Genomic DNA, 143,344 nt, shown 5'->3' with positions numbered 1-143,344 from the left:
ATTAAACTATTTCATTGCCACCGTTGGTTTAATTTACATGTTTGTTATGAATATATATATATTTTGACTGAATAAGGCCAATCGATGTGAATGTAATTTATATTAATTATCTACACATATCAGAAATTATCCATAACCGGTATTTTTTCATGTGTTCTATATAATTAAACAGTGTAGAATGCTGGACATCGAGAATGGTTTTCACATACGTGCAGCCGTTTTTATGAGACATGTATATAAAGTATGTATTGATTTAATGTTTTATTAAAAATATAATCAAATTATATTGACTCATTTTAAAGATCTATTGCTGATATAACACATTTAAATTATACATGATATAAAAATATTTTTGTGTGTTTGTTTTGTATTCAATATATATATAAAAGAAGGGGGGGAAGTTCAAAAATATAGTTGCGTTAGTGGCTCCATCTGTGAATAAACAGAGTATACAAATTATTTAAATGAAATCTGAGGAAAGATTTCAAAGGATTTCAGTGTAAAATTATTAATTTCGTTGGCATATCGAGTAAAATTTCTTTGGCTTTCCTCATTTGCTCGATTGTATTGATTTAACAATATTGGTCTCAAGATCTGGAAGTATACATTGTATCACCACACGAAAGCCTTGAAAGATCCCCTCCTCCATAATTATCTTCGAAATGTACGAGTGATAACACGTTAGGATCATTTAGATTTAGAATAACCCACAAATGATATAAGTTTAAACGGAAATAAGTCGCTATCGTCATCCGGTTGATGGGATTATGATCGGACGTGTAATAAATATAGAAATAGCTTGGTTATAAATATAGAAAATAAGATAACAGTTCGGAGGAGGACAGCTACATTTCTCGAAAACATTCAGTAAAATTTATCGGTAGATACTGTGTACAATTGTTTAGAACATACGTAGTAATGTTTTATATGTGTAATGTCCGTAGTAATGTCCGTAGTAATTTTTATATATTTAAAAATTTTCTCGAAGGGCGAATTAATACGAAAATGTAATTCGTTTTCGGCCACTGTTTTGCGTTCTGTGTTCTCACAATAATAAATAAATTTACAAAAATTTAATATAAATTTAAGATCTTTATGGTTAATGTAACCCTTGGTGCCAAGATGGCGGTTCGTCTCTGATTCCAGCAAGGAAACAGTGGGACGCACGTTCTAACCTAACCTATTCTAATAATAATGTAATTTATTACTGTAGAATAGGTTAGGTTGGAACGTGCGTCCCACTGTTTCCTTGCTGGAATCAGAGACGAGCCGCCATCTTGGCACCAAGGGTTACATTAACCATTTTGATTGTATTACTAACATATATTTTATAGTGATTTATATTGGATAATTGGTTACTAGCAATCTCTTTTTTCTAACGATTATCGGTATTAAGTGTCTGTAATGATTATTTTGGCTTTAAATTAACAAAGAAATAGGTAAAAATTCCTAGAAATAGTGCGGTGAAATTTGGCACTATTTTGTGAATACGAATTCGTATTGTATTTTAGCGTAGAATTTTTACAAATTCACTAAAATTTCGAAAAAATTCCGGCTGAAATCAGGTCTGTTCAGGTAAATTTTACACGTTGGCATTTAGTAAAATAGTTTCTTTCACTATGGAAGTAAATATTAACAATTTAATAATTACAATAAATATTTTAAATTTCCTCATTTTTATTTAACGATTGGATTTTTAAACAACTAGAAAATTTAGAGTTAAATATTAACGAATGAGCAATGTTAAATTTATATCATTAAAATTACGGAAAAATGGGTTTAAAAATATTGATAATTATGAATTAAGGAAGTTCTTTCAAAGACGAGTTTTAAAAAGAACAAAACGGGAAGAACAATTCATTTATCTATAAATAAACCAATCGCAATCGATTGATAAACAGTTCTTGGAAATACACTCCTATAATATTAGACCTATATAAAGCCTGCATGCCCATAATGGATAGCTGTGGTTCTGCTTCTCTGTGGCGGTAGCTTCACACGTGCCAGTCATGTCTCTCCACCAGAAGCAAGTGCGGGTCCTTGAATTATTCGAGAGATTGAACTACATTGTTCGCAAACAACACCCTGTACCCGATCCTCGATTAAAGGACGTAGTAGGCATTTTGCCTGTTGGAGCCGTTTTCTCTTGTTTCTATCCTCCACACTTGAATGAAGCTAGGAGATTGTGCGAAGTTTACTTAGGTAAGAATTTTAGCAGATGTTGACGGTGACTATAATTGAATAACAATAGTAATAATTAAACAAATTTATAGCTGCAAAAGATTTCGATGATTTCATCGACTTGGCTAAGAATGCTCGCCAATTCGTAAACGAAACCTTATTCGCTTTTGCCACGGAAGTTGCCATACTTCACAGGGAAGATTGTAAGGGTCTGAGTGTACCTCCAGTACAAGAAGTTTTTGTAGATAAATTCATCAATGCTGTTACCCTTAACCAAGCATATATTCAGGCTCTTACCAGAACTGCAGCGGACGAGGTAAATTTTGCTATAAGTTTTCTGTTGTTAATAATTAATAAGTTAGTTAAAATGCTGAACTGTTCTAGACCCCAATTATTGTAAATCTGAAAGAATCTGGCAATGTTTTGGATCCAGAGTACAAACTTGCCTATTTCCGTGAAGATATCGGCGCAAATGCTCATCATTGGCACTGGCACATTGTATATCCATCCATCTGGGATCCTAAAGTTTTCGGGAAGAAGAAGGATAGGAGAGGAGAATTGTTTTATTATATGCATCAACAGATGTGCGCTAGGTTAGTTTGAAAAACTTTTAATCGTCCCGCGCATTAACAGTTTTGAAAATTTGTGCTAATCTATTTTATTAAATTAGATACGATTGCGAGCGACTTTCAAATGACCTGAATCGTATGGTGCCTTTCCATAACTTTAAAGAATTTCTGGAAGGTTATGATCCCCATTTAGCTCATTTAGCTAGTGGAAGATATTACGCTTTCCGTCCAGAAGAAATGGCTATGAGTGATATGAAAGAAGTAGATGTTCAAGACATGGAAAGATGGAGAGAGAGAATTTTGGATGCCATCCATCTCGGCCACGTTCACGATACTCACGGAAAAGAAGTCCCACTCGATGACGAACACGGTGCAGATCTCTTAGGTTCGCTGATCGAATCTAATGCAGAATCTATCAATCCTCTGTTCTATGGTAGCCTTCACAACTGGGGACATGTCATGATGGCTCATATTCACGATCCCGATGGTAAATTTTTGGTGAGTATATTTATTTATTTATTTCGACTCGTAATTACTGCAATTGTACTCCAAAGTCAAAATTATGCTTAATTTCTTAGGAAACACCAGGAGTTATGACCGATACCGCTACTTCTCTGCGAGATCCCATTTTCTACCGTTATCATAGATTTATAGATAACATGTTCCAAGAATATAAAGCCCACTTACCGACTTACAGTAAAGAACAGGTACATTTTTAATTCAAAAAATGACTTAATATCGGTTAAATTAGTCATAATATTGAAAAACAGCCTCTAATAATCGTTAAAATATACATCATTTATTTATGAAACTTTATCTCTTATGTAAATAATATATAAAAAGAAATTTAATCCTTTTGGCAAACTTATGTAATCATTAAATTAAAACTGCGTTAAGAAGCACTGTTTACTTAATGAAGTCATTTACCGAATATTAATCGTCTAATATTTGTGCATCGAGAAACTCTTTGCTTATAATTTAACGATACAAAAGCATTTGCTTAATTGCGAAAGAATACCAAGAAAATTATAATCAGATGTAAATTAATTTCCAGTTGAATTTTCCCGACGTATCAATTGTCGGAGTTACCGTTAATGCACGAACTAACGATGTCATCAACACTTTTATGAAAGAAGACGAATTGGAACTTAGTCACTCCATTAACGTTGGACGTCAGGGATCAGTAAAGGTAAATATTTCTCGTTTACTTCTATTTCTTACGTTTCTCATTTATAAATGATTTTTAACCAATAGGTAAGATATCAACATTTGGATCACGAATCATATTCGTATACTATCGACACAGTAAATAACGGAAGCACGGCTAAGAAGGCAACAGTCAGAATATTTTTAGCTCCGAAATACGACGAACTCGGCAACGAAATCCACATCGATACCCAAAGAAGACTTTTCATAGAACTCGACAAGTTTACCGCCGAAAGTAAGTAATAAACAAACTTAAAGAAGTGTATGGAAATTGAAATTCTTAAGGATTATTATTTTCCATCAGTAAAACCCGGCAAGAACACTATCGTGAGAAGTTCGGTAGATTCCAGCGTTACTCTCGCTCATCAGTACACATTCGAGGAATTGGAGAAGGGAGAAGGTTTAGACGATAACAGAACCGAGTTCTGCAGTTGCGGTTGGCCACAACATCTCTTGGTACCTAAAGGTAATATCAAGGGCATGGTGTTCCATCTCTTCGTCATGCTTACTGATTTCGAACACGATAAGGTACGTCACTTCCTACTAGTTTCTCTGTTCCGGTAATTTTACCATCGCATCTCTGACGACGATTTTTTTTCTTTTGCCAGGTCGGTGACGGACTGAGTAGTAGAGCTTTATGTGCCGATGCCGTCAGTTATTGCGGCGCCAAGGACGAGAAATATCCAGATAAGAGATCAATGGGATTCCCATTCGATCGTGACATACCCGCGCACAATCACGAAGAATTCTTGACTTCCAACATGGCCCTAAAAGAAATCACAATTAGATTTATTCCATAAATATCAATAAAAAATTTTAAATCGTGAAACTAATTTTTTTTCTGGGAAAATCGAAAAATTAGTTTCATTCGTGTAAGACATTTTCAAAATTAATTCGGTGCAAGAAGAATAAAATCATGTAAAAAGATTTTCCGATAAAATAAAATATTTTGAATTCATTTATAAGTCAAATTTTCTTAAAAATTTACTAAAATATATTTTTCAATTAATTAAGTAAAGCGCGTATTAAGTGTATTTACGCTTTAACGAAGATTGAATTAATTACTAAAGTTTGTGACATTTTTACTTAAAATACAAATGTTAACGATCGTTAAGTTTAAATTAGTTGCGTTTATTGGCTGGCAATGGGTCGAGATTCAATTTGTTTTTATAATGGATACAACGATTATAAAATACTTCGAATTAGATTAATCGCTTGTTAGATTTCTTTATATTAACAGCTGATAGTAGAATATGAATAAAAATACTGGATTTTTTTTGTAGTTATACTACAGAAAAAGGGAAAAAAATGTGAAATAAATAGTTCGTTAACACGTTAATTTAGAATAATTCATTTTTATATTCGTAATTTTATCCCTCAGAATTCCTAAATTTCTAAATTTGATAATAGATTTCTAATCAAAGACGGAATTTCGGTAGTCGTGTTTCTCAAAACATGTAAGGAGATAACATAATCTTTACAAGACAAATCGTATTTAGAATGATGTATTAGTCACTTTAACGATCTGTTATATGGTTAATAATCCAAATCGCGAGGGCGTGAGTTGCTGAGGATATGTGCTTTTTCATTATAGATTAGTTGCCATTCGTCTCATCCCTTCGTATGTGTTTACGATCGTACAGCTTTATTTCTAGAAGAGAAATATGTTTTCGGAAATACCATTCACACACATCTAATGGACCTAAGGAATAAGACCAGACAGCGTTTGAAAAAACATTTATTTCCACTATTGTGCCATAAGAAATTCTGTTTTATTTGAGAGTAGATTGCAAACATGTTTCACGGCTTATTTCACTAATATCATACCGATAATTGTCTCGTAATCTTAGGAGCCGCAGTAGTTCCTACCTGCTATGAAATAATATGAAATAAATAAACAACCCACGCGCTTCATTTATTGTAGAAGATGACAAAGGGCCTGCTCTATCCCCATACAAGCGCAACGATTCTATTTATAATTTATTATTATTATTATCATCGAAACTTTTGTAAACTATTGCAATATTTTACTAATTTGAAATCGGTATTGTTTTTTCTCAATTTTCTCGCAACGTACTTTCTCAATTACTTATGTCACGCAGTAGACGTGTATGATAATTTATCATTACGAAAAATTTACAATTACGGGAATTTTATATTCAATTAATAGTTGAACGACGAGAGCAATAATATAAATTATTATAATTCTCAATTTATATTTTAAATGATAATATTTTATCGTCATTTAACGAGAATTTAAATAAAATATTTTAACATCGTGTACCAAAGTTTTGTAATGGAATGGAGCGAAGAATGTTTAACTATCCTAAGTGTCGAAGTTCATTAACAATTTTTGTTTAATTAATTCTGTCGACAAAACTAAAATTATTAACTTATAATTTAGAATATAATTTTAAAAGAATGTTTTTTTTTTTTTTTTTTTTAATAATAATTGCTTTAATGGAGAGGAAGCGCGCTCGCTCGCAAAAAAAGGGGTGATGAATATTTAAAACACTTAAACCCCTTTTCTGCACGCTTGAAGCATTTTTTAAAAAGTTTTATTATATTTTCATAAGTTTTTAATCGTTAGGGTATAATCTTCCAGTTTTCCTGTAATTATTATTTAAGGAGAAATGTAATCGGTGTTTTTATTGTTAGATAAAAGGGGATTTTCAATAGTAGGGTAAATTTTGTATAGGAATACCTTTATCATTTGGAAGTAGATAATTGTTTAAAGGTGGTATCGCATCGCTTACTAGTTTTAAATTAATAAAAATAATTCTACCCGATAAAAAAAAACAGGCGAAAAGTACATTTATAAATAAAACTTATTCTTAATTGCCGTAGGAATTTTAAAAATTTCTCTCGAATTAGCGCAATTACGCAAAATCCGCTTTAGAAAAAAAAAATTTATGACGAACTGTACGTTTTTTGTGCATTTTAAACCGTCGAAAATGTAAAAATGTATGGACGAGCAGAAAATTATATTGAATACATTTTTTTTTTTTGCATTTATAAACGAATATTTGATTCGAGATGATAGAAGAACGACATAAAATTACTTCTCTTTCTCTACGTATTCTCATCTATTCTAACGAAATAATTATACATGGCTTTATTATTAAAAACTTTTACTGTTGAAGGTATTTAAAATCAAACGAGCTCTTTAATAAACTCTCAATTTAAATAATTTATTTTAAAACTATTTTGAAAACACACATTTTAAATAGTTTAAATGATAAGTAATCCCTATTTCGAGAGGCCTTCAACGATCTTTAAAAGATCCTACGTACTTTTTTTCACTAATTTACGTATTACTAACGTACGTTACTCTTAAATTATTTTATTATCGTTTTAAAAAATATTAAAATAAGTTTAATTTTGAGAAATGATTCTATTACATTTAGAAAATTCAGGCTTTTTTTTTTTAATACCTGAAAATTCTATCAATGCTAGAAAACACGATTGAAATTCTCTTGTATGTATATAATATATATATATAGTTCTAGCTGAAATTTAGAAATGTTTTTAGGATGATATTCTTTTATGGATTCTTTGCGAAATAGAAAGTGATTTCGTGACGAGCTATCTCTGGATGAGATGTTTGAAATTCTTGAAGAATGAAAGAAAACTCTTACTCTTGTGATATGCAACGATTTTGGTATCTTTCCACTGTTCATTGCTAACGATAAAGAATTCTAAAGACGAGAGAGTTACTTATATTTTCTCTTTATCCACTCGAAAGTAGTTTATTTTCGGAAAAAAATATTGAATCTATGGATAAGTCGCATTATAGTTTAAAAATGAAATAAGTTTTAAATTTTGTCGTGCTCGAGGAATGACGATAAAACATTTTTAAGAATAAAAAAAATAAGTTTTAAAATTCACTTCTAAAAAGTTTTGTTTATAATTGCCGCGAATTAAATAACACAGAAAAAAGTTAAAGCTTCTAATAATAATAATAATAATAAGACCTGAAAGTTTCTTTACAGTTTTCCTTATTAACTGAATAAATTTAAATTTTATTTATTAAATAAACTGGATGGGTCTTATTCAGTTTTTAAATCGTATTAAATAAATTTGCTTTAATCATAAATACGTTGATTATGAATTAATTAAAAATTTAACGTGTTACGGTTATTTTTTAAACTTCTATACGTGTAATTAACACCAAAGCTTGGATAGAATTAAACTAATTGATGATAGGGTAACGTAGGTTTAGGATAATAAGTTAATTACGACTAACAGAAAACGTATTTTAGTTTCTAAAATAGATTATTTTCATGTATTAAGAATAACAAAAGTTACCTTTTCTTTCTGAAAAAAAACCACACACACGTTTAAATATATAGGCCCTATATATATATATATAACATAATCTATAGAATATATATAAATGTAGAGTATAGTCTTCCTATATTCTACATGTATTTTTACAAGTGTTTTTGGATTTAATAGAAAATATTTACGTACAAGCTTATTTACGATACTCCTTACGAATGTGCTATTGACTTTAAACTTTCTGTGCTATAATCATCGAAACTGTGGCAGTCTGGTGAACCCTAACTCCCCAGAATAATGTTTTTAAATCATAAAGTAAAATACATAGAATTAGAAAGGAAACTAATTATATTGAATGTAGACAAACACGTGGTTTGTTTGTCTACATTCACAATTGAAGGAAATGTTGTATTTCAGTTAAATGTTAGTGAAAATAGATATATTGATAACCACTTAGTATAAGTTATTGATGTTTTTATTTGTACATAAAATATAGAAAAGTTAATATTTATATATTTTTTCACTATTGACAAGTGCTTATTAATAATTACAATTTTTTAAGAAGCAAATATTTATAGATTACATAAAACGAATTTAGACCCGTCGATAGTCAGCCTACAATAAATGAATTGCCTTTTTAAGATAAAAATAATAAATGATTCTTTTGAAAATCTTCAAATTCAATTTTTAAATTGGGAATTAAGACAGCTGTTCCGTTGTTTTATTCTCTGTTGGGTTTTAATTATCAGTGCTTAAGAATGAAGATGGCCAAATACTATATTTTGCGGCATATAAAGCGCAATTTTTGTCCACAGACAAGGTTAAAAAGTTGTCCCGAGCCCCACTCTCGAATAAAAATGTTATTGTTTAATTAAACACATTATTATTCGCTGTAGCTAAACAGCCTTCGCATGTATTGAATACTTTAATGATAAATTACTTCTTTTAAACTCCTCTTTTTCCTTGATAAATAATAATTTTGATTTTACTTTTTGAAACCAGAACACAACAAAAAGAAAGAAAAATTAGGCCAAGTAACAAAGGCGGGAATAGGTTAAATAAAAAAGAAAAAGGTTAAATCGAATGCCTGATGAAGCAGTCAGGTAAATTAAAAAATAAAATTTAAGAAATAACAAAAAAATCATCAAAGTTATTTAAATTTCGAGAAATACGACAAAAAAAGTATCTTTGAGATACACTCAAATGGAGTGAGCACACAAGATGAAGATTGTAGGTGTTTCGAAGGTACACATAGAAATAGGCTATCGTAATAAATAAAGCCGTTAAAAATTTTAAAATAAAGTAAGCGATCGAAATATTTGATACGCTCAAAAAACGAAGAAAAACCTAATATAATCTCTGAAGAGTTAGGATTTTGAGGTCATTTGTTAAAATATAAGTAAATTTTATCAAGAGCTCTAGCAATTTTTTCCAAAAGGAAGGGGCAGCAATAGACCAAATGGGTAATCCATAATCAATGTAAGACTGAAAATTAGTAAAAAAGTAACTCTTGATACACTTTTAGATGAGATAGGTTTAATAGTCGCCATAATATTTCACGAGATTTAACTATTAATATGACTTTAAAAGTAAATTTATTATCAAAGATTATTCCCAGATCTTTGAACAACGTAACATAATAGGATTGGAATCAATGTAAAAAGTAAGTAAAGTAGTGTTGAGAATTAGAGCTAAACACATAACCACAGATTTTGTATATTAATCCCGAGATTAGCAGATTCAAATAGGTTTTTTAGCAAAGCAAATATCAGACTGTAGGATCTTCGATCGAAATATATGAACTTAATATCGTCGCCATAAGCTACAACGTGGGATTTAAGATGGTCTTCACACGCAGAAATTGCTCCAAAAATTCAAATGGGAATTGTGGAGACATCCAATTCCCATGCAACAGCAGACATGATTTTTTTTTTCAACTCGGAATGTAAAGGCTGGTCTTACGATCAGATAAACGATCAACAAAGTGATTATATCGAAAAATGTAACATCTTGTATTTGTTTGTTATCTGGGATATGTTTCTTTATAATAATCGAGTATGTAACCTGTTTATCAACCCTCGTAATTTAAAATACTTTTTGCTAAGAAATTGGATAAATAATAAATAAATAGGAATTAACTTTAATTCTTTATGAGAAGTTTGACTTAAAAATAATGAAATATTAATAAATTTCAATTTCTATACGAACAAAGTAAATGCATTTGAATTGTTACTTTCTCATTAAAGACATTCAGCCTAAAAACTAAATGTGTGAAATGTGTTGCTAAGTGCAATAAATTTAATTACACTGAAATTATTTTATTATTTATTTTATTTAAAAAATAAGAGAACAAAAAATATATATAGGTCATTAATAGCCAACATAAACAAACGAGTATATTTGAATTTTACTGTGGATTCAGACAAAAGTAACAGTTAAAGATTTATGCGTACGAAATAACACACGAAAAGTAAACTATAAAATAGTTTTTGGCAAAGTTATAAATAAATTCATATTTTAACCTACGAGGGGAACTTGCCCTAAAATGACACACCTTAAGGAAAATGTGACATTTCTTAATTTAAGCCACGTTTCTCCAGGTTTAAAACGACTGTATTTTGTCTCATAATCGTCTCGTGACTTCTTCCTCTTGTATTTTCCCACAATAATCTAAAATATAAGTATCCTAAATTATTAAATCACCCAAAATTTACAATTATTCAGTTCTATTACACAAAATATTAGCCTGAAACTTGAACGTTCAGTCAAGTTGTTGATATCTCATTTTACTCTCAATGAATGATAATAATAATACAACATAATCTGCAGAGATGAAAGGATAGTTTGTTGCTATTTATAAAGAAGATTACTTATATTCGAAAGTATTACATTTCAATTAGTTATGAATTAAGTCTACAATGGCAAAAACTTTGCATAACATACGTATATACAATATTATATTGCAGAGAAGAAATTTTTTTGATTTACTTTTTTCCTTCAACAAAAGACTCTTTGTAATGTGGAAACTTTGTAATGATCATTGCTGCTACCTTCTGAGCAGCATAAAATGGTAAATTAATATATTTTGGTTTAGTAGTGTATTGCTTATTATACATTAAACCGACTGTTACTTATTAACTTTTTACATAGATAAAAATATATTAATACGTAACAATAGAAGTTTAGATCCATTATTAATTAAAAATAACGTAATTAATTTTAATTATTAATTAGTTTTTGCAGAAATTTATAGTCTGAATTTCATGTTTTTGTGATGTGTAGCTTACTTGACAAAACTTTAGAATTTGCTTACTTAATCAGAATTTACTTGCAGATAAGTCTTCAGAATTTTTTATTATATTGCAAATTTAACAATTTATTTACTAATTAGTTTTAATAGCGCTTGTTTCTTAATTATAATTTAATCAATGCATTGCTTATTGTGAGAATAGAACTAAAATTACTATAATAGAAATTGATGTTATGTACAATACAGTATATTGTAAGTAGGATAAAGGATTGTGTCGGTATCGTTTTAAGCAAATAATATGTAAAAAGAATAAATTTTAAAAAATTCTTAATAATTTGAAGTAAATTGAAGTATAAACTGAAATCAGAGTGTACAAAGAATGCATTTGAAATAGAATACTGTTTCAGAGACGAGTCGCCATGTTCGCTACCATAGGTAACATTAACCTGAATTTCTTATAAAATATTCTGTTATATTGTCAGTCAATCAGATCAATAGATATTGATTTTATAAGTGAATATCATTGACAAATATACAGTCAATATTAATTCTTTATACTGTTTTTACTTGAGAAAATGTATGACAAACTCGTTGTCAGAGTTCTACTCAATATCACAGTACTATTACATAGGAAACTGAATGAACGACAAACTTTTAATGAGTTAATTAATTAACTTTATGTTTCTATAAACATTTAATAAGCTTAAACACGAGATAAATATTATAAATTTGTTTGTTACGGTTCCTTCTTTATATATAAAAGTCTATTATACAAAATGGACATTTCTTTTGGGATATTTTAAAGTTAGAATAGTTCTTAAGGAGGAAAAAATCATGAAGGAAATCCTTTAAGGAAATTTATTGAATATTGTTCTTTATTATGATAACATTTTATCGATTATCTAAATCAATTAATTGATTTCGATAATCGATAATTGATTGATTGATTCATAATGATCTAAATATATTTTTTCATACTTTCAAAATATACGAAAGGAAGTTTTCTCGGATTGTAAAATATATTTTTCAAAATCATTTTTATAAACCTAGAAAAGGATGCAATTTCTGGATAAAGTAACGTTTTTTTTTTCAACAATGGATATTTCATCGTTAGTCGCTGTTCGATTGTTATCGGAATGCGTTGGTTTGTTTACTTTGTGATTTTTGAGTTTTTGAAATAAATTGGTTGGATTTTCGGACGAAGACCTACAAATAAAGAATTATAGAGAAATCGGAATGGAAAGATGAAAAGAATGACGTTCGTCAAAATATAGAAGTCAGTGACTTCTGCCAGATCTTTCGGAGAATCTGAAAAAATCAGTAACTCACTTTGAGATCCAATAACTAATGGATCCTTCGAAGGACCCTAAATGTATCGAATGGATGCAATCGAACAAATATGTAGAGGACTAGAAGATGAGATTTAGACGGATTTTGGCTTACAAAAACTACAAGAAATTCAGGATAATATAATCAAAATTCCATCAACTTTCGACCCTAACAATCGTTATTTGGATCATTTCATTAGAGAATCCGTCTCAAAGTTGAAGAAACTGATGAAGAAAGTAAAAATTCTCTTGTTGCTGCTTTCGGAGAATTCAAGAAATCAAAAATAAATTTCGGAATAAATTATTCAAATAACATTTTTAAACTTTAAAGAATCTAGATTTTAAATAACTGCAATTCTGATCGATTAGATGTTTTCTCGCTATACTGAATTCATTTCTTGCTTTACAGATTGTTCAGTTTTATCCTGAAGATCTCGTCTCACTGAAACAAAGAAAAGAATTAGACAAGATAGAGACTGAATTGAAATGTTTATTGTTCAATTTTTCTCTAGATCTTTAAGAAGAATGAAAGGTGAATGCAATACAATGATTTATTACGTTTCTTCCAAATTCGACTTGCTTTCTTAGATATGACACATGACATTATTTTCTCGGATATGATATGACAATGTCTGGATTCGACATTTTTCTTCTCGAATGAAAGTTCATTCCGAATATAACCTAAAATTTCGGATAGAATGATGATTCTTATATTTATTTTTGAATAAATAATGAATCCTTTTCTTCTGACCTTTGTTATCGGAGAGTAAATAATTGCTTTCTATATAATGATTAACTCGAGTTTTAAATTCTCCAGAGAATCGACTGAAATTTATGATTTCTAACCAACCGATTTTTTCCACATTCGTGTACTTATTTTAATATTTATATTTAATTAACATTTGTTGTCTTAATTATATATAATTTGTACTTGTTGGCTTTTATGTGTAACTGGCAAGAGAGAAGAATCTTGCCAAATCTTTAGCTTGACGTGTATAAAAGGTGTTCCACGTGTCCTATTTCTATTGATATTTCTATGTATCTTCTTGGCATTTTCTTACCGAGTCGAAACACTTGAAAATTTCAGGTCTTTGTCGTATTATTTAGAAATAGTTTTCGATCTGTTTACTAAAGTTGTTTTATTCAGTATAATGTGTACTGAATCTATGTACTATCCGGACATAAATGCTAAATGCTTAAAAATAATATATATATGTATGTATGTATGTATGTTAAAATTAAAATTTCTACAAAGAAATCAACAAGGATAATTTCAGGTGTAATTTTAAATGTTTTACTATATTTTGTATTCGTATTGTCTGATGCATTTGTTTTATCAGAGTAGTATACACTTTTCATTCATATATACACTTTCCCTTTATATAAATGCAGGAATGATGTCATATTGACATAAAAGTATACTATTCTGACAGAACAAACATATCTTTTTTGTTGTTTTACTATCAATCAGTTTAAAATATACTGAGTTTCAAGCGTATGTAAAACTCCAATCTTAAAGTAAAATTGCGTATCTTGCCATACCACTAAAGCGATTTTTAGATATTTTCATTTTCCCACATTATAAAATATTTTTAATGTTTAGAGATTTAAATTTTTTTCATATTGATCAGTTTCTGGATAGGAACAAACATAGCATCTAATTTAAATGAATTTGCTATAACTATGCACGAACAGTTCGTTCGTGCATAGTTCTAAAAATCAACTAATTCATTAGGAATTAGCCGTTGAGGACTTCTTGAACAAGATACGAAAAGAAGCCAAATTTTGTGGAATACGTGCCAAATTATTGATGGAGGAAGCATTAAAAACTTGTAGATACTGACAAAATTTGAAGTGTTACTGCATATTTCACAACAAATTTCAAATCTGTAGTTTTAATTGTCTAATCACGATATGGTGTAAAACTTATATACTATATTACGAAACACCCTTTATATTAATCTCAATGATTTGATCTAATTCCATTCAATTAAAAATCTTAAAAAATAAGAATTAAACTGTTATTTCAGTTAAAAAAATGAACAAAAATGTGTTATATGATGTCCTCCATTTAATACTATTTATTAACAAACAATTATTTATTGTGACATCGGCACAATCGGGCTGCAATTTTTAATCATATTTTTTAATTTATTTAATTTAAAATATATGCTCTCCACCTCAAATTAATAGTGTCGCCCCTGTAAATCATACTTTACCTGCTAGCAAGAGAGTCGTGCCGGGCATCTATCTAACTCCTTTCGGAGGAAAATATTTGAATTAAAATAACATGACTTTCGTTTCATAATAATATTAAGTCAACAATGTAAGAAATGCATCTGAAGACACAAATATTTATAATCACGATAGATACTTTTATTTTGTATTGAACTAAATTAAACTATTAAAACAAAGTAAAATAGTTTTAGACAATTATTTAGCACAAAATAAAAATAAAAATAATTCAAATATGAGCAATTTACTAACAAATTTTAGATGTCTTTTACAGTATTTGTATTTGTATAAAATTTAAACTTTACTTTTAAGCTAAAAATGGAAATGTTTGCCGTATTCGAATTGAGATTATTAATTGAAAAGGCATCAATGTTTGTAAAATAAGGAAGCTTTCATTAAAACTTTTAATGATTTGTTCGTTATAACATTATAAGTGAATTTAATTTCAAGTTATATAAACTCTGTTCAAACGTAGGAGAAGTATAATATATACTTTAAAGCAATATTTCTCTAGAATTTATTATAGATTCAGATTTCTCGAATGAAAGTTGAAAATGTGAAGTTCGTTATCAAGTAGATGTATTGAATGGTATTCCTTTTAATGTATTTTAAACAATTGAATGAAAAGCCAATCATTCTCATTTTAGTTGTTAAAATTAATTAAAAGTAAAGACGAATACGTTGACAATTATAAATATTTACAAGTTTATGTTGATTTAAAATATAAATTTTCATAAGATGAAAACTTATAATACTATTATTTTTTACATTAAAGAACTAAATAATATTTTTAAATATCTACAGATTCCTAAAATAACCGTAGTAATAAAATTTTGATTTATAATTTTGAAGATAATCATGGTTCATAAGATAAAAATCTGAATTTGTGGTTTTCTTTCTATTTATTTTGACCATTCCTTGCTAATTTTCAGGACAAATCGGGATAACTTCGTCTTGACTTTTGATTTGAAAAAAATATTATGTGCTTGCCAACGTAGAGAGTTGTTGATCTCGTAATATGTTAGCCCAGTAATAGTCTAATGTATTTGGTGATATGTTTTATTTAAATATATCTGGATTAGCAGTGACATAATATTCTTAAGGAACCTTTGAGCCTCAGAAGTACAGTAATATGCAATTACTGTACTTTAGAAGTACAGTAATTGCATATTAAATTCTATTTACGAATATTAAATGTTCGAAAGATCTTGAAAGTTTTATGAAGATTACTGAAACTTAATATGTGGCTAAATGAAATGTTTTGAAATTTTAACTTACATTATCTATTAATTTAAGTAGATAAACAGTTGAATTTTCTTTTGTACAGTAAATAAAATATAAAAAATCAAATACATTTATTTTGCAAATTATAATTTACTATTTACAACCTTTTAATAAAAATGTATAGAATGATTAGGGATCCTTCTAGTAGTCGAGTCCTAAAGAGTTATTAAGTCCTGTTTATAAAGATTTCTTAGTATATAACAAATGTATTAAGTATATACAGTATGATATATATAGTATTTAGATGTGTCTTTCTCTCAACAAAATTAACTATAAATTACACAAGATGCTTTATTTTGTTGTTATACCTAACTAGCACTGGTGAGTTAAATATCTCATTTACAATATTTAACTTATTTTTTTATATAATTACTCATATTTTTACTCAAGGCAGATCTACTTAGCTTCTTTTTTTAATAGCATTTTCACATATTTAGATTTATCTGTTTCAAGACTCACAAACCATTAATTTTCATATGCAAAATGACATTTATAATTAATCGATCACACTTTCGGTTTTCTCGCATCATTTCCCAGTTAATCGTCTTCAATTTTATTAATGTAAAAAATAATTAGGAGGAAGTATAATTTTCTCTCTAATTGCTCATAAGTTGTTCGGAAGCAGTTGAAACACTTTTAATGTTGATTGTCTTGCGCTCTTAACTGACTTGATAGCGACATTTTGTCGTAAAAATCGCCATCATCAACAATTTCCTAACCACTTAAGTTCACGCGTAAAAGTCATCGGATAGATTAGGGAATTATATTTAGATACCGACACGAAATAAATTGTTTTAAGTGTTAATTACTATATTGTAAGTTTATGTTTGACGTTACAAACCTGTTAGAGATAATTTTTACGATCGTAATAAGGATGAAAGGTATATTCAGATAGACATTCGATATTTTATGGCTTTCATTTTTTTTCTAAGTTAATTTTTATAGATGGTTCATATTACTTACTATCTGTTTTTATTTCGTATAAAAATGATAGTTTTGAACAAAGTTTTTATATATTTATTTAAGATTAAACTATCGTCGTTCTTGTCTCGTTATCTTAATTTTTCAACAGAGAAATGATCAGTAAACAGAAGAATTAAATAGATAGCATATACAGAAAGAAGGGGAAATAATTTGACTGAACTAATATATAAATGGAAGCAACAGGAAAACGTAGAATAGAAAGATCAAGAAAAAAGATTCCAGGAAACTCGAACGAAAATAAATCTCTGGTTGTATCGGATGAAAACATCTAATACGTGGAAGGAAAAAATGAAATATTAACTAAATCGGAGATTGATTGAGATTTGAAATCATTTTAAAAAGTCGAATATTGATAAATTTATATTTATTCTATACCATAGACGATTATACAGACAGATTATACGTACCAGGCTATGTTACCTATATTCCAGTGCAATGTTTTTGTTTACACCCTGTAAATTAATTTATGTATTGTGTTTTATTATTTAAATTTTTATTTTATAAGAAGAAAGAAAGTAGAAACGAAAACTTCAATCTGGTAAGTTGAAAGATAGGATTAAGAATATTCAGTTTAAAAATAAGATTTAATAAAAGAAAAAATGGTGAAGATTTAAAGAGAAGTTTAGCGAAGAGTTACTGAAGATGAATGAATGTAATTCTATGAAGATTGAAGAAATGGAAACGGACATAAAATAGAGGAAAAAAGAATAAGGGAGAAAACAGTTCAGGCAAGATAAAAAGGAAGATAAAAAGGAAAAATTCTATAAGATATAAACTAATTTTTTTTTCAGATTGAATATTTTAAAGATGTGATTTTATGTGTAAAAATGAAAATAATATTTGCACTCGTTTATACGTTTACACGAAAAAAAAAAAAACAAGACCGAAAGATCACAGAGATTTCTCTTAAGCTCTAAAAATAAAATTATACAATCAACAAAAATTTAATTAAAAAAAAGAAAACAAGGGTCATATGCACGTATATAAAAGAAAAAAGTTATGCTACTAGAGAGTTATTTCCAATGAACAACATTTATTAAGTTCCGAAAGTAATATTTGATTTAATGAATTTATTAGTTTCTAAAGGAATAATCCAACTTGTAATTGTAGCATATGCTGATAATAAAAACAAAATAAATATGAAGATAAAATACATAAATGCCGAGCATCAAGTTTTAATCATATTTTAATTTTAAAAAAGCACGTGAATTTTGGTCTAAACCGGAAATTGTATATAGGTATTCGGGACCTCGGTTCCTAAGCTTTCCGTATTTAGTATCGATTTTCATATATCTAAATGTATAGGTCTGCAATTTGAATTGCAATCAAATAATTCTGAAAATAATACACGTCCTGCATGTTCTGAAATTGAAACGTCCCAGTATCTTTCAAGAATAACTCATTTTGTCACAGATTTTATCCCCATGTACAGTACCTGTCAACCCTAGTCGTGTGCCATGTCTCGAGTGCGGTCGGACTTGATGATTTTACTCGTTATTTGCATTTACAATTTTTTAAAACTCATCTCTACCTATATAATTAAACTTATTTATGTTTTCAATCGCTTTCCCGGCTGCACTGTGTATATAACAGAGGAAAAGTTTTTTTTACATTATTTTGGTCTCAGGAGACTGAAAATGTATGGATGTTAGTATGCGTGTTTGTGTGGGGGTACAATTTTGTTTACCCGCTAAGCTTAAAACTTAATAACTCTTGTGCCTTTTCTTGAAAATTTCTGAAATTTTGCAGGGAGATTTGTATTAGGGCAATTGACGCTTTTAAATTTTGATGCTTAAAGGTCGAGGGGGTTATGTAGGGTTGTCAGATGTCCCGGTTTTTCCTGAATTGTCCCAGATTTTTTCCTATAGTCATCTAGCGACAGGAGATCTTTATTCTAAAAACTGTACCTACAATAAAGTATCTTTTTCCTCATTTTAAATGAATTTCTGTCACCAGCAGAGTAAAAATACACGTCCTGCATGTTCTGAAATTGAAACGTCCCAGTATCTTTCAAGAATAACTCATTTTGTCACAGATTTTATCCCCATGTACAGTACCTGTCAACCCTAGTCGTGTGCCATGTCTCGAGTGCGGTCGGACTTGATGATTTTACTCGTTATTTGCAATTACAATTTTTTAAAACTCATCTCTACCTATATAATTAAACTTATTTTATTAAGTTTAAAAAATATATAGATGTATTTACTGTCATATTACTGATATTTATTGTCATTTTATTTTTAAGTTAAATGTTTTTTTGTATTTTTAATAAAGAAAAGTATTTTGTCACTTATACAACATTTCCACTCACCTCTTCAATTAATATTGATATTTTGTTGCTTAATAAATTAGTTTAAGAAGCACACATAAGTAAATTAACAAATAAATAAATATACGAAATACAGTAGAGCATCGATTATCCGACTCAATTGGGGACTGAGGTTGGTCGGATAAGTGAAAAAACGGATAACCGAAAAGTGTGAAAAAATACATTATCAGTATAGTGTATTAGTATATTAGTATATCCCATGTAATAAGATATTAGTATATCGCTATTAACCTATTTCGCGTTGAATTTTCATCGATGTTAAGCCTAACAAAATTTAAAAAAAAAATAATAATCATCGTTAACTTATTTCTTTATTTTGCACAAAATAAATACAGAAATAAATAAAAAATAGAAAATTAAGCCTGGTTTTAAATACTGGCCTCCCTTTCATGGTCGAGCCAGTGTTTCCAGCTAAAACACGCAAAAATTTAACAAAAATAATATTAAAGTAGCCAAGACATAGCCAAATATTGTAGCGCCACATCAATAGCGGACATTTGAATTTGCCGACTGGAACGCGGTCTGTTAACCGATGTGACGGTTGATCGGGGGTCGGATAATCGATGCTCTACTGTATTATAATGGGTAGAATTGTCTATGTCAGTGCTCTGTGATCGTAGGTGCACAGAGTGTGTGAAATATAAATATCACTCACAGTCTACGAGTTTGCGAGTAAACGAGTGCACGTATTCCGTGAAATATCGCAACAAAGGTGTAAAAGTTGGAAGCTTGTTAGAATTCCTTCCGTCGGTAGCGGTAAACACGTAATAGGCAAATCATTACGTTTGAGTCAATATGTATTTATCATATTTACGTGTCCACCATAAACTCTATGCTTTTCCTTTTCTTGGAGGCATTGTGCCACGACACAATGGTTGCGGAGCTCTGTGAATACATAAAGTGAATATATGATGTAAATATATAATAAATCAAAATTCGTATTTACTATTAAAGGAAAAATCAGCAGTGGTTACTAATTTAGTAGATTTTATTAACGTTTTGGTTTAAAAATTTTATAGTATATTAAAGAATTAGCATATACACTATTAAATAATTCAATATTAATATTAAATTATATTACAAGAAAGTATCAATATTATTTCATCTATTATATGGTCATACATCAGAATATCATAATCATTTTGGAACTGATCTGAAGAAAGTATATCATTTAACAGGAGCAGTTCAAGTAACCATTAACGAAACTTATTTAAATAAAATTTAGGTAAAATGGATCATTACATTATAACCATTGATATTTTATTGATTATAGTGTCAATTAAATTTAATGGGAAATTAAATAGATTTTTTCTCGATCTTAAATATCTGTTATTTAATGGAAAATTGTCACATTTTCTACGGTTAATTCCCCATATATTACTCAATAAGTTTGTATTATTAATTATAAATTATATAAAATGTTTTAAGTGATTTTTAGTTTCTCACTTTAAATGTTTTACTTAATGTTTGATAAAATGTTTAGGGATAAATGTGTTGAATATAGGAATGAAATTACATCAGATATATTAAATTTTTAAAGTTAAAACTGTAAATAATACAGCGAATGATAGTCATTTCATTAATAACGTATTAATAAGCTACGTGCTAGAATCAGAAAGTGTATAATGAACACTAAAACTTAATAAGTAAGTAGACATTTTTATATTATCTGCTTTTATGTCTTGCAAATATTTTGATAACGAGAACTTTTTATAAATGTTAATTAAGCTATTAATATTTTAAAAACTACGTAAAGTAGCGAAAAAGGTTATTTCATATAATAAAACCTTAATACTCTATACAAATTTGAATTTAAATAAATTAATTTATAATTTTACATGTAATAAGTCTAATTAGAAAAATTGTTTAGCAGGATTTGCTATAAAAAGATAATTTAGTCCGAAATTTCTTCGTTTTTATTGAAGATAAATGGGATGAATAGAAGTCAATCTTTATGCAATTTGCTTTTTTAGTGTAATAAACCTTGTTTTAAAAATTAAATTAATATCGTAAAATCAAATCAAGTTTTTAAAATATTAATATATTATTAAAAATAAAAAAATACAAGAATATTTTGTAGTGTACGGTTTATTGAATTAAAGTCACTTATTACATAATTTGAATTTTATTTTCGCCAAATTTGAGAAATTAATATACAGCTTATCAGTCGAGTAACATTGTTGTTGCATGTGTCAGCTGGTTGAGAATTTAATGAACATGATCGTGTTCGACGTGTTGGATCCTGATATCAGTGAAGGACATATTAGGAGTGGCAAATTGACTTGGAGTACGTGCTTTAATAACTCTGTCGAAGGGGAAGCCCATAGCTTTCTTGTCTGGATACTTGGAATCTTTAGCACCACAATAGCTTACGGCATCTGAGCAAATGGCGTGGTCATTTATACCTCCAACCTGTATAAAATATCGAAAACGTGCATTAGATTAATTGAAATGTTCGGTAAATTTGCTTTAAATAATGCCACTAAATATTTGAAAGAAAATTAAAGTACTCACATTGTCTTTTTCGTAATCGGTAAGCATAACGAAGAGTTGGAACACCATACCACGTTCGTTACCACGTGGCAATAACATATGGGAGGGCCAACCGCAGCTACAGAATTCGGTGTTGTCCTCACTCACTCCTTTACCTTGGATCAATTCGTCGAATGTTGGTACGTGAGTGATAGTAACGCTGGAACTGGAAGCGTCTCTCGTAATGTGGCTTTTGCCGGGTGGCACTATTTAAAATGAATAAATATTTTACATATATTCTGCTTTCTTAAATGTATTTACTTAGAAATATACTTACATTCCTTGTGGAATTTATCCAATTCGATGTAAAGACCGCGTTGGTCGTTAAGAGTCATTCGGTTTCCGAGTTCATCGTATTTTGGTGCTAAAAAGATACGAACTGTTGCGTGCTTGACCGCACCTGTCTTGTTTTGGACGTCGATTGAATAGGTAAATGGTTCGTGGTCCAAGTGCTCAAATTGTACCTATGTTATGTATATTCATAATTTTCAAAATTACTTACGAATTCACTTTTAAGCCGTAATCTATTTAATAACTAACCTTTACGGATCCTTTAGTTTTAATTCCGTGAGAGAGCTGCAACTCGTCTTCTTTCATAGTGGTTGTGATTACATCGGGTACTTTAGCGTTAACGGTAACATGTTCTACAATAACACCAGGGAAATCAAGCTAAAACGATGTAAATAAAATTAATGTTTGTATAAGCCTAGTCTCTATTAAATATTAAAAATTATATTATAAAAGTAAATTACATCATGCTCATCGTACGATGGCAAATGTGCTTTGTATTCCTGGAACATGTTATCCATGAATCTGTGGAAACGATAGAAAATTGGATCACGGAGTGAAGTTGAAGTATCGCTCATCACACCTGGATTTTCCTGGGAATTACATTATCGTCATGTTATTTATTTATTTTTAATCTAAGACACGAATTCGTATTTTATTGAAACTTACTCTAAATCGGCCATCGGGATCGTGTACGCGGGCGAGAATAACGTGCCCCCAGTTATGCAGAGTACCATAATAACCTTTGTTTTTAGATTCGGCACTTGATTCTAAGAGAGAACCTAATATGTCAATACCGTGTTCTTCGTCGAGTGGAATTTCGTGACCGTGATCATCAATAACGTGACCGACGTGGATGGCATCGAGAACTCGTTCTCTCCAGCGGACCATTTCTTGAACATTAACGTCGGTTACGTCATGCATGGAAAGACCAGCTGGACGACTGGCATAGTTCAATCCACTGATCAATGATGTTAAATGAGGTGAATAACCTTCCAAAGTTTCGTCAAAGTTCTGGAATGGTATCATACGTCTAAGACCAGTCGACAATCGGTCACAGTCGTATCTGCAACACAATCGGAATTATGAATATTAAAGCAATAAGATGAACTAACTGAAATTTAAATACGTTCAGCTTATCTAACTATACCTGGCGCACATCTGTTGATGCATGTAATAGAAAAGTTCACCTTTTCTATCTTTGACTTTACCCATAACTTCTGGTTTCCAATTAGCTGGATAAACCAAATGCCAGTGCCAGTGATGGGCATTGACTTCGATGTCTTCTCTGAAGTATGCGAGATGGTATTCTGGGTCAAGAATATTACCCGTTTCTTGGATTTTTACGACTACGTCTTCCTGAGAAATAGACGAAAAATATTATGTTTTTAACCTACAAATGCAAAATATATCCCTTTCAATCTGGCTTACATCTCCCGCTCTTTTGCGATCGGCCTTCAGTGCTTGGTTGATGGTCTCAGCTGGTACGAATCTATCGGGGAAGATCTCTTGAATAGGTGGAACCGTTACACCTTTGCAGTCCTCTCTGTGCAGAATAGCCACAGAGACAGCGAAGACGAAGAGACCTTCGTTCACAACGTTACGGGCTTGTTCACAGAGGTGGATGAAATCGTCAAAGTCTTTAGCTTCTACAATGGCAATTTTAAAAATGTAAGAAATTTCAAGTTTAAAATATTTCAGAAGATATAAATAATTACTTACGGAAAAGAACTGTATAAAGACTTTCAGCCTCGGCTAAGTGATCGGTATGAAAGCAAGAGAAAAGTTTTCCTCGTTCGAGGTGTCCGACATCTTTCAGTCTATCATCTCTAGCATCTATTGGTAGCTGCTCTGTCGTAAGAGACGTAAGATGCTCGAACAGAGGCAAAATACGCTTCTGCTTGTCTTGCACTCCCATGACTTTGCCTGATGGTCCCGTAAGCGAAGTGAACGCAACTACCCAGCTACTGCGGCCTGACGCCCCCCAAACAACATCTCACGCTTTTATACTATGAGATATAAATATTTCCTGGAATTATTTTGATTATATTCTTAATTTATCTTAGTCTTCCGCGAATGGATAATTTAATAAAGAATCGCACCATACAGGAAGAGGTAGGGCGATTGCTATTCTCGACAATGTTCTATTCTTATTTTGATTTGTAGTCCGAAATTAAAGTGAACTGGAGAAGCTTCTGTTACGTATTGTAAAATATGCTTTGAAGATAGAGGTACGGAATGTTGAATTGGATCAATATTTACAGTACAGGTGTTTCTGCTAAGAATGAATAGGGGCAAACATAGATTACCTATGGCAAATAATTTTAGTGTGGCAATTTTCTAGTCGTTGTTCATCGGGTCTTTAATTATTTTTCGGATAGTTTTAGATTTTATTAATCATGAGTGCGAGTGTTAACTCATTCAGTATAATTTTAATAGTATTATAAACTATCTCTTAATTATTTTCGTAATTAGGAATTTACTAATTAATAAATTTATTGCAAATCAATAATATATTTGTATATTTTCTTCATCGATGATTTAATGTTTCAATGCGATATCTATTACAGAATTTAATGCTAATTTCTTTCTTTTTGTAAGTCTTTACCACACAACTTCTTTCTTTTTTTAAAAAAATATCTTCATTATATTATAATTTAAAACATTTATTTTTAAAATAAAAGAAAATATTAAAATTTAATCTTAATAATTACTAACATCTAAATGACTATTGACTAAACATCTATTTAATTATTAAAAAGTGTTTTTATTTATTTTTATTTTTTATTAATAAATTAAAATATATCATAATTTTAATAACGTATCAATTATAATCTATCGAATAAAGTTTGATCTTATCAATCTTTGAGATTCTATTATCCAAAGCATAATAGAATCTCAAATGTCAACACTACATTCAGCATTCTGTTTAGTCCAGATAAGCCAGTTGTCTACGCATTTTACTCATCAGTAATGGCTTATTTGAACATAAATCCATGTTACCCAGTTCTTATTCTAATTAGCCTATCTGTTCTTTTCACTATTTTCAGTTCAGAACTGGCAGTATGTTCTCATAGGCAGAGATGATTAATCATCCCATAGAGAACTAAATACAAGTCACATAGCTATTTCGAAAATCTTAGCTCAGCTATCATAAACAATAACATGAATTTCCTATCTAAGAATAACTCTTATTAAAAAAATAAATTATAGTTTCCATATTATCGAGTCTATTATAAGTTATGCTGATGGTTCTTAACGTTTTCTATTGTTGGAAAATTTAGGATTTAAGGTTATCTCACGTGTATTTTAGCTTAACTTTAGATACACCTTAAGCGAGTGAGATAGAAAATTTATCTACGTCCATTCATCAAAATAGAAACATTTAGATCTACGTTAGGGATTTATAAAAGAAAAATTATATAATTTTACATTTTTATTAATATTTTATTTTAAAATGAGACCCGGTTTTCGATGTAAAAGACGAAAAAGATTTAAAAAACTCAATTTATTATTAGAAAAGGTGTGTCGCTTTCCGGGTGAAGAACCACCGAGTTTGATCAACAGCAAAGGTAAAAATAATTAAGAGAGCTCACATTAAATCAGTATAAAGATCTAAAATAGGTTTTAAAATATTAAATGTAGAAAAATCACGTAGAAATGTGTAAAGGTATCTATTAAAATAATCTAATACATTTTGATAAGAAGAACATTTAATAATTAATACATACAATATAAACAATTATTCATAGAATTATATGTTTTCATTAGTTACTTTACTACAGAAAATTTATAAAATACTTTAAGCTTATTCTAAAACAGACTCAGAAGTGCTAAAAATTTGTAAAAGTACGTCAACAAGTCATTATTTCTCATGCAAAACTGTAAACAATAAAAAAACTTACTATCAAACTTACTATATATGAATGTATAAAATATACAATATTTATATTATTTCTTATTATAGATTATTAATTAATTACTTGTCAAAAGTCCAAACGTATAAACATTTATAAATAAATAAAGATTTCCGTTTTTCTTTTTTGGTATGGTGTTTCTTATTCAGGAAATGTTATCATTTAACTGCTTTGTCACATTCAGATAATCCTTCCTTTCATCTTTAGAATAGTTATTGTCATAAAACTGATAGACGTTATAACTAGATGTGTATATATATATAGCTGTTATTATAACAAATGTATGCATTATATGCTTAAATGGCGTGAATATACTTTATCAAGAATAATTATATTTAATTATTTAGCTTGCATTATAACTGAGTCTTGAGCAATTGCGGTTTCAGAATTAAAATCGATTCTATATAAATTAAGTGATATTATTTGTCAAATACTAATAAAATGATATTTATATGTAATATGTAATCTTCTCCAGAAAAAATCCTGCTTTTATTCTGATTATTATTATTAAATTTCTAATAATCGTACATTGAAATTACCTGCAAGGCTAATATAATCATTTTACACACTAGAGATAATGATTTTACAGCAAAGTTTAATTCCTCTGTATCTGTAATATAAATTCCATAAGTTATGTACAAAGAGTACATTAATCTCCATTTATTCACTAAAGATTAATTATCCGACATTAATAAAAGCCACGTGATAATTAGCGGTGTACGCTGATAATCCAGATTAATGATAGGATTAAATCTCAAGATTAATGTTATTTATCAGTAATGTTTTAATGATTAAAGTAACTTTTAAATCAACTTTAATTAAAATGTGTACAAATTTACAATGTATATAATTGAATATTTTACACGTTGCATTTTTTAAAAATAATTTCTATATTCTTTAACCGAGATTACATTTTAAAAATTAAAAATTCATATAAGATCTTTCTTTAATTGTAAATAAAATAAAACCTATCTATCCTTTCAGAATATCTTTTAAATCATATTTTACTATAGAGTAATAACCTTTTCTAAAATAATTTTATTCGTATTTATAAATTTAATCTCCTCTTCATAAATTACATTTTATAAATATATAAATACTTTTTTCTTCATAAAAATATAATAATCTTCAATAGAAACAAATGTATTTATTTTTATTTTTTTTGTTATCTACTTCAAATAAAAATACACAGAAACGAATTTATTTATAACAATATATTTAAAACTAAGCAAAAGTCACTTTAATTTGTCTTGTATGAAAGAAGAACAGCATCATATTTGCAAGAGAAACAAGAAAATTGGCAAAATTCCCAGAGAGAAATAGCAGAGTGACTACTTATTGATTGATGGAGATAGAGTCTGCACAATCATTTTGTCGTTTAATGCCTTAATTGAATAATTGCTTGGTAATTTTAGGATAGAAACACGTTAGAATGATTAGATTGAACCCCAGAAAGATATCTAACGACATTCTTCAAATAATTTTAAAAAAATAATAATAAAAAAGAGTTTCATCTATTTAATTTTTTATCTTTCTGGTTTTGAATTATGTAAGTTCTGTTTTGTGTTAAACTGGATTATTTTCAATGTTATCAATTCGAGCTGGCTAAATTTATATTCAATGATAGTTCCCCCCTTTTTTAATATAGTTTTCATTTCGTTTCATCTTATTAGGCTTAGAATACTTCGGAACAATAATAAAAAAATATTAAATAAAATTTGGATATATAACAGATCAACTGATAAAAGCTTCTTCTAAATATTCTTTCTGTCAGATTCTATATCTCGAGAGCTGTTTATTATACAAAATACAGTTTAAATATTGCTTTAATCTTTAGAGAATTGCGGTAAATTATTATTATTTTCTATTTTTAAAATGAGAGTAATATAAAAATTTAAGCTTCTGTCTTTAGTGATTCGTCTTTACTTATATATACAGTATTTATTGGCAATTAAAAAGTAACTTATCTGCCAAAGGTATGCACTCAACGTACAAATAAATGGCATCGATGCAAAATAATAAGAATATATTTTAAATAATATAAATATTCGAGAGAAATTTAAAAAGTTTAAGAATATAATTAATTATTAAAGTGCCACCGTTTTCACGTCGCCATGCAACAACAACGTTAATAATTATTGAATGAAGAAAAATATTTCTAGGATTTCTAAACATGTTTTCCTGTCTTTTTTTCCTCTTCTAAAACAAAATGACATCTGATATTGAAAACGCGAATAATTTATGAAGAAAGACAATATTGTTAAAAATGTGGAAAGAATATCGGATGAGAAAATTCTGTTCCGTACATTAACGAAAAGATAATAATCAGATAAGATGTTTAAAGATCAGTATTTTTTATTTTTAAAATAGAATTTTTACAGTTGTTTTTCTTCGGCAAAATATTAAGAATTAATCTGAGTAGAATCTGAAATTATTATTATTTTTTTCTGGTGGAAAGTTGGAGCAGTTGCATTTCTGTTAATATCAGAGTTTAACCATCGAATTTGATTTCAACTTCGGTGAGGTGAATGTTGGGAGTGAGGAACTCTTGTAAGTTTCTTGCATCGATGGGTCGATCAAATGGGAATCCCATAGGTCTCTTATCGGGATAGAGAGCATCCTTAGCACCACAGTAACTTACTGCATCCATGCAGTGACCGCCAAGACCGACCTGTGAACAGATAAATGATCAATTTTCATTGTCACGATAAAAATTTGAAGAGTAATTTATTTATTTGTTCGCTTACCAGATCTTCGTTTCCATCGGTTAACATAACGAAAAGGTCGAAGATCATTCCTCTGTGATTACCACGTGGGATGAGCATGTGTTCTGGCCATCCGCAGCTGCAGAATTCAGTTGCAGTTTCGCTGACTCCTTCTCCCTTCTTCAGTTGATCAAATGTATGCAATTCGGAAACCGTGACGCTAGATTCGATTGCATTTCTAGAGATTTTGTTCTTGCCGGGGGTTACTGAACAAATGTATTTGTTTATAGAGAACATATACAAACAAGACGAGAATTAAAACTACGATTTACTTACGGGGGACGAAGAATTTATCTAATTCGATACACAAACGACGTTGTTCGTTGATATCGAGTACGTTGCCCAATTCATCGAATTTTGGACCTAAGAATATACGAACTGCAGCCTTTGTGGCTTTGCCAGTATTATTAACTTCAATAGTGTAGGAGAATGGTTCGTGATCTAAATGATGGTATTTAACCTAAGAAATAAGATTTTATTTAATTATCACATATTTAAATAATTTTATTAATTAAATTTAATTTTGAATAAGGGCTCACCTTAACACTGTGATCACTGGCGAATTGAATACCGTGAGATAATTCTAATTCCTCTTCTTTCATGAAAGTATGGACGACATTCTTTGTCTTAGCATTTACTGTTACTTCAGTAACTTCGACACCTGGAAAATCAAGCTAAAAACAAAAAGAATTCTAAATATAGTTTTGTATTTCATTATTATTAGTTAAAAAACTGGCTCAAATGATTTGTAACGGATCAATCTTACTTGTTCCCTAGAATATGTTGGTAAAGTTGCTTTATAGTCTTGGAAAATGTTGTCAACAAATCTATGCCAACGGTAGAAAATTGGATCACGAAGTGAAGTCGAAGTATCACTCATCACACCTGGATTTTCCTATAAAAGTTTTGTTGTAAATTTTACAGTGAATAATTTTGAACCGTTTTATTTTAAATTATTTCAAACTGTTGCATATTCTTACGTTAAATCTGCCATCGGGATCGTGGATTCTTGCCATTAATACGTGGCCCCAGTTGTGGAGACTGCCATAGAATTCGGGATTTCTGGATTCGGCACTAGATTCGATAATATCACCCAAAATGTCAGCACCATGAGCTTCATCCAAAGGTATTTCTTCGTCTTCGGAAGTATGGATGTGTCCCAAATGGATAGCATCCAAAATTCTTTCTCTCCAACGTTCCATATCTTGTACATCGACATCTTTTAAATCTCTTAAACTGAAACCACGTGGACGGCTTCCGTATTGTAAACCACTGATCAATGAAGTAAGATGTGGTGCGTAACCTTCTAATTTCTCATCAAAGTTGTGGAATGGGATCATACGATTCAAACCATTGGAAAGACGCTCGCAATCGTATCTAAAAATATATAAATCTTAAAAACTGTTTACAAGTCTATTATTTTAAGTCATTTAAATAAAAAAATACATACCGAGCACACATTTGTTGATGCATATAGTAGAAAAGTTCCCCTTTTCTGTCTTTGCTTTTTTTCATCACACCTTCTTTCCATGTTGCTGGATAGACAATGTGCCAGTGCCAATGGTGAGCGTTGGTACCGATGTCTTCACGGAAATAAGCTAATTTGTATTCAGGATCCAGGATATTACCAGTTTCCTCGTATTCTACTACGACATCCTAAAAATTCACATCGTTTAATGTTTTTCTGTCTATTTTTTTTCTTTGTTATAAATATTTTCGAACCACTTACGCTGTTTGGATTATTGTTAGCTTCCTTGATGGCAAGATTTACAGTTTCAGCTGGTACGAACCTATCTGGGAAAACTTCTTGGATGGGTGGCACAGTCACACCCTTGCAGTCATCGCGGTGGAGAAGCGCCACAGATACAGCATACACAAAAAGACCTTCGTTTACGAAGCTATGTGCTTGCTTGGCGAGCAGAAAGAAGTCGTCAAAGTCCTTAGCATCTGATGCACCAAATTAAATTTCATTAAGGCCATCATATCATAATAATCGATTTAGTTTGGAAATTTATATACTTACGGTAAAGGATTTCGTACAGCTTGGTGGCCTCATCTAAGTGTTTAATATGGAAACAAGAAAACAATGATCCACGCTTCAATATTCCAATACCTGAAAGTCTGGGATCTCTATCTTCTGGAGCTAATTGGTGTTCTACTTGTGCTGTCAAATGCTCGAAGAGAGACAGAATACGCTGTTGTTTCTCTTTGACGGACATTTTCGTCGACCTTTTCAGAGTGTGGACGTACTCTGCACCCAGATAACTGCTAGGGATGTGGTACACCCTCCGATAAAGCCCTTATATATATATACCAGTGTTACCGAGGAGTGCCCTTCGTAGAATTATTTGTTTTCTATCCGTGACATTTTTAAAACTACACGCTCTAATTATAGATGGCTGCCAGGATGTGCACAGCATTAACAGAAATTATAAGCGCATATAAATTAATTTATCTTTTTGCGTTTTACAAGAAATTTATGCCAAAATGTAAACTTTTAAAAGAAATAAATAAATAATCGTTATGAAAACATAAACTAATCGTCTATCGATCGACTTCCGAGGAACAAATTTATAATAAAGGTAAAAAAAAAAAAAAATTTAAAAACACAATTAAACTCGTAAAAAGTAGTATATTTTATTATATATAAAAGGTGGAAAAGTATTTAAAAAAATCATACTTTTTGATAATTTATTATTCGATAACCGTATGAGTTATTCTTAGTTCATTGATAGCAAACAGGAAGGCTAAATTAATAAGATCTATTGATATCTCGTTCTAAAAATAAAGGTTTCAGAAGAATAAAATATACTATAATAACAGTTCTTCTTTATTAAATATATTGGTGACTAAGTTAAAGTTGTTTCTTCATTCGATCCATTTATTTCGAGTATTGAATTGGTTGTCTGCGAGATGGCAGACTGGAGTCTGTAATGAAAGAAATTACTGGTCTTGTCCTGATAGTGTCGATATTAATTTTGTTTACTGGCATCGCTTGGATGATTAATATTTTTACTTAAACCGTTATAAATTGATTTAGGCATATAGAAACCATAATCTTTAATATTATTATTGTAAAGTTTTCTAAGAATTTTTCCATAACAGTCGAGGATTTCTTTTAAAAAAACATATATAGTAAAATTAGTAATTTTAATTCAAGAAAAAAAAATGTTTTGCTAATTAGCATTAGATAGATTCAGAAAATTTTATTTAATTTTTAAAAAATTTATCGTAAAGTTCTTCTAATTAAAGAAATATAGACAATAACAGGATTAAAGTAAAAGAATCTCGATTATGTATTAGATTAGTAGGTCCTATACGTTTTAATCAATACATAAAAATTAGTTTATAATATAATAAATTTAATTCGACTGTAAACGTTATATTAAACAAGTATAAATATTGTATATATAATAGGAGACGAGTAATAAGAAAATTGTTTCGATTTCAGTATATTTTTATATTTATCCATAGAAAGTTACATTGATAAGTAAAGATGTAGACTAAGCAATCTGATTTATAAATATCTTTTTTATATTAAATCCACATGCAATGCGAGAAGCGGCGAATTGGGCAAATTCCCTATACACCAACAACAACATTGTCGGCAAGAAGGACCGAAGATAAAATCTTCAAGCGACTTTCACAAGATAGCTTATAGACTTGACTACTTTGAAATTCTTTACGGTTTTTTTTTTGCCCAGAATTTAATATCTTTCCAAGTACTTTTAAATCTGAAGCGAGTGTTGCATTTCCTTTTCCTATTAAGGCGTTTACGATTTTAAAAAATCTTTGTATCATAGCGCCATCTGTTAGGATTTTTAATTAAAATTAACAACACTAAAAAAAAATAATAAATAAAATAAAATATATTTACGTACTGTACATATATTTAAAGATTAATAAGGAAAAATATAATTAATTTCCGTGCAAATTAATAATATCCAGTTTGATGTAATAACGTTACCACATGATTTACAACGGTGTAATTGCCATTAATATCGATTGTCACGGTTTTGGAATTTACTAATTAATCAGATTATAGCTTAGCTGCGATACAGACTCATTTAAAAAATATATATATATATATATATTTAGGGGAATTTAAGCGTATAGGCCCAGTGTTTAATTAAAAAATTACGAATTTTAAAAGAGTTTCTTTCTCTAACGTGAATATCGAATCAATGTTTAAAGAAGATATAAATATTTAAACGCGGAAAATTATTTCTTTCATCGTGTCGAAATTACTCGAATGCGATCGAGGTAAAGGTACAGTACAACTCATAAATAAACCTAAAACGAATGAATCTATATAAACAAATAAGATTTCTTTCTACGCATAAATTATGACGCCATTTTTTAAAATTCTTATAGCGAATATTCGAATGTAAAACGGATGTATTTTAACAAGAAAATTAAATAGCTTTATGTAGTTAATTCGTGTTTTAATTAAGAGACAATAGAGCATAACAATCAAAGACAGTAAATTAATGGTAAATAACGTTTGCCTTTCCCAGTTAATAATTCGACTGAAGTTAAAGTTTTAAGCATTATTAACCGTCGCGTGATTAATTAAACGAATACTCTTGAATAATATAAAGTTAAAACTCATTAAAAATTCAACTATGATAATTTCAATTGGATATTAGTAAGTAGAATGTTAACGATTCTAGTTTCATAACGACATTTTTCTGTATAAACTGGGAATTTTATAAAAAATATTATCACTCTAAAACACTCGGAGAAACGATTATTAAGAAAAATAAATTCAAATCGTACAGGTTAATTCCATTTATTTTTGATTTACTAGCATAAATGGCCCTGTAGAGAATAATCCTAACGCTGCTACAAAATTGTCGAGCCATCTTTATGATAGATCAATGAATCATGGAAGAGAAAAGCAATAGAAATGATAGATGAAACCCACTTAGAAACAGATCTGTGGAAAATTATACAAATAAGAATATTACGAAATTTCTAGTATAATAATTTATAGCGAAATTTAAAATTATTTTAATTTTTAAAAACATTGAAAATGTTGTTATGAGTTATGGCTAATGAATTCGCATTCTGTAAAGTCGTGAAATATTAATAACTTGGAAAGTATTTTTGCTTTTTCTTTTCTTTTGAAGCGGTTTCATAGTTTATATAAAGTTAGAAAACAAATAAGATTATGAAATCTGAAGCCAATTTAATGTCTTCTTCACAGTCAAAAATATCATTATAATCAGAACATCTGTAGTTTAAAAATGATCGAATGGATGAATTTATAATATAAAAACGTATGGTACCATCTACAGTTACATTGACTTCACGAAAATATAATTACGGGATGCAATTTTGAGACGGAACGTCATATTTTATAATGTAAAATATCCACCATTTTTTTTTTCTTAAATAAAAAATGAAAATAATTGAAGGCCATTTATTTTTAAGATAATAAATAAGATAAAAGAGTAATATTTTCCTCTAATTTTCACGAAGTTTGTACTCGTATATTTAAATGAATCAATCACTTTTCAGAATCACCAGGTTTATGAATCGTTAAAATTATTATTATTACAGTCGAATCCGCGTAAGTCGTCACCCGGATAACACGACACTCGTCGGTACGTAGTCAGTTTTCTGTGGTCCCGGCCGACTTACATGGCAATAATGTTATTAATGTTAAAAAACTCGGTTTACTCGACATAATTTAACTCGTCACCACTGGATAAATCAACATACTTTTTCTGTTTCACACTTTTTAGAATTTCGATGAGTCGACTCCCTCTCTGGAAAATGTGTTCACAAAACACAGCTTATTGTACAGTACAGTGTGAACACATTTTTCAAAGGGGGAGTCGACTCATCGGAATTCTAAAAAGTGTGAAACAGAAAAAGTATGTTGATTTATCCAGTGGTGACGAGTTAAATTATGTCGAGTAAACCGAGTTTTTAACATTAATAACATTAATGCCTATGTAAGTTAGCCGGGACCACAGAAAACTGACTACGTACCGACGAGTGTCGTGTTATCCGGGTGACGACTTACGCGGACTCGACTGTATTATTATTATTATTATTATTTGTGGAATCTCCCAAAAATCAGCCAACTTAAATGATTTAAAAATGAAAAGGTTATTTAACTCTATAAATCGATCGTGAATGCATCTTAAAAACAGGGGAAAAAATTCGTACTTTGTATAAATATTTAAAAACTTCTTCTACCAAAATTATGCTTTTTAAATAAAATTCTAGTAGAAAGAATTGAAAGAAATTTAAGAAAACAAACAAAAAAAAAAAAAAAATTGTTTACTAATTATAAAAAGCTATTTTTAATGTATTTATATTACATAATCGGCCGATCGATATTTGAAAATAGGAAGCCGCTTCTATTTCCATAAATTTATTATTTGACTATTTATAATGCATTAAGCATGCATAAAAATGTTTTATTAAGTTATCTTTAAGATATTATGACATATATTAGTAGAAAACAGGAAAAATTAAAGGAGATAAAGGGTGTATCCTGGTTTATATAATCTCCAGAGGGTTTTAAGTCGAAACCAATTAAAGGCGGATGCTTGTTCAGGAAATTACCTTCGAATGGACAGGTGATTTATTTTTTTAGTTTTTCCATAATGTTGTCCATATTTCTCTGTTTCCGATGCTACTTCCTATTGTTTTTACTGAATTATTTTTATGTTATCGATTCGTCTGCTACCAGATAAATTATAAATTGAGCATTTAACTCGAAATATATATAAAAACAAATTTATATTTTGAGTAATAATATATCTTAAAAATTATAAATTTTACCCGATTATACTATTTTTAACTTAATTCTTTATAGTGTGATCTCAATTAACCAATGATTGACACGACTTAATTTTAAATTTTCTAAATGGCTTTGTCATAAGTGTCGAAACTTCGAAAATCGATCGTCGACGTGATAATTTATCTGAAATAAGTTGTTAAGTATATTAAAATATATTTATATATAAAGGTTTTTATAATATTAAGCTATCAATTATCTTAAAATTAACTTAAATGTGGAGTTAATTGATAAGTTACGCTTCATGTAAATCTATTTTAGAGTAGAATGAGTAATTTTAATTAAAATAAATGATAAAAAATATGTATACATTTCAGTTCTCGAATAAAATTTCGATGTTTAAACTATAAATGTTTTAAATTATTGTTAAAAATTTTAGTAATATGATTCCTCTAAGTGTTTCGAACCATGAAGTCTGTATCACGTAACTCGCTAATGGCTGAATACTCTATAGTACTAATACTTTCAAGAAACGTGTTCTATGGAAGAAAAAATAAACTTTTATCCTCTAAAGAACAAGCCACAGTCTTTATCTATCAATAAACAAAATCTCTTACTATTTTTATTTCTTTGTTAAATTATTCAGTTTGGTATGAATATTTTTACGAATTTATACTTATTTTACACGTATATTTGGATTATATTCATAGTTCACTGCATTTTTTTTTAGTTAAAAATTTAGAAATAAGTAAGTTTTATGATAAAATATTAAAATTATGGTTTCAGGAAAATAATAATAAAGATTTTTTTTCTTTCTTTTTTTTTTTTTGTATATTTCTTGTTAGGCTACGATGGAAGAAAGACACCAGCAAATTTATTTGACCAAATAACACATTCTAGAGAAAAATGGGATAATTCTTCTCGAAAGTTGTTGATGTTATAACATAAATCTTGCTTTATATGCAAATAAAACATAATTCTAATGTAAAGCACTAAAAATAAACATTACAGCATGAAAGACATTTATATATTTTACTTATAAAATGTCCTTATTTATTGTTTATAGGGCTTATACAAGTAAAATAAATCATTAATTATTTTTTGAACGATATAAATTTACATGTAACGACTTTAGTTTCCTATATATATATATATATATATATATTTTAAAATGGTAAATATAAAACATCCCATGTTAATAAATCTGCTTAAAGTTGAATATTTTTCCACTAAAAAGAAGAGAAAGATAAGAAAAATAGCAAAATGATAGAACCTATAGTTATTGATTTTAGACTAATACCGATTTACAGTATTAATAATATACTGTATCAATTATTATGCTAATGATATTGAAAATTTAGAGAATAATTTAAGGTGCACGAAAGTTAAACATTTCAATTTTATGAATAAATGATTTGATAAATTCGAAAGAGGTGCTCATAAATAGAGAAGTAGTCGCTATTTTTGATAATTCGTTTCATGATCTTTACAAGAATTAATTAGAAATAAAATATTTAAGTAGCAGGAAAATCAATATATAAGATGCAAGTAAATTAATCGATATTTTTTCTTATAAAACTTTAAGAATATTCTATTACGAAATCATAAAGCTAGATTGCTCGAAATGACGATTTTTATATGAATAAAAATGAATTTTTTCTAGGTAAAAATATCTATTTTTAGACGAATAAAATTAAGAGAATAATTTCGAATAAAATATATATATATATTTTTTTCAAGTACTCTGTAATGAAATTTAATAAAGAGAATAGAAAATTCAAAATGTATAAAGATTGAATTTTAATTATGAGCCCGGAGCAAGAGTATAATTTGTAAAAGTTTTTTACTATTATATGGCAAATCATGCTTCAAAATCATTCATTATTCAAGAGGAAACGAAACTTTTCTTCATGAGAAACGTTTCCTAATTTGAGACTGTGCGAAAACGAATGAATAAATAATTGAAACTTTGAAAAGAGAATACAAAAATGCTTCTTTAATTATTTAAAACATCAAACTGTTTTAAAATCGTCAACAAAAGCTGTTAGAATCGGGAATTGTACGTATAAAAATTTCATATTTAATTTACTCTACTCTCTTATTTGACATTATACTAAAGCAATACACTGTACTGTACATTTTTATTCATTAACAAGATGGTTGATTAACTAGATATAAAAACATTGTAATATGTTCAAGAAGAATTCTGAAAAGATTCTTAATGAACTGAAGTGAGTTAATTAAGTAATTACAATTATTCTTTTGGACAATCGTCAGAAAAATTGAGAATCAATGCGAAGAAATTAATGACCGTACAGAAGGAAATAACGTTTTATCGATAACGTAAGAGAGTTCTATTTAGGTGCATTGTTTACGATACTCTGTTGTAATGTGATGGGATGTACAGAACAATTTTACGAGGGTGGATGTGGCAAGTTAAGACAATTTTAGAGGATTATATTGTTATCGGTAGCCATGTAAAACGTCGTTAAAATTAAATGCGTTTGCCTGATCTGCTGAGTTATTCGGAATGTATATTTAAATTTTATTATTCAAATTTCTTAGAATATGCAAAAATATTTAATAATATTTTTATTACGACAGATTAACTTTTCCATTACAGCATAAAAATTCATATTTTTATATCTCTTAGTGAGAGTGGCGAAACTGGAAAATTAATTTCTTGCATGCATAAAGTCGCAAGCCTTGTTTATTTTGTTAAATATAAATAAATGGAAACAAAGTGGAAGAACATGGACGAAATGGAAAAATATTATTAAATTAATTCGGTTTTGTTACAGTTATATATTTTTGGCTTAATAAAATATTTAATCTCTACAAAGTCTTATGTTGCGGGAATTGAAAAGATTAGGGAAGCTCTCGAAGTAAATTACTTCAGCTAACAACCAAATTCCAACTTTCCATTAAACTCTTAAGAAGAGCATTTACTTTCATCACATAAATTAAAATTAGTTTTAAAATTTGAAAATTTTTCCATAATAATTTTACCTTTAACGATAATGGCCTAAAACAGCAATTTTAACCAATCTTTTGATAAAATGTTAAGTACTTCTGGAAGGTCATTAATTATTGTAAATTGATACTCGATCCTTTGAATAATCGACGAAATTCTTACAGTTTCTTCATCAAATAAATGAACTGCAATTCAAATACTGTACTTTAATTTCCTGTCATTTTTTTTTTATTGATAAGAAGGAAAGATATCGTAAATTGTTACTCCTGAAAAATTAACTTCATTAACATTATCGTATCCTTCAAGAGATATAAATAAACGAGAGTGTATTGTAAGCTTAATTAAATGTATCCCTGGATATTCGCTTTCTTATTCACATATTATTTTTCTTCGCTTTTTAAATGAAATTCTTTCTTATTAACTATTGAAAAAAGGAGAAAATTCCCGAGACGAAAGAGTCACTTCATTATAATTAATATTAAATGGATTCATTTTTAAATGGTTAATTTTTATAATATAAACTTATAAAACTACATTTTTACTAAACATAAAACGATAAAAGAATTTTTAGGATGTAGTTTACAATTACAATAAATAATGCTGTATATAAATATATTTTTATATTTGTTTCTATTGAAAAAATATATATATATATTTTTTCACATATTTTCTCTTAAAAATAAATTATTATTAAAATATTTCTCTGTATATTTTGCACTGTTAGACTATATATTAAGTCAGAGAATAAGTCAATTAAAAGAATTCTAGACTTGTAAGGACGGAGACTCGACAGTTGTTTAAAGAAATAAAATAATGTTAAATATTAAATTTTATTATTATTTTTGTCTTAATATATATATATATTGATTATTCATTTAGATTATTTATCGCGGATACAGTAGATAGGCCTAATTCGTAATTTAATAAGGCGATATAAAATGTTCGATTCCTGATTTTTCTCCGTATTTCAATGAAGTGGAATTGTGTAAACTACTCGAATTTTCATTATTTTCACAGGAGAATCGGTTAAATTGATATTTTAAAAATAAAGTAGACGAGTAGCTTTAATTGAGTTTATTTATATTTACGTTTACGTAGAATGACATTCGAAAATTAAAAATTTACTGATAGGAATGAATATTTTCAGTTGATTTAATTATATCTGTTGGCTTTTTATTTATCAAATTAAGCGATTCTTCTCGTTTTATTTCATTTATACGAGAAATTGGTACTTTCATTTGGCATTTTAAAGGTTATTACATTTATCAAATTTTCCATTATAGAACGTAATATTTTCACTATATTTATGAAATATCGATTAAGATTTATCACTATTATAATTTGACACGTTCTATGAAGCATTTCAAATGACATTCCTTCTCACTTTTGTTATTTTAATGCAAAAACCTTGAAATGCAAATGAAGAGAAACCATTAAAAATGGTATATTTTCATTTGCTTGAACGTATAAAATTATTATAAAGAAGCCACGAATCTTTCAGTTAAAATAAACCTAAATTAGCATTCTACAAGTGTAATCAAATTATAACTATCAATAATATAAGTCTAATATAATTTAAAAAATAAGTAAATAAAATGGAATCTATAAATACGAAGTGTTTATTCACTCGCTAATGAACTTCTATCCAATTTATTTAAATTTTATAGACAATTGTAAGACAGAAACTCTTATTTATAGCACAGTTAACTTGTAAATCTGTTAATCTCATGTGGTAAATGAAAACTCTTTTATTCGACTATAAAGTTTCCAGATAAACAAGCGAAGTACCATTTACAATTAACTGGTAAATTACAATGCTAATTACAATATCCATAATGGAATTATTAGCAGTTGAAAAATTCTATTTATTAATTTGTGTTAGATACGGCGTTACAGTGTTTAACTTTATATAAAGAGGCACGCTTGGAATTTCAGTCTTGTGAAAAGCTTTACTTGACTAACGAGCTTAAACATAAATAATTCTTTAACAAACTAGAATCATTAGGTACAACGAAAAGTTCTTTAAAGCAATGAAAAATCTAATACCGAACTTTAGATGAGCTTAGAAAAACCTCTACTTGACACATCATTACATAAATTAATACTATTACCTGCTTTTTTTCCTGTCTGTTTTCACTAGATATCGTGCTTACACAGGGAATTTATTATTGTTATATTTTTTCGAATTCTGTAAAAACTTTTCTTCTTAATAATAATAATAATAATAAAAGACATTTTTACTTTTAACAATGTGCTAATTTATATTTCAATTCCTCCACAAAATTTTAAAAAATATTAATACATTTAAACGATTCTGACAAATATATTAATAATATTAATATTTCGAAAATTGTATTAAATGAAATTATAACTTTTAAACAAATTATTACAGTAATAACTACAGTTAAATTCGAAATTTTGATATATATGTATATATCCTCTTAAATAATGTTATTAATTAATTATAAATAAAAAAATTTAATAAACTGTTATGATAATTATAATTTACGTTTATATAACGGATCAGAAATGCTTAATCCTATACTCCAAAGGAATTAATATAGCTATTATTTCCATGAAATGTTATTATAACAACAATAATGATATTCAAAATCCTTCTTAATTGCATAAATCTTTTATACAACGTTATAAAATATATTTATTCAGAAATGATTAAGTAACTACTACTAATGAAAATAAACATTATTTAAATTTAAATGTTAAAAAAACAATTTTTTTTATCCCTCACAGTTTTGTTAACAAGTGAAATATTTTAAATATAATTGTTCATTATATACTTAAGTGGAATAAACTTTAAATGTTCATTCTTCAAAGTGAAATTGAAGTTTTCAATTCCCAGAGCGATCACGTTTTTCTTTACTATTGTCTAAGTTGGAATGAAGTACTATTAGAGGATTAAAGACGACAAAATAGTGGGATTTCTACGTATTGGGACAGATGTAATTACCTCTTAACTCGATGGTCGAAGAGAGAGAAAAATTTCGAAATTTTTTAAAAAAAGAAAATTTATTTTGACGTATCTAAATGGCTTCGGTTAAATTTTTAACCATTTTAATAAGAACACTTGTTTATCACGTTATTGATTTTTCTATTCTTAATTATTCGTTGCAGATAAATGCTAACACATGTGATTTAGAAGACAATTTAATGCTATAAATGTATCAAAAATTACTTTTATATATTTTTCTATTAATTCCGTCATTAAACTTATTTTTGTTTGCTTAAATTGCAGAATAAATGTATTTAAATGAAGTTCTGAGAAAATTATTGCATCGTTTATTGTAAGTGTGTGGCAACAATGTTCGCTTTGCTTTTTCAAATTCGCTTAACTATGTGCAAAGATAAATGATAACACGTTCAGACCATTCCTTTTATTTTTTATTTAAATTTTTAAAAGTTTATGTATCGTATTAATCGCTTAACAAAACTAATTTCGTTCTTAAAAAGATTGCAATATTTGATAATAGAAATTTCTGTTTATTCCGAAGTAGAATAATCTAATTCTATTGTTTATCGAGCAATAATTTTTAAATTATTAAATTAAATGTTTCAGAAAACAACAGGTTGTGTTTACTCGAATCCAAACTTCATTAATATTTTCGAACCTGTTTATTCTACAATCCACTCTCCTGTTAATATTTTTAGAAACTAACAACTGTATTATTGAATTATTTATAAATTTAAAAGATTGATTGCAATTCATTCAGAAAGGACACTAAATGATTTTTTGCACAATAAAAATTTTTAAATTGTGTTCTTCTTCTCTTATAAGCTTGACGTTGAATGATCACTTTTTATTCAGAGAAACCGTGAAAGAAAATTGCCTTTTTCTTTATTTATTTTTTTCATAATGTCCTAATCAATATACGTACAAAATAAAATCATGCATTGTATCTTTTCTAAAAATTTAAAACTCTATAGTAATTTGTGACAGCCCGTTGAATTTCTAGAATAGTAACAGAATAGAGTGAATCATTCTTGACACGTAACTTATTTAAAACGTTAAAATAATATTAATATTTATTTAAAAGTTATAACAAACTCGATCAATAAACTATATTAAACCGGTTGGGAAGATATCGAACATTTTCTTCTTGAGAAACTCCATATGGTTACTAAACAAAATATCTTAAAATCCAGAACTTCTTTGATTTGTTTTCCTATTAACAAACTCTTTTCTGTTGTAGCAGAATTCTGTTTTGATAATCAAATACAGCATTTACGCTACTTTTTTTTTTCTAAGACAGAAAAGAAGTTTTGATCCGAACACAAGAAAGCGTTAATTTAATTAAAGTTGTGGAGTGCCATTCCTTATTTTTCTACGTATCGTCTAAATTCAATTGTCTCTCTCTCCCTCTCTCTCTCTCTCTCTTTCTCTACTCGGAATATAAAATTCGATATAAGATAAAGTAATATAAAAATATTCTTCGACTTATGTCTCTTCTTTATTATTTAGTAATATGATGGGTGCGGTCGGAAAACTTGACATTGGTAAAGTTATTGCAATTTCAAACTGTGAATGTTCTATAAAAAGACAAAGACATCCTCTGCAAGGGATAAATATCATAATGGTAGAGATAATAGTTTGATTTTAACGTTTATTTACACACGAATAAATATCATTAAATGATTTTAGAGCAGAGACTTTTCTTTCTTATATACAATTCATTTCAAAAACGTAATGTTTTAGTAATTATAAAAGAAAAAAAAACAATAGAGAAGAAAGAAAAGAGCTAGAAGGAGAGCTTTTTCATGCTTTATAAATATTAAAAAATTTCTTATATTTTATAAATTCAGTAATCTATCTGAAAAATAACTTATATATTTTATAATACTGTAATGATCATTCTTGTTTCAAGTTCCCATTTGTTATAATTAAACTTATACGTCTTAACAGAAATTTCTATACTTCATAAAGTCTTCTTATCTATGCGATTAAAATCTGCAGTATATAAGGTTATATTCCTATGCAGAGTGGCAATATTGTATAGGCTTTAATCGACCTACAGAATAGACTAAATTTGTAAAAATCATACATAAAATACGTAACAATTTTATCTACACATTTACAATAATTGCCTAATAATACTGTGGATTAATTTACTATAAAAAAGTTACTAAAATTTACTCCTCTTTCAAGACGTCAAATAAAAAATTTTATCGTATAAGTTTATTAAAGGTTCACAGATAGGTTACTGCACTCAATACTAATTCGTATTTAATACTTAATTATTCTTCATGATTAATTCTTAATTTAATTAAGACTTAATTCTCTTTCTACTGATTAATACATTGGCTTAATTTTATTCCTAAAGATCAACACATTATTAGTTTTACTATAGTTACAACCTATACATAATTATTTTCCTTTGTTATTTATCTATGAGAGAAATGCTTATACATCAATAGAAAGTTAACATATTAATGAATTTATTTTGCAAAAAATAAACTTCTAAATAACCTTGAATCTCTAGTATTAGAACTATTGAAAATATTTGTTTAATTTCTTTATTCTGTTCTGAACTATTAAACAATATCTCAGAATGAGTAAAGTTTAAGAAACAAAATTTGGCACAGGCGTGTATAAAGGGCATTAATGCTATTAAATTTTGGTTCTTTATTAAAGGTCGACAGAGTAGAGACGTGGAAGGGGTCATGTGTCATATCTCCAGTGTGGTCGGACTTAATAAATATTTTACTCGTTATTAGCATTCACAATCTTATAATATAATCGAGATGGGTTAATAATAATAGTAATACCGTAATAATAATAATGATAAGCTCAGAGTTCAAGCGGTTAAGAGTTGAAATTTGGTACAGTACATAAGAAGGGATTTTTCGAAACTCCTCTCACGGGGGAAGAGGGAGAGGGTTAAAAATTACCCCGAAGAACTCCGTTTCTACCGTACTATTTTAGATGCGGTATTTTGCGTTTTTGTGAAAAACCGAACATACTTTTAGACCCATGTAAAAATTCTCTAATTAGTCTCGGAAGAGAGAGAGGACCTAATTCTTGCCCCCAGTGAAAACGGGTAAAATCGGCTATAATCTAAATATCTTAATCTTCGTTATCGTTACTTTTTACGTGAGAAACTTCTAGCTCATCTGCTAGTTTTTTTTTTGTTTTAATAAAATTCGTCTCTACCCTCAAAATTAAGCTCGAGTTCTAATATGAGAACAGACAGAAAAGGAAATCTTACAAAATGTGAAGCTGATATTTACTATTTACTTGAAATAGTAATTCATATTGACCACTCTTCGAGTTTGGATGTTAAAACGGCAATACTGCACTATCCAGACATTATCCAAAATACAACATTGATTGTCACAGCATTGCCACCAACCAAGTTTAAAATTACTAAATATGATTTAAAAGCTTCAGTGAATGTTGACTTAATAGAAATGATTTTTTTTTTGTAAGGAGTAATTCAGTTTATAACAGAGATGAAAAATAATAAATTAATCAACGTGGCAAAATAGGCAACCTGTTTTTAACCAGTGTAAATGTTATATTTCTCATTCTTGGCTTAGTTTAATGTATCTGTATACTTATATATTGCCCAATATACTCGTATATTATGTACAACATTCTTATTAAACTAATTTGTTTGTATAAGAATGTATTTACTATTTTTATTCATACACGCTTACCAAATACCAACGCCATCATCAAACAAGTCAGTAAATCTGAACTTATATATTCAGTGGATGTATCAAATTTTAATATTTAATTAATTTTTTAAAATTAGAATCGTCGTCATTATTACTTTCCCGGCTGTTATACAGTATAGGCCTGTAACAAAGGAAAAGAATGACGATCAGTCAAAAAATGACTTTCTCAAATTTTTGCTTTTTTGGATTCGGGAAGCCTCGAAACGTAGAGAAGTGCAAACGGATGTTAGGATGTGTACCAACCGATTTAGTTCAACCGTTTCAAGCTTAATAACTCCTTGTTAAACCATCCGACTCCGATTCAAAATCGTGCCTCCCATACAGTCGTACATACAGAAAAAACCCCGAATCTTTCGCATATCTCGACATTTCGAGGTGTCCCGAGTTCAAAAATGCAAAAATTTGGGGTGAAATCATTTTTTGACCGATCGCTACACTTTTCCTCTGTTATATATAACAACAGAAAAGTAAAAATTATCGTATTGACTCATTACTTAGAGGAATATTTTAGCTTTGGAATAAAGAAGTTTCTACGTTATATCTTTATTAGAACTATATTTATTGATGATAATATTCTGAGGTCACGTGATGACGTCAGAATTTTCGGGCCTATTTTGTTAACAACTCCGCCCCTGGTCGGAGTCGTGTAAAAGTCTACCGACTCCACAGCCCTGGTATAAAAGCAATTATTTGTACTTGGACTGACGTATTGTAGATGAAAGAGTTTATTGAAGAGGAAGAAAGTGCCTAAAACAATGATTCTTCTTTTGTGTCTAATCCAAGAAACAGTTAATTGAAAAGGAAGAAAACGTTTAAAACAACAAACTTCTACTTTGAAAAATTGGAAAAAAATGAAAGAAATCAATCAAAAGTCATTTAAACGCCAATTCCAATCAAATTTTTATTAATTAATAAGAGCTACAATAAATGAATTAAATGTCTAAACATAAGATTTATTTCTTTTTTACATAAAAGAAACCCCACAGCACCAGCTTTCGTTGTTTAATTGTCAGCGAGAAAGAAAAACGTTATTTTGTGGTTACAGCAATTAGTCAAGATCTAGTTTATTTCACTATAATAAAACAGACACTCGTAATAGGCATTAAAAGGAATTACAGAGCTGATTTCTTTTCTGTAATCCGAAATAATCTGTTGATATACCGAACATATATCTTTATTTACGGAGATGTATCAGCCGGATAATGACTGTGGTGATTTTGTCATGTGAACTTGAGTAATGTCATCCAGTTTGTTGGGAGATCCCTGTCCCATGTCGTCTAAATGGTGCGTGACGAAGTATCAATTTTCTTAAACGACTTCTGGCACGAATTCCTGCATTTCCTCGACACATTGGGACGAAATGATGCCGACGTGTCGTGATATCTGAAGATTAAAAACACATAAGTCATATTTACCCAGTGATATCTTAATGGAAGTTTAAATAGCAATGTAAAGAAATTACTTCGAAAACTTCCATTTTTATTCTAGCAAATTTTAAATTTGACATGCATTTTTTGTTTTCCTCAATACTTTTCAACTATGTCGAAATATTAAAATGCCTATTAACCCATTGACATTATTATTGTCAATCTAAAATGAGGTTAATTTATGCAAGAGAAATTCCCATTCGTTTTATTCGTACAAATGTTATCTACTCACGTAATCTAAAGTTTTTAACGATGTTATTCTATGTTTTAACGTCCAATAATGTTCATAATAATTTAACTTTGATTTCCTATAAAAATGCAGCACTAGAAAAATAACATACGAAAAGTTAACATCAATCAAACGTGAACGTTAAAGATTTCTGAAGAAAAATTCCACATTTATATCATTTTCTAAAGAAACGGTAAGAAGAAAACTTCGATAACCGAAATTTGATTTTCTTTTCAACTCAAAAATACTTATTACAATCAAAATAAAAGTTTCAATCAGTTGTACAATGCGAAAACGTGTTTAGAATGATATGAGATGAACCGAAAACAGGAGAAGAGAAAAAGATAAAGTCAAGAAATGGCATAATAAAATATTAAATAAGCTCATACGAACGTATATTAATTTTTGCTTTACGTGTAAGATAGTAATTTTTAAAAAATCTTTATGAAATATGACTTTTATGGTTGCTTGATCGATTCAAATCAAAGAAAACAAGGACATAGCTTAGGGCCTATCTATTTTTACTTTTACAGACAATTTTCATTAAGATATACGTGTATACATAATTAATTGTATTTAAAATAGTCTATAACCACGATGGCCAAACTGTGACTCTTCTAGACCCTTATTAGGGCTAGTATATCGGACTTCTACCCCTAAGCAATAAGGGGTAGGGGTGGTGCTTTTCTCCTTCTTCTCTCTCTCTCTCTCTCTATATATATATATATATACACATACATATACATATATACATACATATAGAGGAATGACAGGTTGCGGCTCTCAAGTATATAGCTTAGGTCCAACATAGGATGAGGCTCTCACATATTTTTGATACGTGGTATACTGTCTATAAGTTACGTGTAATACAAGTTAATATATAAGATCGTCAAATACATTAGATGGCACATTCATAAGAATTTTCTTACAACCATCTTTTCTATATTTGTTAAACTGCTGTATATATATTTACGCCATCTTCATACATACTCATATATAATGTACTGTATACTTGCCTGAAGATAATTTACAATTTATTTATTGTTTTTTTTCTCTTAAATATATATCAAAGTATTTATAAAATCACTCATCGAATATTACAGGCTTTAGTAAAAATTCGAAAAGCAGGTGGTCATGTAGGTGTGGTGTCTTCGGATAAAGCTACACCAAAAGTTGTATTAAACTGATCGAAATGTCTGCATCTTTTCATTAATTATGGTGAAAGAATCCGAAAATGACAAGTTTATTGGAGAAAATAACTTTTTATAAACTTTATTAGGCTATAAAAAATATGGACCGGAATTATTGGAATGTTATGAACAGAAGAAATTGAAAAAGTTTGTATCATAAAATAAAATTCGAAGCGATGATCATAATGCGTGTGTAGTTACTTAAAAGAAAATAAGTTAGTATAAAGAAACAGCTAGGATATAATATTAGATTAGGGTTTTAGTCAGGCAATATTGAAAAGTTACAGCTAAATTGAGATTAAGGTAGATTAAATTACAGGAATTAGGTTAAATTCGCATTGTAGTAAGTTTAGATGGAATTCGGATAAATTAGAAATTGAGTTGATCTTCTTGAAATGAAGCTGTCCATTCCAAGAAGATCAACTCAAAACTTCTGATTGCCTCAAATAGGATTACATAGAAAAAAATTTTACTGATTTGCAACTAAAAAATAGAGTAAATAATTCAGTTTAGTATAATATTTACGGTTAAATAATTATAGAAAATGCTAAATCTTATATTGGTATATCTTTATGCATTGATTTACGTTGCTAAATAATGGATAACTGTCACATAGTATCATTGCAGAAAATCATTTCCAACAAGTCAGATTAAACAGAAGCCAAAAAAGAAGAAAAAGAAAAAAACATCTTACAAGTGGATCTACTTTAAAAACATCAGTTGACCTACAAAGCGAACCATCGAACGAATGCCCCATCAATAGTTAGAAAAGTGGCTTCTACGCTCCACTTTTGGACTTGTAAGAATCGTTTGTCATTCTCGAAAGGTCAATCGAGTCATCGAAATGAACTGAGAAGACATGGATACTGGCAAGAATGGGAAGAAAAAGGACAAGAAGAGGTGTGGACGGTATTACATGTCGTTGTTGGATGTATAGGAAGCGGGCATCTATTTCCACCGGATTAATGGGTTGTAAGGAAATTCGATGTGGATTTTTCTAGAAAAGCCACAGTAAAAGTCAATTTATTTTTGCTAAAAAGTATTGAATTTTGAAAAATTTTTAAAACCTCAAATAACTTTCCTCAAAATCCAATAACTACCGTAAAAATAATTAAATAGATGACAAGAAAATCTCGATAGTAAATGAAGTATTGAAGAGTGATTTTTACGCTTTAAGCGTTATAAATCATTAAGCAATAAAATGCATTTATGACTGTAAATATTAAACTAAATATTTTTATGGAGTAATAAAAGTGTGGAGTTATAATTTTCTTATTAATTTATTTATATAAATTAGATTTTTATAAAGTTATATAGATTTATTCTAAATAAAATAGCAGATATTTTGAAGATATAAGAGAAAAAAACAGTATTTTGAAATTTTATATAATAAATTATATCCAAAGAAGAGGAGAAATAGGAAAAGAGTAAAGATGTTTAATAAATTATTCAAAATTTAATAAAGCAGAAGTAAAATTTTTAAATTAAAAGAAAAGACAGAAAAGATGAAGTCCGTAACGTTGTAGAAATTCTTTTTAACAAATTAAAAAATACGTCTTAAATAAAATTAATTTATGTAGAAGTGAACTATAATTAAGTGAAGTTCTGAAAAAAATTATCTACAATTTAGATAGGAAATTCTCTTTTAATATAAGTAACTCGCAAGGGAAATTTACTTCGATAAAGAATTCAGAAATAATCATTTAAAAATAGCGAGTTACTTCGATCTAAATTGGATATTTCGAAAGTTTATCAAAGATCTTTAATAAATTTATGGATGATATGACCTATTATTCGCCTTTAATTGAAAGATCAATACATCAAACATTATTACCGATACAATTTTTCACTCTAATCTGATGAATGCACACGAAAGTCGGTTCTCTTGTCATCTCTTGTTCCCAGTCGACCCCTGAAATAATCCATGTATCGGAGTTCCATGCATGAAGCATCTCACTTGAGTGAATTAAGGATCGAACAGGTGGGGATTCTTGCATCTTCACTGATTCACTTTGTTAAATTCGATCAATAGAGTGGAAGACTTATAATAATTAGATAATACCGTGAAAAATGTGAGTTTAGCAAAAATTTTCACAAGTAGACCTAGAAAAATTCAATTGTTTTAAAATTGTTGGCGTGTGACGAAAGTATATAGCTTTATATTATATTTTCTTACCGTATTGTAGACGAGGAAATTGGCAAAATGAGAAAGAAAATACTGACTAATAGAGAAGAAAAAGAATAAGAAAAGAAAAAAGATGCACTTATCACGAAAGAAAGAGATACCTTAGAAGAAGGATACAAATATATATATATCCAACAGCAAAAGAAATAGGAAAATAAGATGCTTCTGTATTTACTCCGGTGCAAAAAAATCACTCAACTTATTTATTTATCGGTTTAAACATATTTACGTGTTTTTCCGCTTGTTTATACATCCTCAAATTATATTTATTATTTATTAATTATTATCAATTTTTCAGAATATGATTAAATAATTGATTACGACATCTTAGATCCATCAAAAATAATGATATGAATATATTTTTGTGAGTATTAAAAAAAATTCATGTTTTTATCTTGAATCAAACATCACTTTTTCGTTTGTAATACTAATGCAAAAATGATATTTTTGTAAGAACATTTCTTATAGCGATTTACATTTACAAACCATTTTATTGATTTTTCTTCTTTTTTTTTCCTACAATCGTTTCATTTTGTTATTAACTTATGGAGTATGAATCGATAATTCGAATAATATTTTTTAATTTTTAATCATCTAAAAACATTGTCCATTGTAGCATATTTCTCCGTTTAACGATTTAATCTCGTAATTTTTGATTTATTTGCTTCAAGTTTTTAATAATATAATTATAAAGAAATACCTACACGAGTTTAGAAGCCAACGGAAATATATATTTGCAAAAAAGGATAAGGAAATATGATGGAGTTGATATCGCTTTCCATTGAAAAATGGAACGAAGGCGCTGCAAATATATAAAATTATCGAAAATACGTATAGTGTATCCGCATAAAATCTCGACGATAGAACACACGGAAGATGCGTAAATAGTAGCAAAAGCTATGTTTTGGAAAGAAACATATAAACAAACCTTATCTATAACCCAATGAACTCTGACCTTTTGCCTCTTCAGTGTTAATTCTCCGGACCGAAACAGATCGATAGAGGACAACACAACAGTTCCTCTCTCCAGACGGTGCTGTCTCAGCGATGCACATACACGTTTGCTACAAAGACTACACACCTTTACAGGTGCATGTACAGGTGTTAACTCTTATCTGTTAACTTCGACTTTCTATTTCGAGTTACCACAATTGCTGCATTTTTACACCTGCGAGGTATACTGCAAACATTTTTTTCCAATCCCAAATGTTTGCCAAAATGCATTCCAGAGGACATTTTGATAAAGCAACTAGTCTCAACTGGAGGAATTTATTGATTTTTCTTTCGTGGTTTGCTTCAGTACTCGGTGAAATTTTGGATACGCGATGAAATTTTGTTAAAGAAATCGTAAAAAAATTGAAAAAATCTTACTTGAAAATCAAAATTTACTCTCTTTTTTATTAAAATTTCCTTTTTTTTTAGACGTAATAACGCGAATATGTCTGCTTAAAATTTAATGTATCCGTATGAAGATATAAAACGAAATCCCGAGTCGAAAGTAGTGAAACGTAGTTATAATGTAAAAGTTTCTGGCTGTAAACTTCAATCTGGTAAAAATGATTACTTTATTCTGTTTTATCTATTGTAAGACACCACATGTAAAGAATATTTCCAAGTTTCGATGTTTTATTGCTAAAAACATTCCCTCGAATCAGTTATATATATAAAAAAACATATTTATTTGGTCTAACTTAAAATTTAAAAAGTTTTAAATATCGTACATTATACAATTTTTACGTATAATTCTACAAAAAATAAAAGAAAAATTTCTTAAGAGGTGAAATTTATACTTGCTTTCTAACTTTATACTTTTTACGTATTTGTAATTTATTTTAAAAGAAAACAAGAGAAAGTAAAAGCAAAAAAAAAAAAAAAACATTGTACATATTAATCTTGTAAAGCTAGCTTCTACAATAAATGTTTTAACAAAAAAAAAATGAAATAAAATATATTGAGTACATCGAAGCGATTCCAACGCATCACTAAAAATTGCTCTCCTGAATTTGTTTTCTTAAATTTATAGGGCAGAAAATTAAAACGGGGAAACAAAAAATAAGAATAAAAAACATAGAAGTGAACATTTAGGAAAAATATTAACCATACATAATTTTCAATTTTGCTCTTTTTACTGTTAAAATATTACGACGGTATGCCAGGAATGGCCAAGTACTGTAAATCAAGTCGAATTTAAATTCGAAGAGTAATTAAGAAATGTATCATAAGATGACAATTTGATAATATTAAACGAATAAGATAATATTAAATAATACATAATCTAATACTGTATGACGATAATATAATATCAAATTTATCAATTTATGTTATCAGATTTGATCGATAATTTTTCCAAATTATTCTGGAAGAAACTGAAAATTTTACGTGGTTTTCTGACATCTTCAATCTAATTTTTATAACATTCCATTTATTATATTATAATTGTAGCCAGTCTGTACACAATTTCTGCTTAGAGAGCATTAAGAAATAATATTTTTTCCTAATTTTACACCCCAAGAAAAATTTGTTATTCGGGTTCCATAAATCGATAATTTTATCTGTTGCATTTACCATTGACCCTGTCGAAAAAAAGCTGATATTTTGTACGTGAATTTACTGGCCTCAGACAGGACAGCTGCCTAATTTATTAGTTTCGTTTTTTATGAATAAAATACTATAAAATTAATCTAAATTATCCATATTTGCCGTATATTTCTATACACGAAATTTACGACTCGCTGTTAATTTTAAAATTTATTATGTTAATAGCGATATAATAGAATAAAAATATAATAAAAAACTACAGTAAAAACATGTTATATACGTTAAATTTTTTAAAAGTTTTTTTTTTATTATTAATTTAGGAAGAACACGAGAAAATTTCGACATTAAAAAATTAATATTGCGAACAAAGTTACTCTTAAAAAACGAAATATAAAATTTATATTTAATTTATTTCGATAAATATAAAATTTTAAAACCTTACTTCAATAAATATCTTGGATTTTTTCCATAAGCACTTATAAAATATTAAATTTTATTTATCAATATTTTCCTAATACATTTTTATACTATATTTTTTTTTAAAATAATTTTTTATAATAATAAATTAATTAATTTTATTTTAATAACGTTTAATATTAATGATATTTCAAATTTACAAATTAATTTTACTCATAATTTATATTAAATAATAAAAAAAAAGTCTTTTTTAAGAAAAGTTTATAATAATTAAATAAGATATTTTTAGAATTATTAATAGCTTTTAAAATGATAGAATGAAAAATTATACAAGCAAAAACATTATCGATTTAATACGGAAGTGTAAGAAGGTAAAGAAAAAAGGCTGCGCTTCCAATTTATTAGAGTGCGTTAAGACAAGCGATGCGCCGAAGCGACGCGACGCGAAGCCAAGCTTAAGATATAGTTAAATATCAACGAAATTACGGAATAAAAATTGAAATATAATCGGAATAAAGTAGTCGAGATTTTCCAACCGTCGCGTCGCCGTTATCGATAATATTTTAAGTAAAAATTTAATAATATAGATATATATCTCGTGTATTATAACAGGAGAGAACAGGAATTGCTGTGTTTTTTTCCCCCTTTCCTTTACATAATATTATCGGAAAACGGAAGCGAAGAATGATTTGTTTTAAAGAAATACTGATCGATGCCAAGAGTGGTTTCAAGAAAACTGTTGATTCCGGCAGCAAAAAGACAAAAAAAAAAAAAAAATTGGACAAGAGTGTACTGCTCTTGTCAGGAAATCTATACATTAATAAAATTTACTTTGAACAATTAAATATAAACAAGCCACAAAAACAAAAAATCGAGACGTGTAATTCTCTTATTTATTTTTTTAAATAACACCTTCAACTCTTTTATTTATAGATTTTATTCTTACAAGATATAAACTTATTTTACCAAGCTTAAAATTTTTATGCATTTATCCAATTACAGAATATATATATATAATATTTAAAATTAGAAAGTAGAGATTTAAAAATATCCCTAAAATCTCTTACCTTGTATTGTTATTTAGGGATATCTTCGTGCATATAAATACCAGCAAGAGAAAATATTTTCGAACGGAATTCTTAAGAATATTTTTAGAGTACGTGTTTGTTTAGGGGAATTTTTTTTTTAAGGAAATTGTGAGGGAAATTGCGGGTAATTTTAACAATATATAAATTGCATTTCTTAATTTAAAAATTATATAATTTATTTATTTATTTATTTAATATAAAAGAAATAACTGGAAATGTTTTAAGATATATAAATTAATTTTTTTTTTAATGTATAAGATAATCAAAATTTTTAAAACTTTTTAATTATGTTGTTTTTGGCTTATTTTATGTTTTCTTTTTTCCTACCCTTAAATTATTATATTCGTTTAGTTTTTAGATTTTTAAAATAACTTGAATTTTTAATGATAAGAGTATATTTTGCAAATATTTAAAAAATAATAATAATAATTCATTAGAATTACTAAATTTTTAATGTGTAGACGATAAGAAACGAAGTAGAAGAAAATTTAACGGCATTTTCTTGTATTTACGTTAATATTTAGGAAGAAAATGTGCATACGAAATATCAAGCAACACTTGTTCTCACCTGTTTAGCTGCATGTGTACAGGTAGGAGTAGGAACAGCGCGTTTAGTAGAGGTATCATTAGAATTGAACATTAATTTCATTACGATGAAAAAAAAGGCAATAGAATGAAATCAAAATATATTTAAGACTGTAGAAATATTAATAATATTCAATCGATACTGTTTCCTCATCTACACGCAATCGAACCCCGACTGGGCATGCTCTCTGTGACGTCAGGACGAGGAATGGTTTGCCAAATCAGTCAGCTCTCATTCACAATCCTACTCACAGCGCTGTGGGTAGGTGCGTTTGTCGAAGCGCAGACCGTAGAGACGGGGGATGTGCCTTTACTTCTCCCCCGCTAAAAAGAACAGTTTTTCTTTTTTGTTGTTGTTGTTGTTGTGCGGGGTGCCGGAAGGAAGGCGATGTATACTTAACATTAAAGGATAGATAGACGGTGTGGGGATGCGTCGAAGGCATTGAATCTGTCAAGGACGAATTTCGTCTTTCTATTCGAATACGTGTTTTTAGACAATCATCGTTCTCCTCGGAGATGATTGTCTCCGGGATGTAGAACAATAGTATGGCTGCTAAGAACGATTCCGAACAGACTAGCGGGAGTGACAACGGTGCTCGTGCGAAACAGTACGACATGGCTAAATCTCCGGATGTGCTCAGCCCTATCGATGGTAAGTAAGCCTTTCTTCTAACTCTACACGTTTTCTATAATATAATCCTGTGCCAATGGATCAGTTTGAAAAATTTTTCACCCGTTGGATTCGGTAGCATTTGATTTTTCCCCCCCTCTCCTTCAATGTACGGAAAGCGTGTGTAAGAACCTGTGATGAAGAGTACCTGTAGCGCTACGGTATTTCGATTGAAAATTTCCACTGGAAAATCATTAATAATTAATGAAATAACCCAGAAAATTTCGCCAGACGAGAATATTCGTCAATGAAAAGTGGAAAAAATTGTGTAATTCGTCAATAAAAAAAAGCACTTATAAAAAAAAATCTTTAAAAAATTTAATATTTAAAAAATTCTAGTTAAAAAGTAATTTACCTCTTTAAGATACGCCAATAATTAAATTATACCTGTTGATTTTCGTTATACATGATATCATTTTTGATTAGTAATATAAAAAGCGAGACGACCAACTGATTTTAAGGTGTATTTATAGAAGAATTTTACGTTAAAATCTTAAAATAAAACACAATTTAATTAATTATATATTGTTTTCTTCGAAATGTAAAATGTTTTTCTTTTAAAGAGAAACAAACTGTAAGCACGAAAAGAAGTTATTTACGAAAGACGACTAAGAACAGTTTGATTTATAAATATATTAAGTATGACTAAGCTTCATTGCTTTTGGGTATCCACAATTCCTCGTAGCGTGTGTATTGGGAAAAAACCAATTATTGTATACGAATAAGAGTTTCCTAGCGATAAATATTTCAAGTGTGTAAATGCACATTACGTCTTTGATGAGTGAATAAAGCGAAATTGGAATATTGGACAGCGGAGCATGTGACACTAAGAGGACATTAACTAGTTTTATAGGGGATATATTTCTTGCGTGTTTTCTACTGCACATAAAAGGACTTCTAGATAAATGCTGAATTTTTTAATATAACTGAACCATTTCTAATGTTGGATTTTTATATGTAATAATGAGAAAAACCTACTCTTACGTACGTTACTGTTTAGATTAATATAAGAAATTCCTTATATATATATATACATAAAGGGCTTTTATATTCGAAAAGATATGGATATTTTTTTTTTTTGCTTTCTAATAATACGAGCTTACAGTATGTGACACAGACATATTGGTTTATGGAGATGCCTGGTAACTAGTGCAGAAATTATTGAAAATGTACTGTACAGAAAAATCGTTGTAGTAACGTTGCGATGTAAACGAGCTATTTTCTACGATATAATTTAAAGTAAAAAAGCCTAGTTATAATAGATTATATTTCTAAGCACAATTAATCATTTTATATGAATTTCTGAGAAAATTCCAAAAAATTCAATCGTTCTCCAATTTGAAATTGAATAAATGTTTGACTTTTTTTTTTTTTGGAAAAAAAAATATATGTTTCCTTCGAAAGTAAATTGGATTTAAACTTAAAAATTACACGATGATAAATGGAATATGTCAAATAATATTTGGAAAATGCAAAAAAAAGGACATTCGAAGCAAATAGTTTCTCCGTAATTTTCGAATAGCTTTTCTCGTTTGTTACTGATGTAACGCTTGTAAGAAATTTACATATTTACGTATTACGTTACCGTAAATATGCATATTTGTGCTAATTTTATAGAACGCACGATGAGTGAAGAATACTTGGCAATGAGTGATAACAAACTACCGTAAAATAATCTCTCGAAAAACTCTGCAACAATCCGAATGTTTATAAATATAAATTTAATAATTTATTCCTATACAAAATCGGGAACGTATTGAGTTACGCAGCCGAATTTGTTTGGCGTATTCAAGAATAAGTCAAAAAATTTGATTTGAGCTGGATGAAAAATAAATAAATAAATAAAAATCGTAAGCATTTTCTACTACAAAATACATAGATTTGTTATAAAAAAAGTGACAATAAAGTCAATTTTTTTTTTACTATTCAAAAAATTTTTTCGAGGAAACTCATAAAAAGTTGGCAGAAGAACAAAATTTACTAGAAAGGCGTCTAAATCTATTTTTAGTGAAGACAAAAATCACATTTCTAACCAATCTTCATTAATTTTACAAGAAAAAACAAACGAATTACACACAAATAAAGATAAATACGGCATAATCATTCTTGAATCTCATCATTGTATTCCCTTACACATGCCTATTTTTAAAGGACGATCGAATTTACAATCTGTATTATGTACTTAAAACACATCAAATAATCGTAAAATTATTGACCTACATAGATAAAGTTGAATATTATTAACAAAAAAAAAAAAAAAGGGAGTAAAATTTAATAAAAATAATTTTAGGGAAACATCTTTATTAGACCAGCGCGTAATTAGTAGATTATCAATAACAGAAGGCAAATGATCGTGGGCGAAAGACAGCCATTGTCTTATTAATGTTTATAATACAGGCATTATCCATTTTGGACCGAGAATATTAAAATTACACGCAAAGCATGCTAACATGGTTATATGAGGTTTAATGAAATCGATATACTAGACACATATAATCGATGTCTAGCGTGTCACATGACCAATTGAGTAACTATCGATCATTTAGTACGGAAATAGTATATATCCAACATATAATGTTAGTCGATACTTCCATATTTGAATATGTTAATAGAGATTTAAGCAGTAATCACATGAAACAGCTGTTTTGTGTCTTACTCGGTAGGATTATACCGAGTTAATTTCATTATTTTCGTATTAAATTTATTTTAAAATGAAACCATGTCATAAACGATATAGACCGTGGGATAAAATTTATGGGAGATGCGGAATTCGCTGGGATTTCGGTTTGAATGAAATTGTTTCGGTTGAAGAACACTTAGCAAAACTGTGAAAAATTATATATACTGTAATCAATTAACATTAATCTAATAAAGTAAGTTATATCATTATTAATGATCAATATTATGTTAAATATTAATCATTTATTATTTTATTATTTAGAAAGATCTATATTGAACTATTCTGCTAATCCATACTCCATTTCTTCAATTGTAAACGATTTAAATCCATTTATGCCAATGAAAACGATGGTCAAAGATCATATCGAAGTTACGAAAAATTTTTGAAAATTGAACCGAATAATTAATCCGTAACTTTCAAAAATAGAACAAGTCTCTCATTAACACTTGTAAGTGATTACATGCCTTCAGATTTCAGTTAATTTAAACCCTAGAGAACTAAAAATTCGATTAAATTTCCTCGCACGCAGGTTCTAAACCACAAAAACCACAAATAACGACTTCGTTATTAAACGATTATCTGTGATAATTAGATTATTTCGTGTATATTACGAGAACGAAAAAGGAGGTATTAGACTTATAATATTTTACAAAAGATCATCAATTACTGAAATACCCAAAGTAGAAAGACAGAAAAGGCAGAAACAATATCTAACATTCATCCTTTGCATTGCGTGATTGATAGATCTCATGACATTGAATTATCTGCGGGATGTATATCAATCGTAAACCAGAAATAGCTAGCTGATTTTTTAATCGGCAATTTATTCGTACAGAAGGCCAAAAGAATGTTTTAAAATTTCTTATTTTAACAGCAAATATGAATTTTTTATGAATTCTCTAATCTGATTTTATTGGGTACGATAATATATAAACGGACATATGGGATTTCCTGTTCGATTATTATGATTGAAAAGATAATTTAATGTAGCTAGAAACGTATATAACCGTAGCGTATACACGTTAGTCCGGCTTTAATTATTTATTAAAATTAGTTTTAACGAGTTTAAAATCCTCTGTAAACTGGGAGTTTTCACAATTTTTAAATATGAAAATTGTACTTAATTTACTCTAATTAAATTAATCACAAATTCTAGAAGCTCCACCGAAAAGTTTACTACAAACTCCACCCTAAATATAACTATTAAAGTTAAGATTCGGCTCCACCCAAAATATACCAAGATTCCTTCGAGCATCTTTTCCAACTCAAAGGCGAAAATTATCTTAATTATAAAGATCGCTCCGCCCGAAATCGATAGTTTAACTTTTAAAACACGTCCAGACTTTACACAGTTTATAAAACAAGTGAAAAAAAGTGTTTAGAAAATAAACAGATATCTCGAATTTAAAAAAGAAAATTACATTTGTTTAAAATCATAAATGCCTAAGAGATAAAAGAAACGTTTTTAGTAAAAGAAAAGTATAAGAATAAACTCTAAGAATATTGCATTGTATAAGAAAATGCTTGGAGAAAAATATATAATTTATTTTCAGTAAAACGGATTTAGTTATATTAAAATAGTTATAAAGTTTTTTTCGGAAAATAATAAAAAAAATCCGAATCTTTTCACGCTCGAATACGTAATATGATAAAATCGACGAATAAAGAAAACTTATGAATAAAAATCGGATTCGTCGTTTATCTCGAGTTTGAGCAATGCCCGATATTTGCATGTAAATAAATTTTGTTGTAAAAATAGCTCGGGTCAACTTTATTAAAAATTAATATAAAAAATTCGATTGGTAAAATTTGCATTAGAAAAAAAGGGGGAAGCCATCTTTGTTAATTGCTCGTATCTTTCTGGCTGCGGAGGTAAATCTATTGCGCTTTTTACAGACGGAAATTCCTGCTGAATCGTTCTTACGAGGGAAAGTTTCCTATATAATAAGCTAAGAAGAAAATTCTTCCATTATATATAATGGATAATTGCCTACTTTGCGAAACAGAATCGTTCTCTCAGCCAAACAAAATGACTTATATCGTTAAGATACGAAGCTGAATTGCATTTTCACATTATTTATTAATTTTCATAAATGTATTTAATAATAATAAAATTTTATATCGATGTATTTTCTCCCGAATTATTGTTCGGTTTACGGAAGTAAAGCAGAAGTTGTTTTTTCCCCCGCTAAAGCGAGAGGGAGAGGAAGTTAATATGTGGTTGTGAAGGAAAACTTTGGCAGAGGATGAGAATTTCGAGAGCGTGTTCAGAAAATACTCATCTTTTGCCAGTATTTAGAAAAGTTGAAAGCTAAATGTAGGAAAAGAGAGATACGAAAATAGCTTTCGGGCAAATTAAAAATATTACAAATGCCCATTTGCAATTTTCGAAATCGCCATTTAGCTTACAATTCGAATAAGAATGAATCTTGGGAATTGCCCATCTATCGTCATTCTGTTCGTGTTTATCGAATCGAAACCGCGGAACACGACCTGAACTTTAAATTCCGGCGGAAAAAATAACGGAACTTACAAACTAGAAGAGGTTTTTTTTTTTCCGCCGACATAAAACATCACTGTCGATACCGTAATCCAGAAAAATAAGATTAGGATCTATTGGAATGTCGCGAGGGTCACCCTGACAGATGACTTCGAGTATATCTGAACTTTTTTATTATTATTTTTTTTTACTTTTTATCTGCGGTGATAGAAGAGTTAATTGATGCTAGAACTGCTGTCCAGAAGACGTTTCTCATTTTGTTACATGCAATAACGTTGTCTACTGCACTTGGAATTGATAACGGTTGCGAACATGTCCCCTATCTACTTGTCACTGGCTCTGTTGGTGTCCGATATATATATATAAATATATATGTTTTATTATAAAATATGCTGCACGAGAGCCATTTTAAAGAGATTTTTATGCTTTAACGCGTTCGGTGTCTGGAATGTATTATAACGAAGACTACAAAGACGTGCATTTTAATCATTCTGTTATGGATCGATTACTAAAAGCCATTTATGTTACATATACCAATTCCCATGCGAGATTACGCATTCGTATCGTTTCATTTATAGTGCGATATTTCAACGAGTATTTCACAGAGCTTAAAAATGAATTACGTCTTTTTTTTCAAATACAATAAAAGAAAACAAACATTATAAATAAATTAAAGAGACGAGTAAATGTATACAAAATATGCCATATTATAATGCAGATTATACATTTTAAAACTAGAAGAAGATTATATATTATTGGCTTCAACATTCAAACCTTGACCCCATTTTTTATGCGCTTATATTCTACTTTCTACTTCTACCATTTTTTTGAATCTGTCAAGGCATTTCAGATGGCATTTTCCTAAGAAGTTTTTCCACAAATAGAACAAAAATGTGCATCGATTTAAAGGAAAGCAAAATGTATAGATTTAATCGCTTCCTAAATAATAAAGCGATTTCTTTTTAAAATAATATTTTTGGCAATTTTACAGCCCGAATAAATTTATGCATCTTAAAAATATGTTTAAAATTTATATATATATACATAAACAAAATTTATCTTTCTGTTTTTTACTTAATTATAGAAATATTTTAAGATTTTTTTAAACTTGAAACACAGTAATCTCTAGGATACTTTTCTACTTTTAACTGATGTAAAAGTATTCGTATTTTATTTTATTTGCCTTATAAAATGTATTTTAATTTGTATCTATAATAATTACATTATAAATAATAAAAATGTGGAGTTAATAAACATCTATTTAACGCAGAAAATTCTCTAATATTACATTAAACGCATTCGATTGCATTGAAAAATTTTAATTTGAATAAAACACGAAGGTTTGTTAAACAGAATTTAAATAAATATATATATATATATATATATATATATATATTAATTAATTATCTTTTTAAAAAATGGCTGAATTTAATCGATTTTAAATTATATTATTCGTTATGATATTAAAGGAAATCGTAACAGTAAAAATTGCATTTTATCATGCATTATAGTTTTACAGTTATCGATTTTTCGTATTTACCGTTAGAATTTACCGTTTTAGGAAATTTTTATCGTTGGTAAAAACATCCGAAGGTCTTTTTATGTTGATAAAAATATTTATTCAATTACCGAAAGAAACAAATCTGTTATGTAATATGAAACGATATTTTATTAATGATAAACAAACAGTTGTGTAGCACGGAAATTTTTCTGCTTTTATGTTAAAAATTGTACTGAATAAATGACAATTTTAGGAGAAAAGTAAGTTATTTTCCTCTTTCATATTCTTCGAATGTATTGACACTTTACCTTTATTACTGTATCGTGGAGCGGTACAAGTGCATCTCGACGTGCATTTTCCTGTTATTATCCCATAAACATTCCAATATTCTTAAAAGGGTATTCTTAGAAAATTGTCTTAGGCTGTTTTGAACAATATCCTTGAAATATTTTATAATTTTACATCGACATTTTCGATATCGCCAAACTGTTCTGTTGTCGGTTACGTAACTACCACTTTTATTCCTCAAATGGATAATTTGTAAGGATAGAAAGGGATTATATTTTGACGTATAAAAATCATCTTTTTTTTCATTGAAACGATGTTCGATTTATCAACAAACAAGTTCTTATCGACCACCGCAACTGGTGTGGAAAAGCAGTCAATACAGTTGTGTAAACATTTTCTACCGCTTACGTCTGGATTTTATAGGAAAGTGAAGCACCGTTATAAGATAAATAGAAAAGTCTTTACGCAATTATAAATCATTTATCAGATTATGCATTAATCAGTGTTTCATCCTTCAACGATTGAGGTCACTCCTGCAATTATCGAGTTAAACAGGTGCATCTCCACCACGGATATTTCCAATTAATCGACTCTCCTCAATAAAGAACAAACACACGTTTGACCAGAAATTGGGTTGTTGTTCTTCTTTTTTTTTTGGTGTTTAATCTCTTAAAATATGTTAATTTTCTCTCCGAATTAGAATTATCGACATAAAATCGAACGTGTTGTTGTTGTTTTTATTTATTAATGTTGGAGTAAAATTTGATATAAGAATCTACGAATTGGATCGAGAATTGATATCTTTACGTCAGGAAATTTAGTTCAAAATGTAATTTTGAAATAAGATTTTTTTTTATCACGTAAAAAAACCGCTAACTTCGCTACTTTAATGCATAAAAGTTTGATCCAAAGAAGAAATGCCGAAGTGTGCCACGTAAAAAGAAAGCTTATCATTAATTCACAACCTTCGGTAGTTAGAAGCCTTCACGATTCGCTATAATGTCCTATTTTTCTTTTTTTCTTCCTTTATAATTTTTGTGGTGGATATTATCAAGAAAACTTTAGAGAAGAAAATATAATGCCTATTCTTCTTTTTTAACCCAAAAAAAGTGGAATATCGAAAAGACTCCTAAGGGAATTTTAAAAAGAGAATGTATATCTTAACGTTTAAGAAGCAAAGGGAACTCCATGTATGCCACAAAGGTTTAAAATTTTCTTTGTTGCATCTGGGGAGACATTTAGGAACACTTCAAAGGTCGTTCTAAATGTTTTTTTGGATAAAATTTATTGAATTGTGATAAAGTATTCGCTCGATATTTATTCTGTTGATAAAAATCACTTTGCTGATAAAATTTCGGTTATACAAAAAATATTATATTTACTTACATTAAATATGCGAAATATAATATATGAAAATACAGTAAGTAACGTCAGCTTGCTAGACGTAATAAATATTTAATAATAAGACGTCATATTGTTCAACGTGTGTAAACACAAGAAGAAAACAAGTCTTCATGTATACATATTTTATTCAGCTTACTGAACTTACATTTATCTATATTATTAATATCTGTCTCAACTTAATTATTTAATTATGAAAAAAAACATTAATTATAGAAGTCTGACATCAGTATGATATTCTATACATGGATTTATTTACAAAATTAACGCACATTCGGCGGAGCTTTTTCTTCTTAATTACATTCATTCAACATTATTTAAGTTTAAACGTAAAAAACTACTCCTCCTGTTGCTATTTATTTTATTTTTTCTAATTTCGTAACGTTGGTCAAGTACAATCGAATGTTAAAGAGTGCAAAAAATTTAAGATGGCTTCTCTAATGATCTAAAAAAAGTATTGAATTAATCTGATAATTTTCAAATAAATAGCTTTGGTTCGAGAATTGATTCATTTATTTATTTATACATAAATGATAAGTATTAATAATTATAATAATTGTTAATACACGAAACTATGAGAGAGTTTTTTAGTATAATACAACAAGGAAAAAATTGTAGTATGAATTACTTCATTACTTGAAGCTGAATAGATACAATTGATAGCATTTTTAGTACTTAAATAAGATAATTTAAGTTAGAGAAAAGCAATAATTACATTTATAAATGATTGTATGATAATTTGCCACACAAATGCACCTGCATACAGATGTTACCTTTGCACACCCGCGCTAATAATAAACCATAAAGTCTGGATATCTGCCACAAATTACGTAGAAAATGTAATGTTGACTTTTAAGAAATACTTTTTTTTCTTAGTTTTATTTTCGATGCGTTTTCTCCCGCAGTTCCAGAAGTTATTTTCGGTAGAAATTATAATAATGCTAATCTTTAACGTGGTGCTGATTGATCAATTAATGAATGTTCACCAGGGAATAATCTCGAGATGAATAATGAATGTAAAAAAATCATCGACACTACGCTGATTGAATGATAAATGTATAAAGGTAAGGATTATTAAAGATAAAGAAAATAATTCTATTTCGTTTCTTTTATTATTATTTTAATAATTATTTGAGAAATTAAAACTGAAGTTGGGCGATCGAACGAGAAATATATCTTTCTATGTTAAACTCGAGCAGTTTTATATAAAGATTGACGGATAATTAATGATAATTTAATGATAAATATTAAAAAAATGCGTTTACATTTTTAGAAAAAGTCGTGATATTGATGGAAAGATAGCTATTCAAGGTCGAAACTACATTCCTTTACACATAAGAATATAAAAATTGATCTTCGAATAATTTTAACTGATCAAAATTTGCAAGCTCAGATCAAAATGTTCACTTTGTGTTTATATACAGATAATAATATGCAGAATAATTTTAAATAAATCCCTATCTTTTTTAGGCTAAACATATTTATATCGTTTTTTTCAGTCGTATAAAACTTTAATGTATATATATTTTTTATTTTAAAAATAAATAAATAAATTTTTCCCCTAAGTTACAGAAATATTAATATGTATATAGTATAAATTACAAGCAAAAATGCTTTTATACGGGCAAACAGCCAAAAATTCCATTCACGACATCAATAGCCTCTATACATTTTTGAATTTATAAACATATTTTAATTTCTAAAAATAATTTTTATTTAATAAGTTTAATTTTTAAAAATTAATAAATAATTAAAAATATTATAACCATTCGATGTTAATTATTTAGATAATTAATTACATTACGGTAACGAAAAGACATAATTATAGACGATTACTATAATTATATTTAATGTGAAGAACACAGCTAGTGAACATTGTAAACTTATCGTTGATGAACGTGTTTAACACTTATAATTTTGTAACAGTTATATAAAAATATCGAAGGCCAATACTGTAGATAGATAATTTCGGGTATAATATCTATATAAATTTATTTTTATTTTATTTTTTCTGACTGCTTTACAAGGATAAAGTGGCATTTTTGGAGAGAAAATGTCTTCAGAATCTGCGACTGTCATTAGTGGATGGAGAAAGATTAACTTTACTTTGTTTCCTAGTAAATTCTAGTATTAAATAGTCGGAAATAGTGTTTTAGGTTCCCAAGAGTATAAAACTTTCTTCTTTAAGTAGCTATACACGTACTTTTGCATTTAAGCGAATTGCAACAACATATATATATATATATTTATATTTTTTTTCTTTGCGGAGGTTTGCTCTTAATAGTTTTCTGTTAACACTTTTCATATATTAAAGTAATATTTAAAATAATTAAAAACGTTCTCCAAGTCTTCATTAGTTTTAATTATAAAACTTTTAAATAAAAGTAATTTATTATGTAGTTTTCAACAGGGATGAATGAAAAAGGACAAAAGAATAGGTAAATTCATCAACATGCAATATTTCTGTGTACAGTAACCAAGGTACTAACTTAAATAATTCGTTTGTTCTTTATTTTTATTGATAAATCTTTAAGAAAATGTAATTTATAATTGTATAATGGTTTCTCCTCTGTTCTAAGACATCATACCACAAATGTTATATAATCGAATGTATATATTTTAAATCTCTATGTAAACTATTTAATAATTTATTCTGTAATTTGTAATAATCAATATGACTATCTAGTTATATTAATTAATAATAAAGTTCTGGATTGAAATGTAAAAGAATTGCATGGGCTACCACCTACGGAAACAATTATTTATGGTAATAATTAAGAAATTATTATTATCATTATGAATGTTATTAAATGAAATTATCATTCTAGGTACTGCTTCTGCTGGGTCAACCTTCCTGAGTGGGTTTACGATGTTCTCAGAAACCCACAATGAAGGAAGGAATGCTGCTGAGGATTCCCTCTTAGGTTAGTTCTATCCTTCTTTCTTTCATTTCTTACTATTTTTTTTCTCTCTTTTTTCTGTTTATTAACGTAATTCATTTACAATAAATATAAGAAGAACTATTTAGCTGGCATAATTTCAAAATTATGCCCGTTAACTAGTTTTAAATTATAAAAATATAAGTGAATTGCGCTAAACAATTTTTTGCACTGTTTATGTGTATAGAAACTTACCTTTTTTATCTTTCTATCTGTCCATATTAGTCACCGGATATCAGGAAAAAATATATATTTATAATAGAAAATTACCGTAAAAAAAGTCCTGTTTGCTGCACTTACCTAAACTTTTGTTTTATAAAAATGCACTTTCCTCGCATCCCGTAATATTCTTTAAGTTCTGGTGACTGATATATTTTGATCACTTACTCCTATTTTCACTTATTCTTCAACTAACCTGCTTTCACTTTACGCTACTCTTGGCTTTATTGCTTAAAATTTATTCATCAAAATTCTTCAAAGTGGTTTCGAAAATAATTTACGAATAATATTTATAAGTATTTGATCCATTGTCAAATTCCGTACGCAGCGCCGAATGGATGATGTTACTAAGCAACGCATCACTTACATTGCCCAGAGGCCTCGAGAGCATCTGTGACAATATAAATAATAGCATTGCTAACGTATCGTGAATTTCAACATATTGAAATAATTCTTTATTCGTATACATTTTCTGTAAAATATATTCCAAGTTTTGTGTAAGAACGTGCAACGTTTCTACATTTATCTTCTATTATTATTTATTCATAATTATATCGTGAGCAACATGAATTTTAACTTATACTATATACAACACTGCAAAACGTTCGGTTGATTGATCAAAAATAATAAAAAAAATCGAACAGATAAAAAAGTTGTCAATATATATTTCTCCTTCCTTCTGAATTTTATCGTTTTCCTGAAGAGTCCTCTGCGTATAATGAAGATGATTGATGCTCAGGATGAATTTTTCTTTACATTTTGTTCTAAAAATCCAACATATAAGCTCAACACTCGAGTCGCGAAGTTCAATATTTTAAACGACGAATTTTCGTTCGTTTCTACAGTAATTGGTAATTTAAATATGGCAAAATGTTGCCTTTGTATTCGACTCGTTGGAAATTGTTTCTCTTGCGACATATTCTGTAATCAAAGTAAAACAAAACATAACAGAGGAGCTTAATGAAGCGTCTAATGCAGGAGTAGAAGCTTTGGAGCATTTTAATTACAAGAAAGACTGTTTTTTTTTTGTTTGGTTACTTGATTTAGGAGTTTCGTAATTAGTAATTTATATTAAGAATAAATTTAAAAATTACATTTTAATACACAATAGTTAGCAAAATAAACAAATGTAGGCTTCTGGTCATGTTTCATTAAATAAATTTGCATTATTATTCCCATTAGAGAATTGCGAATGCTAAAATCTCGTAAGTTTTGTTGCTTTTTTTTAACGTTAAAGATTTAAAAAACTGTTTATACACATAACAACATTCGAAAGTGTAAGTTTATATGTTTACATTTGTTAAAAAATAATACAAAAATTTGTAAATTTAAAATGCAATTTATGAAATTTAATAAATCTCATCTGCGAGATGAAAATAACGTAAGCTTGTACTTAGAAAGTATCTTGATATTCAATTTAAATATAAAAATGGTAAAATATTTGTTAGTTTATAAACATAAGTTAATTTTAAAGCATTTTTCCCTTTCAACATTATTAATGTTGGATACTCGGAGGTAATTTTTAACACGGTTTGAACGAAATTTAAACATTAAAAAGTCATTGGCGTATGGAATAAACCAGTTGAAATTTATATATAAAAATTTTAAGAATCGTTTAAGTTCCATTTAGTTTCTGTTTCAGCTAACATAAAATGGATTCAATCAAAATTTATGAAGAAACAATTTATCTTGTAATTTATCCAACTTGGTCAATTTACAAGTGTTTATATTCTCGTATAAACTTTTTCCCTCCTTTCTAAATATTATAAATCGACACGAAAATAGAATTAATAAGTAATTTTTCTCCAATAAAAATACTTATTAATAAAAGAAATTACGATTTTTACTACATTAAATGTATTTGTGATGATGATCCTTTCATACGTGTTGTTTATGGGTCATTAAAATAAAATCATTTTTATAAACAATTATTATTATTTTTTAAATTTTATTAAAATATTTTAATACTGATAAATGTTTATATAAAACTCGTATAAGAGTATTAATTAATAAGAGTTAATGAATTGAATGTTGGATAATCATCCGATAAGAGATTATCTTCTATTGTTTGTGAGGGATCGGATTCGAATCTTATCCAAAATTTTGTAATTTTAATAAATAGTTTGATAGGAGATTTTCTTCTTCATTACATTTGTCACCTTTGTAGATCAATAGGGCCGTTTAAAGCTTGTATTTAGGGCCCAAGTTAGAGCGGGCCCTTTTAGCCATTGGTTTCTTCAACAAATGAAAAGCATAAAATGTTTCTTTATTAATAATAATAATAATAATAAAACAGTATTAAAGACTTTAGAAACCACTAAGGCACCTAAGTTTACGAGTCTAGGGAAAAATCCCCAACTCCCTCTCTCTCGAACAGGCTTATTCGTAATAAACAGAATCGCGAATTCGTATTACCATTATGCTTTGAACCATTATGAAAATTCTAATCCAAAACATTACTAAATTTTATCCGATTATAATCTAAAGTTTAATTTTATAATTATATTAATTAAGAAATAAATAAGTCAACTTCAATTAGCACTAAACCGAGAGACGTCGAACAATACGAATTATATAAAGCAATGAGGTCCATACACAAGTTTGAGGGTTTGAGAGTTTGAAAGTCGCGTAATTTAACGATAACAATGACCTTTTGCATTGTAAAATCGTACATTCACAGAAGCCGAAGCATTCTTTGTTTAATATTTAACTGGAAGATCCGTCTGTGAGTATTCATTGACGCTCTACGAGGATGTTATATGGAGATTAGACCGTATTTAAATCGGAGGAATAGATATATTTTTTTCTTTCTATATTTAAATAACCAATGGAAATATACACCATTTAATTAACCAATAATAAAATAAGGGCCAAAATAATTAGTTAAATATATTATTGTTAGACGATAGATAACTTTAATACAGCGTAATTACGTCGTTTAATAAATCGTTTAAAATATTTCGGTTAAAAAGAAGAAATTAATGAAGTTGAAAATGATAATGATGATTGTTATTTTAGGATATTAAAATGTAAACAGCGGGTTTCCTGCTGGAGTTGTTTGCTTGATAAAGTAAGCATTTCTATTCATAACAACGTTGGCATTTTTATATAAAATATTATCTTTCATAATTATCATAATAAAGGGAGATCCATTCCAGAATATATTAAAGTATACGAGTTAAATAAATATTTATTTTTCATTCCAAAAATTAAATTAATATTTCATTTAAATTAAAAAAAAATAAAATTAATAATAATCAAACTCATTTATTGACCTACTTTAAATCGAAATTTAAATAATTAATGAACGTCTAGCAAGTTTATTAGAACGGGAATTTTATTAAATTAAATTGTAGAAAAAATAAAATAAAAAATTTTGCTTTTAAAAATATATTTTTCGTGCTTGATATCATTTATATTTATTTATTATGTTAGAAAGAGAATTATCTCCGATTTTTACACGAAAAAACATTCGAGGTTAATGCCTATATCGCGTTTGTAACTTGGCTTGTTTAACAAAAAAAGAATAAATAAAAATCCAGTTGTTTTTTTGTCAAATGCCAAATTTTATGTTCTTGGAAGTTTATAATTTTATTTTAGAATGTTTTCCCCCATTTTTTTAGATAAGTTAAATCGAGATAAAGCAATCAGTTTTATAAGATCGGATGATTAGAAGCCTTCGTAGTAATTGGAATGATGTGTTGATAAATTTTCATGTGACAGAAGGAAATTCATTCACGTGACTGTAGGATAAAGGAAATAGTTACTGAGAAAAAAGAAATAATTGAGTACGTGATCGCACCACTGCATAAGATGATTATCAGATCTCGAGAGAGAGAGAGAGAGAGGGAGAGAAATAAACAATTCGTGTAATCACGTGACAGAAACAGATCAAATGGAACAAAAACTTTTTCCAGATTTAATCACGTGACAAAAATTGATTTATTTTTATAAAATACAAAAAAAAATTTACTTTATTAATTTCGTGAAATTTATTTAAATTTTTTTCTTCCCCTTCAAAATATAATGCATTAACTTTAATGAAATTTATTGTAATACTTTAATATAATTTTCTATTTTTAAATGTTGTTTAATGTATCTTAATTTAATTTTAGAAAATTAACAGATTCTAATTTTCAGTTGAAAGTTATCTTTCGTTGTAGAAATGCAATTAAAGTATCACAAAAGCGAAAAATGGCGAAACATTCAGAGAGAATTTAATTTATCCTTAATAACTTTTGGCCATCTTTCAGGGACGATGATTCTCGTTTTAGAAAATAAGCATTAATTCGAAAAGTAAACAATTATTCTCTTTCTTTAATCAAATCTGATGAAAGTTCCTATGTATTTTTTTTATCGAATTAAATTATATAACTAATGATAATTTAACGAATTTTCTTTAAATAAATATTCATCTTCTATTCAGAATGGTTTTTCGTGTTTAAGTTACCTATTAATATAATGAATACAACAATAAATCTCATAAACAAGGAGAACAAATGACAAACATTTAAATGATTCGCATTGAAATTCACGTAAACAAAACAGAAAATATGAAAAAGTAATGTTATCAGATTTATAAACTTAAATTTTATCTTCTAAGATAAACAATACTTAAAGGGGCTTTCATTATAGTATAACGGCTTGTTTAAATGTCCTCCGAGTTAATTTATTAATGAATACATTTATTTATATACATATTTCTTAGTTTTATCCAAACAAATAAAGGATAAAAATTTAGAATTTTTTAAAAAAACTGTCTCTAGCAAATACCATTAAATATAAATTATTGTAAGGAAAAAAGTTATAAGAATTTATCTTAGTGAAATTTTACATTATATTTTACTTTTCAAAGTTGATTATACTTTCAGAAACAGAAATAAAGCCTCAATTTATGGTAATTTTTTGTAATATTCGACGATCTATCACTTTTTTTCCATTTGCTTCATAACTACTTATCTAGACTTTTTGGATATCTCAATTAAAGTTGAAGGGAAGAAAATATTCAAAAATTCACAAGAAAATCTTATATAAAATTCTATTAAATTCAGAAAATTTATTGGATTTAATAGAGTTTATTCGATATTAATTAACGATGATATCTTTTCGAACTTAATACAATATATTCAGAAATGTTTTATGTAACAAATAGACAAAAAATGTTTATATATATATATAATGAAAATGATTATGCTAATGTATAGTATTTGCATAAATATACCCTCTAGCTATAGCAAATTTTCTTTATCGTTTCTCTTTTCCCCCTTTACTTAGGAAAACAAAACGTTATATAAGTTATAAAAGTCTAGATGTTAAAAAGGATGAGTGACAAAATGGCCAGCTGTGGCAGCTCGGTTGCGTGCATTTTGCTTCTAGTTGAGATTGTCACTTCTAACATACATTAATTCATCCGGTAGACATCACGCGAGACAGAGAGACAGCTGCATCTTTATTCAATTATCTGTACTTATAGGACCGTTTGCTACGTACCAAACTTGTACTCGTTACTGTACAGCGATTTTAGTATTATTAACTAATTTCTGTTCGAGGAACAGATTACAATAGTGTCCTAAAGGGATATAATCTGTCACTCATTCTTTCCTCTTCTCATCGATCCAAGGAAAAGATTATTCGGCATTAAAAGCATCTAAATGCATTTAATCATAATTACTGTTAAAATTTGTGGCGATACATAAGTTAGACGAGATACGAATGGAGAAGAGTTTGGATATTTGAATGAGTGTCTTAAAGAGGATTTTTCTCTGCGTCTTATAAGATTTATAACCTTCCCTTTTCTCATTATGTCTGTTGAGAGAGACATTTGTCTTTGGTTTGACAGCGTTGGATTTACTATATTCTTAGAAGAAAATAGTGCAAATGGAAAGATTCCTGTGGATATGAATTTTGGAAATTTGATTGATTTGACATTATTAAAAAATAACTTTAAACTTAATCACAATTTTTACAATTGTGATAAGTTTATCAGATATTTCAGATATATATATATATAGCTTTATTTTTTAGTTTTATCTAGGTCAAGTGATGGATAGAATCTTGATAAAACTTCCCTTAGAAAGATATAATCGACGTATATAAATTTAATTTTATTAATTAAAATATTAAATTTGATTGATATCGAAACTGTTTTTTTTTTGAGATTTGAGTTGAAAATTAATTTTTATAATTAAATCCATTTTATATTTTAATTAATTTTCACATTGTTTCTTAATATTTATATACTTTGCTATACATTAAAGTGAAATAAAAACGAAATAATACTTTTGCGAATATTTTATTTGCAAAAATATAAATTGTAAATAAAAAATAAACCAAAGATAAAAATTAAATGCAAGCTTGTAAATATTTTATAATTAATTTTGAATTCACTGTATAAGTGTTGTATGTTGCAGTGAAGCATGATTTACAGGCGCACATTGTTTTAAGTTTACTATATTTTTAGAAATTTATATTAAACTTAAATAAATTTTTAATATCGTAGCAATTTATTAAAAATATTTTCATTAAAATTTCAAAAAGAATTGTACTGAAAATTCTCGTGTTCACATTTTCTAATACAGATTGAAGTGAGCAGTTATGTAACTGAAAAATTAATGTGGACATTTTTATTCGAAAGGCGTTAAATAATTTAATTCTTATTTTTCTTAATGCAAAACATACATTTTATATATATATATATTTTTAATGAGATAGGATTATATATTGAATATATACATTCAATAAACAATCCTAACATATACATAATGTATATAAAGTCCTCGCTTTAAATTTTTATAATCTAAATAATTAATTTTAGAATCGAATATAAACTAAACGATAAATAATTTATGGATGCTATATTTATCTTAATTAATATTTAAAAAGTGAAAGTTTATATACGACAGAATGAAGTAGAAAAACTATATATATCGTCAATATGTTTCAAATGAGGTAAGAATACGTAGCATTATTATTATTATTATTCGTAGATATAATAACAGAAAAAAATTTATCTAGACAATTTCGAGAGAACAGGAAATTCGAAATTGAAATAACAACACTATCTCTGTTACTTTAGCCCTCAGCAAAATGCTAATTGAAGGTGCAATCTGATGTGAATCTTTATCAGCTCGATGTCTCTTTGCCGAAAACATATTTGACACAGTCCCAACATAAACCTAATGTAATAAAAATATTTCAGTTATATTCAACTATTGTTGACCGCCAACTGTCAACGGGCCAAATGCCCGATTTTCTCATCTGTTTTTAAGTGAAACTTACCTTCAGGCAGTTACCAAAAAGAACTAATAAAGTGTCTAAACATACTAAAACGTCTAGTGCCACTATAAAAACCTGTTAATGCCCTAGAATATAAACACCTACGCCGGAAATACTACTGTAAAGATAATAATACACTTCTCCAAAATATAAAACTATCTTTTCCCGTGAACAGAACGTTTTCTCTATCATTAATTTTTTATTTCCTGTTTCGATTACCAAACATATTAGTATATGTTAAATGAGAAAAATGAGTTCTTGCATTATTTCTCTAATATGTAATTTATTATAAGTAGAACTATTTAATTTATGTTAGTGTAACATAACCGTAATTTTGTCAAGAAAATAGCTTGAAAAACCAAATTAGGTCTGCTCTTTAATTAATAATTACACAATAAAAAAAGTACAGAAGATGCAAAGATTATTTTCTTACAACTATTTTTAATAACGTGTTTTTTGAGATAATGCCAGAACAATCCCTGTCTGTCGATATTTGTACAAGTTTCAAATGATATCTGGTATATCATTTACAATGTATCAAATACGCTTTTTTCGTCTTGTTATATTTACTTTTAACAAGAAGAGGATTTTTCCAACAGTTTTAAAAACTGTGAAGATAAAAATGTGTAAATAGTAAGATAAAATTGTAAGCTTTTACTTATATAAAAACTCTTAGATAGGTTCCAGTATCAATGAAAAATCACAAATCTCTTGTTGATCTGTTTGCTTGTTTAAACGTGATTTGACTGAATAAATTTTTAAGAATTTATATATATCAAATAACCGAAAAATTGCGCTTTTTTTTAAAAAAGAATTCATTAAAAAATTCATTCGAATTTGTTCTTATCGAATGACTAATACATGAAAAATTGAAATAATATTCAGGATAATAAATTCGCTTATCCCATTCATTCGTATGAACGAATTAAAAATCAAAAATATCTCTCTACTTTATAAAAATATATTTTCAGTAAAATAGATATAAGCTCAAAAGAATTAATTTACATTATATTAGGAACCTATTTTATATATGACCAATAAATTGCTTGACGTTATTAAGTGGAAGAAATTAGAAACATGAATAAATATTTAAAATAAGAAAAACCTTTAATGTATTTAAAACGAATTCTTTGTAAATGAATTAAACTCGAGAGATAATATAAATTAGAGAGGAAAATAATGTCCCATGAACTTAGGTGGTCCTTCGCGAGCAGTTTGCTCGTGACTAACGTGAGTTTTCCAGGTTTTCTTCACACGTCTAACTCCTAAATAGGGCGAGTTTCCCATAGAAAGTACTCCCAGAAGGATCACTCCTTGGTAGGTCGCCCTTATCCTATCAAACCAAACCTTCGCCACGAACATAGAAATCAGACAAAAATATACTTTGGCACATTCAGGTTTATAAAATATTTATCGTCAAGGAATTTTGTTAGAAAAGTAGAGGAAGGAGGGTGTAGCGGAGATACCTTTCCTTATGTGTCAAACAAATCATAGTTACGATAAGCATTTCTCTAGCCAATCGTTAAAATGCGATTAGATAAAGTCATACGTAGTACTTCTTACAACAGAAACTCCTATATACATTATAGATTTTTCTTAATTTTGGATATTATTCTTCCTAATTTAATACTTAGATCTATACTGTAATACGAAAATATATTTCATTTCTATAAGTTACAATTTTAGGGAATTTTAAGTGTCTCCAGACACGTAAAATTCCCCACGCTTTTGTATGGAAACAAATGTGTTAAATTAACTTATGAGCTTTTATCTTTTATCTTAATTTTTAATAAGAATTTTCAATTACTTTAAGGAGTAACGGCGATATTTTTATTTTTAATCTGACTCATTTATTTGGAGATTTTGTGGGTTAGCATCTAATTCAATTAGAGCAAACTGTGATGTACTGATTTAGCTTAGGAATCTGTATCTGTTTTACATTGCCTCTATCAACTATTTTGCCTGTCAGTTCAATAATTTCACCTGTCAAAAGCGCTTCAAACAACCGTTGATGTAGAATTATACTTCCTCAGATAGGCTTTTATCAAAATATATTATAGAAAAATCCATCTGTTTATCGTCTTAGTTCGACAAAAATGTTGTAAAATCCGACTTTTACAAGAATAGAATAAAATTTATTGAGTTATATTATTTCAAATATTAATATTTTATTGTATATTATCAGTGGAAATTTTGTAAATTTTTTATTCGAAAACACTCGAACGAAATTCCTGAAAAATGATATGGTATGATCATTAGATATATCATAAACTCATGAATTTTTTAGCTATCAAAGCCTGCATTATAAGAAATTCGATAGCATCATCACTTAAAAAATTTGGCAGTTTTTTCCCTTTCAGAATCTGCAAACAGAATTCGAAATCATAAATATTGCCATTAACTAAACAGCATATAAATAAATTTTTGTACACACACACACACACACACACACACACACACACACACACACACACACACACACATATATATATATGACCTATTTATTATATGGGCCTAATTCTTTAAATTACATATTTATAACTCAATATCTTGATGTTACATTCTAATTTTATTTATAGTAAGACCTCATAAATATTGAAATTTTGACATTTTAATAGGAAACAATTAGGCAGATCTCTCCCAAAGTCAATTAATTTGCATTATTAATTACAGTTAATGGAATATTTATCAATTATTTTAAACAAGATTAAATAAAAATAGATTTAAAAAAAGAAACTCAAATTTTTAAATTTATTTTATGTATATTTTCGCATCCATTTTAAATAATAATTCGTCTTCTATAATTTTTTAATTATCATTTAATTAATGCTATTCTCAGGTTAGCATTTTCTACATATTCTATAAATATGATAAAAGTCGTATCGCTTATTAGATAATTACCTACAAAAACGTAGATTTAACATACATTTTATATTTAAATTATTTTTATGTCACGCACATTTAACGTTTGATGTGTTAAGTTGTATATAGTTAGAGGCGACCTTCACTAAAAGAACCTATAAAAAATAAAGGAAATTATGTAATTAACTTGGTTTAATTATACAGTTTTTAAATTTATATAAAATTAATTAATTGTACAAATTTCAAAAGTGTATTGATAAATTAAAAATATTTTAAAATTAATACGTACGTTTCGTGATTTCTTCTCATATTTGAATATCTCCATAGTAACTAAACGAAGATTCTGTTTCCTAGTAAATAAACAAATTAAAAATAAAAAAAGAACCATTAATCTAATTTTTTAAAATATTCTTTACACATATTTATTTAAACTCAGGTTTCCATTTATTTGATAAAATCTTTTGGATAAAGTAATCTATTAGTCAAGCGTTTATATTAATATTAAAAGAAGGGTAAAGAATTTAAAATATATTTATCTTTACAGAAAATATACTTAACTAATTATAAATAATAAAAGAATTATTAAAATTAAATAAATAAATATTATATTACATAAAACTCTATTATAAAAACGACTTATGGTATTTAAATTTCTTTATACAAGCGATACAATGGGAAAAATAAGCCACCCACCCATAAAATTTTAAGTTTTCTTATAGTTTTTTTTTTTTTTAAATAAGAAATATATTTGTAGTTATTTCGTAGATAGCATTGAAAGTAACTTAGACATAAATGAATGCTCTTGTGTGTTATTCATTGAGTATTAAGGAAAATTCTGTTATTTGAGCCTTAGATGACAGTTTGGCTTGACAGATGACGAGACTTATTACATTTTTGTACAATATTTGGGCCAGGAAATTGAAACGAGTCATGCACGTCAAACAATCCTTGTACAATATCAAAAGTCGATAATTTTGTCTGGAAACTGGTCACTCCTCTATCCAAATAATCATTGTTGATGATGATTAATGTCCTAAATATCAGACCAAACATGCTAACAACTTGGTCAGAATTTAATAAGTTTTCGTATTAATTTTAATAAATTAAACACAAGCCTCCATGCCAGAGATGATTTTTTTTACAAAAAAATCAAAATTAGTTTCTCTCTTATGAACTATGTAAAAAATATAGTTATAATACAAAAATACAATATAATAATACAATACATACACTGTATACAATAAATACAATACAATATACAATAATATAACCATACAATACAATAAGCACAATATAATATAATTATAATACAAAATAAAACAAAAGATTAAAATTAAATTTAAAAAAGTAATATATTATAGAAACAAATTATGTAAACTCTATTAAAAATGCCTTAAACCTTATAATCTAAATCTTTTATATGTATTTACTTTCATTAAAGGAATTATTTATGCAATTAACTATAGACATTAAATATAAATTTTCCTATTAACGTAGGAATAACGAATAAATAATTCAGTTTACAACAGAAATTATTTAAAAGGATGAAATTATATAAAAATAATTGAATAATTAATGTTTATATTGCTTACGTATTGCTAAAATAATATAAAAAACAAAAATTTAGAACCGTTCGTTGATGCTCTTCATCCCAAAGTATCATCACAAATTTTTATACTTAATTAATTATTTATCAGATTTATAGGAAGGCGAAGTCTTTATAAATTATTTAGAAAGTCCTGAATAATCGATAATGTAATTACATCACATACTTAGTAAACAATAAGAATTTTAGTAATTGAAACAGTAAATATTTGATCAATGAAAGTTTAAATCCATAAAATCTGTTATCGAATATTATTATAGGGTTTTGGATAACAATTTCCCATTATACTAACGTTAATTTAATGTAATTATTAATTTCAAATTTCTAAATATTAGTAAATAATTTACGCGTAAGTAATCGCGTAGTGTTACGCTACTTTAGTTACGTTTTAATGCGATTTCTCTCTTTTAGAATACGTAAAATGCGAACATTTGAAAAATATGACATAACACTGTATACTGTTTAATGTATGATGTCACACTCATAGGCTCGATTGTGACGTAACAGTAAGCAATTAAACGCGTGATGTAACAAGCATTATCTATTAACACGTGACGTAACACCGAGCGTTAATGTGTTAGGGTGGCGCTTTAATCAGTAGTGTAGTGTCAGTTTAATGTGTGACATTTCACACTGAAACAATTTAATTTTGTCACATCCCATGTTTAAATTCCTCGCTTGATTTGCTATTTATCTGATAACTTTATTAATAGATATACTTGAATTTTGTTAGCTCATTCTGTAACAATTCAAAACAAATTCCTTCCAATTATTATTATTATCATTATTATTTTATTTTATTTTTTAAAGCTCGATAATTTATAATTACGTAAAAGAATTTGCAATTATAAATACATTTTTAGGGTTTAAAATAATTAATGGCGGTGTTTTTGTTACATATTATCTTATGAATTTTAATAGAATCGAAAAATTAATTTATACTTTTAATTAAAATAATCATATACAATATTTATTCTTGTATTTTTTCAAGTAAGAGTTATTTATGCATTTATTATTATTATTATTATTATTATTTTTTGTTTTAAATAAATTATTCATAGTTAATTTATTTACATAAAATACACTTTGTTAAATAGTTTTGTACATCATTATTTTTTTAAGTCCATAAATAATTTTAATTATCTTTAACCGAAAATACGATAAACAGATATCTAAAATGTATTTTTTTTTAAATTTTAAACAGATAATTTTACGTAAAAAATTCAAATAAAAATTGAAAAAAGTAGTAAAAAAATCTCTATTTTTTATAATTATCTTCTTTATAATTAATACATTTAATTATCTGATTTAAAAAAATCAAAAAAGATAGCTCTTATCTTTATTTTTAATGATTTATTTCGACTTTGCATTTTTTTACTTTTGAAAAATAATAAAAAAAAATAATAATATTTTTAAAATATAAACTTTAACTATAAAAATAACGAAAATAAAATTTGAAAAAAAGGAATTCCATTAAAATACTTCGATATAAAGAGTTATAAAACGTTAAACTATAAATATAAAAAGAAAAATAACAATGAAATTTATTATAATTTCGTTGCGGTGTAATAAAAATATAGAATATTTTAAAATAAGAATAAAATTGAAGAGCGTATTTTATATACACTTAAGTTATTTTAAATTCAAGAAAATAATAATAAAAATGAATGTAACATTAGAGATAAAATTTTTAAAAGTTCGCACACATTTTTACTATTTTTTAAAGATCACGAATAGGGGCATGACAGATAATTTCTTCCCCCTGCGAACATGGATTGATCTACACTCAATATATCATACCGTCAGCATTTATCCTGTAAACTAGCCTGAAAAAAGCAATAAGACAGAGTGTATAAAGGTGTGAGATGCTTCTCTCCATCTTCTTTTTTCCTCCTCCTCCTCCTCCTCCTCTGACTACAGGTTATTCGGATAATGGTTTTGCTTTTCAGAGGTAAACCACTAAACATATTTTGGCATATTTCGGATATATTATATCATAACTTATCAGTAAAATTGCGTGTAACGATAATCGATACTTACGTGTAAAGTAGTACGCGTATTAAACGGTTGTACTACGTTATATACAGGGTTGGGTTTAAATAAACAGTTTAAAAAGAAAGTTTTACGTGCAGTTAATTTAAAATGACTTTTAAAAATTAGATAAATTTAATAGTCGATTATAAGGGAGGTTTTTTTTAAAATAAATAATTTAAATCTGTCAGAATCTTAATAAATTTTTGTCTATTTGCTTACGAGTAACAAGCTTTAAGAAGTAATATTTTCGAATGATGTTAAAATAAATGTCGTAATTTGATGTATATTATACTTGCTTAATAAAGTTTTAGCATAATTTTATTAATATAATATGCTTAATCATTTGATATAGATCACCTTCAATAAAAGTATGATAATTAAAATACAGTACAGTCGAACCTTCAACAACAGTCACTTGTAAACAGCGGCCATTCTTTCAAAATATAAGCCCTGTATATTAACAAAAACGCATACAAAATAACTTAAAAACAACGGCCATTCTAAAGTTCCTGTCGGTGTCCGTTGTTTACAGGTTTGACTGTAATTTTACAATTATATTATCTGTGTTAAACGTTAGATTCTGTTCTGTTTATCTGAATAAATAAAGTTTTAAATGTTTATTAATAATGTTATAAAATTTTATTTAATCTAGAATTTTTTTTTTCAAGTAAAAATTGAAATTATAAAATAATATAATTTATTGAAGATAATAATCTAGTTCAACTCTTGATGAGAGTTTTTATTAGATAAGAGATTTTAATGATAAAAAATGTATTCCACCCAAAATAATATAATCTGTTTCGTCGTATGCAGATTTATACTTGATGACTTTTGCCTTTTTTTTTTTAATTTTCTTAGAAAAATTTATCATTTCATTAATTTCTTTTCTTTTTTTTATTTTTAATTTTTTAAAATAAATATGAAAGTTTTCTATTTAATTTCTTTCTTTTTCTTTTTAAAAAACGAAAGTTAATTTCGGAAAGAAATGTTATGCAAATTGTTCTAGAAACAAATAATGAAAATTTTATCTAGAAAAAGAAACACAGATGCTATAAAATACAGGGAAAAGCAATAGAGATACGTATTTACTTCTATAATTTATCTTATAAATAATTTTTTAAATTTTACGTTTTTCTTTCATATTTTATCTGTAGACGTTCGTTTATTACAAAATCATTATTATTATTATTATTTTTTTAAAAACCATTCTGCTTCAACTGATACAAATATTTGTATAATTTAAACCTCTGTTCAATTTTAATTTAGTTAAACTGAAAATATTTAAAAACAATTTTAATTTTACAAGCTAAACGTAATTAAAATCTGATAAAAATAATAATAAAATGTTTTATGTTCATTACAAAATTGAACGTTAATTCGTAAAATTAACAAAAAGTATTTTTATGGATAAAATTTTCTTTTTTTTATGGCTTCAATGAAGAGTTATTTTTTTTTGTTGCAGAAAATAATTTTAAACAATCCATTTATCTTTAATTTAAAATTGATTCGAGATACAACAGTACTAACAGTGTTTTTACGTTATAAATTCCTACGTCGTCCGTCTCTTTGTCTGTTCTCTCTTAATCTTGATAACGGTGTAGGTAGATGAAATCAACATAAGATTTGGAAAGCTTAGAGGCAGGAGGCTCCGATTAACTGTATATAAACTTCAGATCTCGACCGGAAATCATGTGATTTTAATTCAAAAATTTTCTCCAGAGCGAAGTTGACCGGCATGACTTTGTTGTTACCAGGAAAAGTGTGATGTACAGGGGAAAGACACTACTAATTTAAGGTCGAGAGCATATATTTTAAATTGGATAAATTTAAAATATGATTAAAAATTTTTCCTCGTTTAATGTTGGAATTAATAAATGTTCTGATTTTATATAAAAAATTAAAGCTCAATTACTCAAAGATTTTTATAAAATATTAAGAAAATGTATTACTTTAGTTTACTGAACGTGGGCTATTTTCTATGATTTATGATATTTGTCACCAAAGAAGTAGAATAAAACCATTTCTTCCAGCTATTTTCTAAGAAATTGCCAATAAAATAAGATTCGTATTTAATGTTACTGTACTTTCAGATCATTTTTAAAAAAAGGCCAAAAGAAAACGACTTTTTACTGAAAGTTTCTTCTATAATTTTGTGTCAAAAATTGCTTATTGATAAAAGAAACGTTTTTTTTTTTTAATGGGGAAGGAACAGAGTTAAAAATTTAATTCAATTAATTTCTAAATAAGATAAATGTTGTTCTGGCGGCATGCTTATTAATTAAAATTAGCCGTATTACCATCAAAGTATCATTATTTATGTGTAAAGTGTTATTATATATCCTGAGGATATGTTAGATTTATTCAGGATTTAGAATGACCGAGACTGGAAGACCTTCGGGCTGCAGTCAAGCAATATATGAGGAGAAACGTATACATGGCAGACTTGGCAAATAATGAAAACTTTATTATATTTTCATTATTAATATATAACGGAAGAACCGAGAAAGGTTAAACTAGTGTAATTCTTAACTAGCTTTTATACCGTGTAAAATATAGTCAGAGAAACGTAACCAAAATCTATTATAAACAAGTATGTTGTATGAATTATAGAGTTAAAGAAAACTGTTTACAAATTTATGGGTTTACTTCAATTTTTATTAATTTTCGAAGAAACTTTGTACCAGTAAATATATATATATATTTCTTTTTTATAAATTTCTCTCTCTCTCTTCTTTTAATCTGACGAAAATCAATGTTTAGTAAGCGATATCGACTTTTTAAATAATAAATTTTGTTACGGAATTCGAAATTTGAAGCTCGTACTGCGTGATTATATTTACAAAATACTCCAGTCTTAATATTTATATCCTTTATCATAGTTCCCATAGGAAATCGTGTCGAGTAAAAGCATTTATTCTTCTCGACAACAGCAAACAGACCGGAATCATTGTGTACTCATACTAGAATTGTTTAGTGCAAAGAGTATAATAAAATTTTTTCTCTTAAAAGTCATTGTTTAGTAGATCAATGGTAAACTTTTAAAGCTGATTGTTAAATGTAAAGACGGAGAATATTTATGTTATTCATATCCACTATGAATACAAATATATATTTTCTGAAAAAAATAATAATCTATGCTCTTCAACTTTCCTTTCAATGTAACTTAATATAGACAATGAAGATCGACAATAGAATTAGTTATGTAGGCCTAATACATCTAATTAATTTCATTGGAATTTAAAAAAATTATAATAAATATTTTATGATAATTTTTAAAAATAATATCTTACTTATTTTTTATCCAATTACTCGTGTTTGTTATGTAAGCGCTTATATTAAAAATATATGTTTAATTTATAAATAATCTATTGTTTTAAGTATTTACTTTATAAATTTAGAATAAATTAAATGAATGGAGAAGAATATATTTTTCGATTTTGCAGAAACATAATGTATAAAGAAAGTAATTTTGTGAATATTTTAAGAATCACGAAAACACAATAAAAGGCTTTTAAGTGGTAAAAAACACGGTAAATTGGATTAAGTAAGAATTTTCGATTAGTGTTTCGAAGCGAGAGAATATAATTTTGCTATCATTTTTCCACCAGGTTTATTTTGTTTTGGAATTCAAACCTTTCCTTTTCATTCTGTAATTTGTCAAAGAATGTTTGAGATTAAACGGAATGCCTATAAGATAGGCCACTCTTTATTGCTTTTATCTAGTTTCTTATGTGTTCTATTGTCGTGATGATGTATAGTCTCTTTCGAATTACGGCTCTTGTATTTCCCGCGATTATCCGAGTGCTCTCGAAAGTAATTAACTTCTACACTCTACACAATTTATTGTTCTCGTTTATTTAAAAATATATTATATTTTACTTTGCTGTTAAAGTAGATATTTTTGTTTCTTGCATCTGGAACACCAAGGATTTATATCGATATCTTAATGGAGATAGGAAAGCTTTCTTTTCTTAATATCCTTGAAGAATAATCTCTATTGCTTTCAAGGATATCGAGAAGATCAATCGACATCTTTCCATTACTCCCTACGAAACTTAATAGAAACAGCGATGCATAGTCGTTACGTGGTCATATGTTATTCTAATATCTAATCTCGAGATTAAGTAGGATAATGCGTATATATGTATGGACGAATAGGGATTATTAATATTTGTAAGAGTTCTGAAACTATTGATACGACTATAATAAACTTATTTGAGGGAAGCCTTAGGATAAAAAACGGAAAATACTTTTATTTTTCAATGTCTCCGGCCTTATTTCCTAATAAATCGATACACATTAAGAGGTTAATTAAAGAAAAAAGCATTAAAATTAAAATTTTATTGGACTGCGATTTGAAAAAATTGTAGACTTATTATTCCCACTATCGTCCGTCCGCCTGTCTGTCTGTCTGACCTTCCATGATCTCGCGAATGGAATTAGAATTAGAATATATGAAATCGAGAACAGATATGAAAACCTTGGATGCAGGAGGCCCCGATTAAAGTCATGGAAAGCTTAGAAGCAGGAAAACCGGAATTAGAATTACGTGACTTCCTGGTTAGATCAGAAGTCACGTGATTTTAATTCAAAAATTTTGTCCAGAACGAAGTTTACCGGCACGACTCTATCGTTTTAAGGAAAAGTGTAATGTACAGGGGCTAATTTGAGATCGAGAGCATATATTTAAAATTAAATAAATTAAAAATTATGATTAAAAATTACAGTCCGGCATTGTGACGATGTCACAATACAATAGTTGTTCGTTCTTATTTATTTATTTATTATTATTACTCTTCCAGACTGTCTTAAAATTAAGCATAATTTTTACGACATTAAGCAGCTTTAAATCTCTTATTTTACACGAAAAATACCGATAAATTACCTTAAATATCCCTTATTTAAAATGGTTTAAAGTAGTCAGAAATAAGGAGAAACAGTCCATTAAATATTGATAAAATGTCTTCTATTGAAATGTTTCAATCTAATGTGCATTGTTCCTATTTTCTTTTATCTTAACTTTGACATTATACAAAAATTATAATCAATAAATAACAAGAAAGAGAATCGTTTATATGAATAAAATCGAGAAATAAGAAATACTTCGGCGATAAATGTAACAGTAGAAGTATATTATCCTATTGTTTATTGCATATTGCTATGGTAAAATATACTCTAATACCTTTTACTCTATAAGTTAGACATTTTACTTGAAAATAACCAATTTAGAAAATTGCTAGGATTTATTTTTTCCCAAATATTTTCTATTTTGAGTTTTATAAATCTCGTGCGGATGAAGAATCCAAAAATTTAAAGGCCACTCGGAATAAATAATAGAAAATATTAAGATAGATTTCTATCTCTCCTTGCATAAATAAAAGATAAATTTCAAGAAAAATTGTATATATATATATATATATATTTATATTACGGATGGATTTATATAATAAAATATTTTAATATTTCCGATTTAAGAATTTAAATGATTTTATTAAATTATTTAGTAAAAAAAATACATTCAAAAAGCTCTTTTCATATAAAAAAGGAGATAAAATATGAGATTTTTCTCTTAAAAATGTCGGTTCTCGACTCCACGCTCTTAAGATATTACTTAAGACAATAGCTTATTTATTCGTAGAGACGTTTAAACTTATAAAATAAAGTGACTGTAAGAATCTGCAATTTTTAATATAAACTAAAGAAGTTAACTTTATTTACCAAAATACAGAAAAAAAGCATTTAGATGTTAAATAATAATACAGGAGAATCTTCATTAGCGATCACCTTCAAACAATGGTCACTTCTAAACAGGTCATTTTGTCTAGAATTTTTTAAAATAAAAAAAAATCTGTAAAAAATAACCTTCAAAACAATGGAAATTTCTAAATAATAGTCATTTTTTATATTCCTTCAGGGTTTGACTGCAAGAAGAATCTACCAGAAGTGCATCATGGCCATTTTAGAATTGATTCTCGTAATAGAAGTTCTTAATTTACTGTTTCTAATAATTTATTAAAGTTTTTATATTTCGAATGATTTTTCTATTCGGTAATGTTTTTATTCGATTTGTTTATCTTTGTTTTTCAAAAGATATTCTAAAAGAAAACTGCAAAATTAATGGCTGCTTTCGCCAACTTTCTTAAAATAATAAAAACAATGATAAATATAACAGTATAGGCATTATATATAATAATGAAATAAAATAAGATAAATATCTTTTAGTAAACTTGCCAAAACAAAGAAGTTTTTCGAGTAGAGAAAATGAAAAACTTCTCTCTCTCTCTCTCTCTCTCTTCTCTTCTCTTCTCGAAGAAAATAATGATTATTAAAAATGAATGTTTTCAGTAGAATTTAAAATTAATTCATATATAAAAAACTACGAATAATATTTTGTTACTATGTTAATGTCTGAAATTCAATTAAATGTAATCTCTAAGGAGTGTAATTTGTAGTTTTTTCGAAGGACAAAAAAAAAACAAGAAGCTATAAACACGTAAACAAATAATCAAGACAATAATGAATGTTATAGCTTTGGGAATCGGATCTTACTGCTTAGTTAGGATTATTAACAAAAGGGAGTGTCTAATTAAATAAAAATAATAATTTTTATTCGACTTCTGTCACATAATTCTATTTATAATTACTGGTTTTCATTATTTCCTGCATCGTTAATTAGACTTTAGGCGAAATTCTATTCAACTATTGTGGTAAAAAAATTTTTATTTCCTATTATTATTATTATTATTATTATTATTTTTTGAATGAAGAGGTCTTATTAATTGCTAACATATCAACAATAACTTTTATGTTTTATCATTAATTATAATGTTTAATTCTATAAGAGTAATTTACAATTTGGACATAATTCTGCCTTATCTGATGAGGAATGTAAACTGCTTCCGATAACCGTAAACAGATTTGAAGCTTGCTATAGATTTTCGGTTTCTCTTAATATCTCAATCGATACATACACTAACCATTTTAATATATTAAACTAAAATGCTTAATAATTTAACCATTTGGCTTAATTTTTTCCATTAAAATTGATTCCATTTACAAAAAACACGTTGAGTTTATGTTCAACTTTTATAAATATTTTAAAAATAATATTATATATTATGTTCTGTTAGTGATAAGGACTGAACGATAACCTTAAATTATTGTAAAATTTCAATAAAAGAATTGAAATTTAATTCCAAGCCCAACTCGATATAACGTACTTAGTGTTTATGTATTACTTAAGGCAAGCTCTGAGAGCAAAATAATATTTTTATTATATTTTTTAATATATTAAAATATATAAATCTAATCTTAAAAAAAGAAAAGAAAAAACTTCAAACAAGAGTATATACAATGCGAATTTATTGATAAACAAATTTTGTAGTTTACTTTACAATAGGAATGTATCATTTTAAAGATTTATTTCAATTTTCAGACAAGAGAAAATACTGTATTTTGATATACCGGCATTGTACATTTATGAATAATTCCAAAAGACCTTAGATCTGGCAAATAACGGCCTTTATCCGTTTTATACTGCTGTATTCAAGAAGTATTGTGTATGTTAGATTAAATATATCATAGCGGATCTTCGTACCAATGTATTTCCTGTATGAAATGGATGAAGAATTTCTTTATTTTCTGCTTCTGCAGAATATAGGAAAAAATGTATGACATATTGATTTCTGTTGTGATTTGTCTCCTATTTTTTAGTTAGTGAGCCATTTTATCCCCAAGGCTTGTAATTTATAGAGCTACTTCTATATTTTCTGGCTATTTTTCACTATTATTTTTTTGAAGTTTGTATATTGTAAACAAATGAAAAATGATGAAGCAGTTAATATTATAATATTTTCATGTAAATTTAATAGAATAAATGGCATTTACTATTCAATACATGAATTAATTTCAATTTGTCTATAGTAATTTTAATGTAAAAATAAAAATTGGATATGAATAAAATTGATTATTGTTTAACTTAACGTGAATTGGTTTAAGCAGTTGAGTACTTATCCAAATTGATCATATTAATTTTACCATTCTCTTTATTCAGAAACCATATCATCTTTATGATAATAATATTGATTTTCCGTCATATAACCGAATGATTTAAAATCAGAGATTATCATCGTTAATATACAATCTTATTGTTTAATTTTAAATTGCCTAATACTCGTTGTGAATCGACATTAATTATGTTAACAACTGATAACGATAATTATTGTTTTTACATTCGTTTCGCTTTAATTATAACTTATCATCTATATATACTCTGGAGATGGATTATAAATAATTATAACAGATCTTAAAATCCAGAATATAAAACGATATTTTCTCCTTTAAGGTTCCTTTACAGTTTCAATGCTAGTTCTTCGATAATAAAGATTACTCTCGTGAGAATATTTCCGTAATTATTAATTGTTTACCTGTTGGTTTCTCAGGAAACTTCATGTTTTATTCTGTTAAGGTAGCCCAAGAGGAATCTAGCAATTCTTGTTCGTCTTAAGAATCTTCTAGTCCAAAATGGAGCCTCGAGGATATATATTTTATTCTTATATTTTCAGTTTAAGAACATTTTTTTTCTAGTTTAAAAAAAAAGGTTAAAGAAGAATTAACTTTTTATAAAAGCCGAAAAGGGCTTTTGTTCGACTTTCCAGACAATCGAATTGGAAGTTAAGGGGACCATTAGGAAGTCAGCTAATTTGTAATTATACTGGGATATAAAATTTAAGTAATTAAAAAAGCTTAAAAGGAGTAAAAATTACTCCTTTATAGCTTAAACTACGAGAAAAATCGCCATTCAAAAAATATTTTAGTTTAAAAAGCGCAAAAGTTAAAATTGTGTGTGGTGACACCCCGTTATTAAAAAATAACTTTTATATTATTAATTGTTATAAAAAGACAAAAAAGGGCTTAATTTTAAGGGTAGAGATTAATTTTTATAAAATTTTGTAAATGATAATAACGAATAAAATTTTCATTAAGTCCGACCCTACTCGATATATGATATGACCTCGATATATAACCTCTTTATCTCTCCACTCGTTTGAGTTCCGTACACCAAAATTTAATAGCATCAATGTCCATTATATACAAGTTATCCTGCCAAATTTCGTTTCTTAATCTTTAGCCCATTCTGAGATATTAAACGAAATAGACACCAAAACATCCACCCACTCACACATACATATCCCGAGAGATTTTCACTCTTTTGTGTTCAGGGAATTTAAAAAACACCCGAATACAATACTTTCCCGTGTTATAACAACCGGAAAAGAAAAGAGGTGTACTCCATAACTTTACTAAACATATTCTTGAAAAGCATTGCACAATTTACTCTTCAAAAATTATCATTAACAATAGAGAACAATTGACAACGATATTGTCATTAGAGCTATCGATTTATCATTTATCAAACACACATATAATAGGCGTATAGTATAGTCAATAAAGTTGACAAATTAAGAATCGGAGGAGAACTTAATAGGATACTAATGTTTATCTAACAAGACATTTTTCAATTTTCATTCTCTGCGCTTCAATCTATTCATCATAATATACAAAAATTATACTTTTATTAAAGGAAAAAAATTAATTAAATTTCGGTAGAAATTATTTTTCAATATATATAAACACCTTTCTTTTAAATTTTTATTTTTAAATCAAATAAGGCAAAGGAGAATAGACACCACGACATAGAAAAAAAAAACACGTGTAAGATAAATAAATTAATTTTACATATTATTAAAAATGAAAACATGAAAAAAAATGATTAAAAATTTTATAAAATATTAAATTATATAAAAATATTAACTGTACAAAATATTTACTGTGTACTTCATTTACATATCGTGTGTCAGGTGCAGCAAATTACATTATTTGCATAACGTGTGCATTTAATTGTGAATATTGTTTCGACGCTTCGAACAATCGCGAAGTAAATATAAATATATAAATAATTAATTAGGAAAACTGAGTTATAAAACAATTTATAGATGTAAAACTTATTTATTTATTTTTTTAATTTCTTGCAGACATTGCACGGAATATTTAAATATATAATTCAAAGTAAAAAAAAAAAAGAAAATTATTGTTTAAAATACGTGATACTTGATGATTCTTAACTTGTGTGGAAGTATCAACAGCTTATAAAGCTAAAAAATAGCATTAGCATTTATTTTTTTTGACATTTCACCTATCTTGATAGAATTTCCTTTCATATCTGAAGATATCTTCTTTATCCTTCTCCATCTTGTTCGATAGAAATGGAAGTGTGTGTCAATGAGTGAAGGATATACGAGAGGACAAATACAAAAAAAAAATATTGATAAGGTAATTAAAGAATCGTCCTTAAGGCAAATAAGTATATAAACGTATTCAAAATAAGATGGCAGAAAAGAAAAAAAGAAATGAAAATTTTCTAAAAATCTTTCACACTGGTGAAGCAACACCTTGTTGCCAAGCAACTCCTCTTCGATCTGATCCCGTAACCATAGAAACCAGTCACGTATCAGAAGTCTTTGGAGAAAGGTGTGAAATTTATCAGAAACAACTTCAACAAGACATCGTGAGAATTATAATGATATGACTTTTGAGAATTGTTACGTATTCAGAAATTTCCTACCATTCTCCTTCTACAAATTCCTTCTATTGATTTCCTATTTATTTATTTATTTATAAATAACGAGTAAATTTTTTTCTATTTACTTGCATGTAGTGAAAATTTTATTTGTTTTTCAAATTCTGTTGTCACGGCTTATAAAAAATTTTCGATTTTATCATTAGTATTATAAACAGAATAAAGGAACCAGGCTGAAGAAAATTGAACGAAGGAAATTTAATTAATTAATCAATAATAAAATTGCTATCGCAACAGCTTTATATAATTTAAAGCTATACTTAATACGAGAATGTTTAAGAGAATTAACGTTTTCATATTGAGTACGATCATAAATCATACAATGCATTAACAATTTTCAATAAACTTAAAAGCGATCAAAGCAGAAAATCGATGCTAAGAATTTTTTTTTTTACTGTAAAAGCATCGTAAAACCCTACAATTTAAGGTTTTTTTCCCCTTAAATTACACGCAATATCTACATTTTATTATTGAAAATAATTTAAAATCGGTTCGAAACTGATCTTTTAGATGTAATATATTTTTGGCATTTTAAAATTAGATTATTATTTTTATCGATAGGAATTTCAGTAGAGAGAATAGAACAAGATTTATTCTTGCCCATCTACTTCATCGCAGTTTTCATTCACGATATAATCTTATCATTTGAATTTAATTCTGGTCGAAGAGATGCGATAATTAAAAAAGATTAAAGTCAAAATTTAGGTTAATAAACTCTACGCTTCTGTATGAAGGAATAATCCACTCAATCTTTATTTTATTCCTTTTTTCGTTTACCTCATTAACGATAGATTCCCATCATATTCTTCCAATCAAAACTTCTATTTTCTCTCTCAGCAGGTTAGTACTTTTGTTATTTATTTCTCGGAAGCATTACTTGTTTATAAATCTCTCTTCTCTTGAATTCTTTATCTTAAGCTGTGGAGAAAATTACACCTATATATGCATTGCAATTTTTTTTGTTCTTGTTCTAAATCGAAAAAAATCCAAGCCATTACAATAATTGAATGAAAATAATAAATATAATACAAATATTTCACGTTTCTTCTTGTAACTAGGAGTCATTGACAAGAACATTTTGGAGAGCAGCCAACAAAGAATAACAATAAAAAAAACACCCCTAAATATACATTATTTTGATGATTATTTGATGTTTTTCCGGTCTAAACAATTGTTATTTTTACATTTTATCAAGTCTTTTTTTTGTAAATTATCCGTTTTGAATTTATAATTTAAAAATTGTGTCTGTAGATATTAAATTAAATTAAATATGAATCTAAAAAAAAGCATGTAGTGACTGAAATGTAGGGTGTGGTGCGTATTATTACATTTTTCAAAGGTAAAATATTTGATATAAAATGATTTTATCACTCAAAATGTGGTATATTTCTTATCGTTTATATATATATATACATGTATAAAGTTTCCTTTATGTCTTATTAAAGGTTAAAGTACTAACAAAATAAGCTAAATTTATCTTCTTCGACTTTAATCTTTTATCATAAATCATGCGAGAAATCCGGAATTTTCGGATTAATGTTTGTAATATTATTAATGTTGCTTACCGAAGAAAAGTAATCTTCAAAAGAGAAATTTATGAAGTGGAGGATAATTTCCACTCTACTAACAACAAAAACTGCTGAAACAAGTAATAAATCATCACGTGTTTTCTTTATGGATAAAAAAGATCATCTATTGTTGATCCCTTTAATAGTAAAAGTAAAAAAAATCGTAGAAGTTAACGATCTTTAAAGGTAAATGATATCATTGTTAATGATTCTTTTTATCCTTAAAGAGAATCAACAGAGAACTTCAAGGTTGAAAACAATCATCATCAGCATTTGATGCTGTTGAAGTTAAGAACGTAAGAATCATCAATTTTACTGTTTATGATGAAGAGAGGGATTAACAACAAGACTTTACTTGTGGATAAAAATAATTTAACAGCATAGTATATGTTCTGTTCTAAATTTTTAAATTTAATGATATATGTTTTCAGCCTCTGATGATCCTCCTTGGAGCTCCTCATCCCGGAGGTAGAAGTTTATGTGTAACTGGAATATTCCTAAGAAGCTGTAAAGATCTAACTTATTAATTTAGAAAGGAGTGATTTGTTATAATTTAACACATTTTCACTCAAAATTACTAAAGATAATTCTAAAATTATATGTTTAAATTTAAAAAGAATGCTTGGTTTTTGTATGAAGAAGAAGAATTGATACACACTTCTACTTATAAACAGAATCAATTTTTAATGTCCTTGAGATTAAAAATTAACAGAAAATTGCAATATATATATTTTTTTTCAGAGATAAATATCGCAGTTGACGATACTATTTATCTTTAAAGAGAATCAACATCATAGTTCAAGGATGAAAACAATCGTCACTTAATGCTGTTGTGTTAAGAAAACAATCAGTGTTAATATTTATAAAAGGAAATTTAGAATTAACAATAACGAGAAGCTTATTAGCTTCTTTATTAAAATAAAGAAGGAAAAAAAAATTAATGACGACCGTTAACAGTTTAATGTTCATTATAATGTACGAATAATTAATTTTTAATAAATTAACAATTTCAGAAAGTATTTTTTCTCGTTTTACGCACATTATCGAAGTAAATAAGCTTTAAATGACTAATTTTTAGCATAAATGTTAAAAAAAAACCGATAGAATTTTAGCTTTAGACGATTTTATTCATCGATAAGCTAACAATTTTAGAAGTTAATGAGTTTAAAATCAATTATTGACGAATTTTAAGAGGATAGGTAATGAATTTAATTACTTGTGTTGAGTAGAAGCACTCATAAATTAAGAATCAATAATGAAAAGTTAGAAAATAAGCTAAAATGAGTTACTATCTTATTTGAAATCGTGAAATTTAAATAAATTTACTGTAGATATATATATATAAAGTTAAATCGATAAAGTTATAAAGATAACATATTTCTTTTTTCTATTCCTTAGACTTAACAATTAAAAAATTCGCGATAATTAATTAATTAATTAATTAATTATTAATATTAAATAATTCATGCCAAGTGTTGGAGCTTCTCGTTAATTATTTATCATTGATTGATATAATAATTATTAATAATTACTAATTAGTTTATAAATTATTAAGAGTATAAAAAGTGTTTATTACATTTTCCCTTTAATTTTTTTAATTATTTTTTTCAATATTTAAACACGATTTTCTTTAATATAATTTTAAGAATTTTAAACTAAACAACTATTTTTTAAAAATTTAATTAACGTAATTTATTTAAAACTTTAATCAAATTCTTTTTTGATAGATTAAAATATTGCTAATATGAAAAGAAAAAATTATATTACATTAATTAGTTACGAGCGAATGACACAATCGATAATAAATATTGAATTTTGGGGAAAAAATTAAAGGAAATTACAATTAATTTCCTTTAATTTTTTCCAATAATTATAATATCGTAGATTAATTCAAAATACAGTAGTTTAAACAAAACACTGTTCTATTATTTTCTATTTCTTTTAGAATAAAATTAATATTAACTACTTAACGATATCTTCAACAATGTTTTGAGAATTTCAGGAATGTTAACTCAATATAACTCGATCGATAATGTATATAAATGTAATAAAAATTCACTGTTTAATTATTAAAATAATGCTTTTCTTCCTATTAAGAGCACGGGAGTAACGGGAGCAGAAAGAGTGATGATGAAGATGTACACGAAGTTAGAAATATGAAATATTGGGCTAATAAAAGTAAGTTGATTAATTAATTAATTAAAAAATCGAATTTATTAATTAATAATTTTTATATTTTAATAGTTACACATGTTTTTAAACGAGCAAGACATTCTAAGAAGCGAAGAAAAACTAGTTTTGGGTCTTTTGCCTCTTCTTTCGGTAAGTAAACCCCCCTTTTTTTTATTTTTAAATGTGTCCTTTCAACATTTTTGTTTCGTGGATAGAATTTTTAACCATATAAAAAAAGGAAATCTCGAGATTTTAAGGGATGCAACAGAATTTTAAAGAGTTAACAAGCGATAAACAAACTTCTTAAAGTGTTTTAAAAGTCGAGGATAGATAATAACTTAAACAAATATTGAATGAAAGCCATTTTTATCGGTTAGATAACATACTTTATAAGTAAAATTACAAAAAAAATGAAGCAGCAGAAAAATTACATAATAGATATCATTCTTTGTTAGACTATAAGCTAAAATTTCATTGAAGATGTAAGTGAAGCTTTGCATTTAGAATAGCCATTCATTAAGCCACAGCTGTGACAAGAAAGTTAAAGGAGGGACAACAATAGTATTTATGGAAAAGAGCTTTAAAGTTCGCTATCTTTCGCTTCTTTGTCAATTGTATTGGAGAATATTGAAGACATTCTATGAAAAGATCATTTAAAACCACCTGTAGTTGATTAGAAGTAATAAAAGCATTAGTTGGATTGAGAGCATTCTTCTCCAGGGGGTTATTTGCGTTGCTGCCTTAGAAAATAATGGTGTAACTTTCTTCCATCTTTTTTTTTTATTCTTTTCCTTAAAAATAAGCGGTTTATATAGCTTTTTTGAAAAGATAATAATGCTCATTTTTTGTTTCGGAATCTATTTATATTTTAAAATAACTAAAAATAGTGCTAATAGTCGGAGAAAAGTTTGTAAAGTCGTGTCTAATCAACCCGATCTGCTGAAACACTTGAAACTGCTGACTTTAAAATAGTTCTTTAATTTAACTTGATTTAAAGTCTTGAGGGATACCAAAAAATTCATCTGACAAATCTTTTTATTTTTTGTAAAAGAAACTGTCAATCAATTTTTTCCTTTCTAAACGCAAGTTGGATAAAGGATAGGCCTATAGATTTTTTTACTTTCCTTTTAAGAAAATATAAGAATCTAGCGTGTCAGTTTCTATAGCCTTTAGATAAAGAAGATTCCTTAAAATCAATCAGAAAAATCTCCTATACGTCAAAGTAATAGAAAATACATTGTTATAGCTAAAAGTGCCTTAACTCGAAACATTACGCGAATAAATCGTAAAAAAAACCTTTAATTTGGCATTAAATTCCGACCAGACTATTTAAAAAGGAAAACGACAATAATGAAGTACATCTGATAAATCACACGAGAGAGTTTCCATGTTGTACAAGATTACAAATTATTCTTGTACCCTTTGCATCCGATTAAATGTTATAATCGTTAAGTACAGCCAGGTTTGTTTCTGTAACAGTATTTACTAACGAATGTAGGCTGTATACTTTATATATCTGAAGAGGAAACGAATTAGTTCCGTCGGAAATACTTTATTCCGTTGTATTATCATTTAAACAAGCAAGATTTCTTACTTTAATACTTCGAAAATCTTACTATTTATGTATTTTTTTTAATGATAATAAGTTTAAAAATATATCGAGCGATAATATAAATTAATTTAGTCAACGTACTGTACATTTAATTAAGTGCTTCTTAGTAAAAAAAGTGTACTATTGTAGGAAGCGAATGGGGTCAAAACAACTGGTGACCAAGATGATTCATTGGTGTTGCCATTTATTGAGAAAGAAAATGTAACAAATGACTTATGTAAAGCAGTAAAAAAGATAAGAGTGAGAAATTGCTCGAATATCCGTTTGAATTTTTTTAAAAAAAGGCACGCGTGAAGCTCCATAACGATGTCGTGTAGCATATATTACACCAAAACAAATAATTCTTCGAGTTTCTGCCTAGAATAGAACTCTTATTCTTCTCGGTATAGAAATAATTATACCCTATATCTATAATTATAAGGTCTATATCTATTACCCGTAAGATTAAAGCTTCCGGAATTTAATCATTTATGGCAACGGTGTTACGTAAATTAAATGAACTAGACGTGATAGTTTTAGTATTGTTTACACGATTAGATATTAATAATATACCGGTAAAACGTAGGAAAATGTAAGGTATCGCTAAAAGCTAACGCGCGACTGGCCACATGCCAAACATTAAGAGGGTACGAAGCTAGTAAAAATTGTCATTTACGAACATATTATTTAGTAAAAAATAAGAACATTATTGCACATTATATTTTACATTTAAGCTCAGTTAAATAATGGCATTTCTAGCAGGCAATTTTCTAAAAATAACACGGGGTAAGTATCTTTAGTTCAGCAGTTTTATTTTTAAAAAGCTACGATGTTCGATAGGGAAACTTTGAAAATTATATTTTCGATCCGATAATTTTCATATATTATAATATTGCTAAAAGCCAATGCCGTGCATCAGAGGAAAGAATTTCTGTATAGCGTAGACACTCTGTCAAAGGAATATCGTGATGGATGAGTGAAAGAATTTGCCGAGTCTCTATATTTGAGTCACTTACGCTGCAATTGTCATCGCCATTTGACACATGCCAATAAGTTTGGGATAAAATTGTCATCCAATAACTTGTCAGCCAAGTTCATAAATTATAAAATGTTGATACATTATTTGTCGACTGGTATTTCTTCGATCGGAAATTCTATAGCATTGATTTTATACCGGGGATCGATTTATATGTATATATGTATGCGGAATGGAATTTTATATTTGAAGGAAACATCTGTGAATATATTTCGACTTCAATTTTCTATATATATATATATATAAAAATCACGGGTATAACACTTTATTCTAGGAAGAGTTTAAAAGTGCGGGAGATCAAATTTTTTTTTTTGGTTTACTTGTTGAATCGAAAATATTATACTTGATATAATATTATAATAATTAAATTAAAATATTAATCGAGTGTAAGAGAAGACGGGGCAAATTGGCGAACGGAACAAGATGACGAATCACGTTTTTTTTTTAAAGTTAATCTGGAGATAAGTGGGAACACTTGTCTGGTGTAAACGTGAGGTTGTATCAACATGTCCCACTTGACAATGGATGGTTGGTTTATTATACGTACAGTACTTTAGTTGTTATGCTTAAAAATTTGATTTCCAATCAGTAAAATATTTTTCATATGTCTGGAAAGCTTAAGTACGCTATTTTGTATAATAGCGTTAGATCAGGCAGTCAATTGCAGAGTTAACTCTGTAATAACTAAATCATTTCATTATTGAACACGGGGCATGTTGACGAATAATCAACATACCTTAACAAGGGATTTATAAGCTAATCAAGATAGACATATTTTAAAAGCTTATATTGCAGATCCACTAGAGGTAGAGTGGATTCAGTGTTGTAGAGACAAGAGTTGGTGGTATGAGTTACGAAGATACAGGAAAATTCATTCGCGATTTACTCCAGTTGGTCGAATGTCCTGTTTGTCTGTATTTCGCTTCTTTTGTTTTAATTTTATTATTTAAAATAATATCAGAGACCATACCTGAGGGGCATTGTTTCAAATGTAAAAATAATTTATATTTGTCTGTATTTTAAATCATACGTCAACTTGCCCCGATGTGTTGTCATTTTGCCTCCCAATAGGGTAAGATGGCGAAACAAGTAGTATTTTTAAAAACTAAAAATTCTAATTCTAGTTTTATGGAACATTATCTGAATAAGTTTTAAAAATTGAAAAACCACGTGAATTCAAATATAAAGTATAATAATTCGTTATTGTGCACGGGATAAGGGAATGCAATACGAAAGAAATCTGCCAAGAGGGCAATTCCCGTAATTCCGAAAGGTGATTCCAAGATTTGCTATGGGAAATTGATATTAGACATGCGAAGTAACGTTGGAAGTATAATAATTTATAATTAAGTCAACTGCAATTGAATATTTACTCGAATATTTAAAATTATCATCATGTTAAATTAATTTCCTTAAAACTTTCTAAACCAAATGAATTAAATGGTAAATTCTGTTAAATTTCAAAATTATTTTAAATATTTTAAAATTTTATTGAACTAGATATTTTAAAATATCATTAATAAAGTAACGGATTAAAAAGTGTAATTATAAATCTTTTTAAATTGTCTTCTAAAATATCTTCTGTTTTACTCTAATTGAAATGTGATTGTTCTTATAAGGGGCGTGTTTAGAAATGTACGTTAAGAAAGTGCTTATCTAAATATGTCTAGATTAGATATAAGTATGATAGTCTCTAATAAAACGTGAAGGAAAGTTAATATATTACAAATTGCTTTTTCACATAGATTCTGCTCTTCGAGTGCAACATGTTAAAAATTTTCGCTTTCCATGTTTGGGGATGTCCTTAAATTACTTGAAATTTTTACTCTTCCCTCTTGTCTCACTTTCTCCAAGTTTCCTTAACTTGGAGAATGGACCCTTCTTCTTCGTCCAACAAAACGCGACCCCCCTTAAAACCTTTATCACTTTATAAATAATAGATACCACAAGCAGAGATGAAATAAATATGATAAAATGCTTAAATTGTATAAAATTTAATGAAACAAACGGACGTGCACTGAAGCTCAACCCCTCTCTTCCAGCCCCTTTTGTAATGTGAACAAATTTTACTAATCGAATAAAAATCATTTTCAGATTCCTCATTCATTTTCATTCCGTAAAAACAATCATATTTAATTCTATAAGATTGGTACAAGTTCGTAGGATTGTGGACCGTGAGCTAACTTAGCTGTAAGTGTCCTAATATTATTGAAGTAGCTACAAAAATAATTAATATTTTAATTTGAAAATGATATAATTTATCAATTATATGCTTTATTATACCATAATTAAGTCTGTAATGAAACAAAATAAAATATTTCTTTTATATTTTTATAAGATAAAACGACTTTATCCGATCCGAATAAAATCCTTTACTGTAAATTTGATAGATTTTTTTCAAGAGTTACTTTTATTGTTAATTTGTTCCACTCGACTCAGTTTCAGTTGAACCCGGAAAGATAAAATCGAAGCCTTTCGAAATGGAAATCGAATCCAAGTCTTTGTAATTTGAGACAATCTCCAGATACTCTGAAAAGATATTGTACTTTTACAAAGGAGAATTCTTTTAAAATTGATTTTTATCTTAAATTTATTATGTGTCATTATGAATTATTCCAATTTAATTCGAACTTTTTAACGAGAATAACCGAACAACAAATGTTCTTAGAATACTACAAAGAAAGAAATTGTCACACGGTCACAATGCCAAGCTACAATTTTTAATTTAATTTAAAATATATGCTCTCCACCTCAAATTACTAGTGTACACCATACTTTTCTCGGTTACAACACAGTCATAACGGTCACCTATATAACTCCATTGTGGGAGAATCTATTGAATTAAAAACACGTGATTTCCGGTCTCGACAGGAAGTTCGCATCTAGTTAATCGGGCTTCCTGCCCCTAAGCTTTCTATATCTGATCTCGACTTTCATCTACCTAACACCGTTCTCGAGATTAAGGAAGGACAGACAGACGAACAGACGGACGACGGTGGGAATTTATAGATCTACAATTTTTTTTTACAAATTGCAACCAAATTAATATATCAGCAAAAGTTGTGTTTATTATCATTAAAAATTAGAATAATATCGAAATTTTATCGTAAATGCGTGAAAATAAATATGAAAATTGCGTATTCGGTTTTTATCACAATAAAATGTTGGGCTGTTTCAATAAAATTTCGTCTTTTCAACAAACATTTCTGATCGAATTATGGAGGAAAAAGTATCATTACGTAAAATTTACATGGTATAAAAGCTCATCTAATCAAAAATTGATTTTCCTTCGGTGAGTAATTTTCTATGGAACGATTTTTATTACATATTTTTTCAATAATGATTTTCTAGATATGAAAAGTTGTTTCTAATGTTCTACTTTCGGATCGTTTTTACAATGTAATCATTGCTTCTCTGATCTTCTTCGAGATTGTAAATCTATTGTTTGCTGATGGCCAGCGAGGAAATTATTGTAATAATCTTTCCACATAATGTACAAAAATATTTTACGATCTTAACAACGTCACAACACATTTTATTTATTATCTACTAAAGGACGGTGCCCGGAAGAAAATAAGTAAAAAATTTGTAAGAAGTTTCGAAAATTTACAAGAAAAAAAAAGAATTAAACATTTACATTATCATCTATCAAAATTATATAAAAGTTAACACTTAATTTGCACTTTAATAGGTCCGAAATGGCTTCTTTTTTTGTTTTTTTTTACAACTTTTTTTCTCTGTGGCTCTTTCTAGAAACGAAAATCTACTTTAGGCCGAAGATTTAATGTTATTAACTTAAAATATCTTTAGAATTTAAAACAAATTAGTTAAAATATGCTAATTATTGCATACATTTGTAACAAAATTTTAAATTTTGTTACAAATGTATGCAATACAAATGTTTTCTTCCCTATTTTGACTATTAAATTAGTTATTGGGATGCAATTTAAAAAAAATTGTAGACCTATAAATTCTCACTGATGTCCGTACGTTTGTCTGTCTGTCTGTCTGTCCTACCTTAATCTCGAGAATGACGCGAGACGGACGAAAATCGAGACCAGATATGGAAAGCTTAGAAACAGGAAGCCCCTAATTAACTCTATATAAATTCCTGGTTTAGACCAGAAGTATAATTCCGTTGTTAATAATGTACAGGAGCAAAACACGACTAAAAAATCGACGAAAAATTATTGCCCGGCATCGTGAAGATGTTTATAATAAATAATTGCACGTATTGTAAATCCATTATTACGGCAATTAATATTAATAACTATAAAATTTATAAGTGATAAACATTAAAAAGTAACGAATGATTGCTTCTCACAATACTTATCAAAGAAAACGAACATGCAATTCCAAGAAAAAATATTTTATTCATCCGATCGAAGAGTTTAAAAAATTCAATATTATTTTTTCTTCTGTCTCCTTCATTGTCCTTACACAAAGGTAAATCTTAACTTGATTTTTTTTCCCCTGGAGTCGACACTTTCAAAAGTTTAAGATTATTATTTTTCGATGAACAACAAAAAAATAAAATAAAATAAAATAATAATAAGTCGAAATGAACAATTAAACTTTTTCGGAATGGGGAGCCATTTCACTACTAATGAAAGTAATCATTTGGGAGCACTTTTATTATTCTTTTTTTAGCTTTAAAAAAAAAGAGGATAAGACAAATTGCATCCGGGGAAATGCGGTTTGTCGATGTGTGAACACTCCAGGAAAGTTTCCTTTTGTGTATCGATGAGAACAATACGTTCTATTGATAAAAATCTTTGTTTCTTTTTTTATTTATGAGCCTCATTTCAGCTATACAAATAGATATTTCATTCAGTCGATCGAATCCTGAAAATTCTTCGAAGTTTAGGTCTTTACTCGAGTAAAATATCCGAAAAAACTTTACTAAATTTTCTCCGTAAAGGTTCCAAGAATAAACGTTTTTATAGATTTTTAGAAATTCACAATTTAATTTAGAAATGATTTCTATAAAATGTCATCCCTATCCATTTATTAAATTTTTGATATAATTGCGTTTATATCGCTTATCATTACGGTTATATAACACGAATTATTCATCTTTATATCATAAACAAATTTAATCAAATTATGTACATGTATTATAATGTTTGTTTGTCATTTACAATTGTAATTATATTTGTTATTACCCTAATTATGTTCGTGTATAATTTCAAAGATGTCCTGATTGGTTTTATAACGTCGTTCGACATTTTAAATAAAGTTTTATGTACTTCTGAATGCTTAAACATTAAACTTAAAACCATTTTGTCGAGGGGGAAAGAAAGAATTATGAGAAAAATTAAAAATTAAAACGTAACTATTCCTTGATTTATTATATGAATAAACTGAACATTTTAATGGTTTTTAATCGGAAAATTTTCTATATAATGTCAGCTGTTAAGACTTAATGACGACATCAATCATGGATTTTGAATTGGAACTTTATTTTTTTTTTATTTTTTCTTCTTTAAAAATTAAGCAATCAGCTTTAGGTTTAATAGAATAAGCAAACGATTCTGAAAATGAAAATTTTTGATGTTAATATAATTTACGGTTTATATAAATATTAAAGATCAACATTAAATAGTGGATATTCTCTATAAATGTCCATAGAATATTTACACTGTACAGAACAGAACAGAACAGCTATTAATGCCTACAGAATAATTACACTGTACAGAATGCCTATAAATGCCTACAGAATAAGTACACTGTACAGAATGCCTATAAATGTCCATAGAATATTTACACTGTACAGAATGCCTATAAATGCCTAATTACACTGCACAAAATACCTAAAAATGCCTACAGAATAATTAAACTGTACAGAATGCCTATAAATGCCTACAGAATAAGTACACTGTACAGAATGCCTATAAATGTCCATAGAATATTTACACTGTACAGAATGCCTATAAATGCCTAATTACACTGCACAAAATACCTAAAAATGCCTACAGAATAATTAAACTGTACAGAATGCCTATAAATGCCTACAGAATAAGTACACTGTACAGAATGCCTATAAATGTCCATAGAATATTTACACTGTACAGAATGCCTATAAATGCCTAATTACACTGCACAAAATACCTAAAAATGCCTACAGAATAATTAAACTGTACAGAATGCCTATAAATGCCTACAGAATAAGTACACTGTACAGAATGCCTATAAATGTCCATAGAATATTTACACTGTACAGAATGCCTATAAATGCCTACAGAATAATTACACTGTACAGAATGTTTGGCTTATCAAAACAAACTAATATGCAGGAAATTCGTAGAATGGTATGTGAAGATAAAATCTGTTACTTGCTAGACAATAAATAGTTTTATTTGAATATAAGCTCTAGATTTTTAAAGAGATATTTTAATTTTTTTTTCTCTTAAAAGCCTACTTTATATTTATTAATTCGGGTTAAAATTAATTAAAATCATTCTTTTAATTAATTGCATAAGTTACTTTGTAAATTTAATGTCTGGAATGACTAAGATGTAGTCTTCAACTAATGAAGTAGATACATTACGAAGGTAAATTTTGTGAAGATTTATACAGGAACAATCAATATAATGCATGTTGTATTAATGCAGGGACTATATAGCTTGTCTAGTGTTAAAATTTATATAAATCTAAGCAGATTTTGTAAACACACAAAGCCTAGAATTTTAACAGAGTTAAACAATATTCAATTAATATTTCCTATATAATTTTTATCTTTAAAAAAAAAGATCACATTTACATAAATTTCGATTAAAATTTAATTAATTAATTTAATTTAATTAAAATAAAATTTAAACCAATTCTAATTAATACAATACTTTAAACGCACTTTTTTTTTATTAAAAATGTAATTTGGTACTTACAAATTGCAGCGAAAAATACTTTTGTTTTAAATAATTACTTTTAAAATAATAGAAACTAAGAAAATTCTGAAGCAAAACAGTAAATAAATTTCCCAAATCATAGAATTTCTTTATAATTAATAACATGAATATTTATAATTAAATTAAAATTTCATTTGCTTATAGAAAGTCGAAGAATTTAATTCTTAATTTAACAAATTTCTCAAATTTTATTGAAATTTTTGGGAAATTTCAAGAGCAAGTTTAGTAAAAATATCTTTTAAATTAAATTTATTATTAAAATGTATTAAAATACAATATTTTAATTAAGAAATTGTTTAATCCAGTTAATAAATTTAAGAAGAATGAGAGTTGTTATTAATTTTACCTAACCAGTCATGAATTTAGGGTTTTAGACGCCCTAGTTAGATTTGGCACCCTTTTGTCTCAGCTTTCATATACTGTACAATGCCCTCGATAGGAGTAAAACAGGGTTTTTCTCCAGAGGAAACTTAAGGCATTAATGGTTCCTACCCCTATAATTTAATGTTATTTTTACTGACAAAAAGTAAAATTTTTACGATTGAATTTTATTAATAAAGAGACATACTATGTATTTCATTTTTCCTCCACCCAAAATAGCAAAAGAGCCCAATAAGGGGCAAAAAAAAGGCCTACTCTCTTCCAGCCCAATACAGGCTCTCGATGACCCCGATACAGCACAATTCTCCCCCCAAAAAACTATTTATATATTCTCTTTTTCTCGAGAAATTGTCAAATTAAAAATTAAAATATTTATAACTTTATAAATTTTTAAAAATTAACTAGAAAGAACAGAAAAACAGAAGAATTTTACCACTACATTATCTTCATTTTTACTATAATAACTAAGATTTTAAATATGATTTATAGTAAATATTTTATATATGCAGATTCTTAACTGTAAACACAAAACATATATATATATATATATATAATTTTTTTTTCATTAAAGGAACTCGGAATATAAACATAAATATTTTAATAATTCGTGGCGAGTCCGTTTGATGAATGATGTTTGTACGCAACCTTTATATCGTGATGATAGAAGTTGCTACGGTAACCGCGAAAATGCAGTAGAGGGAATCATTTTAATGCATTGATGTACACCTGGTCGAGATTTAATGCATCTATCTGATTAGTATACTCTTCTTTTAACTAAAAAAAGACATTATAATTACATTTTCTAACTTTGTGTTACCCAAAACTTATTTCTATGGTTACGCGCTATGCAAACTGGTTTTAGGAACAAGGTTCTGCTTACTGTCACACGTATCTGTTTTACATCCAAACTGACATAACTGTTAAACGGACAGCAGTGGGCTATATTAAAAACTTATAACTAACAGATGTATTTTAATAGGGAAATCTTCTATTGGAATTTCTATATTTAATAGGTTTTTATAGCAGGTTGATTTAAAAAGATATTAGAAATTTTATTAAATATAATTCTGGCATTTGATGTATAAAATAAGTATTACATAGTAAAAAAAATCTTGTCATTAAATATTTATTATGTTTTTACATGTAAACATTGTCTCGTATGTGTTATTTTACCATTGATATTTGAAGTATTTCTATGGCAAAATGTTTAACGTAATCTATATTATTTAATATTAAAAATGTAAAAATCTGTATATAATATATAAATCAATTTTTTGTATTTATTTTTTAAATACATTAAATACTTTCTATTAGTAGAAAATTGTGTTAATTTTAGAGAATAAACGGGCTATTATACAAAATGAAATATTCAATTTCTTCGTTTTACATTATTCCGAATTCATTTATTAATATAAATATAACGATAGAGATTTTGAAAAGTTAAGAATCTTGAGAAAATTCATTAGTTTCTATCTAAACTGAGAATTTAGTTAAAATATAATTATTCAATTCATTAACCGTGTAAATCGACGGTAGATGTAGTAAATGCGTTATAAATGTGTACCTTTAACATTGGTTATACCGATACACATTGGAGAATTACACGAATTCGTGTTAGTATCGAGCATAAGTAATTCCGCCTCTTGTTTGTTCGACATATTTCTGGACACATGACTCGTAAATATCTCCATAATGAAGCATTATAGAGCTATTTAGTGGGTGTTTAGCCCACCTCTGAAACCGCCTTTCCTGTTTATTACACAATCCTCTATACAAATCAAAGTCTCTAAGCGTAACAAACGCATTTCTGTCTATTCGTTTTATTAAAACACGCGTAAACATTCGCCTCCGAAACTTTAATTATAAGTTTAAACGATTTACATTAAACTTTTTACATTTTTACATTTTATTTCTTATTTTATAACTACTTTTATTATTCAGGAATAATAATTTAAATGCAGAATTCGTAAATAGCTTTCGTAATAAAATATCTACAATGTTTTCTTCAATATAATATATATATTTTCTTTTATAATCTTCATTAAAAATGTATCTTTGGAATTCTTATAGAGAAATCAATAATCAGGGAGATTTATTTACAGTTACACATAGCGCCATCTTTTGACAGGAAATAATATTAATAAAACATTAATATATATATATATATATATATTTAAATTAAAGTTTTATTTTAATATTATAATAATTAAATTATAAAAAGTAATTTAAAAGTTAATTTAAATTTTTATTTATAATATTTTAATTCTTTTTAAACTGAAAATAAGGTACAAAAATGTATAAACGATACTAAATTAGCTATTAATTATAACTTAAAATACTTTAATATTTTATAGTCTATAAAATAATTATATATAAATTATTTATTTATTAAAGTAATATTACATTTTAATTACAATATAATTATAGTTTTTATTAATAAATTCTATGCATTAATATCAAATTTTGTATTTTAATCAAGAAAATATCAAATTTATTATCAATTTATCTCATTAATTTTAAATTTTGCATTCATTTTCGTCGTCTTGTTTATGATTTTGTAATATTAATTTTATAATTTTGAAGAAGTTCGAATTTATCAATTTCTGTTAGAAACTCGTTTTTATTAGTGTAGTGCTGAGGTATTTATTAATAAATCTTGTTCTCCGAAACCCTCGATGATTCCACATGAAATTTTGAATATGGAATTCCACTATAAATATTGAAAAAAAAACGTTTCTAAACTGCCTTTTATATAACTATAAGAAGCTTTTCTCCTTAAAAAATGAAAGAAGCATTGAAGTCTTTTTTTACAAGCTCTTTATTGCTTAGAATTCCGAATACTATACTCAGCTATGAAGATCCGAAAATGTTAAAAGTTTGAAGATCACTCAGGGCTTGAGACCTGAAATCAGATTTGTGGTCCTGAACTATAACAAGCCCTCTTCATTCAGTAAATAACGATACATGTAAAAAAATGTGAGGCAAAAATCTATAGACTCATAACACTAGACCCGAATCTGCAGTTTATTTAGCTTACGCGCAAATCCGGTCTCGAGATCACTGGTCTAGTAGATTGATTCTGAAAGTACTGTACTGTACGTTCCTTGGACCACAAGTGGTTCAAATACACATCTAGATATTTTTCTAAATTGCAAATATAGTATGGTATTTATCTAGAGAAAAGGATGGTTTTATGCACTGTTTACCTTTAACGTCAGGTTATTGAATTGACAAACTATTTTGGCATGCATCTAACAAGGTAGACGGAAAGTTAGCGGAGGCTTAGGTAATCCGTGACTCATTTGTGATTCGATTTAAGTGATCACTAATCACTTACACCAAGATAATCACTGATTTAATGAACTAAATTCATTTCAGTTTCATTTCACTCACACAAAAATTCATTTCAGTTTCATTTCACTCACACAAAAATTCATTTCAGTTTCATTTCACTCACACAAAAATTCATTTCAGTTAATTCCTCTTTCATATAAATTTATTTTCATTGTTTTCTTTTTTATATTGTAATTTTTACTTTATAAAACCAAAATTTTCTATTAAATCGAAGAAAAATATTCAAGAATTCAAGAAAAATTTTGCTCTCGTAAATTACTTAATTTTATTCATTAATTATTAATTTAATACGGTTCAAAATAATTTAAATAAACAAAAAAATAAATAATTTTAAATACTTTAAAACTAAATAAATTTGAAATTTCAATGTAAAACCTTATATTTGTTATGTTTAAATAAATCAACGATCGATTCGCGGTATTTGTTAAACAAAAAAGAATCTTCCGAATGAAAAGTATACTTGTTATCACTTTTCACTGAATTCTCCATACATTTTGGTTGTGTAAAGTGAACAATACAATACAAGAACTCTTTGTTATGTTAATGAAGAAGCTTATTATTTGGTAAGAAACAAATACAATGAAGTATAAAAGTCGAAGACGATTGATAAGACATGTTTTCTTTGTTGGCCGAAACTTTATTCATATCTTACAGGAAATTTTATCATATGTATATTTTAAACTAAAATAAAAACTATTAATGATATTAATCATAATATACTTTAAAAGTTATAAAATTAATAAATAATACGGTATTTTTAAATGGCGGTTAGTTGCAATTATACTCACTAGATGGCAGGATCTAACAGGGGATTTGAATCGTTTTTCTATATATTATAAATAAGTTCTATTTTTTTTTATATTTAATTCTTATATAAATATATTATAATAAGTATCCATAAAATGTTTAGATTTATTATAAAAATTTTATTATGTAAAATGTATAACTTTTCATATTAATAAAAAATCCACTCTTTTCACTGATTTATTAAATAAATGTTATTGTATAGGTTAAAAAACACTATAAAATTTGCATAAAAATTTTATTTTATTAAATACTTATGAATTATGGTATTCTTATCGCTAGATGGCACCTTTTCACGTTGAAATTTTCTATTTAGAAAAAGTTTATATAACCAGAAAATATGAGAAATTATGCTAAGAGCAGCATTTTTCCGAATCTTTAATTAAATCTCCTCAATCATCAGAATTCGCATTCGTTCTTCTGGAATTTCGAATAATCAGTCGAGCAAAATCGCCGAAGATTCAACCATTCGTCAATATCATAAAGAAAATTGATTTATTTATTTCAATTTAAGCGTAAATCTCCTATATTCGAAAATTCACGCAAGAAATCAATTACTCGCAATATTCAGGGAAACAGAAAGAACAGAAAAGCGTTTTTTCAATAGTTCAAAATGATAATTAATAAGTGAATTTTATTTATAGAAATATCTGTATATAACAGGGTATTAGGGGTACAAACCTACATTAGCCCCTGTACCACTAGCACTGAGGATGAACTACACATCCAAATCGTTCTCCTACATTTATTTGTTTTTCCTTCATTTATTTATTAACAAAAAGAATTTTAAAGATCGTTAATGTTATGAAACAAATTGTTACTGTACAATACAGTACAGTACAATCTTTAATTTTATTAAAATAACGCGTGACAAGTGTATAATTGAGGCTAAATAAACATGCATTCCATGTATAAAATACAGTATAATATAAGCTAGAATTCGGAAGTTTTGATGGATTAGCTTGTAATTTTGTTCTCATTCTCTTCAATTTATTTGTTATTGTTAAAATTTAGGTCTAAAACGATTCATATTCACAGAATAGACTTAATTCTACAACGTAGTTGAATGCGTGATGATTTATAGATTACATCTAGAATTCACTGATAGATAGTATTTCTTGATAACCCATTATCTAATGATAAAGAAAGTATAGAGAAAAATCGATATGCAATACAAATAACTGGGTTTTGTGTTAGGACCATTTGGTGAATGGATATGTGCAAAAAATAATAAGCTACTGTACATAATAATAAAAGATAAGAATAAAAGTGCATTTCTTTTATAAGTGTTGAAGCCATTTTATTGATTAAATATCTATCAATAACTGGAAAAAGTACGAGAGGATTTTTTATTTTGCTGTTTGTTTAATAGATTATTAAGTGTTGATGAAAATCCAAATTGAGAATGACAGGTTAGAATTGCCTCGCAACTTCTGATTAAAGAACTTTTGAATGAAGATGCATAATTTCATTTACTAATTCTTTTTATTATATTTCTCTTTTAAATGTATCGAATAAATTGCTAATTTTTCATGCAAGGAATTAGCATTAAAATGAAGTTAAGATGTTAATGTGTTGCATGACGAATCTACAGTAGTAATGTCGTTAGGTCGATGCATAATAAATTGGAAAATAATACAAAATTAAATTGGGAATTTTTTAAAAATTTTGGTTAAATTGGTTCCTTGATGATGAAATAATAAATTTTAATTTTAAAGGAAAATGCAAAATACTAACATGTTTGTAAAAATTATGTGTAAAGAAATATGTTTTGACAGTTTTAAAATATTCGAGTTTTTATTTTATAAAAGGATTGAGATATTTTATTAAAAATAAATAAAAATAATGAAATAAAAATTGAATGATGCGGTAGATGAAATTTAAGTTTGTATTTGTTACGTACTAAAGAGAAGGTGTTCGAAATCGAATTGAAATTTATTAGTGCGAACGTATATGACGATGGGGATAAATGTTTACATTATTTTCTGTGGATCAACTGTGGCAATTTAAATTAACCTTTAGTACCTCGTATGACTGCTTAACTGGATACAAACAACAATGTGGTCAGAGAATGGAGGCATACAGACATCGTATGCTATCCTACCACGGATTTACCCACAGTCGTCATTTTAGCTTCGTCGCATTCGTAGATGGCCGAAGCAACATTCTATAAAATGACTGTAGTTCAGAATTTTCTGAACGTATTGCTGTTCCATCAATGTCTCTCACATCACAAATAGGAATGACGACTGTCATACGAGATGGCTCCCAAACCAACATACCAGCTGTGAGGACAGTCTCCCGATGGTCTATCTTGGGCGTCTAGAGCCCGCTTCCGTTTATGTGTGCCATCATATATCTTCTGTCCCCATCGTGGGTGGATTCGTAGGGATCCACGGGGCTTAAATCCTCCCCATCGACACACACAGACGAAATTAAAATATATTTGTTCGAACTTCAAAACGTTGATTTATGATGGCAAGTACGATTTATCTGATCTTCCGCGATACAATCATCTTGCACGTGTTAACCCATAATAGACTTTTTATTGCTAAGAAAATGGATCTTTTCTTAACAATAAAAAAAAAATTTATAACTTAGCGGTGCGTGGCTTTTTTGTTAAAGAGCTTATTTAGAAAGTACGATGACGATAATATATTATTTATTTTAATTTAAAAGCTTATTCATATTTATTAAGATATAAAATAAAATCTATAAAACCTAACATTTTAATAATAATTTTTTAAAAATGATTTCTAAAAATCTGAATTTAGTTTTAAGATATAGTTTTATAGAATAGTTTTCTATTAATATTTCTTAAAGTCTAATAGATTTCGTATTAATATTAACCACCATTTAATGGAGAATTATAACGAATTTTTGTTTTATGTCTATTCGTGTTTTAACATTTTCAAAATTCGAAAGGAAAGAAACATAATAAGTCTTGTAAATATTGAATTTAATTTCTTTTTTTTTTAATATTATCGTAAGTAAAATCCGATAGTTATTAAAACAGTAACGAAAAGAACTTGGAGAATTTTTAATGTCTTTTGCATTTTTGTGGAGTTGCTAATAATGGGGTTGTGTTCCGTCGACGGATTAAAGCTAAATGTCAAAATGGATTGGTTAATGGCAATCTCTAGTGGCACAAAACAGAATTTATATGCTAAGAAGATTAAATCTCATTCCTTTTGTAAAAATCGAATATTTCGAAAATATCGAAGCGTATTCAATTACATACGTTTTTATTCTCACGAAAAATGAAAGAGACTTACGAAATTTTAATTACAAAAATCGATTTTATTATTTTTATAAATTACATTCTAATGGTTAAGTGTATAAACCGTTCAATTTAAGAAATTATATTAAAAAATTAAAATTAAAAACGTGTAGAATTACCATAGATGATTGGTATGACTTTGCATGGACGGATCATTATGGAGTTTGTATAAATTTGTTATAACGTTTATTAATTTTGCTTTATATATTATTTAAATATTAAAATGCCGTGGAAAGACTTTTTTTAGTTCGAATTTACGTATGTAAAAGTGTTTTCCAATAAAATATATAAGATTACTGATTCGGTGGACGATTCCTTACTTAATTACATAAATTCGCTGATGAAACTTTACTTAAAGAATGATTTAGAGATTTCTAAATAAATGTAATAAATCACAATCAAGTTATTATATTAATTAGATGCATTTCATTTCATTTAGTGCTGTCTGTAATTTTTTTTATTGCAATTAATTACTTGCAAAATGAAAAATAGATTTATGTTGGTAGAAGTTATATTTATCTCCTACATCAGAAGACAATTTATTAAATACAAACTTTGACTTCGTTTTTTCCATTTCGAGATATTCTGTATGCTTTCTACCTCTAACAGAATATGTCAAAACATTATTAATTTTTTGCATCTTTATTAGAAGAACCTTAATTAAAATTAGCTTTACATTATTTTAACACCAACAATCTATCATTTCCTTTCTGTATTATTTAACTATTGTTTCTATGTTATTAAAATTTATTTTCTTTAGTTTCTGGATAACAAATTTTATTATTAAAAAAAAAACCTAGGAAAATATTACAGAATTATGATGGGATAATTTATTTAGGCCCTATTTACTAATATAAAAATCTATTGGAGAGAAGGAAAAGTTTTCCCATTTATTTTTATATTTAAGCTGATCAAGGACTTATCTTTGAATCAAATTGGTTTAACAGATTTATTTTTCTCAGATTTAGGAAATCGCATAGAAATGCTGAGTTATCAGAATTCAGAAAATCTTCAGGATCACAAATTTCTTGAATATTGATTGAGCTCTACCATGTAATGTAATGTACTTTCGTCATGGTAATGTCCTCCAATATCTGATAATAGATTCGAAATATTTTGTTACTGCAATTCTTTTTATTTTTTCTCTCATTAATTTTGCTGGAATCAAACAACTCTAAGTAAATATTTTATCGCAAGTTCGTTATTATCCAATTAAGTATCTTATTAATTTTAATTTCCTACGTTGTGAAAATTATCCTCTGCTTTTATCTGTCGAGGCTTAATCGTTAATACTTTTACAGTAAATGCTTCGGTAACAGAATTAAGGTTATAAGGTTGAAGGCTAAATGACGTGTAAGACAAGTCGTTAGGATCACCAACAGGAAGGAGGAGGAACGGAAATGTTCCTTTGTTCGTTTCCTTCTCATCTATCTGCTTTCGATTCTCGCTGAAGAAGTTGTGAACTGTAAAAATAAATTGTTAAATTTAAGTTGATCATATATATTACGATTTATGTAATATATATGAAACTGAATGGTTGTAAAATTGAAGAAAAAAGAATAACATTTAGACATTTGCTTCAGGAAAACACACATTTACTATATATTTTCCTGGTAAACGAACAAGACAAATATCTATAATCTATAGTGAATATATTACAATTTGTATCTAGAATATAATATGCCATGATTACTTTATAATTAAACTAATAAATCAATGTATGATGGTTAAACTTCATCAATCATTAGCGATCTGTTGAGAGTGATTTTAAAATACTTTAGAGTCATAAATCTTTACCATAAATCCCAAGTAGTAAAACCTGATTTTAGTAGTCTAAGTTTTATTTTTTATTTTTACTTATTTATCCAGTTTCCTTCCATATAAAATGATTTATCATGATAATCTTTGAACAGTTTAAACAATTGATTTTATTCTTGTCCAGTTGTATCGTAAAGACACATTTATCTCTCTGATTTTTTTACTTCAGATATTACAAATTATTATTATTTTTTTATTGTAATGTCTAACGGAAATTTTCTAAAATTAATTTCTTTTTTCTATATTAATGGTATCAATGTTATGTAATGGAGTAAGTTGACTCTTTACCTATAATTCTTCGACGAAATAAATGTTATTTTGTGGAGTAACGTTTCTTTATACAAGGGAATCGTGTAATTACTTAATTAAGATAGCAAATGGAGGCAGTTTGCCATTAATTGGACGAATATAAGAGCAGAAATAAGATATTAAATAAACGTCATCTACTCTTGTCTTTCTATGCAATTAAACGATTTCGAAAGACAAATTCATATTGTAAAGAATTTCTTATTGTCAAGATTCCTATTTATTCTGAAAATAATTATTCGAAAGAAAACGAAATTTGGTATTTTAAATGAAAAAAAAAATCGATATTTTACAAACTCTCTATCATTTTTTCCCCTATTTTTTCACAAAAAAATTCAACAGATGGTGCCGAGATAAAATTATAATCAAAGCTTTAATCATAATTCTGCGAGGAGTCAAATTTACTTAATATTTCTAAGTAAAATATTTGCATTTATTTATTCAAATAAAAATTTACAAGGACGAGTTTATAAATATTTTATAAACTGGAAGCATTTATTTATTTATTTATTTTCTTTTTCAATTTTCTTTCGTTTTCGTATATATATATATATATATATATATATATATAATGTTTTTACTACCTCATAAATGCAATATTGTCATCTCGAACAGATTTAAAAGGATAAGCTTATGATGTAAATATAAAGATGTTGATAAATGTAAAATAATAAATTTTAAACAAAAGTAGGAGCATCGACAAAGTTTTAAATTTGGCTATCTTTCATCTGTTTTCGAGTGAAAGAACCAGTGAGATAGAAGTAGTGACAGATGGGACAGCATCTTTTGCAGAGAACAAAGGTTAGTGGGATGGAAGAGGCAGTTTCCATGACAACCAGCAATTTCTCTTTCATTGCGTCTCGATTTTGTAAGGTCAAAAGCAATTCAAAAATAAAAGAATTTCAAGAATTTAAAACAAAGACGTATCTTTATATAGAAAGCCTTTAGGATGATTGAATTTCAAATCCGAACAAAAGTTGTTTAAATATTTATTTTAGTAAATATAATACAAACAAAGATATCGAAGTCAACTGACAGAAGCGAGGGAGTGACGTATGTTTGGTTGATATAAGGAGTATCTCTCGAATAGGAGGGAATATCTTCGTTATCTCTATAGATTTAAATTGAATAAACGTAAGATGAATACTTGTTATAAATGCTGTTTAAATTTTAGAATTAAAATAATTTAAGTCTATTTATTTAACATCTTTTATCTTCTCATAACTTATAATTGAAGATTTCGGTGATGTTTTTGCTTGATAAAAAGGCTAAATAGTATTAAAAGTCATAACATTATCATAAGTTGAAGGATAAGTGTTAAAATATATTCTGAATATATTAAACATTCGAATTACAGAACAATGAATACTTCAATTATAATTGCATATTTCTTGTAAAAAATGTAAACAGATATAATCAATTTTAGCGCATTTGATAAACAAATTAAAAGCATAATTCAATCATTTAATGATTTACCAATTAAACTGAACTTACATTAATCATATATTAACTTAGCATGTTTAAATTACGATGCATTAACAGTGTTATTTAATATTTATATCAAATACAACACAACTTAAGCGTCTATAGCTTATATTATATTTTAAATTTTCATTAACTTTTATAGCATTTTTCAATGCGTAAAATTTAAATCGAAAATTTCATTTGTCATAGCGATTCTAGCTATTTTTTATAATCAAAATAGTAATTTTTTTCTAATTAATATAGTTTAATTCAAAAATTATACTAAATCGAATAATTGTAAACGAAATTAACGGTATTAAAATGTTTAAAGAGGCGAAATAATTCAAATTCATAGGGTTATATACGATGATATCAAGTTGTAATGCATTCATAAATCCCAATAAAATATAGCGAAAGGATAGATTTTTCTTCGTAAAAACTTTATTTATAGTTTCTTGGTTTGATAATGCCATGTTTTAGATCATATTGTATTAAATATATTTTTTTAATATTTCATCACCGACAATAGAACAATGCTGTTATCTGGATACACTAATGACTTGTATATTATGTAATTAAATATATAAGTCGGAAATAAATATTGTGCCATATCATCAAGGAAGAATGAAATTTGATGAGTGTAACGTAGGGAAGAAGATATCGATATAAAAACTGATATGTTAGAACTTTACTAAAACCGAACGAAAATTATGACTGCACTCTCGATGATAACAAACCACTGATGGCTTTTTCAAATCAGAAAGCCAACTTCTATCGAATTTTTATTATATTTGGGATTCAATATCGAAGCGATTTATAAAAGTAAAATCTAATGGAAGGAAAATTGTCAAAGTATATAAATTATTATTTATTTATTTACAAGAGTTATGCCTCTAAGTCAAAATAAACTTCCCCAAATGACAATAGAATTGCCCCAAAACAAAACGGAAGTAAAAACCAAAATATAACAACACAATATATATTGTATATATACACTATTGCAATATTATATGTACTGTACATTGTAATTACTTTTATATTTTATAAAGATGTGTAAAACTTTTATTAAAATGAATTGTTACTTATTGAAATTTAATCAATATTTATATTTTAAAAGAACTTTTTTTAAAATCTTTTTGATAGTTTATAATAAATTGCCACCTTTTAAAATTTTACATACTTTTTTGACATTTTAAAATAAATATTTTGTAACAACCTTAAGTGGCAGTGGCAATTATTTAATCCTGTATCATTCTATAAATCTTTACACGAAAAAGATTATAAAATTTCGAGGAATTAACAAAGTTCTATAAGCCTATTTGGGTTTTATATCAACGAGTAGAATGATGAAACGAGTAGAATTCAATTAGAAATTCTTTTTTCAAAGAAATATGAAAGCATTAATGTAAGAAATTTTACATATTTTGATGTTAACTCCTGTCCAACCGACGATTTCGTGCGAAATTAAACGATATACGTTCTATTTCGAGATGGACATAAGTTTCATTCGCTTCATTTTAATCCCGTGATTGATGCTTTACAGTTAAATGCAATAACATCAGACGATTTAAACTTCCAGTCTAAACACGTGATAAAACCTATAAAATCTGTTTAGAGGCGAACAAAACGATAAAATTCACGTGGCTTGAAATTTATTTATTTATCGGTACAATTTAAAGTTCTGGATACAATCTTGTACGACAGATTTGATTGCAATTTGTAGTTTCTTTCTTCCAAAACAAGAAAAATACAATAAAAATATTGTTACACGAACTAACAGAAAAAAAAGAGACAGTAACTATGTCTAAGAAACATTTACTTAATTTCTTTCAACGTTATCATTCGATTTAATACGAGGAAATATGCCGTAAAACCTCTTACTTGTCCTCTACTAAAGCATATTTGTTTAATATTAAGGAAATTTTTAGCTGGAAGCAACATGTAAAGAAATTAAAACAGTTTTCTTAACATAAAAAATAAAAATGGAGGGAAGGGGAAGATGAAACAACCTGATCGATACTGGATTGTGTAAGTTGTATTAGGAAAGGGCGGAGGCAGTTTCGTATACTTTACAACCCTTAAGGTAATTTTGTGAATGACAGAATTGTTTTTCTCCTGTCATGTGACACGATTGATACCAAACTAAACGAAATATCGACAGCTTTGAAGAAAGAAAAAAGCACCGTACAACAACCGTAGGCTTGTTTGTAGTCTGCAGCAACTTTTTCATTAGGAAACTAAAGGAAAAAAAAATGGAAAAGTAGATACAATTAAGAAAAAGTAAGGCGTAGTTCGTAGGATAAGATATGTAAATAACATCATTCAAACGAACATAAAATATAGTGACGTTTCGTGTAAGCAGTAGGTATACAATACTAAATTTATAGTTCGTGTGCTGCTATTGTTAGGCTTTTGTTTCGCTGTTTACTCGTGATAAATATATCAGTTCGTCTCCTACTACTTTTGTCAGTATCTTATATTGAAAACTTGTAAGGTGATACGACAAATAATACTATACGTTACATTAAATGTAAATTCTTTATCGGTATTAATCTAAAATTTACTTTTTTTTTTACAATGTTTTCATCAAATTTTTGAAGTAAATAACATAATTCGAGTAAAATGATTGTTCTGAAAGCTAATTTCTCTTTTTATTATTATTTTTTCTATAAATTTCCTACAACAAAGTGGGTAAATTTGACGTCCATTAGACAGACAAGCTGCGTGAACCCTATTAGGATGATGCTCAACTTGTTTCCATGGCAACTAAGGTATATAATCATCACAAAACAACATGCTGACGTAATAAGATCGTTCTTAAACCGCTACTATTTCGTATTATTTCACTTTACAATATCCTTCCATTTGATTTCCATTTTTAACATCGATTTTTAGATTCATCTTCTTACCTTTCTAATAGTATTATCTCGAGGCTGACGTGGCTTATAATAACGTGATTTCGTACGTAATGTCGAATAAACTTACTTAATAGCCCATCACTGATTGATAGTTTCGAATGTCACATAGTCTCTCTCTCTCTCTCTCTCTCTCTCTCTGTGTGTGTGTGTTTTAAATTTGGCAGAGATAATGGATAATACAATAATAAATTATCCTAAGATCTGATCACGAAAGGGAAGAATAATATATATTTATTATCATAAAGTATTCAACAAATTTAGGTGGTCCACCCAAACCGTGTTAACAATGGATTTTGTGAAAATTTCATGCACTCTTTCCCAAATAATAATAATAATAATAATAATAATCTGCGCCTGATAAAAGCAAGATTAATATTATTTTATGATCTCTCCAGTTGTATTTTGAATTAAAAAAGATAAAAAAATCTCCATATTTTATCGAAATAAATTTAGAAAATATGTAATTTACATTTCTGTGTAATTGAAATTTAATATGTTTAATTGTAATTAACACGAAACTGAATTAAATTAATTACAATTTAAAACGAAACTTAAATCTGTTTGCGCCTTAATTGAAATCAGGGATTGAGAATTCAGAATTAACGAGAAATAAAAGTGATTATTAACGTAAATTGTATTAAATTCGAATGGCTGTTTTACTGGAATTAGTAATTTGAAGTTGGTTTAAATCGTTTTACGTACCGAAAATCTTGGAATCAGTATCTTCACTTAAGAGAAGACTCTTTACGGCCCCCATTGAAATTCAATTGGAGAAGTTCTGATCTATTCTCTAGCTGCAATTCTAGTGTCAGGTTTCGGGAGAATTCATTCACTCGTAGAGCCGATAAATTTAATATCGGGACCTACTGTTGGACCAAGAATCATTAACGGAATAAATATTCCAGAAATAGAGCGACGTTGCTGCGGGCCACAAGTTCTATATTAAAAATAAACAAAAATATTTGGAGTGGACCAGCCAGAGAAGAATTATGAAGTGGTAGATATGACGGCAGAGTTAGATGCCGGATGACGTCATATCACGTGAGGCGAACGGGTCCATTGGAGACTAAGGTACAGATGACACCGAGATGGGATGTGCGACATAACCGAGAAGCAAACCAGGATGAGTGCTGTCTACTGTATCCTGACGTGCAACAGGCTGAACTGAACAAATAGAAGGTTAATAAGGACTTTTAGGTGGCAACACGGCCGTTATATTGTCGGTGACAGTTTCGGATATTCAACAGGTGATCCTGGCAGCGCTGTCATGTACGGAATGGTATCTTCTCACACCTCTGGGACCAGATCGGGCCCCGGGCATAGGAACTATTCGCCTAATAGAACTAGAGGTAAACGTTCTTTATATAGAAGGCTTTTAGGATTTTTTAGAGAAGCATGGACTGGAATTAAAATGGGTTTAGGTGAGTTATTTTTATTTTTTCTAGTTAATTTCTTTGTTTTTAAAAATAAATTTTCATTTTGGATGAAATTGAAAAGAAATAAGAATCGATTTGTTTTCCTTTGTGTTTTTACTTTACTTATCGAGCATATATTATTGCACCGCAAGTGGATCAGAAAGTTGTAGGGAAATAGCGTGATTTATCATTATTATACGCCTTATTTAGGTAATCTAGTCACAATTTAGGATGAAAAATTGAGGGTAATTGAATAGTTTGTTGCATTAGATATTGAATCAAGGATGCATACGTTAGTCTCCTCATTTATTAAATTCCTTGTATATATAAAATGGCATTCCGCTTTCATATTCTTTATTTGTATATATCCTCCAGTTATAAATAAAAGTTTTTATTCAACCCATTTACTGTTTTGTATGCAACTTGTTTATTATCTATAAATTAATATTCCATGTTATACTTTTTTTTAAAGCGTATGATAATTTATTTTCTTAAAAAACATAAATAAAATGAATTAATTTGGTAATTTCTATTTCATATGTCGAAAAATAATGTCTAATTTTGTGGATAATCAACTGTATTATTGATTACCTTTTTAAATATTTTTATTAGAAATATTTTCGTGTATAAAATTGCACTTAAGAATTATTTAAATTTAATATATTATTATTATTATTAAAATATGGAAAAAATTAAGCAACTTTTTGCAATATTATTTATTTATTTTTAAATATTCTTCACGCGAATTGATCGACACTTTAAAGACGGAGGAATTAATAAAATAAAATTCCCAAAATAATCGAATTCAATTTAATTGCAATTAATATTAATAATAATAATAATAATAATTTTAAAGGTATAAGAATCTATAGTTTTTTATTTAAAATATTTAACAGGAAATTGTTATATTTTAAAAATGATTTTTCCCCTCTGAAACATGCTTTTACAACCACCTGTTGAAAGTATTTATTTTATTACAATAGCAGAATAAGCGAACAATAAAATAAGATCTATCCTTTTAAATGCAACGTATAAACTTGTATAAGAGATGCGATATTGTTTTGATAGTAAAATCACTCTTGTAGAATCTTAGCAACTAAAAGATGGACGATAAACATCTCTGGAGGAATAATTTCATTAAGTTCGCTTTGCTAAAACTATTTAATAGTGTAAACTCAACGTTTGCAATTAGTTAATACTGTCAGCTTGTTAATTTTAATAGACAGTATTTTATAAGGTGACCTTCATAAGGTGACAGTAAGAATATCTTATTAAATGTATTCCGAATTTAAAATAACGCTTACAAATAATTGTAATTAGTAAATTTAGCATAAAAAATCACAATTAAGACTGGTAAAAATTGCTATGTACTATTTATAAGTTCGTATTAACAAAGTTAATAAGCTTATAAATAAATTTAAAGTAGGTTTATCAATCATTAAATGCATTTATCATTTGTGACGGGAATTAAGGACAAGAAAATGGTTTTTTTTTATATGCTATTGACCTTTTTTTTCTAATTAATATATTAAACATATTATCCAATATATATTTATTAAGTAAGGATTGCCAGGAAGGGTTCCGAAATTAATTAATATGACGGCGATATGTTGGAAGTTTATATAATCACTCTTGCGTTTCATTATTTTAATCTCTACAGCACCAGAATGTAATTTAAAATAATTTTAGGGGAGAATGGAAGCGCTAAAAATGAGAAAATAACTATATAATTTAGTCACAGAGCTTTGTAATGTGATTTATAATAAATTCCACTTAGTTAGATAGTTTAAATTTAGAAGAAAACATAGCATTAAAATACATTGTTTTGATAAAATTTCTCATTTACTTCAGCAATCATCGCAGAAATAAACGAAAAATTTTTATCAAAACAGTGTACTTTCCTAAATACAATGCCTTTTAAATTTAAGTCGCCGATGTAAGTGACATTTATTACAAAATAAAACGTAACAATAGGAAAATAATAATATTTTCAAAGAAATATTGCAATTTAATTCTTTTTATAAAGTAGTATAACATCCAGTCTAATAAGAAATTAAAATAATTAATAAAAAATAGCATACAGGACCAGAATATAATTCATACGAAGATGATCTTACTTATTTTACAATCGGTAAGAGCATCTTCATAAGAATTATACTCAGCTCGATGGATTTTAATAATGTTATCGTCGTAACTCAAAAGCCTTAAAATTTCCTTTTAGATTTAGTTTTAATCATAATATAATGCACACTTTAAATAAAATTAGCTATTTTACTAAATGATTATAAAAGATTCACATTAAGTAAAAGCTTAATTATGATTGGAAGAAATTAAAGTTTTGTTTTCTTCTTTTATTATATAAAGTCGTTTTGGAAATGCTACAATTGTTAAAACTAATATCAGATAGGTTTAAATAATATAAATTGAAGCTTAAAGAATTAAACTCCTGTTTTTAAATATTCTGTAACAGTGAATAAGTTTTCATACGTAGTGCATTGTAAGTAACAATGTAGTTCTAAGTATGTAATTTTTATACAGTAAATAATATTTTATATAGACAAATATGAATTCTTCTATATTATATCTACATATACTTATTAATAACTGGCAATATTTTAAAACATTTCTACCTAATACTAATTAAAAATGAGATTGGTTTATTGTTTGAATATTCTATCTTTACACTAAAACAGTAAGGTTTAAAAACCCAAAAAGAATTTAAAAATATCCCTCCATTTTATTGTAATTAAAGATCTTTGCAATAAAATTTTTATTGCTTTGTTTTTAGTCCATTCACTCCATTCGATCTGACTTTATAAGCTTAAAATCAAGCAGTTCGAATTAATAAAAATTGTTACAAAATGTTGTCATTTAATAATTAAAATGTGTAATTAAAATGCCTTATTTAATAATAATAATAATAACTGTCAATCATTTTGGATTGTTACTGTAAATAAAGATTAATTTCTGTAAGATTTTGCTACAAACCAAGGGAGTAAGGTTAAAATAATTCTCGAAGCAGGGGCCAATTTCGTTTAAAATATTCAAAAAATCGTAATGAATTATAAATTTTTTCACCGATTTTATTTATACATTTAATATACTGGCTATTTACTTGACATTTATTAACATTAATATTAAGCAATAAGGGGTTATTTTTAAATTCGCGTTTATACGCAAGTAGGCTTATGAGTGTTACGACAAATTTGGTAGATGTACTTAATTATGAAATATGAATTTGAATAATTAAAAAAAAATCTTGAAAGTAGAATCCTTGATGATCAAATTCGTATTACTGAATACGCTACGAGTACGTAACTAACTACCCATTTGGGAAAAACTCACGAAAATGCACTTTTAAAACTTCCAATAAACTACTTAGAAGAAAAAAAAATCGATATGCTAATTGATAATAATTGAAATATAAACAGAAATAAATTCAAAACTCCAGCTTAAGACTAGAATATAGTGACGAATACAGTCCATAAGCCACTTAGAGAACTTGTATCTGATTTCAAAGGATTTAAAGATTGATCTGAACCTTTCCACCTTTTCGTATTCAAAATAAGAAAAGAGATTGAATTCTTAAGAATGTCTCCTGGCTTTTTCAGATAAATATTATGTAAAAGAATTGATTTTTGTCCATGGTCAAATGTAAAAGTCAAATCGGAGAAGATATCCTTTTGCCATTTCAATAACTTATTTATTTATTATTATTTTTTTAAATACTAAAACGTAATTGAAGTTGCTACGCTAGATTTTTCATTCATAAGTGACAGGGGAGAAACTAATCTGTTTTTTTGTTGTGATTATATTTGCTGGATAATAATATGTTTTATTTCGTTTTCAAGTCTTTATTCATATGTAAAAACTGGCGATTTTATATTAATTTTGTTCGAATTTTATCAATGTAAAATTCATAAATTAGACGATTGAATTTAATCTTTTGTTCGTGACGATATGAAGATTTTACGCCTTCAGTTCTAATGAGAATGTATTATTACCCTATTATTATATTGAGTAATGGGTTCATGACATTAAAAGGCAATCGATTATTAGTAAAGCTGTGCAATCATTATAATCGATTTTATTTATGTGATAGAAGTAATGGAGAAGATGAGAGTAAACCCTTTTATTTTCATTAAAAACCATTCATCTCGATTCGGTGATGGATAGCGAACAAAACAAACAAAGTTGTTGTGTAAAATGGCAATTATGAAGGACTAATCAAGATGTTGACATGCTTATAACCGATGTAACAATTACCAACGTTTCATTCTACTCAATTCTGTTTGCTCAACCTTAACAATATTTAATTTTACTCGAGAAAGGAAGGATATTGATTCATTCTGTTCAAATTTTCAAGTGCTTTTTTCTTCGTTAAATAAATAAAAATTCTTAATTATTAAAATAATAGAAGAAAGGTAAACCGAGCTTTGTGATCATTTTTATTTTTTTAAACGTTAAACACAGTAAGTCCTTGGAAACCATGAAAGTAATTACATCTCTGCATTGTCCTTTAATTTAAATTTTACTCAAAAAAAAACATTGATTTGATGTTAAGTCAGATAAAATATTTCAAAATTATTATCTTTGTTTACAAGACTTGTATATAATCTGTTATTTTTACTCATCGATCGCTTGCTACATTCAAGGAGAATATGGAGGAACTTGTTGCTTCATGAATACGTGAGTTAAAGCGATTTTTATAAGAAAATTTCATCTTGAAATTTTGAAACTATATTTACATTTTAAAGTATAATAAATAGGAATTTTTTCTCATCGTTTATTTGGTAAAATTATTTCGATTGAATTCATCTTCCAATGTATACACATACCCACAGATACGATATAACTGTAAAGGTATAACACTATATACACACTATTTCAAAATTTTTTAATATTAACTCTAGTATAATTTCAGGTTTTACAGTAAGTAAACTTTCTATAAAATATAATTTAATCATTTAAAAAAATCTTCTAGAAATATTTTATATCATAAATCTAAATTGAATACGCGACACGTGTTTTACAGTTTTATATTTAAATAAAGCAATTAATTAAATAAATAAACAAGCATTACTTTTTTTTTACATTTTTATAATTATCGATTGCTGGATTTATTAATAACGGCAAAAGTCTTCTAAAAATGAAAACTAATTAAAGTATAGTCGCTAAATTGCCAACCATATTGTTAGGATTAAGGATTAAATACGAGACGTCCTCTTTCATAACATCTCGAATTCTTCCTCTCGTTATGAAGGAAACTTTTTAAATTGCGAGATGCTCGTTATTAAAGTTCTATTAATGAAGCTTTAAATATTTTTAAAATGTTTTTACAACAAAAACATAATTTACTCTGTAAAAGTCTCTCTGTTTTTTTTCTTTGTCTTAAATCTCTAGAGCCATTTTTTTTTTTTTTTGGTTGTTGTTGCAAATGAGTTCTTCATACAAATCTTTGTTCTATCGTAAATGTAAAAAGCTAATTACACTTTAAATATCAAAAATAATTTGGAAAATAATGAGTATAACGTTCCTGCACTTCAACAGAACAGTTTTCTGTATGTTAAAAGAAGTGTAAATCTCAAATTGTTTAGAAAAACATAACAATTAGCCAGTGAGATAGGAAAAGAAAAGGTTTTAACGTGAGAAAAACTTATTAAACACGATAAGTTTATACAGAATAATCACTTTTGAGTTAGGCAAAGTATGAGAAATTCTTTCCAAAAGATTTAAATTATTGATCTTTATTGAAACAAAGAAATTTTAAAATATTTTCAAGGCAATTATTTTCAACAATTAATTAGCTTTAGAGTAAAGAAAACTTGAAAACGTGATATATTATTGAATATATTCGACGGTTATTGTTTCAAAAATTAATTAATTTCTTGCCAAGATCCAAAATATAAAATGGCCTACTCGATAGAAAAATTGCCACTGCTAATTACTTTTACGGTAAAAGATATTTCATAACGTATGTTTTAAGTATTTATTTTGCTTTTATTTAATTAGCTAACCATTAAATTTATCATTTCTTTCAATATGTAATCAGTGTGGAGTTATCCTATGGGCAAAAAAGGGAAATTGCCTGGGCCCTCACCAATTAGGGGGCCCAAACCAAACCCTTTTATAAGAAAATGTTTTCCGTAAAGATTCCCCAGGAGAAAATTGGAAGTCAAAACTGTACACGGGGCCCCCTAATTCAAATTCTTATGGGCCTCACGAAGCTATAACGCAGCCAAACTGTGGCCTAATGCATTACAATGAACTAAATTTTAAAAGTTTGATATTGAGATGTATTTTTAATGATTAATCACTTTTAAAATAAATAAATATTATAATTTCTTTAAAAAAAACGAAAGGTAAAAATAGAAAGTCAAGTTACAAATTCGCTTTTGCCTTTCATTCAGATCTCTTCACTTAATTAAGGCAAATTTTATAAAATATGGCAGAAATAAAACTAATTATTAATTAAATAAGAATATTTAATAAAAGAATTTTTAGATATATATCATATAAAAAGTATTTCCACACGATTTCTTAAAAAATAAAACTATATATATATATATATATATATACTTTCCGATTGTTTATACGGATGAGAGATTTAAAGTATCGTGTTTTCTTTGAAGAATGGAAAGTATTCAAGTGTAAAGAGTGATTTCTGTTTCAGGATTTAATTAATTAAAAGAGATCCACGAAACAAGCTTATAGTCTACCAGAGTTTTCTATTTTGAAAAAGACTAAATTTCAGACAAGTGATTCCCGACTTAAATAAGAGGATGTGGAATTGTAGTTAAAAGGGTTTTTTTTTCTAGAATGACAATAAAGCAGAAATAATGATTTGTAGGAAGAAATGAGAGACCTAAAAAAAAACTCTCGAAGGAAAACAAGAGTTTAGAATGAGATAAAATTGAAGTAATAAAGTTGGAAAAAGATTTTCCAGTCTAAAATTGAAAATTCTAGAATGAAAGTTTATTGTTTCTACAACTTGTGTATGTGATGTGTAATATTTTTAATTCTAGAAATCCAGTACAGTATCTTGTTTAATTTTAGTAGGCGTAATCATTAACAATTTACAGAGTTTTAAAAGATTTTTCTCTTGATTAGTACGATCTTTACGCTTCTTAAAATATATGAAATATCATTAAAAACAGTATTAATTATCCTATACTATTATCTCTAAGTTAAAATTAATTATGCACTTCCTTCAAATCGCAATAGATTACGAATTCTTTGGGGAGTTTAAATCGTTTAAACAATTTTAATTAAGTCTATGTTAGGCTAATATTTTATACATTCTCATGCATACTTTAATTAATCTGCTGTTATGTCAAAATATCCTTTTTTAAACAACTATGATTATCTTCTATTTAGAATTTTTCATTGTTCCTCCATGCTTTCTACATACAACCGAATTGCTTACTGCAGAAAATACATTAGACGTTAATTCTCTTTCAATATATATCATAATTTTTATCTATTTATATATAAATTAACCGTAGAAAATTAAATTTTAATTAAAATAATTCAAGTATAAGAGATGAGAAATCGTATATATATATATATATTTATTAAAGACAAAAAATGTATTATAACAGAATTTCAATGACATTTATAATTTCTGTAATGGTTTTAATCTGATACTGCCAAAGTAAATCTAGAAAGTAATGCAGTTGTTAAGTATGTATCAATTAATTAAACATAATTAAGCTCCGAGCTGACGAACATCCAATCTAGTACTACAACTGATCGTTGTAACTACTAGAACTGTTATTTTAATTCCATCTGAATGTTAGATAATGCGTTATTCTGTCAAGGATATTCTGTGCTTTTAATGGATTTTATATTTAAATTTTTGATGTAGATAAAATACGAGAAAGTAAGGATGAACACACTGTTATATATATTAATGTTGATTGCTGTTTAAAAGAATGAAACGAGATGACGGTTATTTCGAATCGAAAATCTTATTTACGTAGCTGCATATAATTCCTTGTTTTTTTTTGGCTGTTAGGAAATCCCATTTTATATAATTTAAGAAGCAAGCAGACTAGAAAGTTTTCCAACAAGGATATAAAGCTTATGTATAGTCTAATGTGGACTTTTTCATGAAGAATCTTTAACATTTTTCCTTTTACATAAAGGGCAACTTTGTATTTAGTAAAATTGATGTGGAATTTTTAAAAAAAAACTAAATGTATTTCATTAAAAAATTAATTAGATTTGCTTTAATCTTTGTTTTATTTGACATTATCAATAATATAAATAATAAAGTAACGTAATTACAGTAAGTATTTATATAACGAAATGAAGAAATTAAAGACGTTTCTAAATCAAAATATATTTATTTAGAATAATTTTACTTAATCGTTAATTATTAATATAGTAGGCCCTCGATTTAACGGACTCCTATTTAATTTAGATTGTTTTTAATTCGCTAATAGAGCACGCGAGTTAACGAGGCAACGAGTATAAACTATACAAAGTACTGTATACATTATAATAATATTTTATTTATAATTATATATTATGATAATATTTTTATACGTCTCGTACATTATAAGTTCGTTATTATTATTATTATATATTTTAATTATTATATTATATTTTAACTGACTCTTCCCCCCATTAATTCGTTAAATCGAGGGATTATTGTAGTTTAATTTTTTAAAGAATTTAAGCTGGTATCTCTTAATGTTGTTAAGAGATAAATCAGTAAATTTACAAGAAATTAATTAATTAAATGTAAAGAATAGCAAATTTAAAAAGAAATTATTTTAATTAACAGAATTATAACAGGAGTCAACTTCACGTAAGACTCCATTTTATTGGTTTAAAATGAAAATTTTCTTAACTAAGAAAGTGTAGTTTGTTAAAAGTTTAAAGTTGGAATTTTTAAATTTGTAAATTTACAAGATAATTTTTCACTAAGTTTTTCATTTTATGAATGCGTTTAACTTGATTGTGTTTTAAGAACGTCGACTTCTTCCAGAATTAAAAAGTTAACAAATAACCGGATCACCGTTCTTTCTTCAAATTCTTTGCATACTTTGCAAAAGAGAGAAGAGGGAGGAAAAAATATATAATTAATGAAAATCTCTACGTTGATTACATGGAGCGATCGTCAGAGATGAGCAGATGGCCTTGTTATTCCATCAAAATCGCTAGGGGAGGCCTTATATTCACAATAAGACTCAATTCGCTAAAGGAGATTCGACTTTCCAATATTAGAAACTTAAACTCACTTTTATTATTTAAAAATATGGATACAAAAACAAAAGATTTAACTTGGAAAGTGATTTATAGACCATGTATTTATAAATAAACATATTAGGCTGCAATGTGGAAAAATTGTAGACCTATAAATTCCCGTTGTAGTCCGTTCGTTTGTCTGTATTTGTCTATTCTTACTTAATCTCGAGAACGTACTTAGATAGATAAAAGGCGAGACCAGTCGTGGAAACTTTAGGAAAAGGAGCCCAAGGAATTGAAGTCACGTTATTTCAATTCAAAAATTTTTCCTCGAATGGAGTTAGATGGATGACCGGCACGACTCTATTGCTAACAGGAAAAGTAGGATTTACAGGGGAAAGACACAACTAAAAAATTAAGAATATCGTGACATCGTCACGATAAATAATTGCTCGTTATTTTTATTTTTAACATAGAAATTGGGAAAGTTTATTATAATTTTGGAACTGGACTTATACTCGTCTTATAATAATTGTTAAATTATAATTTAATGTTTATTTATACACAGTTAATCGACAATTTACATAGTTAAAAAAAACTTGTAAAATTTTTCTATACATGCATATACTGATATGAAATTAATTAAAAAAAATATTTAACTTTTTGAATACTTAAGTGAACTTTTCTACTACTCTAATTTACCGTTTTCTCTTTTTTATTTCACTATTTTATAATAAAAGATGCTGACATTTTAATATAAAAATTTCTGCCAAAACGAACTTACGACTAATGATCAATTACTTAATCATCATCTTGCAAGTAAGCTGCAAGAAAAATAAATGTAAATATTGAAATAAAAAGAGTATAGCTTGTTTATGGAAAACAGAAACTATCTTCTGAATATGCATGCCATCGTTACAAGCTTCGATGATTTCCTTAATTGCTAGAGTTAAGTTTCAAGTGGTTGATACAAAACTACGCAAATTTGCATATAAAACTGAAATAACCTCATCAAAACACGCATAAACCCAATAATCTAGAAAACTTTTTGAAATATTTAGTAAACCAAGCGTTATTTCCGTTTCTAATTAATAGTTTACATTATTTCAGAGTTAAAGAACTCGGGAATAACATGAACATTATTGTCTGAAATTATTTATTTTCGATTTTTTTTATGTTGTAAAAGGAATCGAATCTTCGTCGAGATGTTATTAATTAAATTTTCTGGACTAAGATATGAATAGGTCTTATATCTACTTGGAGAAATCCAAACTAAATATCAATTTCTCACGTATCAAATATCGTATTTTGATAACTTAAGTAAACTATTTTCATGATTACGTTAAGTATAGTTTATCAAAGTTTTCGTAAACAAATTAAAGTAGGTTTTAAACTTTTTGATATAATAATAGAGCAGTCTAAGGTTATCTGTTTCCGCGTTAAAAGACTTCTTATCGTAGAAAATACAGTAAACGTCACTCTGTTTTCATCCTGAATCTCTTCTAAGCTGTAAATGTCATAGCTTGGAGCATTTCTTTAGAGGGAAACGGAAATTTTATTCCCTGTATTTTCTTTCTTAAAAATGTTTTTAAAATTTTGCATAGTAATTTTATTCAATTTTTTCAAAGAAAAACTAGAGTTTTAAAGTGCGAAAAATATTTAAATAATGTTAATTGTTTCTATAGATTTATAACAACTCTATCCAGGTAAATTTTCTGGCTTTTACTCTGGCTCCAGCCAAATATTAAATTTTTAAATGCATTAATTAAAACCATTTTATTCTGTTAATGTAACTGTAATCTGTTTCTATCGTTTCATATCAATTTTATATAGAAAGAGGTCTTTCGATCACATACAACAATTTTAGCACCATTCTCAGATATATCAAACTATAATTAACATATGGGTTAGATAATACTGTCTATAAAACATATGTAAATTTTGTGTATAATTCTACAATATGCTGGACATTTATATCCAAACTTTTAGAATGAAAATATTTCTTAATAGCGGAGTGCTGATTAATAAACTGCATATAACACCAAATAAAACACAAAAGAAAAGTATTACAACATAAAATATTGTATACTTGTATTCTTTATCATAGAAAAGAGAAAGATTCCAATAAACATTTAACTAATAATTACTATTCACAGTTATTTACCATCATTACACCTTCACCTGATTGAAAAGCGTTCAGTCTGTTTTCACAATTGCTTGATTATATTAGAAAGGTTATAACGGTATTTATAACAGTACTTAGGACCAGTCTTGTAACATTTATATTTGCAAAGTCAGAAGCTCAAAACTTTGTAGAGAATAGCTGAAGAAATTAACACCTAAGCCTACAGAATACACTGTTTCTGAAACTGGAGGCAAAAGATTTTTAGCCGGGGTCTGGGGACTCGGGATCGAATCCGTGCAAGAAAATCCTCAGAAATTTTTCATAGGTGTTCCTTCCCGGATATGTCGGGATTTTGTCCCTCACCATTCGGCTTTGTATATAAATCTTACATAAACAGAAACAAAAAACATTCTTGTTTTTGTAGCAAAAAAAAAGGTTCGAAAAATAAGAACAGAAGAAACATTTAAACTCTTGTATAAATTCAGAAACTGAGATGAATAAAGCAATTGAAACTATGCTTTCTGTGGCATCAGAAGCGATATAAATAATAGAAAGTTGATTGTAACGTCAATAATCCTAACGAAAACGATTAAAGTTTGTCGAGGAAGAAAGTAAATGAAATTCAAAGTTATTTTTAACCATTAAAAATTTTGAATTGTAAATAAATTTGAAATCATTTTTAACATTTTAAATTCTCTATTTCAAAAATTTTTTTTATATAATGTTGAAATATAGAAAGTATTCTTTTTACATAACCAATAGTTATATAAATCTTTAAGATTATATTGTCCTTTAAAAAAAAATAACTTACGAGTTTTCTACATAAAAATATAGTTAAGAAGCTTTTAAAATCCACTCGAAAAGATAATTTTTGAAAATTTTGCTGGACAAAATTGCCATTTAAATAACATGGTAAGTGGATGATATATCAGTATTAAGTAAATCACGAAGTTGTTTACCGAGAAAGCTGTCTTTGACAGTATCATTTGAAAATAATTTTATATACAAAAAAATGTCCATAAGTTAATAAAATTTATCTGGAACATTTTTTAGATAAGTAAAGATGGCCGATAATCTAAACTAGATACTACGATGCTTGTTCTTCGACTACAAAGACTTTATCTTGACGTATCGAGAAATACGCTGATGTCACCAAATTACCTGTGAAGGAAACGTGACTTTACTTCAGTGCACTGCACTGCTTAGGTTCGGGAAAGTGAACACTATACTTCAAACTAATTCCTCTATTACCCAATGCAGGTGATCTGTGTTCTAATCTTCTTAAGACGCTTATTGCGCTACAAGGTAGTTCTTGACATGTATTGCTAAGTTCGCTTGACGAAACACGCTCCAGGCATTAATATTAAGATTTAAATCCAACACAAGCAATCCAAATTGTCAGCAGACGGATAGATAAAATCTCCCTGTGTGGATAAACTATAGATAAATACGGAAAGATACGTCAAAACACTTGCAGAATTTTTATAAAAGTAATCATGATAAGAAAGGGGTTAAAGTTGAAAATTGCATATAGAAATATTTAAAATGATTGTAAATATAAAATACTATAATAGATGTGACCTAAAATTTACAGAGGATAATTTTTTATCAAAATTAATTCTTTCCTGTGTCGAAATCTGTAACGAAGTAAGAGAGGAAAGCGAGGGAAGAAAAATCCATGCATTACATAAACATGGATAAGTTATATATAGTTTCTATGTTTAATGTATATAATTTTAGTGCAGTAAAAATGATGGAAAGGTAAAGCAATGAAGTCGATGAAGGAAAGTATTGACACATGACTGCGGATCATGATATCATTATCGTAAAGTTTCGCTAACCTATTTTTCCTTACACGGAATTCCATTAACTATATGGAATATTTACAAAAAATATAATTTATTATTAAAGACGTGGACTCGCAATCTTCGCCTGAGTTGTTGATGTCCTTGGAATGCTTTTATCAGATAATATCAGTATTTTATAATTATGAATACGCTATTTAAATAATACTGTCTATAATATTCTATAAAAAATAACCATGTAAAATCTACCTACGAAAGTCCAAATCTAGTTAAAAAATATTCAATTATTTAAGTTATTGAAGAAATAAATCACCGGAAATCATCATCGGAATGTGACTTTGATTATATAATTTTTTAATTATCTTACTTTAATAATAGAAATTAATTATGTTACGTCCTAACTTAATACGAAATTATATAAAAACTTAATGTAGAAACTTCGTTATTAATAAACAATTAGGTTTATATTGTTATAGTTATACTGTATATCGATATAAGTATTTTGAAAGTCGTATACTGATTGTATTTATATTCAAATGCGATTAATATCTTTTGATGTTTGAACTTCTTAACGTAATTGAATTAGACTTTTCAAACATATATTTGTCGTTTTTTCTTTTTTTTTTGTATTTATTTCTAAAGAAATAGCTTGATTTGTGAGGACCATCTGACTAATTCCCTAAAGAATCTAAAAATACAATCAGATGACGGTGTCCATGACCAATTCAATTGATTATTGGGCTTGTTTTCCTACTTGTTTGCAGCCTTACATTCAATACAATTAAGTCATTCTTTTATTTAAACTGATTTCAGTTGATAAGAGTATATTCAATATTGCAAAAGTGTGATAGAAATTAGATAATAAAATATATAATATTCAGTATAAACGAATTCGTCTTAATCTTATAAATTTAACACAGCTATAAGTAACTTTATATATAAAATGTACAGTACATTTCACGTATGTTGTGTGCGTTAAATACACTTATAAAACGAAATTAAGCATTAATGGAGTGTGGTATATTCAACCATTAATTCGTCATACTGAAATTTTATTTTATATTCGAGAATATGAACTGAAATTTAATATAATTCTTATGTGAGTATTGTTACAATAATATTGAATTATTCTTTTAATTATAACAAAAAATAAGTTAATAGAAAAAAAAATACAAAAATATATATATTTTATAGCTTATTGATAAAATATTGAAGATGTTTGCAGGATGTTGATCCTGTTACAAGACACAAAATCGATGCATTTGTCAGTAGGATAAGCAACGAGTAACAGAAAAAAAAACAAATTCTCGCTTCTTCCGCAATTCATCTTCTACAATATCGATTGTTTTTAATAATAACTAATTCGCGTATATTTCTATCATTCTTTAAGCTATGTTTTTAACAAAAAAACGGGCTAATATTTTCAATTTATTTAATAAAATTCACTTTTTATTCTGTTATATCAATAAATTAAAGTACAATACAAATAAGAATTTATTTCCAACATTTTTCATTTCTAAAAGAGAAAATCTTAATAGTGTTATTTTTTAAAAAAAATTAATAAATATATTCATTTATTAATAAAACTTCTATTTTTTTTACCAATAAAAATACAATAAAATTGTAATTTAGATAATTTATTAATAGTTTAGACGTAGGCGAACTTAATGAGTAAAAAAAAATGGTTTATTTTGGGAAATTTTAATGATTTAAAAAAAAATTATTAAACAATTTACTTCTTTAAATAGTTTAATAATATATAAAATTATTTTAATTTAATAATAATTATAATTATATATAAAAACGAATTTTATTCAAGCTGTGTTTATCGAAAATAATTAAGAATATTTTTCTAAATTACACCCATAATCAATTTTATATAGAAATTTCAATGATCTGGATTGTTTGGGATGATTAAACAAGTTTTTACTTCTTCGAATACTTGACATAGTTGGAGATAAAGAATATTGAGTTTAGAAGAATGCATTTTTTCCATTAAAATAATAAAAAAAGATCGTTAATAAGAACGAAACCATCGATAAAAACTTTTTTCACCCCTTTAAAAATTAAATTTTTTAAGTAGATATTGATTGATCGCAGATTATTTATTTATTTTGAAATTTTACTTAGAATTTACAAGGGAATTAAAAATCAATTAGCCTTTATTAAAAACGAAATAGTATTTAAATTTATTTATGCATTAATTTAAATAATTTATATAGTTCAGAAAGATAAACTTATTACATAATAAATATTATTATATCACAACATTATATAATATATTTTATTATATAACACTTAAAATAATATATAAGTAGTAAACTATACTTCATTCGAAACGTTAAATGTATAATTTTCGTAATATTTTATGCAGTTAAATGAGATTGATTAAATATTTACACTCTGACGTCATTTATGAGTTTTATATGTTCATTATTATTATTATTATTATTATTATTATTATTATAGTTTCCGACTTTTCAAGTTTTTGTAGTAATTTTATATAATCAGAAATATGTTTAAAAGTATAAAATTTATTTTCAGAAAACGAATTTGATGATTTAGATACGGATCATACACGTTTTAGGCCAGAAGCTATAGATACATTATGCCAGTTAACTAAATTCAACAAAAGAGAACTGCAGTTGATGTATCGAGGATTCAAACAGGTGAATTGAATTAATGATAATATATTGTTTTGATTGTTAAATTTTAAACTAAATTGTGCTTCACAATTCATTTAAATGCAGGAATGTCCTTCTGGTATGGTGAAAGAAGAGAAATTTAAAGGTATATATGCACAATTCTTTCCTAGAGGTGCGGAAACCAGTCAATATGCTCATTATGTGTTTAACACGTTCGACCAGGAACATACTGGAGCAATAACTTTTACAGTACGTATTAATTTCGTATTTAAAAAATGACCGAATTCTTGTTTCCAGAAATATATTTTTGAGTATAAAATGAAATAAAAAAATTTTCTATTGAACAGGATTTTGTGATTGGTTTATCAGTATTAGCGAGAGGTTCTCTTCAAGAAAAACTTCGTTGGGCTTTCAGTTTGTACGATATTAATGGAGATGGATACATTACAAAAGATGAAATGACTAGGATCATCAATGCTATCTATGACCTAATGGGGAAATCCGTAGAACCGATGGTTGAAGATACGACAACAAAAGATCACGTAGAAAGAGTTTTCCAGGTAATAAAATATCAAATTATTATCTGAAAGATCAATATTTTTGTTTTTATCTTCAAAAAAGTAAAAGATAAAGAAGTAGATTCAGCACAGGAATAGAAGTTATAGCCATCATCTTTTATAGAACTTACAGTAAATGCATTAAACTGAAGTTAATATCTGTATAATAATTTTGAAATTTGTCTAGATTTTTAAATAGTATTCCAAATCAGTAAAGGAGATAATTTTCTAAATATATTTTTTTTTTGCTGAATTATAATCAAAATTATATTTTAAAACCATCTAAAATTATAAAAAAAGAACATTTTGAATTCTTATTTGTATTTAATTAAAATTAGTGAGGATAATACAAAGTTTATAATTTCTTTGTAATTTAATGTTATATTTTCATAGAAACTTGATTTGAACAAAGACGGCGTTGTATCCATGGATGAATTTCTCGATTCGTGCGCAAAAGTAAGATTTGAAATTTAATTTCCTTTATAAAAGTGCAATCATAGAATGGAAGACGATAATAATAATAATAATCTATTTTATTTAGGACGAAAACATTTCGAATTCGATGTCAGTATTCAATACCATGTTGTGATTGGTTCTTCTACATTAAACAGAAGGTGAGCGATTCGTTATTCGTCAGTATTCATCTCTAAACATGGCGATGAAAAGCCCCAGCTTGAAAGTCAGCAGGTGCTAAAGATGCCACCCCAATTGGTATCGAGGTGTGTCACCACAGTGCCAAGTGTGTAGTTAGGAAGCCTCAACGATGGTATATTTCTACCTTTATGTGCTTACGTGTTTATATATGTGTATCATCTTACCAAAGACAAGTACTGTGTCAGGTATCTCTCACAAACTTCCCAACACGGGAAGCATGGCCTTAGTACTACCAGACCCATCGCAGATGTAGCAGTATAGAATTAAACATGAAGAAACGAAATCACTCATCACTTGGACGAAAAATTACAAAAAAAATATCCAGAACCTCATTTTTGAACAATACTGAGAAGAAAAAACAAAACAAAACAAAAAAAAATCTAAGAAACTTTTAGATTTGTAGTTTATGTTACTTCTTTCTTCATATTCTTATTCAGTGTGTGTTAAGAAAGTTTTAAATTCTTAAAAGATAAATATCAGCACAGAAATCTCGTTAAAAAACATCCCTATTTTTTCCAAAAAATACAAAGAAGCCTTAGAGCTATAGAAAAATTTGCAAATTTGTGTGAACAATTATCGACAAGAGCTGATCCAACTGGTTCCATGCGCTGGTTTAATAAAGGTTCTATTTTATAATACTGGAATTTATAAATTGATACATTAATATCCGACAAGTTGCGATTTTAGAACGAGAGCCTTTTAAATTAACGCATGGACATTATATATGGACAGCACTGCCTAATCCTTACCTATAATTTTCCTCGTGTCTAAATTTATTTTTGAACTATTGTAGATTGTTACGCTTCACAATTTAGGCCTTCAAAATATAATACATATATGCATTCATATACCTATAAATAAATATAAATATATATATATATAATATATATTTAGATTTTGAAAGAATAGTAAAAAAAAAGAAAACTTTTAATAAATTTCTCTTTTCTTCTTGATGATATCTGAAACGAAAACAGAAACTTTATGTGTATTTACAATTTTTTGTCTTCGATCTTTAAATATTGTAATTTATAATTGTTAGAAAGCTCTGAGAAGGAAAAATACACTGTAAAGAGATTTTTATTTTTTATCTTGTATAAGATTATGTGTTTCCTATTTTTTCCATGTATTTCCTGTAAGAGAATTTTGATCGAAATATTTGTAATTAATAATTTCCAAATCACTGATGATAAAGTACATCAGTGAGTTCGAAACCCTCTATGAGGATGTACAGGAAAGCTTCATTAAATGAAAAATTACGTTCTCTGTTATGTTTGTATATTTATTATAAAAAAACACGTGTTTATAAATTACATAAGAATTTAAATTTTATTCATATAACGAGGGGTAATCGTATTTTTATGTATAACAAAGTTAATTTAAAAGAAAAAAAAACTGGATAAAAATGCTTGTATTTAATTAAAATTAGTGAGGATAATACAAAGTTTATAATTTCGATATAAATATAGATATAAATACTCGAAAATATGAAAGGTGAAAGGTGAAAGGAGGGTGAGGCCTAGAAAAAGGAAGGTGGGAAGGAGGAGTCAGGAGGTGGGAAAGGAGAGGTGGGGAGGGGGATTAGGAAAGGAAATAGAGGAGGGAAGAGGAGGATGAGGGCGCCTGCTGGGAACCGTCTGTTAAGACGTAGAAAGGCAAAATTACGAAGTACAATTACAGTACCTAAGAATTAATAGGAGGAATAACTGAACAGCAATAAAGGCGCCTTGGTTTGGCTTACAATACAATACAAGACATAGGATGGGTGCCGGTGAGAGTAACGAGGAAGGAGTAGCACCCTTTTGGAGATACCGAATAAGTCCTTGAAGTGTGGTCCTTTGATGGTTGCCAACCTAGTGTCCTGATGCTGTGGTTATCCGGTGAGATAGCTGGCGTGTTGAATTGAGTAGCAGTTGGGAGATGATAGTCTGATAAATTTAGGTTGTTGACGAATTTGGTATATATGTTCTTGTCCTCGAGGAATACGCTAAGGTGGCAAGGCCAGTTGTGCCCTTTATGGGTTGTCAGGTCTCTGAGTTGTTGGCGATGCTGAATGAGCTTGGTGCGAGTAAATATTAGATGGAAAGGGTCGTCCCTCTCCTTTACAAGACAGTCACAAAGTCCATTTCCCTTCTTAAGGAAACGATGAAGGTAGCACTTAAAATTGCCATGGGCGGTGAGAATCTGCGTAATAGAATGAGTCGTACTCAGGAAAGTGAGGCGGGACCTACTATTGACGTCCGGGAGGAAGTTGTGGGTATTCCGACCAGTGTGACTACTGTTCCAGTCATTTTGCCACCTTGACATAGTGATGGCGGTGAGTTCCTTCCTGAGGAAGGAGATGGGAACGGAGGTGTAGGAGTACTTGAAGGCTACTTTATGAGCATTCTTTGCCAAATTGTTCACAGTTTCGTTGCCGAAGTTGCCGGAGTGACCCCTGACCCAGTAAAAGGTAATGAGAGTCACACCAGCAAGGGCACATAATGTGTCCAGACAATTACTTATGATGGGGAGTTTACGGTTATCTGATGCAGTGCAGTTTTGCTGTCACTTATTATGTTGATCCTTTTCCCAGCGAACTGTCGGATATTGTCGTGGATATGAGAGATTTATATATTAATATTATTATTATAATATTTAATTTTCCAAAATCTAAATTTAACGTTCGAAATTTATATATTAAACTTGACGCATTACTTAGCTTTATGTTATTCAGTCAATGTCGATAAAATGAAAAGCCAATGCTAAAATTGTTTGATATGGATAAAATTAATTTTTCTGAAGTTGAATTTCATTAAAATTTATTATAAAAAATACAAAATTTCATAAGAAAATAAGAATTACATTGATGCAGATGAAAGTAGCAAACGTTATTCGTATCGATAAGAAATTAAATACTAAATAATATACACTAAAAGACATTTATAAATTTAGAAATATAAGTTTAACAATTTAATTAGATTAAAAACTATTTTAGAAATTAATATAAAACATAATGAAATTATTTGTCCACAAAATATATTAAAGATTGGATAAATATTTTGTTATTTATTCGATTTATTAAAATATTTGTTGCTTGTTAAAGGTTTTAAACAGTGATAAAAATTTTAAATAAATTTTAATAAATAGAGTGACACAATTATGTAAATATAGGTTAATTTACTACCGTTCATTCTCAACATATAAAAGTATATATATATATACTTTATTATATATATATATAATATATATATATATATATTATATATATATAATATATATAAATTATATTATATAAATATATAATTATATATATATAATAAATTATAATTAAATTAAATAATTATATATATAATAAATATATAATAAATTATATAATTATATATATATATTATATAATATATATTATATATATATATATTATATATTAAAAAATATATATATATATATATAATATATATATATATTTTTTTTAGTGGAAAATTATAGGGAGTAACTAGAGTAAGAGTGAAGAATAAATGATCCTATCTCTATCAGTGTTGGCTTCCTTAAGATAGAACTTTTATCAGAAACAAAATGATTTTTCATACCACGATAAGCTTATCTAGTAAAGGAAATCCATTGTGTAGCACGTAATATTTTTTCAGAAGTAAAATTATGGAGAAAATTCAAAGTAATAAATTAATTTCGCACGCATTGAATAAAGAATAAACTTAATATATCCTTCTTTCAACAGGAATTTTATACAATATATATAGAAAAGCATAGATTATCGAGACATAATACTAACCAGTATCAATAATTAATTAAAACAACACTAAAGTTTAACCTAGTAAACGTAATACATCCAACGTACCCACTTAAATATAATGCGAGTCCTGAATAATTTAATGTTCAAAGATTATAAGGATTAAACTTTAATCTCGGAGTTAAGCAACCGCTCATAAATTAGAAACTCGACTTTCTAAAAATAGCTCTTATTTTTATTAGTAGGCCTATTGATGATTATAAATTATTAAAGTACTCACGAAAAATTAGCTATTAACAAAATTAAATATTCACTAGTTTTCATTATGTAATATGTATAGGCTTATAAATAAATAAATAAATAAATATATATATATATATATATATTTTTTCCCCTTTTAAATAGAGGAAAAAATATTCCAAAATCGAATTAGCCATGTAAAAGCTAAGTAACTTTTCGGTGATAATTTAATATTTTATTCATACTTTTTCAAAAGTTTTCATTTATAATTTTAAAAAATTCAAAAAAAAATAATAAATTTGAATATAATTCAAATGCATTTTGATTCTATTTTATAACAAAATAACCGATATTTTGTATACAATAGATTTGTTCTTATAGAAGTAACACTTAAACATAATTAAGTCCTATTTTAAGGCTAACCAATGTAATTTTGATTAAATAATTCGTTCATTAATATGTTTGCTCCTTCGTATTATTAAATTATCAAATCTGAGCAGTTTCTATTCAATTTCTCTCTTTAATTAAATTAAATAATTTAAGTTACGTTTGCTCATTAAGTGACAAAACTTCACTCCATCAAATTTCAGTTTGAACGGAGTTTAAGGTCTACTTGCTCTACGTGGATCCAAGTTTAATTAAGTTAATCTCTAATTGAATTTAAAAAAAAACCAAGTACGTTAAGAGCTTTTTCTTTCCTATTTTATATATTAAAATTTGCATATAGAAGTGTCCGCATTTATAATTTTTGCTCATCGAATTTGATAGTTCTTTGTAGCTCGATATAACAATAAGTTAAACTTATTTATTTTGGATGAATGAAGATATAAATGGCGCCTACAATTCTCAATTCAAATCACTAGATGCAGAGTCAATAAACAAGAAGATGCAGAGTCAATAAACAGAATAAATTTTTAACCTCCGTTTTCCCTTCCTAGGCGTCACTTAGTCCACATAAGAAAAACATTGTCGTAGATTTAAGTCAATTACATGTACTGAAGATGCTTTTATTCCGAATTATTTTCTAAAAAGTAAATAAATATATATATATATATATACACACTAAGATAGATTTTTAATTCATTTTTTTTCTTATACTTATTGAAAAATATATTTAAATAAGCTAAATAATTTACAAGTATCTCGGGGGACATAATCTCCTGGGACATAGACTTAATATATATTTTATAAATGTTCATTGATATATATATATTGCATATAGCTCAATCAATCCTAAAAATATGACTTTATTGATTTTTAAAGTGAATTTATTCATACATGAATAAATATGCATCAGGTGAAAAATTAAATTATTCAATTTTCTGTCAAGTCCACTTTTAATTTTTAAAAATTTAGTGTTTTATTGAACGAAAAGATTAAGAAATGAATAAAATTAATTGGAATTAATGAAATTTTTCCATTCATTTTAATCGCATTATATTAATTATTGTTAAATAAAACAAAAATGAATTAATCGATAAAACGATATTGAATTAGTGGGGAAATTTTATATAGATTTTTTTAAAATGAAATTTTAA

At 27.4% G+C, this 143,344-nt stretch overlaps 3 protein-coding genes across 4 annotated transcripts; 2 read left to right on the top strand and 1 right to left on the bottom strand.

Annotated features, from left to right (window-relative positions):
* The first annotated feature begins 1,950 nt into the window (after positions 1 to 1,950).
* LOC136976660 (hemocyanin A chain-like) lies at positions 1,951 to 4,914 on the top strand. Its single transcript, XM_067272009.1, has 9 exons — positions 1,951 to 2,202; positions 2,274 to 2,497; positions 2,566 to 2,774; positions 2,852 to 3,248; positions 3,329 to 3,457; positions 3,805 to 3,939; positions 4,005 to 4,191; positions 4,261 to 4,484; positions 4,565 to 4,914. Exons 1-9 carry the CDS (start codon positions 2,010 to 2,012, stop codon positions 4,754 to 4,756), a joined length of 1,890 nt encoding a protein of 629 aa, XP_067128110.1. The 5' UTR covers positions 1,951 to 2,009; the 3' UTR covers positions 4,757 to 4,914.
* A 16,805-nt stretch (positions 4,915 to 21,719) lies between these two features.
* Positions 21,720 to 31,442, bottom strand: LOC136976701 (uncharacterized). Its single transcript, XM_067272066.1, has 18 exons — positions 31,173 to 31,442; positions 30,879 to 31,096; positions 30,600 to 30,805; positions 30,130 to 30,526; positions 29,916 to 30,044; positions 29,689 to 29,823; positions 29,426 to 29,609; positions 29,132 to 29,355; positions 28,878 to 29,055; positions 24,190 to 24,462; positions 23,899 to 24,116; positions 23,618 to 23,826; positions 23,137 to 23,533; positions 22,932 to 23,060; positions 22,720 to 22,848; positions 22,457 to 22,643; positions 22,162 to 22,385; positions 21,720 to 22,059 (listed from the first exon to the last, which is right to left on the bottom strand). The coding sequence occupies exons 1-18, from the start codon at positions 31,366 to 31,368 to the stop codon at positions 21,856 to 21,858; spliced, it is 3,837 nt and encodes a 1,278-aa protein (XP_067128167.1). The 5' UTR covers positions 31,369 to 31,442; the 3' UTR covers positions 21,720 to 21,855.
* Positions 31,443 to 55,472: 24,030 nt separating this feature from the next.
* Positions 55,473 to 139,110, top strand: LOC136976677 (A-type potassium channel modulatory protein KCNIP1-like). Of its 2 annotated transcripts, XM_067272037.1 has the most exons (9): positions 55,473 to 55,884; positions 67,101 to 67,196; positions 95,512 to 95,592; positions 95,659 to 95,736; positions 136,531 to 136,655; positions 136,737 to 136,880; positions 136,979 to 137,191; positions 137,582 to 137,644; positions 137,730 to 139,110. In XM_067272037.1, exons 1-9 carry the CDS (start codon positions 55,779 to 55,781, stop codon positions 137,775 to 137,777), a joined length of 954 nt encoding a protein of 317 aa, XP_067128138.1. In that variant the 5' UTR covers positions 55,473 to 55,778; the 3' UTR covers positions 137,778 to 139,110. The 2 variants fall into 2 exon arrangements, with proteins under 2 accessions (XP_067128138.1, XP_067128139.1); XM_067272038.1 differs by lacking the exon at positions 67,101 to 67,196.
* The last annotated feature ends 4,234 nt before the right edge of the window (positions 139,111 to 143,344 follow it).

This window comes from Centruroides vittatus, unplaced genomic scaffold (assembly GCF_030686945.1).
Source record: "Centruroides vittatus isolate TY-2023 unplaced genomic scaffold, ASM3068694v2 contig_417, whole genome shotgun sequence".
NCBI classification, from domain to species: Eukaryota; Metazoa; Arthropoda; class Arachnida; order Scorpiones; family Buthidae; genus Centruroides; species Centruroides vittatus.
The sequence above is the reverse complement of the archived record's forward strand: the minus strand, read 5'-3'. Positions and strand labels throughout refer to the sequence as shown.

Bases quoted from the DNA above. Each gene is read 5' to 3' on its own strand.
- LOC136976701 (XM_067272066.1), bottom strand. From the start codon at position 31,368: ATGTCCGTCAAAGAGAAACAACAGCGTATTCTGTCTCTCTTCGAGCAT. The intron at 23,827-23,898 runs GTAAGCCAGATT...TCTATTTCTCAG, and splicing joins ATCGCAAAAGAGCGGGAGAT to GAAGACGTAGTCGTAAAAAT. The intron at 23,061-23,136 runs GTAAGTTTCAAT...TGTAATTCCCAG, and splicing joins ATCCCGATGGCCGATTTAGA to GAAAATCCAGGTGTGATGAG.
- LOC136976660 (XM_067272009.1), top strand. From the start codon at position 2,010: ATGTCTCTCCACCAGAAGCAAGTGCGGGTCCTTGAATTATTCGAGAGA. The intron at 2,498-2,565 runs GTAAATTTTGCT...GAACTGTTCTAG, and splicing joins CCAGAACTGCAGCGGACGAG to ACCCCAATTATTGTAAATCT. The intron at 3,940-4,004 runs GTAAATATTTCT...TTTAACCAATAG, and splicing joins GACGTCAGGGATCAGTAAAG to GTAAGATATCAACATTTGGA.
- LOC136976677 (XM_067272037.1), top strand. From the start codon at position 55,779: ATGGCTGCTAAGAACGATTCCGAACAGACTAGCGGGAGTGACAACGGT. The intron at 95,593-95,658 runs GTAAGTTGATTA...ATATTTTAATAG, and splicing joins GAAATATTGGGCTAATAAAA to TTACACATGTTTTTAAACGA. The intron at 137,192-137,581 runs GTAATAAAATAT...ATATTTTCATAG, and splicing joins ACGTAGAAAGAGTTTTCCAG to AAACTTGATTTGAACAAAGA.